The 126,987-nt window shown below is 40.7% G+C and overlaps 1 protein-coding gene across 9 annotated transcripts; it reads left to right on the top strand.

The window, feature by feature from the left end:
* The first annotated feature begins 5,604 nt into the window (after positions 1-5,604).
* ZDHHC21 (zinc finger DHHC-type palmitoyltransferase 21) lies at positions 5,605-73,466 on the top strand. Of its 9 annotated transcripts, none has more exons than XM_007053429.4 (8): positions 5,605-5,714; positions 16,594-16,797; positions 19,005-19,103; positions 22,442-22,553; positions 25,309-25,447; positions 39,793-39,909; positions 58,852-58,895; positions 59,403-73,466. In XM_007053429.4, the coding sequence occupies exons 2-8, from the start codon at positions 16,644-16,646 to the stop codon at positions 59,533-59,535; spliced, it is 798 nt and encodes a 265-aa protein (XP_007053491.2). In that variant the 5' UTR covers positions 5,605-5,714; positions 16,594-16,643; the 3' UTR covers positions 59,536-73,466. The 9 variants fall into 9 exon arrangements, 8 of the variants coding, with proteins under 8 accessions (XP_007053491.2, XP_027679691.2, XP_027679704.2 ...); XM_027823890.3 differs by having other exon boundaries at positions 5,647-5,772; XM_037901987.2 differs by lacking the exon at positions 5,605-5,714 and adding an exon at positions 13,842-15,013.
* The last annotated feature ends 53,521 nt before the right edge of the window (positions 73,467-126,987 follow it).

The following is a 126,987-nucleotide window of genomic DNA, read 5'->3' as shown; positions in this document are numbered from 1 at the left end:
ACTGAGGATGCACACTGTACTTGTTGGGCCTACTTCCCAATCTTGCAAGTCCTCTGTGTGCAGAAGTACCATTGAAGTCAAAGGGAGTTCAGCATGTGGAGAGTTTTCAGGATTTGGTCCTTGATGTGAATTTGCACCACTTAAAAGTAGGTGCAAAGAGATAATGACAGCTGTAGTAACTGCTAATTAGATTAGTGCTATAGTTTTTTGGGTGACTGTTTAATTAACCCAGCAGAGGTCAGTTGCATGTAATTAGCACTATATTCTGCAATATCAAGAATGTGTTAATTGGATCAGATTTCAGAGTCTTTAAAAATTCCATATTAGGAGCAAGTTATGCCAAGATGATAACAGGACTTTGCTCTATGAAAGAGGACAAGTGTACATTGGTCATAAAGAGCCCTTAGCAACTTCCATTGAATCATATTTGAAATTTGTAAATATTTCAGAAGTTCTCCATTCTATTTTAATTTGTGACCGTTTGAACAGTGGACAACATACCTAAAAATAAACACGTGGAGGTTCTGGCTATTTTAATTGCCTTTAGGAAAACACTATCTTATGGAGAAACTATTTTCTTAATTGAGAATTTAATAATCAAATGCATTAACAACAGTCTTATGTCAAACACTGGCCCATAATCCTCTTTTCTCACAAAATTATACTGATACCTAAATTCTGCCTTGCCTACTACAAAGCTAATGAAATCTGATGTTGCATGCAGTATTTTGTGCTGTCTTTGTGTTTACTCTTGTTTAGGTTCATTTAACAATGCATTGTTATGAGAACAAACCATCTACTGATGCAGAACCATTGTAACATCAGCTAACACCAATACCTTTCCAACCTGGCTGCTCGGAAGAAGAGAGGAGACTGTAGCAGCTGCAGGATGAGAGGCAGCATAATGAAAGAGAAAGGATAGCAAACAGTCACATTTGAACACAAGATCATTTTCTTCAGGGCGGTGGTTAGGTTACAGTATGTGTGCTGGTTTGACCAAAATTGACTTCAACTTAACAGAAGTCTCCAGCAGCATTCCTTGCAATAGCAGCTCAGGGCACCACCTGAGATTGAAGCCCAATTGTGCTAGGCACTATACATACATAGAAAGAGAGAAACCCTGCTGCAAGGATCTTACAATCCAAGCTAATGACAAAATGTAACAGGTAAAGACAAAATATGAACTAGCACGCTGTTCAAACTCACCCCATTCTCCTAGGTAAAAGTGTTTGGGTTTAATAGGCTCCTCTGTACTTAACTAGAGGCCAACTAGCAAGACCTCCCTGAGCTGCTTTTGAACCCCGCTGGAAATTAACCCCCCAAACTCCAGGTTGTCCACTGGCCTGGCATAGCCCTCCCTCTCCAGACTCCACAGGGCAGCAGGCTTTCATATTTTCTCCAGCAAGAAGCCAAAGTTCTGCACATTCCATTCCAGGGGTATTTTCCTCACCTTCCTCTCACCTCCTCACCTCACCCTAGCTCCTGGGTCAGAGAGAGGTAGAATTCTACAGGCTCCTTTCTTTTCTTCCTTTGAACGTCTCCACTGTCAAAATAAAATCATCATCCACATCTCAGTGTGTGACATCATTACATCACATGCCATGGTGACCAACAGGTCTTCATGCCCACGAAAATGTCAAGCCCCATTTCTAGCATCCTATTTCTAGCATCTGATGTCACAAATGAAAGCCTCCTTGGTGCATCAAGAATGTGAATCAAGAACGTGGCACTTCGTGTCCTGAGGAATTTGGCTACCAGTCTAATATTAGAGTGTCTATTATATATGTTAATGAGGTTTGCAAAGAAACCAGGAAAGGGGTTACTGCAAAAAGGAGAAGTGGTAACGCAGAGTTTCATTCAGAATTTAGCAGGATCCAGGAAGAGGAGGATGGTGCTGTATATGCAGCAGATTTCCCTCTTCATGCGAGAAGCGTGAGTTCTGTGCACAGAGTCCATTCTGCACAAGGATGGGTGGGGTATGGCTGGACCTAGATTTAATATTGAAATATATCCTCATGAAGCACAGGACTTGTAGGCAGTAAGAAAGAATCATGGGAGTCATAATGCAATCCTCTCTCTTGCATGTGACCTCCATAAGAGAGCATCAGCTGCCACTGCACATGGCATGATTTTAGCATGCTGATTTAATATTTACAGAGTGCCAATAAAAATTTTATGATGACAGCTGGTGGCTCCTGTGGTAATTTATAAATAACAACAGCAACACCACAACACAGACATCAGGGAACTCCAAGAAGGGTTCTGCACTACTGTGCAATATTCTGAAACCACAGAAATGAGCTGTTTCTGCTTTGCAGGTTTTTCCATAATCATTGCAAAATACATTACTGATGAACTAATCCATGCTGGTCTGCTGCACAGTTCCAAACAGGCATGGAAAGATGTGTGCAACAAAGCTAATATTACTTTAGGTACAGCTCTACTTTAGAGACTATGTAAAATGGGGCTTCCATATCTATTTATTGTTTCTCAATGACACACACAACAAATCTACTCAGGTAAAAACATCAGCAGTAGGATAGAGGGTGTGATTCTTACTCTGATCCCTGCATATTCAATTCGGAAATGGAAAATTAGGCTGGGTTCTTTCTGGTTCATACATCACCACCAGCCAAAGATTCTGCACCCGGAATTTACAGTTCTGTTGATGAGCAAGCCAGAATACACTACAGCTCACTCTCCCAGAGAGCTGTGTTTGCTCTATGGGGCTAAAATGAGTAAATCACAGTAAAAACTAATTTTAGTAAATAAAGTTAGCAGATCTGATAGAAGAGAAAGCAGAACTATTGAGTAAGAAGGTGGCATTTTACATAGTCATTTTCAGACTAGAACAATACTCCAGTGTTTGCTCTGGAAAAGGGAAAATCTTTTTGCCATGATCTCATATGTATTTTCACTAACTTCGGCCAGCTTTTTTCCCCCGGTAGAGAGAAAGTTGCCATTTGTCTGACTGTCCCTCCCTTTTATTTGTCTTGCATTTTTATTCCCCAAATCCTCCTTCTCCTTTTCTGTCCTTGCGTCGTTATGCAGCTGTCATGAACTCTCTGCCATGTCTGTTGTACATGGAAGTGACTTACATATTGGCCCTTTGCCATGGGGCTATTTTTCATAGCCAGCTTTGTAGTCTCTTTCACACATGTGCCCATCCTCTATTCACCCCAGTGTTGTACCATAAATCAGATCCTTTTCAGTATTGCCTGGTCTTAGGGAAATGTACAGGCTGCTTGTTAATATTTCCACTGTCATTGAAATAGGCTGCATTCAGTCACCATACAATCCCTAATCCCAGCTAAGAACATACACGCTTACATCAGAGCAGCATTGACTTGGTACATTAGAAAATATCCTGAACAATATGACCGACAATCTTGAGCAAATTAGGATGAGTGGTCACCTTATCCTGCAATAAAGTCTTGATGAAAGCTTGAAATCCTTGTGAATTCTAATTCATCTTTACGTCTCAGATATTCTCTTTTTGGCATATACATGTCAACAACAATAATCAAGTTTAAAGAGGTATGTGTCCTCAATGTTTAGTGGTGTTAAAGAAGAGCTTCCTGTAAAAGAGATGATCATTATAATATTTTTCAGGCTGCCCATTCATCCATTATTATGTAGGATCTGTGCTTTAGGGCAAGAATAAGACCAATTTGGAGTGGGACTCCTGCCACTCAAACAGATGGGCATGACTCTAGATAGCCAAAAGATCATGCATGTGCATCAGCTATGGGTGTTCAAGGCATGATTCCCAGATGGGAATGCGGAAACTGCTGTCCATTACGAGCTGCCTGTGGCAATTAGCCATCACTAATCCATCTCTGGACAGAATTAACTTTTAAAAATAAAAATGTCCTCCCACAGTCTCATAAGGGAATCCTTTGTTCAATTCATCAAGCCAAATATGCTGGCCAGAGATACAGATTGAGGCACTGAGTTTATCCAAGGTGGCGCCATCTCACTGTAAAATCAGAGGGTGACTTTGTGGAAGCAAAGGGAGAGATGCAGATTTATCTTATTTTTTAATTTGGGAATGTATACACATTTCAGGGTACTACTGACGTTTAATGTGGGGGGAAGGAGGGAGGATCAATTTAAGATTTTAAATCAGTATTCGGGAAATAGCATTTCAGCAAAATCTGGACAAAAGAGGTCTCTTCAGGTTTTTCTACTTCCCTTTTTGCTCCATTTTTTGTGAGTAAAGCCCATTCTAAAGTGATCAAAAAAGTGACAATATAAAAATGTCTTACTCATACGTTGTGTGTGTGTTTCAGTCATATTTGCTTGTCTTATTAAGAAAAACATGCCTGTTTGCACTCCAGAACCAATATAACTGTTGAAGAGCAAGTTACGTTCTATTCTTTCTTATGCACCATAAACAAAATTGTCAGCTACTGGAATCACAGAATCGTTATGAGTGCTGCTTACATAAGAGGACAAGACAACACACTGCACATATCTTGCATGCTGCATTTGAATGAGTTAGGCCCTGTTCCTCCACGGATTGCCCTGTGGACCCCTGTACCAGCCCAGACCAGAGCCCTGCTGTCTTCAACTGGGGTTTGCACTGGAGTCAACTGTAAGCTCAGGGTCTTAAACGGTATATTTTTGGGGAAGGAATCCTGTCTCACTACTTGTTTGCAACATGAATATATGCTTATAGTATTACATAAATAACAATAATAAGCTTGTTTTCCACATCAAGAATGCTGGTAGTTGGAATATTCATCTTTAGACCTGTAACCTGAGCAAACTTAATATGGAAGCCAGAGAGAAGATAAATATAGAACCCCCAGTGTGATCTGCTATAAGTGTATTAATTCAGCTGTTGGTTAAAACTTTTTTCTGTTCTACCTTAAGCAGCAGATCTTATTTCTTAGTCACATCTGTAATGTGTCTTTCAGAGTCCTACATGACAATTAAAAAACATTATTCCTTGTTGTCCATGAATAAACACATTTCTTCTCTTCCTCCCACAAGAGGAATGCAATGAATACAAGCAGAGATATTCAAGAGAGAAAGAGGACATTTGTGCATGCATAGCTTTCATGTGGGAGTGCATATACTGCAAGCCTGAAGTAGGACTGTTCCTGCTCCTCATAATTTCAAAGGTCTCACATTATTTGGTGTTTTTCTTAAAGCCCCAACTCCTGGAGTCAAGTGATTACATGAAAACCTCAGCTTTCATTTCAAACTGGTTAGTTTATAGTCCTCACGATTGCAGAGAAAAGATTGAAACTGCCACCTGAATGTACCCAAATGGCTCAAAAGACAGAAAACAAAAAAGAAACCCAACTATATTATGTCTCTTAATCCTGTAATTTTTTTTAAAGCCAGTCTCATTATTTTGGGGAGGCCTGAGGCCGCACGGCCTTTGGAATGCTGGGGGTTGGCAACGCTGGGCGTGGAACGTCTGACTCGGACGGTTTGTCACAGGGGCTTGCCCCACATATCACGCCACCCCCAGGTCTGCCGCGGCTGAGGACAGGGAAGGGCGCGCGGGCGAAAGGAGCGCGCGCGGGGCGGGAGTAGAACGCGGCCAGCAGGGCGCACTCCGGCCCTCAGCGCGTTTGGCCGCGGCGCTGAGTGTGTCCCTACTCAGCAAACCGCCGCCCTCCGTGCGCGCAGGCGTAGAATCCTGCGGAAGCGGAAGGTGGTGGAAACCGACAGAGATAGAGTCTGCGGCCGGCGGTTGGGTGAGCGCGGGAGCGGTCGGGGTGGCTCTTGCGGGGACGGTTTAGCCCCCGCGTACGGGTCAGTTCTGCCTTGTGCGAGGAGGGGGCGCTGTGGGCATTCCCAGGGGATTCTGCGGGGGTGTCAGGAGGAGTCTGGGGGCTGAGGCAAGGGCGGGCTGGTGCGGGGGGGAGCGCTGGAGTGTGGGTGGTCGGGGGCAGCGCGGGAGTGGGAGTGGGAGGGGTGGGCGAGGGGGCGGAACGCGGGAGTGGGGGGGCTGGCTGGTGGGGGGAGCGCGGGAGTGGGGGGGCTGGCTGGTGTGTGGGGGTGGCAGTGGGTGCAGATATGGTGGTTGCGAGGGTCCCCTGGGTAGGGCACTGGTCAGGGTCACAGGGGTGTTTCCCAAAGCCTCCAAAAGGTGGGAGTCCTGCTGAGCCTGATACTCCAGGTCACTAATTCCAATTCATCCGTGGCTAGTCCTGCCAAAAAGCTGCTCCCATGCTGGTCTTAATGGTTTTAGCGTAATTAGTCCCCATCCTTTCTGCCTGTGTTAATTGTTTGGAGGTAGTTATTTTATACTGGGGCCAAGATGTGGCCCTTCCAGGGTAGGCTTAGTGCAAGGATTGGCAACCTTTGGCATGGGGCCCGCCAGGGAAATCCGCTGGCAGGCCCGGATGGTTTGTTTACCTGCAGCGTCCACAGGTTCAGCCAATCACAACTCCCACTGGCCGCAGTTCGCTGTGCCAGGCCAATGGGGGCTGTAGGAAGCGGCGGCCAGCACATCCGTCAGCCTGCACCGCTTCCCACTGCCCCCATTGGCCTGGAATGGTGAACCACGGCCGAACCTGTGGCTGCTGCAGGTAAACAAACCATCCCGGCCCACCAGTGGATTTCCCTGACGGGCCGCGTGCCAAAGGTTGCCGATCCCTGGCTTAGTGTATGTTAGCAGGATGCTGTGGGGAAGGTTGAAATGTTGCTGTCCCTAATGTGTTTCCTGGATAGATGACTTCACTCTTCAGAGCTTTCAATCTTGCACATTTCACCTGAATTAAATATTGTTTAATAAAAGGTGCATTATATTTTCTGTGTAGATGGAAAAAGACTTTTATTAATTTTTGAATATTTCCATAGCTGATAAATAGGAATCCGTTTTTGTTAGTGTCTACAAAGCTTCTGAACAACTCAGCCAGAGTCATCTCTGAATAGCTGTAAAGAATCTCTCTGCCTCTCTTCCAGTGTGTTTAGTAATTTCCCACAGTAACATTTTACTTCCAGAAAGGGAACAACACAAAAACGAGGAAGCTATTTCAATGGAAATTAAAAGGAACAGTCACAAGAGTGAAATGCCTGCAAGCTACATGAAAACTACTTAAAAACACCATAATAGAGGCTCAAACTAAATGTATACCCCAAATAATAATAATAATAATAATTTTTAAAAAATGACACGATGGCTGAACAACAGATTGAAAAAAGCAGAGGCAAAAAGAAGCAGGGACCCTACCCAACAATCAGTGAGGCCACTGAACAGTCAAGGTGCTAAAGAAGCATCCAGAGAAGATAAGGCTGGATTGGAGAAGCTAAAAGAATTCTTTGCATTCATCTTCAGTGCAGAGGATGGGAAGGAGATTCCCAGATCTGATCCATTCTTTTTAGGTGACAAATCTGAGGAACTGTCCCAGATTGAGGTGTCAGAGGAGATTTTTAAACAAATTAATAAATTAAACAATAGTAAGTAACCAGGACCAGAAGGTGTTCACCCAAGAGTTCTGAAAGAATTCAAATAAGAAGTGGCAGAACTACTAACTGTGGTATTGAACCTAGTGCTTAAGTCTCTGTACTAAATGACTGGAGGATAGCTAATGTAGTGCTGATTTTTTAAAAAGGCTCCAGAGGTGATCCTGGCAATTACAGGCCGGTAAGCCTAATTTCAGTAGCAGGCGAATTGGTTGAAACTATAGTAAAGAACAGAATTATGAAAGACATAGATGACACAATATGTTGAGAAAGTGTGAACATACCTTGTGTAAAGGGAAATCATGCCTCACCAATCTATCAGAATTCTTTAATGGAGTCAATGTGCATGTGGACCAGAGTGATCCAGTGGATATCATGTACTTGAACTTTCAGAAAGCCTTTGGTAAGGTCCCACAGCAAAGACTTTTAAGCAAAGAAAGCAGTCCTGGAATAAGAGGGAAGGTCCTCTTGTGGATCAGTAACTGGTTAAAGGATAGGAAACAAAGAATAGGAATAAATGGTCAGTTTTCACAGCGGAGAGAGTAAATAGCAGGGTTCCCCAAGGATCTATACTGGGACCAGTGCCATTCAACGTATTCATAAATGCTCTGGAAAAGGGGGTGAACATTGATGTGACAAAATCTGCAGATGATACAAAATTACTCAAGGTAGTTCAGTCCAAAGCCGACTGAGAAGGGTTACAAAGGGATCTCAAAACTGTACAGGAAAGGGAGGGAACAAAATGGCAGAGGAAATTCCATGTTGATAAATGCTAAGTAATGCAAATTGGAAATTTTAATCCCAACTATACATATAAACTGATGGGGTCTAAATTAGCTGTTGCCACTCATGAAAGCGAACCTGGAGTCATGTTGGATAGTTTTCTGAAAACATCTTTTCAGAATGCATCAGCAGTCAAAAACACTAACAGTCTGTCAGGAGCCATTAAGAAAGGGATACATAAAAAGATGGAAAATATCATAATGCTATTATATGTATAAATCCATGGTATGCCCACATCTTGATTACTGGTTGTTCTGGCATGCAGTTCTGGTTGCCCCATCTTAAAAAAGGTATATTATAATTGGAAAAAGTACAAAGAAGGGCAGCAAAAATTATTAGGGCTTGGGAACAGCTTCCATACAAGGAGAGATTAAAAAGATTGGGACAGTTCAGCTTAGAAAAGAGATGACTAAGGGGCTATAACAGAGGTGTGCAAAATCATAAATGCGATGGAGAAAGTTATTGGGGAAGTCTTATTTACCACTTCATAACACGAGAACCAGGGTCAATGAAATATAATAGGCAGCAGATTTAAAACAAATATGAGAAAGTACTGTCTCACACAACGCACAGTCAACCTGTGGAATTCATTGCCATGGGATGTTGTAAAGGCCAAAAGTATAGCTAGTGGGGGGGGGGGGGGAATTCGTGAACTAGATGACCTCCTGAAGTCTCTTCCAACCCTAATCTTCTATGATCCTATGGAGGATAGGTCCATGGATGGCTGTTAGTCAAGATGGTCAGGGATGCATCCCTATGCTCTGTGTTTCACTAAACCTCTGACTGCCAGATGTGGGGGCTGGACGACAGGGCCCTGTTCTGTTCATTCTTTCCGAAGCATTTGGCACTGGCTAGTGTTGGAATACAGGATACTGGACTAGATGGACCATTGGTCTGACCCAGTACGGCCCTTCTGATATTCCTAGCACCAACTTTGGTTGTGGCCTTTATGCACTGCTATAAAATGAATAATAATAATAAAGGGGATAGTTTTGATTTGTGTAGTATTGCACTTGCTTAAGGTATTCAAAAACATTTTGCAGAGAAGAACGTCAGTTCTGTGCAGATTAATGCACATGCCTAATGTCACACATTGTGAATAGCCCCATTGACATCAGTAGGATTACTTGCTGTGTAAAGTTAAGCATGTGCATAAGATTTTGCCCTATCTCAGGGCCTAACTAGGTGCTGGGACTAGGTATGCCTGGCAATTGCCTGTGTATACCCTTAGATGCTCTCTCTTTTACTGAGAAATTGAATTCTAACTACTGTAGCAAAGTTTATTTCCTCCACTTTTCAAAATGTGTGGTGGGACCTGAGTTTTAAGGGAACTGTTGTGTGAAGGCAAGCTTTAAAAATAGATTCTTGATTTTGCTACAAACCCCTTAAACTATCCATATTTCATATAAACATTTCTGATTACTGTGTATAAAAAATTTTATTGAAGTGATTTCTCTGCTTGCCTGACTCATTTGGTGATTTTATAATCCAGTGTTCATCACATCACAATTCATCATCTTGAAGGTAATTCTAATGAACAAACACTGGATTTATGGCATCATTAATTGAAATGGGCAGGAAAGGGCTGGTTAGGAAAAGAGTTCTCTGGCACTAGGGTTGCCAACCCTCCCGGAATTAAAGATTAATCTCTAATAAACGATTATGTCATGTGATGAAATCTCCAGGAATACATCCAACCAAAATTGGCAACCCTACTATGCGCACACATCCCTGAGTAACACAGCTTTCTGAAAGGGCAAGGAGAAGTTTTGGTAGGGAGAGAGAGAAGGGATTCTCATTACAAATCTAAAATTGCAACAGTTGTAGCTGGTGGTTTTCACAGCAAGAACTTCCACTGCTTAGAAACGTTTCATGATTATTTGGCGAAATGTTATACTTTTGGTGAGATATAATAAAATAAAAATAGAAGTAGAAAGCCCCAAGCACTAGAATAAATTTACAGCAAGTGTCTTCCCTAAAGAGTTTTGTTAGTAACCTGGTAGGCATACACAGTATCTACTTTTAATAACTACATATACACAATCCTTAATGTTAATTAAATATTGTAATTATTTTGCTTTGAACCAAAGTTGATGCATTTTAAAGAGCAATATGACTGTAAAAATGACATTGTGGTGTTCTGTGCATATCTTCATGACTTCTATATATTTTCTCACATTACTTGTAAATATGGATTTTCCAGTCACAAAATTTGCAAATTCACCTTGCAATCTAAGAGTTAGATGGGTTCTTTTGGATTAATGCATCACCACCAGTATGTGTTTAAAAAAACTTGCTTTTCCACTTGTTAATTCTGTTACTCATGTACAAACAGAAAATAATCCAATTCACTTTCCTGTTGTGATGAGTGCCCCTCATGCCGGTTATGCAGTGTTGCTAACAGCAATATAAGGGAAAAAAAACCATAAAAACTTATTTTATCACTGAAATAATAATTTAGTATGCAAAACTGTCTCAGAATTCATAGGTTTCAGAGTAGCAGCTGTGTTAAGTCTGTATTCGCAAAAAGAAAAGGAGTACTTGTGGCACCTCAGAGACTAACAAATTTATTTGAGCATAAGCTTTTGTGAGCTACAGCTCACATAAATTTGTTAGTCTCTAAGGTGCCATAAGTACTCCTTTTCTTTTTTCAGAATTCATACTGATTTAAATATATTGCGTGTAGTGTAATTTTTGCATAGTAATTTGTTTGATCATAACTGTCCTTTAAAGGGATGTTGTGCAGAGAAATTTCCTCTCCAACATAGGGTGCCATGCCTTTCAAACTTTCACACCATAATAATTGTAATCCAGGGCTTCTGTTTAAAATTTTCTGTGACTTGACAATTTTAGTTAGGTGACCATGTCTACAATAACAAGCTAGATGAATTGTCAGTTCAATGACAGATGAAAGTCTTTATTGGCAAATGCAAGGCAATCCATTTTAAAAGAAATAATTTGAACTATTATTTATTTCTGTGTTCTTAAATAGCTACATTGAAGAAATAAATCTTTACTCCTCGGGGGATTCTGTGGGACTGTGCACCCGCAGAAAAGCCCTCCCACCCCGCAGATTTCCTGTGTTTCCCTGCAGGGGGTAGGAAGATGGGCAGGGGGTGACCATGGGTGCAGTTTTTTTAGGGGGGGGATTGCCCATTCCCCAGTCTATTTCCCCCTTTTTGCTTTTTCGAATGCAATTTGTCTGTATAGATTTCCCGTTATGCCAGCTCGCACAGTTTTCTGTCTGAACCACAAACAGCAACCGAAGTTCTCGCTGATGTGAGGCCTTCCCCCAGAGCTCCAACCACCTTCACCTGGATCCCCTGGGTCCCCCTCCCTCCCCCAACGAGCCTCTGTGCATCCAGATCTCCCACTGAGCTGCCCGCACCCTGATTGCCCCATACAGAAACCTCTCACCCCACACCTGGATTTCCCCACACTAAGACCCTCCACGTTGAATCCTGCTGGGCTGAGCCTGCCCACCCACACGTGATCCACCTGGTGCAGAGGGTCAGGGCCCCGGGGTGTTTCTGGGGCAGGCCCAGCCCTTGCACTGTGTCAGGGTCAGGTGCATCCTCACTGCCAAGTCCCTGAACTTGGGGGGGGCTTCAGGGTGATCTCCCACCTTAGTGTAGCCAATGGTCTGTGCTCCCCACTGCCGTGCTGGAGCCACATTTATTTATTGACAAATAAAATGTGCAGAATTTTAAAATATTATGGACATAATTTTTAATTTTGGCACATAATTTTAATTTTTTTGGTGCAGAATCCCCTCAGGAGTAAATCTGAGAATCATTGTGGATAGCTTGATGAAGACCTCTGCTCAGTGTGAAATAGTGGTCCAAAAATTTTAGGATGTATAAAGAATAGGATAATACTGTATACTTTCCTATTCTATAAATTAGTAATAACATTCTCACCTTGAATGCTGTGTTCAGTTCTATTTCCTGTCTTGGAAAACATATAGCAAAAAAAGAAAGGGTCCAGAGGTGGGTGGGGGAAATTATTAGAGGCATGAAGAAACTTCCATATGAAGTGAAAATGAAAAGGTTAGGAATATGTTTAGTTCTGAGAAGATATAAATAAAAAGGAATATGGTTCTGGTATATAAACTAAAGAATGGCACAGAGAAGGCAAATCAAGCTCTTACTTTTTACATAAAGAAAGAAAAAGAGCCAGTAAAATTGAATGACAATAAACAGTGCTTCTAAAAGGAAATAACTTTTTACGCAATGTATGATGAACCTATAGAACTTACTGCTACAGGACTTCATTTTGTCTAAAGAGTTTAGCAGGATTTTTAAAAACTCTGTGTTAACAATGAGATCCACAGTTATAGTCTTTAAGGTCTGTGTGTGTGTAGGTGTAGTTGAATATGTCTATATACATTGGGCTGTAGAGCATAAGGCAATCACTGACTTAATGGGGGTTTGGAAGAAATTTTCCACTGCGGGAATTTTCTACTTCCTCCAAAGTATCAATGACTGGTTGCTGTCAATGTACTGTACTGGAGGAGCCACTTATCAGAGCTGGGATAGCTGTTTCTAACTTCTGGCACTGTTTGTTTGGGCTGTAGTATTTTCCATTCTGGGAATGCTCTCCTTAGTGATAGAGTGTCTGCTGTTCTCTTGTGTTAAGAAGGAAAACTGAAACCGATTCCCTAGGAATCAGTGGTTTCTTGGTATTTCTGCTGCTTGCTGTATTACCAGCCTGTATGTTTATGCTAGTACTTTGTATTGGCTTAGATTTAGATTTCTAAAAATATTTGCAAGACCTCTGTACCGTGAGCTCCTACCACAGTGTTTCTGGAAAAAATGTGAAACAAGTAAGTGGCATCCAGTGTGACTTAATGAAGAACTAAAAGGAAATCAAGAAAAAGGGGAACCAACTAAACAAGAAATTCTTAGCTATTTATGATATATACTGGGGTGGGCAAACTACGGCCCATGGGCCGGATCCAGCCTGAGAGCTGTTTTAAGCCGGCACGTGAGCCGCACCACGCAGCTCGGCCCTGCTCCGGTGCTCTGGCCTGGGCACTGGGTCTGGGGCCGCACCACGCGGTTCAGCCCCACTCCAGCTGGGGTGCTGGGTCGGGGGCCGCACCACTCCCTGAGCCTCTCCCCACATCCCAACCGCCTGCCCCAGTGCTGATCCCCCTCCTGCTCTCCAAATCCCTCAATCCCAGCCTGAGCACCCTCCTACACCCCAAACTCCTCATCCCCAACCCAGAGCCCGCACCCCCTTTTGCACCCCAACCCCCATTTTGTGAGCATTCATGGCCTGCCATATCATTTGGCCCTTGGGCCAAAATGTTTGCCCACCCCGATGTATATAGTGGCACAGGTATGCATTCAGTTTTGCCTTTTCAACTTAAAAGCTGGTTTCATCATAGACTTGTAGTTGCTTTATTAAATAGGACTTTTGAAAGGAGGATTTGCATTGAAGAATTAAAGTTCATAAACCCGAAGAGTGAAGTTCTAAGGTGATTTGAAAGAGAGAGATGCTGCTCAGCAACCCTTGAGGGTTTTCACCTCCCTGGGTTTTTTTTTGTCTTCCTCTGCAGCGTGGGGCACGGGTCACTTGCTGGAGGATTCTCTGCACCTTGAAGTCTTTAAACCACAATTTGAGGACTTCAGTAGCTCAGACATACGTTACAGGAGTGGGTGGGTGAGATTCTGTGGCCTGCATTGTGCAGGAGGTCAGACTAGATGATTATAATGGTCCCTTCTGACCTTAACATCTAGGAATCTGTGAGTCTAGGTCAGGAATGTTGTTCACAGTATCATCGGCGATCCCTCAAGGTCGAGGATGATCTCTTTCACAGGTTATATTTTATAACCAGGACTTGAAAAATATACAGCAATCCCATTAAAAGGGAATAAACCTATTAGCCAGAGGTAAAAAGACCTACTGTTGTGGGACTGGGGGAGTCCAATACTTGACTTCTCCCAGACGCTTGGGAGCTCTACTCTTCAGGGTAGAAGTTTTTGATGAGAGGGATTCAGCACCTTCTTCCAGAGGAAGTACTTCCAGAGTCCCAATGTGGCTTCAGACCATCATGAGGCACAACTGACATGATTTTTGCAGCCAGGCAGATCCAAGAAAAATGTTAAGAACAACACCAGGAGCTGTATATGGCCTTTATCGATCAGACCAAAGCCTTTGACTCTGTCAATCGTGAGGCGCTGTGGAAAACCATGTCAAAGTTTGGCTGCCCAACCAAATTTATCACCATTGTAAGATTCCTCCACACCCAGATGATTGCCTCCATCCTGTGCAGTGATTCTACCTCTGAGCCCTTTGCAGCCCGAACTGGCATAAAACAAGGCTGTGTACTGGCACCCACCCTTTTCTCCACTTTCTTAGCAGCTATGAAAACATTAACCCAAGACCATCTACCCCAGGGCATTGGTATCCAATATCAAATTGACAGCAACCTCTTCAACCTATCTCGTCTCCGTACCAGAACTATATTTTTCATGGGTCCTTAGGTGGCTGAGGAGTCCGATCCTTGAGCCACAGGCTCGTTGACAGACATTGCATGTGGTGTTAGAAGACTGGGTTGGGCCTCAATTGCTGTGTGACAGTTGTCTTTCCAGTTTTTTTCTGGGGTTTTTCTGCTACCAGAGCAAGGTGATTTTCCTCAAAAGTGGACGTTCCCTCTCTGACAAGACTTCGCTGGTTATCTGTATCCTGAGCTGCTGTCTCGCAGTATGTGGTGTCGATGCCACATCTCTTGATGTTTATCTTGAGAGTGTCTGTAAAGGGTTTCTTTTGGTCTCCACGTTTCCTTTCTGCTTTGGTGAGTTGGGCATACAGTAGTTGTTTTGGTAAACATACATCAGGCATGCTCACACAGTGCCCGCTCCACCTCAGCTGGTGCTGGATAATCAGGGCCTGAACACAGAAGATGTCCTCTGTGAAGACACTGACATTAGTGCCATGATTCTCCCACTTTATGTTGAGGATCTGCCATAGAAAGTGCTGGTGCTGGCGTTCCAGGTTTTTCAGGTGTTTTCTATAGGTCCGCCAAGTCTCACAGCCGTAGAAGAGAGCTGGGATTACCACTGCTTTATAAACTAAAAGTCTAGTATGTGTTCTGATGTTGTGATTGTTGAACACCCAGCGAGACAGCCTGCCAAAGGGAGTCTCTCTACGGACTACGGAATAACGTAGCTGAAGTCGACATACTTAGATCTGCTTACCATGGTATCTTCATTGCTGTGTGTAGACAGGAGAGCCTCTCCCGTCGAGTCCCCTTGTGCTTCTCGTTGAGCTGGGGTACCGGAGTCGACACTAGAGTGATTGGCTGTCGATTTATCGCGTCTATACTAGACACGATAAATCGACCCCCGTGAGATCAATCACTGCCCATCAATCTAGCCGGTAGTGTAGACAAGCTCTTAGATTTCAGAAGCTTTGCAGTAGAGAGAGGAAGGAAGTGAGAGGAAGGGAAGGAACTCTTGTCCTCCTCTTCACAATAGCTCTTTCACCTCCAAAAAAATAACCTAAAATCACTGTTCTGGCAAATGGCCTGCAGGATGATTTCACAAGGGGTATGATTGTGTTGTAAATCATTAATATGATGGGAATTAGGGGTGAGCAAAGGGGCTAGGAGATCACATTGTGACTGACCTATTTGCCATATAAATAATTTTTGGCATGCTGCTGTGACCCCTTTTAGCTGGAAAAATGTTTATGAAAGTGCAATTCCTTCCGCTTTCATCATTTTAAAAAGAGTATACCTGATCAGTGAAGAGCTTCAACTGCAGATTGCTACAGAAGTATGTGAGGATTTAATTTTCAAATAGATTGAATATAAATAATCTTTCAAAATTTGGGTTGCACAGTTGGATGGAATGAGACATAAATAGGTAAAGAGAGCCTTGTGTGCTATTTGTGATAGCCCACATCCAACTAGTTGGCTTAGTTTTGAGAGAGAGAAAATCAACATTCTTTTTTATGTTAACCACCCCTAGGCTGCTGAGTTTTCCTAAAATCATTGATTGGCTTTGTAAATGCACCTATTTTCATTTGCATTTGAAGTCCTCTTCAGGTTTTATGTCCTTTGTCTTTTCACTCATCTTCATGGTAAAAGTTAAGCAATAGACAATGAGATGTTTACAATGAAGAAGAAGCCATAAGTGTATATCCCATGGTAGTGCATGAACTCTGTGTATGAGGCTTTGAAACATTTAGAAACTTGCATCTGGTTTCCAAATCTGTGCACATGGACCAAATAACAGTTATGCTACTTGAAGTACAGGGAACATTCTACTAGTATTTATTAACTTTCTAATAACCCACGATGAAGTTTTCATGTTACTACTTCAACTTACTTGGGGGGGGGTTGTTTTTCTTTTTTCTTTTTTCTTTTTTTAGGATCATCATTTTCTCCCTGTGTGTGGCAAGCTGCCTCCAGATAATGTACAATGGGTCTACAAATTCATTTTGTGGTTGACCCGCAGGGGTGGTGCTGCATGGGCATGATTATCTTCGTTTGGCTTTACAACACACTCTTTATTCCCCAAATTATCCTCTTTCCTCACTATGAAGAGGGACACACTTCAACTGCAGCGATATTGTGTAAGTTGCATTGAGCCCAATCTCTCCCTCTCCTATCTAGTAAAAAAAATGGTACCTGTGGGCAATAGCACCTACTCTGACCTATGTAGTATCAAGTTCCAGAATTCTGGGGAAGAAGGAGAGCAATCCAACAAAAACTGGTCTTAATGCTGATTCTTAAAAATCCAACTTCCTCCTTATTTTTGAAATACAATAAATCTGAAATAGCTTATTTTGGTATTACTTTAGATTAAAGCCTTAACTACAGACAGAGACATGCTAACTGTAATTGGGCTCTGACATACTCATTTGACACAGTTCAGTATGTCCATATATCTGCTTTTTTTTCCCAACACCGCATGTGTGAATCCTGTGGCCAGTCTATACCTACAATCTGCATGAGTGTATGTCAGTATCAGGAAAAGCTGAGCAGGTATACCATATATCCTATATTTGCATCAGCAGCTGATGCTGGGAGAGGGGATTGTGGGTGTATTGGGGTATATTTTCACTGCAGTTAAGTTTTCTACACTTTAACTACTCCTCTAAAGTTAGCCTCGCGCTGGTGAGAGCAGCTACAGTTTGAAATAACATTCAAGCTGCTGCGTACACACTGGCACAGCACTCACTCGTGTGTGGCACTTAAGGCTTCGGGGGCACATCTAGGGTTGCCAACTCTCCAGGATTGATCTGGAGTCTCCCGGAATCAGCATCGATCTCCTGGTGACTATTGAAAGCAGTCTAATTTTAATAGGATATTTTAAGAAAATGATATTGTCATGTTGGGAGAAAAAAAAATCTGGAATAGCTTCAGTCAGAGGTGGCAACCCTAGGCACATCCCATAGTTCTTTGAAGTGCAGTAAGCTGAGCTGTTCTACAAATTATTTCCCAGTGAATTGTAAGAGAATTTCCCTGTCCCATCTGGGGACATGGTAGAATTGTGGGAAGACATTGGAGGACTAGCAGCAATCAGGTGGAGCTAGGCTGCATCAACACTGCAGAGGGGTCACGTTAGCAGTTAATGAGTTGCGCTAACTCAGGCTGGCTATATGAGGAGAATGGCACTGGGACAAGGAGCCAGGGATGGGGAAGAGATAGGACTTGGACAGTGACAGGTTGGAAGGGATGGGGAAGAAGAGGTCAAGCTTTGAGGGCAGAGGGGGGTATAGGAAGAAGAGTCTGTGTCCACTAAAGCACACTCCCCTCTAGAGACTGGAATGGGACTCAGGATTCCTGAATTTCACTGTTCCTCTGAAGTCAACAAATATCTGTGGAAACCCATGGGCAAAGTGATTCATTCAGTGCCCATGATGAGTTGTGTAAAGAGGCTGTGGGCCGTCAGAGCCCAGCTTCATTTGCTGCAGAAATTGGAAGGTGTGTCGGGAATGAAGCGGGGGACTTCAGGAAGAGAAAAGTGCTATATAATGCTAAATACTCTGAAAAATCAGGTCCTAGGTGTCTCTGTTTGGACACCCAAAATTAGTGGATACTTTTGACCTTAATTTCTCTGTATCTCAGTTCCTCATCTGTAAAATGGGTATAATACCCCTTTATCTCACCGGTGTCATGAAAATAAATTGATGTTTGTGATGCACTTATATGCCACAATGATGAGCACCATTAGAAAAACTGATGCGGAAGCTAATAATTCTGTCTTTGTAGCAGTGTTTGAATATGTGCAGTAAATGAGGCATGCGTCCACATATTGAACAACAAGGAGAAAACAAAATATTAAGTAGCTGCTCATTCAGTGAGCACTGTCCATTTTGTGTGCTGAATGAGGCAGCAGTCCTGTGGAAAACATTTAATGCAATCATGTAATTAAAGCCTATCATAATGCATATGTACAAAGAGCCCAATTAGATGTGCATAGGCAACCTTAATTGTGGTATTTCCTAACCTTTGTGTGTTTGACTTTGCAATCTTAATATGTTCTTTTAAGGTTGTTTTTATGTGTAATATATGTATGAAATATTTATATGCATAAACGGAATGCTGGTTTACATGTGTTAATTAAGCTATGTTAGTTTAAATCAGATTTACTTTTCAAATATGCCAATTATTGTAGCTTCTTTTATTCTGCAATTTTCTGTTGTCTTGCCTCATTCCTATAAAGTAGTCTTTTGCTGTGCTGGAACTATTAAAATGTGACCCATTACGGCATGCAGTCTTTGGCCAAAGATGTACTTGATGTAATATTCTGAAAACGTGCGTATTTATTTTTCAGGCTACTACTTAGTCTCATTGTTCTGTATAGTTTCGTTATTGAGAGCCTCCATAGCTGATCCAGGAAAACTCCCTGAAACGCCAAAGATACCACTTACAGGTACTATATTGCAAGATGTTTCTAAATAATACAATGTTGGTTGCTTTGCATAATCTCTAATATTAGTTTTAATAGCTGTTGGAAGCTTACTAGCCTTGTTTGCAACCACTCCCTTGAAAACCAAACAGGGTTTGGAAAATCTAGTGTTGGTGCTGTTGTGAGAGAGGTGAGCAAGGTCATACGCTGTGTTGCAAGGGCATGTGATCAAGAGCAACCCAAGTACCTGTCTATGCTACTCCATCAATCCGCATAGCCCATTAGCGGGAAGGGATACTACTCCCTGGTGATGTAGGCCTCAGTGTATTACTACGGGAGATTTTTGGACATCAAGATCAGCTGGTTTGGAAAAACGCAAGTGAGGATTTTTTAAAAACGTAACTCTTCCTCAGAGGCCAAAGTGGAACTCTTCTCTCTAGTAATATGACACTAATGGTGTTGTGGCATTAATGTGTTGGAAATATATGGCCCCAAAGAGTTAAAGGTGTTAACTTGACCCTGAAACTGTCCAACATTAAGCAGTTTTAAACACGGTTTGGTATACAGAGACCTTTGTCTGCTTAGTACTATGGCAAACTCACCATTAAAAATTCTTTTAAACTTTTTATTAAAGAAAAAGAAGGACAAACAGTTAAAGCATTTGAAATGTGAAGTATTAAGTAAGGCTGTCATTTTTAACAACATTTCATATTGCATTTTACTTTGGCCATGGAGAGTTTTTAGAAGGAAACAACCCCTTTTTTGTCAACCTCTTAAATGGTATTGAAGATGTTAATAAGGTCCTTTTGAGGAAAAGAAAAGAAGTTAGTTGAGATGGGCTAGAGCTGCTGTTGCTGAAGTCTGATCCCGTTTCCTAGAAAACAAAACAAGACACACACAAAAGGAGAGAGAGAAAAAGAGCAAAGATGGAGCTTCAGTCTCTGGCGTTGACTCTCACTTGCAACTTCACTGCTGAAGAAACACAGGCATGGCACATGGTTTTATGAGCAGCTCTGAGATCTAGTAAACTTGTTCTACCATTGGTCTGTTTGTGGCATTGCTTTCAGCTTCCTCTTTCTGGTCACAGGCTTGCAAAATATACAGTCTTGGCTGGTTAAGACAGACTCTTGTTAGGCAGAAATTAAAATAAGAGAGATAGGAAAGAGAAGAAACAAAATGGGGAAGGAAAAGGACACATTGGGGGAGGCAGGGTGGCAATGTCTCACATCCCAGGTGATAGTCCAGATTTAACTGGAGGTGGTTATGTCATCTAGCTCCCTCTCTCTAGCCTGGTCAGGACATATCTCAGGATTAGGTAGAAATTTCTGGGGTCCCAGAAGATGATGGGGACGGCAGGCAATGATGGTAAAGCTTGTTTGTTCACTTTCTCTGCCTCAGGGTGCTGTTGCTCATGCTCCTGGATCTGTTCGTGACTGGTAGGGGCTGCCACTTCTTCTCAGGATTTGGGCTCTCCTGGTTGTCAGAGGTCTTGTCATTGTCTTGTCTCTAAGAGCTCTGCTGCTGTCCAGTCCCATGTTTAGCTTATTGGTGGGATCTTTGCTAAATATCATGTCCAGTTCCTCATGGAATGGATAAGTAGTCTACCTGGCACTGGACTTGCACGTTGCTATCTTTGGTTTCCTGGTATGTTTGCTTTAAGTCTTAGCCTTTCTGCTGGCATTGGGCTTCAGACCTCTAAATGCCATACTTCCCAACTGAGTGTGTACCGTCATCACCACCCCTTTCCTTAGTGAGAGGAAGGTATAGTTGTTCTTAGCCCGGGCAGCATGCTGAGACATTGCAGTCATGTCCTGCAACTGAGAGTCTGGTTCATTCTCCATGCTTCATTCATTTAGTGAGCTCTGCAGATACAGCTGACAACTGGGCAATTATGGACAATTGTGATCATGTTTTTGCATCTAGTCCCATTAGTGACAGGACTGAGACCAAAAAATCATATTTAAGCTTCACTTCAGCTCTATGGTATTGTGTAGGTTGATATGGTGAAATACATTTTTTGCGTAGTATAACTTGTATTTGAAAACTAGCTTCGGGTGTTTCTGAGCCCCCTGTTAACAGTAGCTGTCTTATTAAAGAGTGACACCTTTGTGACACTGGCTTTATGGGAACAGATTGTAAATCAGTTTCCATCTCTCATTATTACTAGTTCAGTGATCTTGGGTATTGGGCTTCTGTACTTCCAGGGTGAAAATATCATTTTTCTGCAAAATGGGAAAGATGGGAGCTGCCAGCAGGAGGCTCAAAAAGTGCCAAATTGAATTTTAAAATGTGTTCCATACATCATTGATTATAGTGAAAAGCATTTCCTCATGTAAACTTTCAGAATGTGTTGCAATGAAAACTGGTGTAGCTTTCCTTTTATAAGTTTTGATTTTTCTCAGGTTAAAAATAAAAAGGATGATGGCACTTGTTACAAATAGAAATTATAGACCAATGATTTTGGACTTATTCCATAACACCTTTACTGCATTCCTTTAAAAAAAAAATTAAGTAAAATACATTTTAAATGATTGACAGCACTAAGGTGTCAGTGTGTTTTCATCCTAGAAACAATGCGATCTTCGCCAACTCTCTGAGGCCTAAATTTTCAAAAGTGTCCACTGGTTTTAGATAGCCAACTTGAGGCAAATAAGACCTGTATTTTCAGAAATGCCTAGCGATGTTAGCTCATGTTAACTTCAGCTGGAGTTGTGGGAGCTCAGTACCTCTGAAAGTCAGTCCCTACGTATCTCAAGTTTAGCTCCCAAACTTAGTATACACCTTCTCTGTCCTCCAGGTTCCTCATCCATAAAATTCCTACTTGTTGGATGTTATGATATTTGTTTAATGTTTAAAGCATGTTGAGATCCTGCAGTGGAAGACCTTTCATAAATCTATTTTGTATTTTATTATTTTACTGGTCAGTTCTTTTGGATTGAGCTGGGGATGGCAGTGGGATTTGATACTCTGGCTGAGCTTTAGAGCTGACACTGTTGGTGATATGTGCTAGAAAAAAAGCAATCCAAGTGGAACTGAGAATAGTTTTAGAAACACAAAAATTCTTTATTTCCCAGTTCTTGCCTTGTTCCTAGCCAGCAGTTTCATGTTGTATTGATGACTCTGAAAAATAGTAGGGCAAGATGGGGATTAGGAGTAAAAATCAGCCCACAATGGTAGAGGTATGCCAACCATCCTAGAGCAGTTGAAAGAAGAGTGGGGGAGAGGTTCTTGCATGCTGATTTCCATAGGAAGAATATATTTTTTCCAGAAGCTCAAGCATGTGTTCCCGTTGAGATCTGAAAACTAGTGGCACTTCAGCAGACATTCATTTTTATTTAACCTGGTTTCAATTTTCTCTCTAGAACGAGAATTTTGGGAGCTTTGTAATAAGTGTAATATGATGAGACCAAAGCGATCCCATCACTGCAGTCGCTGTGGACACTGTGTTAGGAGGATGGATCACCACTGTCCGTGGTAAGACTGGATCCATTGATGCAATAAGTTCTTGCTACACAGAAACTTTCATTATTTACTGTTTGTTTAAATTGCAGTTTTTTGATCAGGGTACTTTTACTACAGTACAATTCTTATTGAAGCATTCTCTTTCTGACCGTAAGACTTCATCATTAAAGGTATCTAATGCAGGAGGGTAGATAGGATTTTCATTGAGATGTGCCTGTGCCCATGCAATCAAACATTGATAGTGAGAATTATTTGCTATATAACATATAATCATTACTGTTTTGTCATGTTGCTGGATGCCAGTATGAGATGCTCCTGGAACTTTCACAAATTTTGATGAAAGAAATGTTTAATGTTGGGAAATGCAACTTTAAAAAACAAAATTGCTAGAGCTGAGCAGCTTCAATGTAAAAATCAGATAATCACAATTTAGTTTTGTGAGATGGTGAGATAATTTGCTTTCAAATAAACTGAAATATAAAAGCTTGTTTTGCATTTTCTCATGTTGGTGCTACAAGTTAAAAGTTTAAAGTGCCAGGGGATGACTTTAAAAAAACCAAACCAAACCAAAACAGTTTGAATATTTTGTGGTGGTGGTTAATTTGTTAGATATCTATGGGCTTGCTCCAATTCTCATTAGAGTCAATATATGGATTAGGCTGTGTCTTAACTAGAAACACTGCAGCACTTCAGTGGGGACACTCCTTATCCATATATTGACTATAATGAATCTCCTGTCACTGTAGTTAATCCACCTCCCCGAGAGGCAGTATTCTTCTGTCAACCTGATGATGTCTGCTCTGGGAGTTAGGTGAGCTTGACTACATTGCTTAAATGTGTGGATTTTTCACACCCCTTTGCAACATAGCTGAGGCAACCTAACTTTTTGGTGTCGATCTGGCCATAGAAGCTTGTCTACACTAGAAAATCTCTCTCTTTAACTGTATCGGTATAGTTAAAGCAGCAACCCCTCTTCCCATCCTCTATTGTTGATGTAGTTATACCAATAGAAAAGTACTTCTACCCAGGGGCATAGCCATGGCCCACCCACTTACCATCCAGGCCCACCCAAATGGCTTCTGGACCCCGCTGGTGGGCGGAGCAGGGCAAGCCCCTGGAGCGGGCTAAGCCTCCGCGCCCAGACCCCACTCCCTGGTGGGAGCGACAGACAAACAGCCGGAGCGGGGCAAGCCACCATGCCTGGCCCCGCTCCCTGATGGGAGTGACAGACAAACGGGCAGAGCAGGGCAAGCCCCTGTACCTGGACCCTGCTCCCTTGCGGGAGCATGCAGGGACTGCAGGTGGAAGAGGTGGGGAGGGAAGGGACCCCCACTTGTCTTGGCCCAGGCCCCACAAAACCATAACCCCCATGGGGGCATGTTGCCCCCCATCGTTGCTCGCCCACCCAAAAACCCACCCGGTTTTCCTAGCTTAGCTACACCACTGCTTCTACCACTATAACTTCTTTCTGGTTTGGGAAGTAAAATAAACTATATTGGTGTACGGCACCTTTTATACCAGTATAACTGTATCTATACTAGGCTTTATACCACTATAATTAAAAAGCAAATCACACTCCTAACTGATATATTTATACCAGTAAAACTTTTGTAGCGTAGATTGTTGAAAGTGTTAATTAGGAAAGTTGAAATATCTGAACTGTCAGGATTGTTTGACACTGTTTTGATAAGGAAGTTGGGGGATATTCTTGTTTTGTTGGGTGCCACACCTTCTCTTTCCTCCAACTTTTCTCTTGCATATTTGAGATTTTTTTTTTGATGTCAGGGGACTGCTCCCTGATCATAAGGCAGTTAAACCATAGTTTCCAGCATTTATCGATATGTATGGTATTTGCATTCCCAATTTTCCACTTTCTGAATTGAATTTATATAAATTTATATAGAAAAAAGTCAATTTTGTATCACTTTAGATTGTAATCTGTGTTAGTAAGTGGTAGAAAAATATGAATTGCTGTGACATTTTTGCAGGCTGTTTTATAATTTTGAAATGTTTTTACAATTGCGTGGGATTATCTTTGGTGTTTAAGGCAAAAAGAGATTTTTTTCCATTTTGAGTCTCTTCAGAAGACGCATGTACCATTCTACATTATCAGTGTATGTAGTAACGTGAAATATGAACATAATCAACTAATACAATTCTGTACTTTTGAGAAACAACCAAGACTCGTTTTTTGGGTTTTTTTTATTGTTTTAATGCTCTCAAATCCTGATCAGGATCAGGGCCCCCTTATGCTAGGTGCTGTACAAACAGAAAGGTAAACATGTTTCCTGCCCTGAAGAGCTTACCCTTAAATTTGTATTTTAACAGAAAGAAAAGGAGTACTTGTGGCACCTTCGAGACTAACCAATTTATTTGAGCATAAGCTGTAGCTCACGAAAGCTTATGCTCAAATAAATTGGTTAGTCTCTAAGGTGCCACAAGTACTCCTTTTCTTTTTGCAAATACAGACTAACACGGCTGTTACTCTGAAACCTGTTTTAACAGAGAAATTCCAGTCTTGCATCCTATGCACCAAATGAAAATGCAGGCAAATTTTTAACGACAGTAGGGTTGCTATTGCTTTAATAGAGAAGGCACATCATTCTGTAGAATGGATGCTGTGGGTATTCAGTTGTAGTTGCATATGGCCTATACATTACCATATCCAGCAATACATTTATAAATAAGTTAAGTTGTTTTGTCTTTGGTACTTATGCCTAACTATAACATTTCAAAAGCCTTGTGTATTTGCTTTGTTTTGTTGCAGGATTAACAATTGTGTTGGTGAAGACAATCATTGGCTGTTTCTGCAGCTATGCTTCTACACTCAGCTTCTTAGTTCCTATACATTGATACTTGATTTCTGCCACTATTATTATTTTCTGCCCCTGAAAAAAGTTAACTGGGTAAGAATCTTATCCTTACATAAAATAGGGTAAATATTTAATATTGCAATTGTAATGCAATTTATTCTGAAATCTAAAAGCCAAAAAATTTCTACTGTTTTATATACACGATGATGATGAATACTTGAGTAGGGAAAATCAAGGCTGATATTACAAATGGGCAAATACTCTCCTGGTAAGTAAAGGAATGACAATTGTAAAGAGGAGCAGATTTTCTCCTAGATACAAACAAGATTTTAGTTGTGATGGAAGCCTTGTAAAACAGGGACAAAAACAATTAGACTTCTTTAAAAGTGATCTGCAAATGTTAGATTTTTTTTTTCCTGAGTAACTTCTGAGTTTGTTGAAATGCCTCTCCTATACTTGTTACGTGGGGGAGTCCATGCATAAGATAATTTACTTAATATGTACCTTTTCCATCCAAAGTACCTGACATGAAAACTTAAAATTTTATTATCTTATTTTGTATCCTAAATGGTAAAACATAAGACTATTAAACTTTCTGAAAGAGGCACAGTACCAGAAAAGAATGGGACTTATCTTTATAAGCATCTTGTATACTTCCATGTTGATCTGTGGTGATGTGATGACCTTAGTGAAGTACATGCAGAGGTGAAGCATCAGATAGCAGCTGGCAAATATGGGGAGCTGTACTCTTTGGACATGCAAGAAGGGGTAAAATGTGCTAAGCGTAAGTTATTAACATGTTGAAATGCCCCTCTTACTGCTGGGGACATTCAGTACTTTCTACTGAAATTTTTTGTTTTTTTTGCAGATCACTTTGAAAATATTTTGCCTTATTTATAATATAATTATGGGTGTTCTCTCAAAACAGATTTTCAGTCTTAAACTAAATTAATCAAATTGGATTTTCTGTCACAGACATGAATACACTTGTGTAAGTTCAAATGCTTTAAAATTCTTAAAGTTTCAGTGCTTATATGGAGCTAGTTACTTGTCTCCTCCTCTCATATAGCCTTGTTTCTGGATAGTAGATGCTTTTCTAAATGAATAAAACACATTCCCTAAAATGTAGACTGCTTCGAGAATATCTCCAGTTTTACTGGGTCACTTCATTATCTGTAAAATGGGTTTAATGCTTAGCTATCTGACACTCACTTAAGGCCTCATACATACAGAACTTCAGAGAAAATGCTGTATAATCATACGAACTGCAGAATTGGCCCTTACAATGTAGTAAAGTGAATTTATTTTCCTAAGATAAAATCTTTGAATGGTGCAGACAATTTACTCTTGACATGTATCTGACAATGTATTTTAATGGTTTTGAGTATATCCTCCATATTTATAGGAGCCCTTTAAATGCTGTTGTCAAAATATTTTAATGTAATTATTTAATTTCCTTTAAGTAATTGCATTCTACTTAGTTGTTTTACTCAAATCTTGGATTTTCAGCTTTGCTTTTTAAAGGAAAACGATTTGTTTTTTGGGGTGAGGCAATGTAATGGGAAATTATGTAAATTTTGCCATGTTCAGGCCTCCCAACACTGACAGTATAACTTTTAAGAATTATCTGTCTTAAAATGAGTAGATCTCTCTCTTTATTTTAGTTTTCTAAGAATTGTATTATCAAATGCGTGGGTAGTTCAGTATATTAAATATATTAATAAATTCCAATCTGTTTTTTCTGCACATAAATGGAAACGTGTTTATCCTTAATATTTATGCATCTATATACAGTCAATGTGGCAGATGAGGAGCAGACTTATATAGACAGACTGTACAATAACCATAGTCTAGTTTCATGTGATTGCCTAAATAACACATCCAGATCCCACGTTTAGGGTCTTAAATCATCAAAGAGCCTCAAAAAAGCGTGTTTTTACTCACCCGTGTGCCAAATAAAGTGCCCAGATGTGGAATCAGGATATTTATCAGGCACGTACTTTTTTAAAATTGAGTCCCTGGTACAGTATGTTGTGCCATACAGTACAAAGAAGTAAACAAATAGACATTTTGTGTACATTTGTTTAATAGAGACTGCAGGTGTCGCCTGTTACTAATTGTTTCAGATTTGCTTTCAGAAGGCTAGTATTGAGCGGATAGTCTTTACCTCTTCTTTGTTTTTCATCTGCAGGATTGGTGGCTGAAATTAAAGAAAGGAAAAATAAATATAATTTGTTTGGGAATCCAGCCAATATTTCAGCTTGAAAGATGACATCAGAGTCCCATTTGATTGATTTCTGATTGTTAGGTCCCTACCAATTCATGGTCCATTTTGGTCAATTTCCTGGTGATTGGATTTTAAAAATTGTAAATTTCATGATTTCAGTTATTTAAATCTGAAATTTCACAGTGTTGTAACTGTAGTGGTCCTGACCCAGCTCTGAAGGCAGCAGTGCAGAAGTAAAGGTGGCATGGTATGGTATTTTTACCCTTATTTCTGCGCTGCTGCAGGTGGGGCGCTGCCTTCAGAACTGGGCACCTGGTGTGCAGCCACCGCTCTCTGGCCACCCAGCTCTGAAGCACAGAAGTAAGGATGACAATACTGAGACACATCAACACACACAATAACCTTGCGACCCTCCCCCCCTTCTTTTGGGTAGGGAGCCCCATTTTGAGAAACGCTGGTCTCCCCATGAAATCTGTATAGTATAGATAGGTTAAAAGTACACACAAGACCAGATTTCATGGGGGAGACCAGATTTCACAGTCCGTAACACATTTTTCATGGCCGCAAATTTGGTAGGGCCCTACTGATAGTGTTGCTGAGGACGTCAGGTCACATAACAGTGTGCCACATAATCATATATCCATCCCTTTGGGCACCAGAAGAACAGGAACGTCAAGAGGACTTGGTCACAATTAGTTAGGAATTTAAGAAAACCACTTGCAAAATTCTTTTAATCTTCCCACACAAATTAACCTTGAAATGCCACAGTAATCCAGAGACCTGAGCATATTCTACCTTTCTCAGGAGTGCCATTCTTTGTAGAAATTCTGGCTTTAAACAAGAGGTTTCATTTCTTTAATCTGTAAGGGCATGTATTTACCATGAAATCCAAACAGTGGATACATTTTAAAAAATTGGCCATCTGGAATTAGAGTTTTCTCCTGGCTCATTAAGAATACTTGTGAAATTTTTGGCTGCATGCCTTCACTTTGTTTTATTTTTATTCTTTGGTGTACATGGTACAAAAACATAAGATTGGGATGAAAATAAAGCTGTTTTAATAGTATAGAAGAACACAATACTATGTAGTATTTTGTCAGTATAATATGAAAATATGTAAGTTTATTAAGCGGGGCAGTAGTTGGAAAATAGTTCAAGAAGCCACCTACTTGAATAGAAATATGAAATTGCAGTATGATACCACCAAAGTCACTTCCTTTAAGTACATAGTCAGTTTATTATGTAGCATGTTTGGCTCTTTGTAGCCTGAGTAGTGTCTGAATGAGAGATTGCAATTATTGCTTCTGTTTGTCCAGTAGGAGGAGTACTATTACTGCTGAAACTGAAGAAGAACTGAATATAGGAAAGAAATGAAAACAGTGTTGACTTCTATGCAAGACCCTTGCAGGAAGCAACATGTAATTCAAATAAGACAGTGATCAAATTCCTCAGCTAGCTCTGATGATTTGCAAAAGATAGAAAACTCTAATCTTCCTAGTTCTGTATTTTCTTTAAATTATCGAATTTAATAAATCCATGATTTCTGGGAAAGATTTCGACTCCCAAAGTAGCAAGAAGAGAGGAATGAAAACCATCTCTCTTTCCAGGTTGACCTGTTCTGGAGAAAAATGTTTTTGTCTTAAAAGCCTTTCCTGCTGTTACTTCTCCTTGTCTCTCCTCCACTCCACCTCCTGCAATGTTTAGTGGTTCTAGAGTAGAGTATGGTAGTGGTGTAGTAGGATTTGCCCGACATTACAGCTTTCCAGAGTATAGCCTCCGAAGAGGAAAAATGGAAGACATCGTTTACATAAAATACAAATATTTTTTAGAAGTAAAAGACAAGATTCATGAGCCACATGTATGAGAAGGAGCATAATTTTGTGGTTAGAAAGCTGTAATGGGCATTTGGAGACCTGGATTCTATTCCCAGGTCTGCTACTGACTTCCTGTGTGATCTTAAGCAACTCTGTGGAGAATTAGTATGTGGCAAGCTGCAGTGTAAATCTACAGCTTGCTAGGATGCCACGCACTAACAGACCACGTGGATCCTGCTACCGTGCACTGAAAGTTCCCTAGTGCACTTTTATCTACTCCACTTTGAAATGAGAGTAGGGTCAGTGTGCACTATGGAATTTTTAGTGCATGGTCTATATGGCTAATTCTTGTGTGATACATTAGGGAGCTGTAGATTACACCCTAGTTTGCTGTGCACTAATTCTCCATCAGATAAGCCCTAAGTGTGACTTAAGGCTTGGGTACACTTGCGATTTAGAGCGCATTAAAGCAGCCCCAGGCGCTCTAGCTCACTAGCTCACTACCCGTCCGCACTGGCAAGGCATGTAGAGCACTCTGACTCCGCGGCTAGAGCGCTCCTGGTACTCCACCTCGGTGAGAAGATTAACACATGGTGCGCCTTGGCTGAAACGCCCGGGCGTCAGTTTGAATGAGGTGTTGCATTACTGCGCTCTGATCAGCCTCTGGAAACACATCCCATAATCCCCTTAAGTCAAGTGGCCACTCTTGTCACTGTTTTGGAATCGCTGCAGGAATGCGGATATGCCCTTTGAAAGCTCCGTTTGTGAGAGAGAGAGAGAGAGAGAGAGGCAGGGGGTGGAGGGGTCTGCTGCTCTCTGAACTTACAAAATAGCATGCTGACATGCTCTCAGCCCCCCAAAAACCCACTCTCTCTCCCCCCACAAACACATAACACACTCCCTGTCACACTCCACCCCACTCCCTAACCATTTGAAAAGCACGTTGCAGCCACTTGCATGCTGGGATAGCTACCACAATGCACTGCTCTCTGTGGCTGTTGCAAGAGCTGCTAATGTGGCCATGCCAGTGCGCTTTCAGCTGTCAGTGTGGCCAGACTGCAGCGCTTTCCCTACTGCGCTCTACAAAGGCTGGTTTAACTCAAAGCGCTCTATATCTGCAAGTGTAGCCATGCCCTTAGTGAATAGAGCAGTGGACTGGGACTCAGGAGACTTGGGTTCTATTCCTGACTGCCACTGGCCTGCTGGGTGACTTGGGCAAGTCACTACACCTCTTTGTGCCTCAGTTTCTCCATCTGTAAAATGTGGATAATGATGCTGACATCTTTTGTAAAGTGTGCTGAGATCTGCTGATGGGAAAAGCACAACATAAGAGCAAGGTATTTATTATCTGACCTACCTAGGCCTCAGTTTTCCCCATCCATAAAAAGGACATGACATTACTTCACAGAGGATTTGAAAAGGAAAGGGTTGTGAGGCAGTACATTAATGTTTGTAAGAGCAAAGTATACAAATATATTAAAACTGAAGCCAGTAAGTTTAAATCATGCTTTAAGCTTCCAAACAGATGGGATGTCAAATAACTGTTTCAATAAAAATCCCTTTAATAGGATAAATAACGTATCTACCTCTATTAATTGTTTGTTCTAAGTCCTGGTCTACACTGGGATGGGGATCAACCTAAGATACGCAACTTCAGCTATGAGAATAGCGTAGCTGAAGTCGACATATCTTAGATCGACTTACCTCGCGTCCTTACGGCGCGGGGTCGACTGCCGCCACTCCCCTGTCGACTCCGCTTCTGCCTCTCGCCACAGTGGAGTACAGGAGTCGACGGCAGAGCGATCGGGGATCGATTTGTCGCGCCCACAGTAGACGCGATAGATCGATCACTACCCGCTGATTCGGCGGGTAGTGTAGACGTACCCTAAGACTATGACACACTATTTTGGAAAATGAGATGTGAAATTCTACCTTGAGTGTTATAGTAAACTGGCTGTTTTAGGGTCATAATTACAATTTACAGGATGTAAGAGTTCTGATCCCTCCCTCCAGTATAATTGTAAGCACTATTTAGGAATCCTGAATAACCTAGGAAAGAAGATAAAATATGCTATAATAGAAAATAGTGTTTTGGGGAAAGGATATATTGAAAGGCTGCTGTCTGGCTATAGGTAAAACAGGTAGATTAATAGTCGTTTGTGTTTTCATTTTTATGCTAAGAGTGACAAATTATATTACTCTTTGGTAAACTTTTTTTTTTTATTAGAGATATCTGGCTTGTTTATCTGACTGTCTGTGGTTTTGTTCTCTATTCTATCCTATCTTCTTCTATCCAGGTTATTATATTGAGCTCATCACCATGATATCTGAGAGACTTCCAGAATTGAAAATAAACAAGCAGACTAGCAGTGTCATGTGAGGTTTCCTCTTCATCCCTCCCCCAGAGGGAAAAGTCATGTGTATGTGTTTTACTTTCTTCTGTTGGCATATTAATTTTTATATATATTATGTGTTAACAGGAAAGTGAGATCAAAGAAGTGAGATTCCATTTTGATTGTAAATTTGTCAGGCTTGTTCTCATTCTAAGTACCTATATGAGTAAATCTCAGAGCCTGGGGCCAGTTCTTCTGAAAGCTCTGTCTCCCACACATGATACTGAAAGTACAATTGGAGTAGCTGAGGATAGTCCTGATCCCCAAAGGATAAAGTTGCTTTTTTAGGAATCCTCAACCCAGAGCACGCAAAGCCTTAAAAATAAGGACCTAAACTTGCGAGTGACAGTGGCCAAATAAGTGTGCAGACAAGACAAGAATTAAAAATCTTTTGGCTAAGTGGCTGCAACTTTATTGAACCTTTAACTTTGAAAAGATATCGCCTACAGGCTTTGAGCTGTCACCAGCTTTCCCTCCTTTGCTCAAAGTCATGAGCATCATAGCCTTGCCTATGTCTATCAAGCCTGCATTTTTCTAAGACCTGATGTATGGGTAGGCAGTCAACCCACTGCATGTAGCAACCACCAGGCCTTGTGCCAGTCCACAGGCCTCATTACAAATCCAAGGCTGATGCGGAATTTGCACAAAAAAGGCATTATCTCAACCCCTGACCTCTATAGGGTTGGGAGCACTATCTACCTGATTCAATCCCCATTCATTTTTCTCTCTATAAAGGGGAATCTGATCCATGCTGCTAGGGCCAATTTACAAGTTGTAATCGTAAAAATCATCAACAAATTAAGTGTACTGTTCAACTGCAAGGATTTGCCAATAGCAGGGTCTCATACAATTGCTTTCAAGTTGCGAGGTGCTGCATCCCCAGGAGCTGGGACTGTAGCACCCTGCCTTATCACAGTTGGCAATACAGACAGAGTAACGAGAAATAGATACCCCATGGAAACAATAATTATCATAGAAATAGAGGGTAGGGTTGTATGAAAGGCAAAGTAAAAAGAGGCCTGCTTCTCACCCATGCTGACCTTGCATGGGTGACCTTTAGCTGCTTGCCATTTAACCCCAGTGCCTCCCTGACCCTGTAAGCTTGTCTGGACAATAAGAGGCCATCCTGCTTAGTGTGGTGATCTGTAGGAAGCTAATGAAGTAAACAGCCTTGCTAACCAGTGTTGTTGTGGAAGCGTGCTCCGGCATTCTGCACCTCTGAGTTATTTTCAGAGTTGATATTTTGATGTTGGAATAAATTGCATTGCAGTAATCTGGTTGGGAGATAATGAGTGCGTGTAGATTGAAGCCAAGTCATCATCTACAAGGATGGGACACTGTCTCCTAGCCAATTAAAGATGTTAGAATTCATTTGGTGCAGATGCAGCTAGGTGAGACTCCAATTCTAAGCCATAGTGTCAAAACTGCACCCCCAAACTGCAGAATGTTTTCACAATATATGGACGTCAGTCTTTGCCTAGTGTAGACAACATTTCAGTGGACAGCCTTCTGTGTGTGTCTGTGTCTGTGTCTGTGTCTGTGTCTACCAGCATAATCTCGTCATCCAGTTTTTCCTCATCCATGTGCTGATCTTGCCCAGATGCTGGGATAATTGGGAGATGATGAAGATATGGTAGGTTGTGAATGACAGAATTGTGTTCAGTGGATATTGTTGGCAGTTGAAATCTTACAAATCTTACAATCTCCAAACACCTGCATGTAAATATCAATTAGATCAAAGGAGAGATTATAGTTCTGTGCTTCTTCAAGGCAAGGGTTTGATAGCAGAAGCACTGTTGCCAATCATTAACTCTGAGTACAACCCTTGAGGAAGGATTCTGTGTGTGTGTTTTTTTTTGTCTGGACCCCTACTGCCACTCTAAGGTGGGATAAAAGTGTTCTCTGGTAGATAGAGGTCCAAGAGTATGAGAGATTTCCATGGGTAAAGCAGAAACATAGTTTCTGTTTTTGTTTCTGTTCTTAATCCCAGTTTGAAATCTGAATGAGAAGGATCTAGTTATTGCCTGTAGACAGATGTTTGGAGTCAGTTTTTAGCTAGCTTTGAAACAAACATTTACTCAGGGAAGAGCTATTTGATAGTCGGTGGTGGCTGGCAAGATCTGATGCATCAGGGAACATTTCTTTTTAGGGACTGACAGACTAGAGTATGTTCGATGTATTTTATTTTTTTCTTTGAGTTGCTGGCAGTCTCGGTCAAAAGCGTTTCTGTTGCTCTAGACTCCCCATCTAAGAGGGGCAAGACAAAGGTATAATTTGCAGGTCTCTCTCAGTATATCTGGGACTTCCTTAGTGAGCCTGGGCTGAATTGGGGAAAGGAACTGGCCATATCCTTGACACTGTGTGTCATGTGTGGCTAGTCTCCTTCCCCAGATGTGGATGATCTTGGAAAAGGATGAAAACTGTTTTGCAGTGAATGATGCTGGATTCTGCTGTGGATTTCAAGCATGCGTGTTTGAATCTGTTCACCACCCTGAATGGTTCTTTTCAGAATGTCTTTGGCAACTGTTATTAAGATGGAGAAGGAATATCTCTTGGCCTGTAATACACTTCAGCATAAGCCTACAGACATTTGTTCTGTCAGTCTTTCAGCCCAAGTTTCTTGCCACTGCTTCGCAGGTTTGTCCATATTTTTGTACAAGGAATCCGAGAACCATAGGAATCTGTGTGGTGATGGGGAGGAACAGGCTGTTGGGGAGCCACTGTGTTAATGTGATAATGACTTACAAGCTATGAAACTCCATGATCTATTTGTGAAGCATTGTCCTTGAGCATGTTATGGAATGTGATTGGGTAAGTGAACCTTTGGGGTCAAATTGTGGTTGCATGGCACTCGTGTTGCATAGAGGCAAGGAGAGTCCTGACCACTGCTTGAATGAGGTGAAGATCTGTCCAAAATTGATTAGACTTTATTTTAACCAGTATTGGTTGCTTTAATTTTTGAATAGCTTTAAACTGGCAATTTTGTAATCTTGGCTAGTTTTGTTTGGAAAAATTGCTACTTCATACTTACTGCAAAGAAATAATAAAATAAATTGGGGGAATCTACGTATCTAAAATCCTAACTACATTATTAATACTTTAGATTATTTAATCTGAATTTTAAAGTGTAGGCTTTCTTTTTTCCCTTTATATTGTTGTTTTTCTGTTTCCAGGAAGGGCAGAGAAACTAAACTGTTATTTTTACTGTTAAAGCCAGATTTGCAAAGGGTTCCAATGTTGGCAGACACAAGTGGGGTTCTGTGCAGGAATATGGGTCTGCCCATGTGGATCCCTTTGCAAATTTAAGGCCCTAAATCAGTTTCTCTCAGTTGTATAGTACCTAGAATGATGGATCTTTGTTGGATCTCTTGAGAACAGTGATGGCTAGTAAAAAGAAGCTAGTAGAGCTAATCCCCTCTACTTTGTGGCAGATACCTTTCTTCTTTCTCTTCAGTAGAAAGAGTAACAAGGAGAGGAAAGCTGGGAAGATTCTAGCATTTTTAGTGGCATATCATAGGTCTTGTCTTCAATAGAGAAAAAAGTGTGTTCTTACTGCATTTTAGCGAACACAGGGTAATTAACATGAGTTAAAAACAAGGCATTTTGTAGTTTTAACACTTTAGCCATTCGAGGCGCTAACATATGTAAACTGCAAACTGCCTTGTCTTCATTAGGATTTTAACCACGTTCGCTAACCACATCGCAAGAACATGTGTTTTTCCTACTGATCACAAGGCCTATGGGTACGTCTACACAGGGACCCTGGAGTGGTGGGAGAGTCCCAGCTTGGGTTCCAACCTGAGCCTGGAAGTCTACACAGCAATGAAACAGTCCTACAGCCCAAGCCCCAGGAGCCTGAGCCTCCTGGCATGAGCCAGCTGCGGGTTTTTCTTTGCTGTGTAGACATACCCTGAGGTAGAGAGAGTGATGAACTGGCCAGCCTGTGACTTGGAGGCAGTGGGTAGGGGCCTGAGAACAACAAGAAAAGAGGGAATAAGAAGCCTCTGACAGGGTAGGGGTGTGTGTGTGTATATGGGTGTGTGTGTATATATATATGTGTGTGTGTATATATATATATATAAATAAATAAAAGGAAGAGTGGGGGACATGGGGCTTTTGCAATGAGCAGTATGTGAAATGTGGGGCTTGTCACTAAACCAAAGAGATGGGAGGGTAAGGAACAGAGTGAAAGAGGTTGCCTGCTTATTTTCAATAGTAGTGGAGCAATGGTAGGAGTTACAGCAGAGAGGCGATCTTGTGGGAGGGAATTCCCAGTTTGTTTAGTTGGTTAATTTTATTTGGGATGAGAAATGATTTTGTGTGGGTGGGATCAGAAATATTTTTGCGGGGCATGGAACTTCCAGCCTCAGTCCCACCATTTAGTTTGTGCTCTTGTCACCACTGTTGGGTACTAATGTAACATAAATAATAAAAAGTTCTTTCTAGTTCTTAATCTCACAAACAGCACTGGAATTCTTCAGTTATAAACCCTGGAAGAACATGTCTGTCTTAAGTGTCAGCATTAGGAAATAAACTTGAAATTATGTTTAGTTTGATTTAAATCACCAATTTTAATCATGATTAAAATTAGCAATCAGGAAACCTTGATTTAAATAATTAATTTTTTGTATGTGTACTTTTTAGTTATTTTCCTAAAGAAAAATTGATTATCAGGGTGATATAACCATTAAAACATGTATTTTGCAATTAAAGATAAACTTTATACTAAATTTGGTGCAACTTTTTTCTAAACAGGAGGATACACTGTATCTGTGTGATTTATTTAAGCAATTATATAGCTTATACATTTATTCAGCTTGCTGATATTTATATTTTTATTATGTTAGAAAATAGTGAATGACACATTTCTGATTTACTAGATTAATGTTTTACTGTTGATTTGTGTCAAGGTACATTTGGATGGAAATTGGAATTCAGTGAAAAATGTACAAAAATAGCATTTTAAAATTGTTAGTTAAACAAAACCGAGTATTGAGAATATTTGCAAGAAAATGCGCTGGAGATAGTGCTTGTTCCATTAGTTCTTTTAGTGCTTGTAATTTAACTCTGTCATTGCATATTTCTCTTTTTAAGTTCCTTCCAAATTTCAACAGTGTCAACAATAAAACAGCTGTTTCCTTGCATTTTGTTCAAGGCTGCAGAACTAGGCTTCAGGGTACTCGGCATGTGTTCAACATTTCTCTTAAGACCAATGTTGAGAACTTTGGCTGTGACAGGGACATCTATTTTTTCATGATTTTGTTCACGAACTGTCATCAGATTAGGCCAGTTCTTGATATAGTGGTCAAAACAGTCCACTATTGAGTTCCATCGCACGTCTTGTGGGAGAGTTAACTTGGTTCCTTCCACTTTTTTCAGAGCAGCTGCTGCAAGCGTGGTTGTTATGGAAGTATTTTGCAATTTCAACAACATTAACCTTTATTTCTGGAACTCTGAAGTCTTTGGCTAGGAGATGCATCAAATGAGCACTGCAGCCATATGTTGTTAGCTTGGATCTCTCTCCTAAATTATTTCTTCTAATCTTGGATACATTTGCAGCATTGTCTGTGACCAAGCTGCATACTAGACATTTGAATTTTTTTTCACAGTTTGTTATAGCTTTTATTGCTACTTTTTGTAAGTATTCTGCTGTGTGTGTGCATTTTCTGATGTATCAATTGTTTCTGTAAGGAAGACATTCCCTTCTTCTGTTGTCATACAAGCACATACAACAGGATCATTTTGGACATTGCTCCACTCAGGTTAACACTTTATCCAGCAATTTGTCTGTGACATCTGCTCTGTTGGGTGGACTGTATCCTGGTCTTAATAATTGAACCATGTTAATGAAGTGTGGGTTCTCAATCGTACAGAAAGGAGAGTTTGTTGTATAAATAAACCAGGCAATTTTTTCATCAATTACCTCTTTTTGTAATCTGCTAGTTGTTGTTATCACAAATTTATCTATGGTTGTTTCTGGATGATGGAGATTTTTTTTTTCTTTTTGCTACAGGCGATATACTGTAGCTATGTGACATACATGATGTGACTGAAACACTATCATTGGCAGATAACTCTGAAACTATAGAAAATGATGGTGATCTTGAAGGTGGATAGTCTTCAGAATCCTGTATGTTGAGATTCTCCTAAACAAAATAAGTCAATGCAATTATTTAATTATTATTACCATACTGCTCATTTAGTATTACTCATTGCATTCACTGGCAGTACTACTTTAAAGGTGAAATTGTAAAAGGAAGATCTGCCTATTTCATCTATTTATTTTTTTATCACAACTTCATCTAAAATGATAGTACTGTAGAGTAACAACTATATTTTTTGCTCAAACATGAGAATTCAAGAATAGTCCAGAAGGAAGACAGGCAGTCATTAAGAAAGAAGTATGAAATAAAAAAGTTTAACAACCTGAAGATCCTGCATGTTCAGACATGTTTCTTTCATCATCTTCAACGCAGCTTCCTCCTGAGAAGGAACACTTCTCATGATGTTGTTTTATTCAGGCGACCAGGCCTTGCATTTCTTTGTTGCACTGTTTGCATTTTGCACGCACACCTGTCTTACCAACAGGTAGAGGAACTTCATTAAAATATTCCCAGACTGGGTCTCTTTTATGGCCTGCTGCCATTATAGGTTTTCCCTTCTAGTGAGAGAACGGTATGGTAGATCTCAAATCAATGAAGGCTACACTCAGAAAGACCTCAAGTCTTCTGGAATCTGCTGCTCAAAGAGTTTCACTTTTGTTTCTGCTGCCTATCCTTCCCTTCTCACATTTATCTCCAGACTTCTTCTCCTTGTCCAGATCTATTCCGCCCCCAACGATCTTCTATTCATTGAACTTTTTGAAACTTTGCACTTTTAGAGAGAGGTAAGGGATTGACTCTGTGTACACAAATTTGCAGAGGGACAATAGGGTTGAGGTTGGTTACTTCTCACCCCGTATTTTATTTATTTATTTAAAAACATTTTTGCTGTTAACAAGCATGTTATCTCTGGAGTCACAAATCTACAGTTTGAGAACTGCAAAACTAAGCATCTCTGATGGTATCTTCTAGACTGAGCACTGAGTCCCATTGGGTACATAGAAAAATTAACCTAAATAATCTGTACAGAAGCCCCTGGAACCCCATAAAATTGAGTCCCTAATCCATGAACTATTGGAACTCATTTACAAAATTTTTCTTAAACATTACATGAATATATTGTCTCATACTATAGAATTAGAATTTATAATCCCTATTTCATGATGAGATATCTTTGAGCTATAATGTATCTTAATTAAAACTATCTTTTTTAATCAAAATGCATTTTATCAAAAAAATTTGATTTAAATAAAAAAATCTGTTTTTTTTTTATTTTTTTGAAAAAAAAATCATTGTTTTTTATCCACCCTGAAATAAATGGTATTCTATTATTGTTTAACAGCACGATTAATCATGATTATTTTTTTAATTGCTTGACAGCCCTAACTCTATATTTTTATTTTATTACAGTGCCATCTTTGAGTCAAGCTCTAAGTGTTTTTTTTTTTTTAAGAAGTGTTATTAAAATAATGTAATAGACTATGGCTAGAGCCAAGATACGGAAGCCTTATAGCAGAGAAAGTTTCCTTGTGAAGACAAGTGCGTACAGAATAGCATGTGGCATGCTTTGCTGCGGAAAAGCCAGGAATAAACTGGCAGGGCTTACTATACTACCAAACCTTAAATAGTGGATTGAGTTTTTTGAAAATCTAGCACACCTTTTTGTATGTCTGAATGTATAAATAGAAAACACATATTTTATAGGTTTTGAGTTTTTAGCATTTATGCATTGAAAAAATACCACTGAGCTCATATAAATGCATTGCTTTAGTCATAAATGTCTATCTTATTATTATCATAAATGAATCACTTCTTATCTAATGTTATTGCTTTGTTCAGGAATCATTTTCTTCATGTAATTTTTGAAAACTAAACAGTCTTTTCTGTTTCCCTTTGTTCATAGGATCTCTTTGTATTTAGACATGAACTTGCCTTGCTAAGAATATCGACCTTCATGGGCATAATAATGTTAGGTGGAATAAGTGGACTCTTTTACACTCAGCTCGTGGGTATTTTCACTGTAAGTATTTCGTTGTTTGATTTTTCAGATAGTTTATCAGTGTATTGTAACTCAATTATATATTTGCATACTGTCAGGCAGTGTGGACCATATATAAAATCAATAAAAATATATGAACAGAGGAACTGTTGTATTAGTAGTCCATCTTTGTCTGGCAGTACTCTGTAGGAGGGGAAAGTGTAAGAAAACTTTGAGTTTTCCGTAGTGGAACAGTTATGGAATAACCAACCCATAGGGGAAATATTTTCCTTATTTCCATCAGTTAGTGAATGGCTTTTGCCCTGTTAAGAGTTTATATCATTAATTTTTTCCTATGTAGTGTAACAGTGGATCTATAATGCAATAAAAGGTATGCAAATGTGTTACCCTTTTTAAAATTTTACAGTATTTTGGCCTCAATTACACTTTGAGGCTATGAGTTAATTATACATTCTGGGTAGAAGAAGCTTTTATTAAATGTTTAATAAAAGCATATATTTTGAAGTTTTCTATTGTTAAGTTTGCAGAAGCTTGGTTTCTTATTATTAGCAGATATTTTGTGTTCATGTTCATTCAAGTTGGAAAATTTCCTTTTTGCTGTACCTTGTTCTTTCATACCCAAGTCCACTTTGTTGTTTAGTTTGCCCCCTTCATTCCACTGCGTGAAATCAGATTGTAAGGTCTTTTGAGCAAAGAGTTGGTGTGTTCTAAGCTGTACTGTGGAGTGCCTCGCATGCTATTGGGCAGTGTTGTAGAATAATGAATACTTGTAAACTGAGCAAATGTGATATGAAATCGATAAAACGCAAATTTATTTTTAAAGAGCTGTTTTAATAAATTAAGGGTAAAAGTCCTGATAGGAGTTGTAGTTAGCAAGAGGCAATCATTAAGCCAGGAAATTCAGAGCTGAGGCTAAATTTAAAAGAAACCCAAACATCTGAAAGAACGGGAAGTCACAGTTTAAGGTATTTATGCTACATTAGCATCTGCCCCCTGGAGAGCTCTCTTGTGATTTACAGAGATGCACAAGAGTGGGTGTAAGTGGGATTGGCTAGAGCAGAGGCCTTTGGAGAGTGGTGAAGCAGAACAGGCAGAATTCCTGCCCTTTTTCCAAGGCTCTGTGCTGGATCCTCTGTGCAAATTGTGACTAGATGAGTTCAGCAAACTAAAGTTTCACTCTTCTTTCCCTTTTTTTAGAAGGGATGCTGAAATCAGGTTTACAAAGGAAACTGAGTTACAAACTTAAATAATTCTAACCTGCTCCATAATCCAAACAAACTAGCACCTCTGCATAATACAATCTGCTAAAAAAAAGCTCAATCATCGTCCTATAACTTTATAGAAACCAAAGCCAATAGTCCGTGTTGGTTGTTGAGAAGGGATAATGCAAGTATGCTGAAATGATTAATTTTAACTTCATCTAAATAAGATTCAATTAATTTTTACTGCCAACCCTGCAGACTCATCATGGGATCTGTAATGTAGCAGGATTCTTACCTTCTTGTTTATCACCAGAAATAAAGAATCAGGCCCTCAAACTAAACCCCTGCAACTTCATTGTCTTTATAGATTACGCCCACAGTGATTCCGTGCAACTGCATTCTCTTTAATAGGTTTGCAAGGTGTAAGTGATTGGAACTTAATAAGCAGTCTTGTTAATGAGGCACAAATGGAATATAATTCATAGCTCTCTTAGCTATGCCAGTTCTACAAGGCTAACAGGAGTAAAAACAACTGAACATGTATTTTTGTCAATACACTGAGAAGAGAAATTCTGAATGAATACAATGGGCAGATGAATGAGGTGGCACTTTTTTATACTGCTCTTCATTGTGGATTGAGCTAAATATTATCTTAACTAGAACTTGTTTAAAAAGCAGTAAACATTTCACAATTAAGAAAATTGGTTTTACAAAATTAGATGGATTTATACAAAAATTTTAAAAAATGACCAGCTCTAGTCATAAGAGAAAGTTACAAGCCATTACAAAGTATTGTATTTGATCTTCAGGTGCATGTGAGTGTCATTACTGAACACCTGAAGGAGGGAGATGGATGGGGAAAGAGGTGGCTTTCTGCCTCCTCCCTGTTATCCTTTCTCAAAATCCTGGAGTTAGGCAGGAGCTGTTTTTTCAGCTCCTAATGCAAGTTAGAACAGCATTAGTCCAAGATTGCCAGAGCACAACTCTGACCATTGGCAGCCATCTGCCTGAAGCGATCGGCCACTTCTCTTTCATTCATTTTTATATATTTTATTTATATATATAAAAAAACACACACACACACACACACACACACACACACACACACACACACACACACACACACACACACACACACACACACACACACACACACACGGAAAATCCCATCTTCCCATGGTTGGTGGAAGGTAACAGGATAATCGCTTCAGCAGGATCCTCTGATGTCATAGTGGGAGGCCAGTAAAAGCGGATTATCTGTGACCCAGATAAAATAATTAGAAATTACTTGGACACTTACACATAACGGATCTACTAATCTCATTTCCAAAGTTAAAAAAGATCTGTCTCGCAACATAACACTACCAGATGTTTCAATTGAACTGCATCCTTTGCGGAGACTAATCTGAACCCTAATTTTAAAGGATTACCTTTGATTGTTTTTATTTAAAATACCAAACGGGATGTGTTTTCATTTTTCCGTATGTTCTTACAAATGATTAATATAGAATTAAAGGATTTTTGTTCAGTTTTTCAGCACAGCCCAGCAATTTCATGTCTTTCTATATTACATAATATAGCAGTATTACACAGATGATATGTTGTTTTCCATGCTAGCTATTTAATATTTCTCCAGTCATTGAGTTACATATTGGATAGATTACCGTAGTTCTGATAAATATTGTGTGGTCTCTGCTAAATGTTGATGCTTATATTATCATAAATTTAATGGGCGGTGACTTTAGTAATTTGATTAATGCTGCCAGGCTTTCCTGTTAATTAATTCTTTAAACAGTGTACAGTGATATGCCAATATCATTGGATATCAATACTGTGTGGATGGGGTAGAGATGTTTTCTCTTTATTTACTCTGGGAAGGGCTGGAAGAGAAAATATTTTAGCACCTGGTGTTGAGTAGCTTGGTCTGTTGTTCTTTGTGATGCCTTGACCATCCATCTAACCTCTTGTCCTTTATAAGCATTTTAATGTGATCATTTAGGTTAACTACTGTATTGTGTTTCAGAGTTACAGCCGTGTTAGTCTGTATTCGCAAAAAGAAAAGGAGTACTTGTGGCACCTTAGAGACTAACCAATTTATCTGAGCATAAGTTTTCGTGAGCTACAGTTCACTTCATCAGATGCATACTGTGGAAAATGTAGAAGATCTTTTTATACACACAAAGCATGAAAAAATACCTCCCCCCACCCCACTCACCTGCTGGTAATAGCTTATCTAAAGTGACCACTCTCCTTACAATGTGTATGATAATCAAGGTGGGCCATTTCCAGCACAAATCCAGGGTTTAACAAGAATGTCTGGGGGGGGGGAGAGGGTAGGAAAAAACATGGGGAAATAGGTTACCTTGCATAATGACTAAGCCACTCCCAGTCTCTATTCAAGCCCAAGTTCATTGTATCCAATTTGCAAATGAATTCCAATTCAGCAGTCTCTCGTTGGAGTCTGGATATGACTTTTTTTGTTGTAATATCGCAACTTTCATGTCTGTAATCGCGTGACCAGAGAGATTGAAGTGTTCTCCGACTGGTTTATGAATGTTATAATTCTTGACATCTGATTTGTGTCCATTTATTCTTTTACGTAGAGACTGTCCAGTTTGACCAATGTACATGGCAGAGGGGCATTGCTGGCACATGATGGCATATATCACATTGGTGGATGTGCAGGTGAACGAGCCTCTGATAGTGTGGCTGATGTTATTAGGCCCTGTGATGGTGTCCCCTGAATAGATATGTGGGCACAGTTGGCAACGGGCTTTGTTGCAAGGATAGGTTCCTGGGTTAGTGGTTCTGTTGTGTGGTATGTGGTTGCTGGTGAGTATTTGCTTGAGGTTGGGGGGCTGTCTGTAGGCAAGGATTGGCCTGTCTCCCAAGATTTGTGAGAGTGTTGGGTCATCCTTCAGGATAGGTTGTAGATCCTTAATAATGCGTTGGAGGGGTTTTAGTTGGGGGCTGAAGGTGACGGCTAATGGCGTTCTGTTATTTTCTTTGTTAGGCGTGTCCTGTAGTAGGTGATTTCTGGGAACTCTTCTGGCTCTATCAATCTGTTTCTTCACTTCTGCAGGTGGGTATCGTAGTTGTAAGAATGCTTGATAGAGATCTTGTAGGTGTTTGTCTCTGTCTGAGGGGTTGGAGCAAATGCGGTTGTATCGCAGAGCTTGGCTGTAGACAATGGATCGTGTGGTGTGGTCAGGGTGAAAGCTGGAGGCATGTAGGTAGGAATAGCGGTCAGTAGGTTTCCGGTATAGGGTGGTGTTTATGTGACCATCGTTTATTAGCACTGTAGTGTCCAGGAAGTGGATCTCTTGTGTGGACTGGACCAGGCTGAGATTGATGGTGGGATGGAAATTGTTGAAATCATGGGGGAATTCCTCAAGGGCTTCTTTTCCATGGGTCCAGATGATGAAGATGTCATCAATATAGCGCAAGTAGAGTAGGGGCGTTAGGGGACGAGAGCTGAGGAAGCGTTGTTCGAAGTCAGCCATAAAAATGTTGGCATACTATGGGGCCATGCGGGTACCCATAGCAGTGCCGCTGATTTGAAGGTATACATTGTCCCCAAATGTAAAATAGTTATGGGTAAGGACAAAGTCACAAAGTTCAGCCACCAGGTTAGCCGTGACATTATCGGGGATAGTGTTCTTGATGGCTTGTAGTCCATCTTTGTGTGGAATGTTGGTGTAGAGGGCTTCTACATCCATAGTGGCCAGGATGGTGTTATCAGGAAGATCACCGATGGGTTGTAGTTTCCTCAGGAAGTCAGTGGTGTCTCGAAGGTAGCTGGGAGTGCTGGTAGCATAGGGCCTGAGGAGGGAGTCTACATAACCAGACAATCCTGCTGTCAGGGTGCCAATGCCTGAGATGATAGGGCGCCCAGGATTTCCAGGTTTATGGATCTTGGGTAGTAGATAGAATATCCCAGGTCGGGGTTCCAGGGGTGTGTCTGTGCGGATTTGATCTTGTGCTTTTTCAGGGAGTTTCTTGAGCAAATGCTGTAGTTTCTTTTGGTAACTCTCAGTGGGATCAGAGGGTGATGGCTTGTAGAAAGTGGTGTTGGAGAGCTGCCGAGCAGCCTCTTGTTCATATTCCGACCTATTCATGATGACGCCAGCACCTCCTTTGTCAGCCTTTTTGATTATGATGTCAGAGTTGTTTCTGAGGCTATGGATGGCATTGGAGAGTGGGTTTGTGAGGGGGGGGGAGAGAAAACCTGGATTTGTGCTGGAAATGGCCCAACTTGATTATCATACACATGGTAAGGAGAGTGGTCACTTTAGATAAGCTATTACCAGCAGGAGAGTGGGGTGGGGGGAGGTATTTTTTCATGCTTTGTGTGTATAAAAAGATCTTCTACACTTTCCACAGTATGCATCCGATGAAGTGAGCTGTAGCTCACAAAAGCTTATGCTCAAATAAATTGGTCAGTCTCTAAGGTGCCACAAGTACTCCTTTTCTTTTTACTGTATTGTGTGTTGTTACAGTTCATCTCCTTTTCATCACCAAGTGGAAAATGGCTTTCAGCACCTGCTTTTTGTTGTTAGTTGTAAACAGTGAACTCCTGAAAATAACTTGTAAATTCTTATATATCAGTATTTGACCTTTTTTGACAAACACTTGCCTTGACAAATTAAGAGGGACATTGTTCATTTCATTAGATTTGTTTTTCTTTTAAAAAGAGGATAACTTGTGTTTATGTTCCTTATTTTTCCTGTGTGTTTTTGTTTGATTGTTTTAATTCCCATTACTTAGGGAAATGAAGAAAAAGTTGAATTTATCCAAATGAATTTTGTGTAATATTGTTGTCCCCTTGGGGGATTTTACTTGTCCCCTTGGGGAATCTCAGTTTTTATTTAGGAGATTAATATTTTATTTAACAATGCATGGTAATTGAAAATTTTAAACTGAAAAACATACAAGAAAAGAAAAGAAATTTAGATCAGCAGATAAAATCCCTGCATTTTTGTTGTATAAACAGTGACTCAGATACTCATTCTCAATGATGAAGTATATAAAGAATACTACATTTACATAATTAACTATTCTGGAAATAAGGAATAAATATATTCAAAATACTTAATTGCAGTTTTGCTATTCTTTCCCCACTTTGCAATTTTAATCCACTACTTTTTCATGTACGTCACACATTTTCTTATGCTATCATCAATACACAAATGATATAACTCTGATCTAAAATGCTTTTTGTCTCAATAATTAAGTATCTTATCATTACAAATATTTGCAGTCATATGTTTAATCAGATAATCTATTAAATACTGTTTTGATTAGTCAAATAATGAGGGCTTTACCTATTTTTCAGACACACCAGAAATGTAATCAAAGAACTATAAATCCTTGTAATTAAGTTTACCAAAGCAACAATCAGGGCCAGAGCTGGAAATCAGTATTTTAAGGCAATCGCCTGTACCTGGACAGAATAAAACAGAAAATGATCATGGTATTTTGTGTGTGTGTACTGCAAAAATAGAAAATTATTAGAAAATGTATTCAGGCAACATTCTGTCCATCTGTCTCTCCCTTACTCTTATTCCTCTCTCACCCCCACCCACTCCCCCCAGTTTTCTGCCTTCTCTACCCCCATCCAAATATAGGTAAATCTACCCTTAGAAAGCTGCATAAAGTTCTGGAAATTAAACTGTAGAAAGCAATTATACACAGTCCTTGAATGGAGGTTAGTAGACTAGATCATCTAAGAGGTCTTTTCGATTTCTAAATTATTACTCTATTACCTGCTAAACCCTTTATTTTATTTTTTCTAGAAATGTGGTCTATATTTATTTCATATAGTTAACATCCTACTCTATCTTTGAAGCATTTTGTCTTCCAGGTAATTTCAAAAACACAACTTTATTTAAAAATTATGATTGAAACCATCCAGTCCTTTTTATGACATGGTCTAAAGCATAAGGAGTAAATTTGTTTTACACCCTGCATCTTCACAAATTTACTTATGAAAAATAATCAGAGCCCCACCTGTCTCACCAGGTATCTTTTTTTGTTTATCCCAACATAAACTTCAAAATGAGTAGTAAATATTTTTATTTAAATAAGTAACATACAGTATTACTAAAGGGAATTGATGGCATTATTTTTGAAAGTATAATTTGCAGTTGTAACAAATTCTGCATATTAGAATATTGTAAAAAACTTCTTATCCTCTTCATGGAAATAAACACAGAAATTAAAATAATCCCGTTAGGCAATTGCGGTAAGAAATCGTTTTTGTATCTAAGATACTTAAATGCTTTTCTGAATGGAAGCGTAAATAAAACTGAGATACTGAAATAGGCAACCATAATAATAAGGCAAAGTGTGACCTCTTATAAAGTTCAGGATTTTTATTAGAATATTTAATTTTCTGTCAAATTATACATCAGATCATTTAGCTAGCAGCTTCTTGGGGAGAAAGGAGAGTAGTCAGATTTGATTTGCTAAACCTTGTTCTCTGAACGTTCCTTGTGGTGGTAATGATGAGGACTAAGGGAAATGGTAAATTTCATAGTGTGATCTAATTATGCATATATCTGCCTCTAAAACACCACAAACTTGGAAATAGATTGGACAGTCGCTCTTGATCCTTTCATATTATTCCCTCTCCAGTTATCATGAGTTCCAAAATTGTTGTCAGATGCTTTCTTTTCATCACATCACTTTTTTAGGTATCTGACAAATTGGGCAGAAAATACATAATCTGCCAAAAAATCTGCTTAGCCAGATTCATCAAGGCACTGATGAGAATTTGGGTTATTTCCCCAGAGGTAGCATAATGCAACTTTCTTTTTAATCTCTCACACAGAGAAATCTTTTTAATCAAAGAAAGATAGAAGGGGAAATAGAACAACTAAACTGAACCCAGATTATTCAAATAATTTCCAGGCTAGATTTACAAACAAACAAACCCTAATCACGTACATTTAATCACATCAAAATTCTAGATTAAAAATAATTTTTAAAAAAGTTGGCCAAAAGTAAAATCATAATGAGACTGATAACCTATATACAGTATAGCCAGCCTTGTTGTCTGGGCAAACAGTAAATAGAAACGTTAATTTAAAAATATTTAGCATTCCTTATGAAATGTTGGTATTTGATACTTCACAAGGGCTCACCTGTCATTTCCATATGCACAGTGAAAGGATGGTAGACAGATGAAAGAAATAAAAGACTGATGTTTTGTTCAAGTACTAAGGTACAGCAGTATGCTCTCTTGTATTCTGAGATAACAGCTATGGCTGCAAGTTCAGAAGGGCCACTAAGGTTTTTTTCCTCTTTCTTCTTAATTGCTCTCTCCTTCTACATTGCAATGCACTGAAAGGTTGGAAACGATGCACTGTGCAGATATGACCGTATGCTTGCGTTCATTATAATTCAGGTATTAAGTAGAGCTCTATTGATTAGACATCACTTCTGCTAGCCACAAGAAAGTAATTGAACAAGAGATTTCTGCTCCATGCTTCAGAGTTAGTCCTGAGAATTACAAATTGGTGTTTGTCGATTGGAAAACTCAAATCTACGGTCTAAGCAAAGGGAAAATATTCTTTCAATATGTTTGTTCCATCATAAGTTAGTTCACGATGATTCCATCTTCTAGCACAATTTGTTGTTTGGTGCACATTATCTTTTCTTTTAATGCTTTTCTTCAAGTAGTCAGTTATGTTAATTTAAAAAGTATCTTTATGAAAGATGTATTCCTCTTAGCAGGCATTCACCCAGGTGGGGTCATTTTTTCAAGTGCTTCTTTAGATTGGTCTGCAGGATTCACTCAGCTCTCACTGATATCTCTTCATGCCTCTCATAACAGCCTTAGTCATTGCAGCATCTTCTTTTCCTTGGAGATTGCAGGCAAGCTGCTCTTTCAGACTTGTTGCCAAAATAAGAAGACAGTCAGCACCCCACCACCAGAGACCGAATGCAACACCTGTGCTGCATCCCTTGCTTCAGCTCTTAAAATTATAAGCTAACTGTAGCTTTTCTACTTATTTCCTTGAGATTTCTTTGCATTTCACACTAATCTAACCTTGAATTCTTTTGCTTGATTTAGCGATCCTTAGAACTCTTCTGTTTCTGAATAACCACATGCACACTAATTCTAATGACAGTAGGTGGTTTTGGAGTGCGGAGGACCAGATTGTTGAGTTGGTCAGATGCTTTTTCTTCAAGGACTGTCCCTTGAGGTGTTTTAGCGCCCTGCGCTTGTAATCAGAGATTTGTAGTAGCAGTGCCCCTGCGGACCACACACGGGTGGCAGCCATCTCGCATCACTTGGAGCAGTTACCTAGTGTGCACAGCCAACCATCCCCCAGTTACTTCTCTAGCACCTTTGGCTTGAGTCGGAGCAACAGCAGTGCCTCTTTTAACCTTGGATAGCTCAGTAGTTTTCTGTTTTTCCCAGCCTTATTAGCCTTTTCATTTAGTTATTTACCCTTTAATTTATAGTTTACTTAAAACCTTAAAAAAAAAAATTCTGTTAGCTGTTTCTCTCTCTCTCTCCTCAATTCCCCCTCTCCCACCCCGCCCCCCGTCTCCCAGGTGCGTCTCCAGCTTCAAGACAACAAGAAGAGGGAAACGAATACGGCCTTATCTTCCTTCTTTCTCAAAACAAATATCCTCTGAGGCAGGGATATACACCCCTCGCCACTCCTCCCCTAAGCCAGAGTCCTCTCAGCATCAAACATCTGCTGATATGCGAGGCAGGCAGGCTCAACCATGGGTACCACCTCCTATGACTTTTCAACCGAACTGGCATACTGGGATCCAGATAGGGCCCAGAGCCTCAGACCCCCCCAATCTACCAAGTTCTAGAACAAAGCAATCCGCTTTACCACCTGCCCCAGCTCCCTCAGAGACGCAGGAGGAGGAGATAGAAGAACCCGAGGACACACCTGCCACTGACCCGCATTTCATCTTTATTGCCAGACCAAGCAATAAGGCCAACCCCCCCCCCCCCACACACACACACACACACACTTAGGGGACAATTTCAAATCCTTCCAGGGTCTATTCAAAGGGGTAGCTGAATCCCTGGACATTTCCTTAGCAGAGGTACCAGAGACCCTTCACAAGCTTACAGATATCCTCCAGGCATCTCCATCAGCAAACATTGCACTGTCTATTAATGCTGCCATAATGGACCCTGCAAAAATAATCTGGCAGATACCTGCCACAGCCCCACCTTCGTGTAAGAGATCTGACAAGAATTATTATGTGCTAGCAAAAGGGGCTGGAACCGCCCCTTACGATAAGGACTGGCAAAGGCTAAACCTTTTTGGATGGAAAGTGTATTCCTCAGCTACACTCCAATTTCGCATAACTAATTATTCAGCCTTACTAGCCAAATACACGCACAATCTGTTCACTAAAATGTCAACTTTTATCAGGTGACAAAAAGGAACAGTATAAGGCTAACATCTCCGAAGGGTCTCGCATCGCCAGGATGGCCCTACAGGCCTCTCTCAACTCTGCAGACATGACAGCCTTCTCCACCGCTACGTCCGTGGTCATACATTGGGCATCCTGCCTCCACCTCTCTGGGTTCCCTAGAGAGGTCCAGGCCACAGCAAGGACTTTACCCTTCGAGGGTCAGAAATTTTCTGAGGAAAACAGAGATGTGTCTTTAGATACCCTGGAGGATTCCAGGGCCACCTTAAAAACCCTGGGTATCTATGTTCCTGCGAACAAAAAGAAACAGGGCTGATTTTACAACCATCAATTTCGAACTGCCACATACACCCAGCCTCAAAGACGGTATGACCAATGCTGTAAACAAAGACAGGCAAGATGCGAAGACCAGCCTTCCACATCTCAACCATCTACTTCCAGATAATCATTTTGAAGCTTTGGTCAAGGGCATGAGACCTCCACATTCTTTGATCCCGGAACTAAACCTGATCTCTAGCCCATTTGGAGACCATCTGTCACCATACTACCCAGTCTGGAACACCATCACTACAGACAAATGGGTTCTGGAAATTATCCAGAAGTGTTACTCAACCCCTTCATTTCTATTTCACTTACTCACCCCCCCTTCTCCGTCCCTCTTCAGGGACCCCTCTCACGAGCCCCTTTTACAACAGGAAATAAACCACCTCTTACAATTAGGTGCCATGGAACCAGTACCAGCTCAACACAGGGAGAGGGATTTATTCCCATTATTTTCTCACTCAGAAAAAGACCAGCGGATGGAGACCCATCCTGGATTTACGAAAACTCAACAAATTTGTGAGAAAGCAGCATTTCAAAATGGTGACTCTATCAACAATAATTCTGGCATTAGAGAAAGGAGACTGGCTCTCGGTCCTCGATCTCCAAGACGCTTACTTTCATGTTACCATTCATCCAGTGCACAGATGATTTGTGCAATTCACCCTGGGGCACCAACATTTCCAATACAGAGTACTCCCCTTCAGCCTGTCAACTGCCCCAAAGGTCTTTTCCAAGGTTCTTGCCATCGTTGCAGCTCGCCTCCGCAGACAGGGGGTGATGATTTTTCTATACCTAGATGACTGTCTTTTAAGGGCACCAACACAATGGGCAGAACTAAACACCACACAAACCATGATAACCCTCTTTACAGATTTCAGGCTACAGATAAATGCGCAGAAGTCCACAAGGTTCCTGTCCAACAACTGGAATTTTATAGTCGCCTATCTCAGTTGCCTCACCGCAACAGCAAGGTTACCCCAACACCGCTTTCTCACCCTAATCAATTTGATTACAACGATCACGCACAGTCCACAAACATCCACCAGAACATGCTTACAACTTCTGGCGCGCATGGCTGCGTTGACGTTCATCATAAAGTATGCCAGGCTACACATGAGATGCTTACAGGCCTGGCTTTGCACTGTCTACATAGCACACAAACATTCTCTCAACAGATGTCTCACTATGCCCCACAGGGTAAAGGACTCGCTCACATGGTGGACACAATCACAAAACGTCTGCTCAGGTGTCCCCTTTCAACAGAAAGCTCTTACTACAGTGATCACTATGGACACCTCCCTTGTGGGATGGGGAGCTCATTTATGTGAAAACACAATCCAGGGTCGCTGGTCTCCATCGGAATCCAACCTGCACATAAACATACTGGAATTAAGGGCTGTCAGAAATGCATGCGAGCACTTCCTTCCTTTAATCCAAAACATGACCATCAAGATTCTTACAGACAATATAGCATTCATGTTTTATATAAACCGCTAATGGGGAGCACGATCATACGTTCTGTGCACAGAGGCAATACGCCTCTGGAACTGATGCATCACCAACAACATAGATATTTCAGCATCTTACTTGCCCGGATGTCAGAACACAACAGTGGACCAGCTGAGCAGAGACTTCTCACAAATTCATGAGTGGAAGGTGGATCATGCAACTCTCACAGTCATATTCAACCTATGGGGGTTCTTCATTATAGATCTATTTGCAACAGCTCAGAACGCAAAGTGCCCACAATACTGCTCCGGAGCTGTACTGGGATGCCACTCCTTGGGCAGCGCTTTCCTCATAAAATAGGAAGCGCCACTAATGTATGCATTCCCTCTGATTCCACTTTTGAGTCGGGTCATCACAAGATTAGGCAGGACAAATCCAGGGTTATTCTCATCACACCCACATGGCCCAGACAAACTTGGTTCCCAGACCTGAGACAGATGGCAGTGAAACCACTTCAAATCCTTTCAATGATACCTCACTTTCTGACTCAGGACGCATCCATCACCCCAACCTAGCCCTTCTCCAACTCAAGGACGGGTTACTCCATGGCTAATGGGTGTCAACAAAGACTCTTCTGAAGAGGTGAAAGACATACTATTGAACAGTCGCAGACTAAGCACACACAAAACACACACAGAAGTGGACACAATTCTGCATTTGGTGCCATGATAAACATATTTCTTCACAGTTGGACCATTACCCAGGATCCTAGACTATATACTGGGCCTTAAAAAATCGGGGTTATCCAACTGCTCCATCAGAGTACACCATCACCTCATTCCACAACAAGGTGGACAGAGTCACTATCTTTGCTCACCCAACCACTAAACACTTTCTAAAAGGCATAGAAAACACATATCCCACACTAAAAGACCCAACTCCTATGTGAGATCTTAATCTTGTTCTCTGCAGTCTCATGGGGAAACAGTTTGAACCCCTAGCAACCTGTTCTCTGTTACTTATTCATGAAGGTGGCCTTCCTCATTGCTATCACTTTGGCAAGAAGGGTGGGAGAATTAGGTGCCCTAATGGCACATCCACCTTATGCCACATTTTTCAAAGATAAAGTGATCTTACGGCCACATGCCAAATTCATACCCCAGGTAGCCTCTCTTTTTCATCTAAATCAACCCATATACTTACTCGTATTTCTCCCGAAACAGCATGTCGACCGCAGGAAGGCCTCATTTCACATGCTAGACATTTGCATAGCACTAGTTTTCTACCTAGAAAGGGCAAAAAGTTCAGAAAGTAATCTTGACTATTTCTCTCTATCACAGAACGCTCCAAGGGTCAAACCATTTTGAAACAGAGACTATCTAAATGGATATCGGGCTGTATCCATTTGTGTTACCAAAACAGCCATGTACCAGCTCCGCTAGGAGTTTGCACACACTCCACCAGAGCGTTATCAACATTGGTGGCCTTTCTCAATAATGTACACATCACGGACATTTGCAAAGCAGCTACCTGGGCATCTGTCCATATCTTTACTAAACACTACATGTTATAATAGCAATCAGTTACAGACACTCAGTTTGGACTCATGATGCTATCTACCATCACTGAACCAACTCCGAAGCCTCCCCTCCACTAAGGTGCCCTGCTCAATAGTCACCTAAAGTGGAGCACCCACAGGGACACTCCTCAAAGAAGAAGAGGTTACTCATCTTGTGCAGTAACTGAGGTTCTTTGAGATGGTTGTCCCTGTGGGTGCTCAACTACCCCCGTCCTCCCCTCTACTTTGGAATTTAACGCTTATCCTCTGGGGTAGAGAAGAAACTGGGGGGACGGTTGGCTGCGAACGCGAGGTAACAGCTCTGAGCAGCGCGAGATGCTCCTACAAATCTCCGATTACAAGCAGAGGGCGCCAAAGCACTTAAAGTGGAGCACCCATGGGACAACCATATCAAAGAACCTCAGTTACTGCACAAGGTGAGTAACCTTCTCATTTTTCTTGAAGGCAGACGTTAAGAGGACTGTATTAATTATGCTATACTTGTGCTACTTTTAAAGTTATTTGTAAATTAAAAACTCTCAAAGGCTTTAAACATCAGAATTAGCTGGAAATCAGTACCAAAAGTAGCTCTTAAGAATATTATTAGTATTTCCAGGATTCGAAGCTGGTCATCCATACAGGTAACCAAAGCCTCTTAGGTTGAACAGAATACTAACATTGAACAAATTAATGCTTTGCATAGAAGCATAATAAACTGTGACAGTATTCTGACCTATAGTCCTCTGGTGAGGTCATACGTTAGAATGTTGGTTATTCTGTTCATTTGGCACCTGAAATAAAGTTGACATTGCTGGGCGCTATTGGGTGGTCAGCCCTTGAAAATTAATTCACTTTTTTAGGCTCCTAAATAAAGACTTGGGGTATGTATACAGTGCAGCCAGCTTGCGAGGTGCAGGGTGATTTAATTGTGGTGAAGACATTCCAGCTCAGGCTGGAGCCCGAGCTGTAGGAACCTCCAACCTCACAGGATCCTAGTGCACTCCAGCCAAAGCCCAGATGTCTACGCTGCAATTAAATAGCTCCTCAGCCTGAGCCCTGTGAGCCCAAGTCAGCTGGCATGGAGCAGCCGCAGGTTTTTAGTTGCAGTGTAGACAAACCATTAGGGGCCTAAGTTTGAAAATATAATTGAATTCATTTTCATTGTTTTCTTTGAAAAGCTGATTTGTTGTTTGAGAGATGGAGGTTGGGGAAAGCAGATAAAAAGAGCAGTAGAAATAGTGCTTCTGCTCTGAATCAGGGAAGTAATGGTAAGTGCCTGATAAATGTGTAAAAGAATCCTCTTACTAAGTGTTTTGTCAAACCTGTGGTTCCTTTCTTCATTTGATATCATGGAGCCTGATAACTATATCCATGGTTAATAAAGAAATAAAATCACTAGTTCAATAAGATTTTAGAATTCTTTTTCTAACATCGAAGTTCATCCTGGTGAAAACTTTAAAACGGATGCCTTCTGTCCCGCTTCCATTCTTCTCCCTCAAAAAAGAAAACAAAACAAAAACCAGTCAGGTTTAAATCAGTCAGACACTCCTCATCTTTCACTGGTTCATTACTTTTCCAACTATATATTTTGCTTATTGAAGAGCTATGGCCTGTGGCCATATCACCACAAGCTGTGATCTCAGATACAAAGAGCTAAGCACAGTGAGCCAGAATCAGCAATAGGATAGGAGACTACTAGGGAAAGCTTTGATATAGCAGGAAGTGATATTGGTGATTCAGTGGATGGCACTCTTTCCTCTGAGCTATACAGAATGAATGGATGTGATATTAAAGGCCTTTGTGCTGCTGAAGGTGCATTATTTAAGATGAGACTTAGACATAGTAAGTCCTGCCCATATGTGGTAATTACAGTTCCCCCGACCCTTTTTGGTGGAGTAAGGCACTCTAGACACCTGGTCATATTTTAACTTGGGGAAATTACATTCTGCCTTCCTATGTTTCCATCCTGCATTTTCCTTTGAAATATTATTCTCTTCTTTCTGCTCTAAACTAGTATGCATTGTTGCAGTCTATTGTTAAACAGTTGCCACATTTCACCCCAAGAGATGGGTAAAATGATTACTTTGAAGCATTTGTACCATCAGTAAGCTTTGTAAAGTGCTTTAGTTTCTAGCTAGATGAAAGATGCTATGTAAATGTGAGATCGTTCATATTGGTGTCTTCCTTCTTCCTTGGCTGATTCTGTACTGAAGTCATAGTAGTGAAATTTGTGCTAACCCACTGATTTCCACAGCAAAAGATTGTGTCCAAAACATTTTTTGACTTGATTGAAGCGTGAAGCAGAATAGAAAACTGGGATGTGAACAAGAACCAGTTTATTCCATCACACATCAGAATTAATTTCAAAGAGATTACAGAAAATTATGGGCAAAAAGACATTGTTTTGGTTCATTCCAGTGTTCAGGTCGGTCTTTAAAGGTTTTTTACTGTGGCAGCTTTACCTTTCCTTCCAGCAGGACTGAATTTGTACTTTGGAAAATAGCATTCCTTCCTGAAATATGGTATTTCTTTCTGATGTTCCAGGATATTATTAACAGGATTTGCATCCTTTCACCCTTGAATCATTGGTTCGAATTGGATCTGTCTCAGCTGTGAGGAGGAAGAAGGATATTTATGTTTCAGCTGCCTAAGAAGCAAACTGAAAAAATGCCCATTGTGTCCTTCCTCCCCAAGCCTGGCTGCTAAGTTTCTTAGGTTGCTGTGAAGTTTCACTTTCATGTGAAAGTAATTTTCAAATTGGCCCAGCTGCTTGGAAGCCATGCTGGGGGAGGGAAGCAGCAGAGGGGACTTGGTTTCTTAAGTTCAGCCGCCAGTGCTTCTCAAGCAGCTGAACTTCAAAGGAGAACTCTCCTTTCCTCCCATTCCTTTCAGCCTAGCTCACAGCTCTTCAGAAGTGGCTGAGCTGCTTTAAATTCTGAAAAGGTATCCCACAAACAAGGCATTCTGTGCTTCCAATTCAGTTGACGTAAACTGAAAACATTAGCAGGTGGACTTCAGAATTTTTCATTCTGGGGAGAGAGATGGCCACCTGCTTTCACTGCCTTTGCAGCTAAAATCTTTAGTATTTTTAAATGAGTGGAAGGAGGTCTATAAACTTTTGCCCTCTTCCTATTTAACCCTTTCACTTATGTAAAGGCTGTAGTGAGTTATGAGAGAGAAAGTTAAGATGATCATTCCATAGGTATTGATGCTGTAATGTCAGTGAAAAGGCCCTGCCAAACTGTAGACTCAGTCAAAAAGTACAACCACTCAATCAGAATTTTGCTTTCAGCAGTCAGTGTCCAAAGTTATAAATGTTATGATTTTCAGATGAGTACAAAAAATGTTAATGGGTCGACAATGTAAAAAAACATGCTACAAAACTAGATTATACTAAGACTAAGACGGCTGCTACTCTGAAACCTGACATTTGGAATGTTATTTTTGGAAACAAAAGTGCTAGTATGACGCATCAAAGCTTTAATAAATAGGAATTATGTGAGGAGAAAGGGAGGGAGAGGTTTGAGCTAACAGCCTATCCCACAGCAGCACCTTCCATTCTGAAATTGTCTAATTAGTCACTAGTTTTAAAAGTGGCTTTATTTTTGGTACTATCAAGAGGTTGATTTCCAGAACTGAAACATCTTTGCAACTATAGAGGGAGCTTTAATTTAAAATGGAAACATTGATGTGAACTTACTGAAGCATCATGTGGTAGCAATGTGTATTTGGTGCCTCTCATTTGAAAGCTCTCAAACTGCTTGTCAAACTAAAATTCAGGCATCTGTAGAGTTCACAATAATAGAAGATGGAATTTTGGCTAAAGACAGAGATGGACAAAACCACTATTCAAGAAAATGGGATCTTCACTTCTACCAGGTAGAAGGGACAGGCCCTTTGTTTCATCCAAAAAGTAGTATATAATATGACAGACACATTATGTACCTGCCTAAATTAATCATTAACAGAGAGACATATCAAACTGCCTTGAAAAAAAATTTTTTTTTTGAGTTATTACATTTTGGATCAAATGGTCTAAATTATTCTGGGACATAATGATCCATGTTTATCCCTTCAAAAGTACTATAACGTTGCTTGAGTTTAAAACTGAAGTACCACTGACTTGTAAAATAATGGTTTTCATTTATGACACACACCTTGGGAATATGAACACATAAAAGTACAACCATTGGAAGCATTTAAAGATGTATTTGGAAATGCTGTGAGCTAAAACAAATTACTTATCAATTAAAGCACTTTGTCAAATGAAGCAAACCATATTGGTTTTGGAAGTTAATTATGAATTTTATTATAAGTTATAGAAGGGGTTTATCTTAACTTTAGAAACAGTTAAGATGTTCTTTAATTTTATTCTCTTTAATTTTAGCAAAATCACCTTTATCTACAGCAGTTACTTAGAGATCACTGAAACTGTGTTAATGTACTCTTAGTGGCACTATTCACATTGCAATATTTGTGAAAGTGAATATTTTAAAACTACTTAATCTGCTTTTTGAAGTACTTCTGCTGATGGTGACATTTTAAATAGTGGTGGAAATTTATTTTGTCCCTGTGATAATCTTCTGTGTGACAACATTCGTTATACAGGTGACTGTATAAAGCATGACAAAAATGTGCTTTTCAGAAAAGTATTGTTCTTTGTGCGTATTATTTTAAAATGTCCTCTGGATAAATAAGGTTTTGATTAATTTAGCTATAGTAAGGTTCTAATCTGGTTGTTAGCATTCCATAGTGTGTCCCATTCTAAAAATCTACACAGAAAATAGTTTTTCTGCATGATAATTTATCAGGCTGAATACAACTGCTCTACATGAAATTTTACGATGGTTTGATATTTGTATGGGGTATAGCTCTATGTAATCCTACTAGATTTTCTCCAAAAGAATCTACATTAAGGGTCAGTTCATTCTTTATTTACATACTTTAATGATAACATTTTTGCAAGTTAGGTATATGAGGAAATATTTTCTAATAATATTTTCTTTCCCATAACAGGATACAACTAGTATAGAAAAAATGTCAAACTGTTGTGAAGAAATGTAAGTACAACATAAAGACCTAATAGAGCTTAAAAACTGTATGTGTATGAAAGAAAACTGAAGGCACTGGTAGTAGTTTTTTCATGCTATCATGTTTTTGCTTCTTTTCTGTAGCAGTGGTTCACTATTTTTATACTTGTTTTTATATAAAATAGCTACAGATTATTCTTCTTCCCTGCCTACCTAAAGCAAGCAAAACTATATGTTGTCTCGAAAGCACAGATCAAAAGGCACTTGCTACTGTGTTGCTGACATGTATTTAATTGCTCCTGAGAATTTCCTCCCCTTCAGAAGTTGCCTGTAGTTGATTGACGACACAGATTCAGTTTCTCCTATCCAAAGTTAAATCTCAGCCGCATGTCATAATGAAAGAAAAGCTGTATTTGTGATGCTGGGACACAATTCATCAGAGTCCAGTAATGGATCCCCAGCCAATCTGTATTGTTCTAGCTGACTGAAGTGCACCATGGGAGTGCTGTCTTTCACTAATAATGCTGTCTTCTGTAGATCGAGGCCCCGAAAGCCATGGCAGCAGACCTTCTCAGAAGTTTTTGGCACTCGCTGGAAGATCCTGTGGTTTATTCCTTTCAGGCAGCGGCAACCACTGCGAATTCCCTACCACTTTGCCAATCATGTCTAAACAGATGGATAGTGGGCACAGATGGGTCCTCCATGCTGGAAGTGTGTTACCGGTTTTATGATAATAGAACTATGACAGTCTTCAAGTCAATTAAAATCCACCCACCAATCTTAGACATCATAATGTGCCCCAGGCTTTATTTTAATAGTGTCTTGATTCTGTTGTGGGATTAGTACTAGTTCTAAGTTTAAGGCATATTTACTTTCAAATTAGTTTTCCAGAGGGATTTCTTGTGTGTTTGAGGTTAATAACAAAAACATAAATGATTGAGATATGTTACCCAATTTTGTTTCGATACTGGATATTTTGATTTTTATTTTTTTTAAGGAAACACTGAAGTTTACATAGATTAATAGATTTCAAACAAAGTGTGTCATTCTGCATTTAATTTTTTAGTGTTTTTTATTAGTAGATTTATCTAGATTATGTACAGGTCTTTGTCTGCTAATTGTGTTTAAAATTTTCTAATGCCTTCTTTTATTTATGATGCATGATATTAATCATGCAGTACAGCACTGGAAAAAGGTGGTATTTTAACAGAAGCAGCCTTTTTCCTAAACTTTTTCCAGAAGTTTTTTTAAGATATAAAGGGAGATATTGCATCTTATAGTCTCAGTTTTGTAAAAATGTAGTCTTAATACAATAGGTTATCATTGTCCCTGTGTCAGTAAAAGCTATGAGCTCAAACACTCTTGGGCAAACTATGCAGATATAAAGCATGTTTTTCCGTTTTCTCCACAAGGATTTCCTTGTAACTTGCAATAATTCCACATATAATCGATATGGTACGAATATTAGAGTGCATACATTTAAAAAATGCAGGTTTAATCAGTCAATATAAAGTATCATGTATGAATATACAAAGTAGTGTGTGGTCACTAAAGTTATACTTTACATTTTGTTTTGGTTAGTCACTACTAGAACTAGAATTAGGATTACTTTTCAGGTGTTTATGGAAATGGACAATGTGTATGGAAAGTACTTTTTAAGTATTTTATTTATATGTAAATATTGATGTTATAGATAAGCACTAATTTCTATGTAAACAGGGTCGTTGAACTGCACTAACTTCCTCTTCTGTGTATTGTGTGGACAGGAGACCATTTTGCTCTTTTTCTGGGATAGGAGGGTCGCTTCGTATTAGAAGTGGTTAACAAGAAATGTTAACCTTAAGATTAGAGCTGGTCAAATAGTAAACTGATGCACACATAGAAGTATTGCCTTTGTTTTGCTATGATTTAGAGTGTTGTGTTGTGTTTGTTATTCATGTATGTCTCAGCAATTGTCAGGTATTTGTGAATCTTGAAAGTTTCATGAATTTTCACAAAGATAAAATTCATAGTTTGTGTTGCTCACTATTCTGCTGAAAAGGTTTATCATCCAGTCTAAGAGTAGAAACAGCAGGATGCATCTTAGGTGACTACCATACAACATGAATAACAAATAGTGAATAGTCAAAGCAAACAAGACATAAGCTGAAAATTATTCATCCAGGATATCTGGGATTTCTAGCATTCTGAGTGAAAGTTCCTTTCACTCTCTCTTTCACTGTTAGTTTCTCTGTAGAACAGTCTTATGGCTGATGTTTAAATCAAAGTTCAAAATGTCCAAGAGGTGATGAAAATGCTGAGGTGGCCTTTGAAATTTACAAATGGGCACTGTATAAAGTAACTGCTGCATCTCCTTTAAGAAAAAGGAAGTCACCTACTGTATCCTCTGTGATACTCTGGATAGAAATTAAGTTGTTTTCATTCTGCTTAAATGTGTTTTGCAAAACACACGTATATAAATACAGGGTTAGGGGGTTTTTTTGGTTTTTTTTTTTTTTTTTTTACTTTTCTTGATAATGAATTAGCATAGTTTGCAGGTTATATCATTTAAATCAGTGTTTCTCAACTACCAGTCTGTAAAATGGCACCAGTCCCTGAGATCTGCCTGATACAGTTTAGGAAGGCAGCAAGCTGGTCCCTGGTATCAAAAAGCTTGAGAAACACTGATTTAAAGCACTGAAGCCTTTGATTAAAGAGAAGATCAACGAGTTTAAATGTCCTTGATTCACTCATTGTGGGATGTATATTTATTCCTTCTGTGTTTCTTACATCTTCCTTTCAGTTACTTAACTTTGGATAAAGCACATTTGCAATACATAAATTGTTGCAGTATTGGACCATGAATTGTAAACAGTGTGTTTAAATTTGGTAAACTGTACCTATACATGAAATGATGAGAGCATGAAATCTTTAGAGACAAAAAATAGCAATTAGTGTAAATCTAATATTCTGTAAATATATTCCAAATAAGAGGAAATAACTAGGTTGTGACCTTATCCTAAAATGACACGGATCTTGAGTTAAACAGAAACAAAGTCTGAATGTATATATTGTAAACTGTACATATGTATACACATATGCATATCTGCAGTTTACAAGCTGTCCAGTTTGGTTGATTAGCAGGTGTGTTTGCCTAGTATGTACTGATTTAGGACTCTGGCCGGTTGGGCTAGTGGTGAAGCTGACATATACTCAAGTCTTAGGGAGAGCCTTTCATCTCTTGTTCCCCAAGTGCCCTCTTTTGGCCAAGTCATGCAATGACATTAGCTCTTGTATTAGAGAAGAGATGATGTCCCTGCAGTTATGGTTCATAGATTGCTGAGGCCTCATACTCAGACAATGGTGATTTGGAGACATAACTGTTGAGGAGAATGGAAAAAATACACCCAAAGTACGTGGTTTGCAGCAATCTATATTCTTGTGGCTCTAGCATATATCCCAAATACAAAAGCACTGTTGTCTTGCCTTGGCTCAGGTAAAAATGAAATATGTCAGACCTTTTGGAAATCCTCAGAATAGGTCTGTGGTTTCTATAACTATACTCTCTTTGTCAAGTGAGGCAAAATATAGATTGCATTACCCAATCCTGACGTTCCTTTTGAGCAATGTGTTGTACATTAAAGTTCAAAAATAAAGCATCAGAGTTACTGTTGCTGAAATACCAGATACTCATTCTCATGTTATGTGATACACTCTTAAGTTTTGTCTGTTGACTGTTATGTGAGAATGGTAATGCCAAAGTGCAGAGGTTCTCAAACTTTTTCACAGTGATGGACTTCCTTGTAGACCTCTCCCTTTTCAGCTTCTGAATCCCATTCCCACACCTTGCCCACAGCAACTGTAATGTTCAGTTATACAGAATGATAATATTAGGACAATAATGAGTGATCTGCTTCATTTTCTACCCCATTTTGCGTTTCTGCTGTTTATTTCTATAAAATCTTCAAATTTTGTGGGGCCCAATTTGAGACATCTTTAAAGGGGTTGATTTTCAGAAAGTGTTGAGTTTCCATCTTTTGAAAATCAGGCCTCTTTAATGTGTCTGAAGTTAGGCACCCAATATCAATTGTCTTCTTTGAAAATTTAGGGCAGGAGCATTCTCATATTATTCACTTATTAAAGCAGTTGTTCTGAAATTGTGATCTCCAGAGCTGCTTCTCTCACAGATGTAAAGGATCTTCCAGCAGTAATGTTAGTAACACTTCTCCCTATAGCTGTAGCCCCATATTTGGGGCTCTGGTGGTTCAGACGATATATTTGACCACCTAATCTTTAAAAAAACCAACACACACACACACAAAAAAAACCCCTATTCATATTATACCCCATGTAGCTAGTTTTATTCACTTCTATCAGCTGCCTGTTTCTTTGGTGTCAATTCAATTCTGATTAAATTTGTGGATGATATCAAAATTGGAAGAGGGACAGAACCACATTTCAAAGTAGCCTGGAGAGAGTAGAACGGTACTGTATACTAGCTGCTATTTATTTTCTTGCATTTGTTCCCTTTTTGTTGTATTGCGACTTTGGTCAGGTTTTAATATTAATCTACTCTATTACTCTTTTGTAAGGCTTGTCTAGACAGGGAAGTTAATTCAGATTAAAGTAGGGTTTTATTAATTTTATGCAGAGTAGTTATTTGTTTCATTCCCTGTGTGAATTATTAATCTATAATGAGTGTCTACACAGGAGGTTATTCAGGAATAGCAACTCCAGAATAACTCCTCATATAGACAAGCTATAAAGTTCATAAACCTTGTGAATACGAACAGTACTAAGGGATTGCCTACTAATAAGTACACATGTAATTGACTGTTGTAGATATATTAGCTATGAGACAATAATAGCTATATTTACTGCAGCATATAAATGGAAATCCAAGCTCTGAAAGTGCTCTGGAAACATTTTGTTTCCTTTTTAGCAACGGGATGTTGTGATGTAGTAGAAGTATGACATCAGAAGGGTTGGTTGGAGTCTGGACAGTAAGGAGTTTGGAACATGAACATCTTTTGCCGTGAGCTAGTGGTTTCAAGTTGCACTTAAAACATCTGAGCTACAGCATGGGCATTTTGAAAGTAAATGGAAGAAAGATTCCTAGTTAAATGTTGGCCAACAGTATACCTTTGGTGCTGGGCATTTAAATGAGTGAGCCACATCACAATAATTTCTCTGTAAATGTTACTAAAAACAGTTCTGGCTGACAGTGAAGTTAAGAAATATTCTCTTTTCACTCTTGGGTATGACTTATTACTAATCAGGTTTGCATTTCACTGAAGAAACAGGCAACTGATAGACATGACTAAGAATAGCTACAAAGGATGTAAAACAATGGGTGCCGATGTAAGAACGTGGATGGTTGGACAGACTTTGCAGTAGGAAAACTCCTGTGCATCTTGGATCTTATAAGAGGACGAATGGGGGAGAAAGATTCATATCCAACAAAAAGGAAGTTAGGATGGCTCCAAAAGAGTTGTTTGTTTCAGCTTTACTAAACTGTGAACAAGATGCAAACAGCAGGAACTATACAATTTATATGTACATTGTATCCCTCTTTTCCATTCATCACCTTATAATATTTGACACAGAACTCTTCAAAAAGCACATCCTGTGCTGCCCAGTTTTATTCAGTAAATATGCAAATTATATTTTTCTTCAGTAATGAGCAAATAGTTGTTGCAGTTTGTATTGTAGCAAACCTCTAGTTATCTATGGAAGGAGCCTTGATCATGAAGATGATATCTGAGCATCATTGCTACGGAGAATTTGCTGTAATAAGTCAGTGAAACATTAGTTACGTAAATGGCTTCACTAGTTCACAACAAAACTTATGCTTATTTTATAAGTTGTATATAATCTGCCAGCCTTTCTGGCATCAATACAACAATAGCAGACTTTTCTGTCATGTAGAAGATACATCATATCATTTAACATGTCTATGATTTCTATACCCTTCGTTTCCCCAAACTTGATTTTACTGCCAACCACAAATAATAAGAGACCACTGTAGCTTTCTTAAACTAACCAACTGTATTACAAGACAGAGCTAACAAACAGTGCTTATAATTAGTCCTGAGCCCAGTTTTCCAACTGGATATAACATCCCTCTACTAAAAAGACTAACTGATCTGTTCCAAATATGGTGGAGTCTTGACCTCCTGCGAAATAATAGTCACTTCTTCCACATATATATGGCATAAGGGCTATGTCTCATATCGCACTGAGGATAAATAATATTACTTAATCTGCATTAAAATAGTTACAATTTAAACTATTGTGAAATAAACACCTAAGTGTACCTCAGTGATATCCAATACTGAAAGATACAAGAGTAGTGTGAAGTAGTGTGTATCCCACCTCTTGCCTTGTTATGTATAATGGAATAATCAACTAATTAATTGCTTTACCAAGGCTTATAACAAGTTCCTGTTTCACCCATACTTCTGCCACTGAGAGAACAGAAATGTCGATTTAATTTTCTGAGAACCAAAATTACTGTTCTGCATTTGTCCTTCAAACCAGTTAGTATCAGTCTTTTTCGATCACCAGGCCATCATACCTTTTACTACATTCTGTAGCCAAGAGTTTGCTACTAAAAAGCAATTTGACCAAACACTCCATCTATCCACAAGCTCTCAGTGAAGGGTGTCTTCATGGGTCAGACCTACAAACATCTCAGGGGTTGTCTCTTCAGCTCAGCCAACCATCTCTGGTCTGGATTTTTCTTTTCCAAATCGCTGTCGATCAGAACAGGAAGCTATTGTGCCACCCTCTTTAGCTTCTTCACTGCTTCTCTTATGCACACTGCTGCATTCTAGACCTCAGGTCACTATTCCCATGTGCATCAGGTTAGTAGTCAGGAGCCATGATGATTTGAGAAGAGCACAAAAACTTGCTTCATCACATTACCCCAATCCTCCTGTCCCACTGCTGCCTTCGGATTCCACGTGTGCCAAGCTGACAGCAACAAAGTATAGGCAGCCCCATGGTGTCTAGTGCTCCTCAAAAGACCATTTGGAGGCCTCCTGAAACTGTAGGGCCCAGATCCTGGTGTATTAGTTCATGCCTGATTTTGGGCAGCTTTGTATTGCTGAGTAAATTTGCCTAACTGAATTGTCTGTCAGTATTAATGACACATGTAAACTTTTTATTTGGGAAGGAGGCATCTGTGTCCAAATACAACTGCCATACAACACTTGAATTTTCGGAAGTGCTAAGCACCCACATTTCCAGTTGAAGCCTATGGAAGATGCAGGTGTTTGACTTCTCTGAAAATGAAGACACCATTGCCTTGCAGTCCTGCTCTGCATCTAGTAACCTTTCTAGTCACTTTTACATTTAAACAGCATATTGCAGCACACTAAGTATGCATGGTAAGGATGCATGTGGTGTGAAAATGAAAACCTTTGCAGAGAGTGCTTAAGTCACTAGGTTTGAAGTTTCCTTGTGAGGGACTAACTCATTATCTAACAGGGGATCTGAACTTTGAGGGCTCACCTGATTATGATGTAGTTTGGTCCCATCTATGCAGACAAGTCATACTGTGTTATAACATTATTCTACAACATAAGAATTTTGCTGGTATAGATAGGCCCAGCTCAGTCCTTCTGCTCCCGAGCACCTTGGTTACAGTCCCCCAGTCATGTGAACACCACCACTGATTAGCTCTAGCTACAGGCATGCTAGGCTCTCTTTGGCAAAAGGAAAAGTCACTGTGCTTTGACAGCCTGAGCAGAGGTAGGATATATTTTTATTTTTAGATCTCAATCTCTCCAGTTACATTTCTTTTATTCTATTGTGGTGCAACTGTAAATACATATTTATGTGTCTTCTAGGGTTGGGAGCAAGGGGTTTAATTACTTAAAATCCTCAGGTATGTAATCCCCAGTTGGTTCTGTGTAAGCAAACATGCAGAAAAGCTATCATACTCTTTTGTGGATTCTGAGCTAGTGTTGAATAACGAGGAGTACCTGTGGCACCTTAGAGATGAACAAATTTATTTGGGCATAAGCTTTCGTGGGCTAAAACCCACTTCATCGGATGCATGCAGTGGAAAATACAGTAGGAAGATATATATATATATATATATACAAACACAGAGAACATGAAAAAATAGGTATTGTCATACCAACCGTAACAAGACCAATCAGTTAAGGTGGGCTATTATCAGCAAGGAAAAAAAATCTTTTGTAGTGATAATCAGGATGGCCCATTTCGAACAGTTGACAAGAAGGTGTGAGTAACAGTGGGGGAAAAATTAGCATGGGGAAATAGTTTTTACTTTGTGTAATGACCCATCCACTCCCAGTCTTTATTCAAGCCTAATTTAATGGTGTCTAGTTTGCAAATTAATTCCAATTCTGCAGTTTCTTGTTGGAGTCTGTTTTTGAAGGTTTTTTTTGTTGGAGAATTGCAACTTTTAGGTCTGAAATTGAGTGACCAGGAAGGTTGAAGTTTCTCCGACTGGTTTTTGAATGTTATAATTCTTGATGTCTGATTTGTGTCCGTTTATTCTTTTGCATAGAGACTGTCCGGTTCGGCCAGTGTACATGGCAGAGGGGCATTGCTGGCACAGGATGGCATATATCACATTGGTAGATGTGCAGGTGTACAAGCCTCTGATAGTGTGGCTCATGTTATTAGGCCCTGTGATGGTGTCCCCTGAATAGATATGTGGACAGAGTTGGCACCGGGCTTTGTTGCAAGGATAGGTTCCTGGGTTAGTGTTTTTGTTGTGTGGTGTGTGGTTGCTGGTGAGTATTTGCTTCAGGTTGAGGGGTTGTCTGTAAGTGAGGACTGGCCTGTTTCCCAAGGTCTGTGAGAGTGAGGGGTTGTTCTTCAGGATAGGGCTTTTTCATGATGTAGTAAGACACAGCAGGAACTAACTGTTCATCTTCAGCATTGTTTTTGACAGACACATAATATTCAAGTTATTTTTAAACTGTGTGTGCCTGAAGTCAGTATTTCCTGACAAAATGTACTGTACGCAGTGTTCTGGTACTACTAGAGTAGCATTTAGTAACGGGAGATCCTGACTGTTGCACCAAAGAAGAAACTTTTATGGTTTGTTCCACTTGGGAGACTTATGTTCTCACATACATATGCTTTGTAAATTTAGATTTAATCTCAGTCAGATCAGTTTCTGTTTAACAAAATTCCGTATCCAGACTTTATTGGCATAGTTGATTTTAAATGTTCATTATGGATGGTTTTGTAATTATGCCAGATAGTAAAGTATGTTTTTGCCATTTAATTGAATTATTTTAACACAATATAGTTAATTCACAGGGTAATTCAACAAACTGGGGTTTTGAGAGCAAATTACGTGGCACTGATCTCAGTCACTTAAATTCTTCCTTATGCACAATGTAAAAGATTTCTTTCATCCATGTTACACTGACACACTTTATTCTATCATTTAAAAAATTATAGGACTGGAAGGGATCTCGAGAGGTCCTCTAGTCCAGTCCCCTGCACTCATGTTTGTTGGAATCCTTTCGTCTGCGAGAGGCGGTGGGAATTGAAGCCTATGATGTAGATGGTTTGCAATGTCCCATGTGACTGAATAGTCCAATCCGAGATTTGCATGATCTTTGGCAGTTATTGCAAGTGTATGTATCTTGCTTGCTTCCTATGGGGTCTTTTTCTCTTCAAGCTGTAGGAGGCAGCTTCTGTCAAGGGCTTTGATACCCTGATGGAGACGATGGTGCCACTTGTTACGATCACTTGCCAAGATTTCCCATTGGTCAGGATCAATTTCAAATTCCTTCCTATCTCGCTTGAATGTGCCTTTATAGCAAAGCTTGGGACGTCCTGTTGTTCTTGTTCCCTCTGATAGCTCCCCGTATAGCATGTCCTTGAGGATGTGTCAGTCTTCCAACCTATTCAGGTGGCCCAGCCAGCGCAGTCATCTTTGCTTGAGCAGGGCTGTCACACATGGTAAGTTTGCCCTTCGAAGAACCTCTGCATTGGTGACTTTTTCCTGCCATTTAGTGTTGAGTATGTGGCGTAAACAACATAGTGGAAACCATTTAATCTTGTCTCCTGATGAGCATAAGTTGTCCATGTTTCCCCACCATACCTGAGAGTGCTGAGGATGCAACTTGGTACATTAGCATTTTGGTCTTGATGATAAGCTTTGAGTTGTTCCATGCTCTTTTAATTAGTCTGCTAAAGGTGGTGGCAGCCTTTCCAATGTGAACATTTAGCTCTTCATCCAGTGAGAGGTTGGTGGTCACTGTAGAACCTAAATAGCTGAACTTTTGGACTACTTCTAGCTTGTTTGCATTTAAGGTAATTGAAGGGTCTTGTGGAGCCCCTTTTCCTAATACAACCATTTTCTTGATGCTGATGGTAAAAGCAAATGCCTGACGGGCACTTGAAAGGCGGTCCATGAGTTATTGTAATAGATCTTCATTGTGGGCGATGAGGGCAACAGCATCAGCGAATAGAAGTTCCCTGATTAGCACTTTTTGTCTTTGGTCTTTGACTTAAGTCGGGACAGGTTGAAGAGTTTCCCATCTGATCTTGTGTGGAGATACTCTCCATCTTTCATGTCCTTAAACAAAGTTCAAGAGTACTGAGAAGAAGATTCCAAAGAGTGTAGGGGCAAGAACACATCCTTGCTTTACTCCACTTTTCATTTCAGAGCTGCCCGAAGTGGACCCATCAAACTGGACGGTTGCTCTCATGTTGTTGTGGAATGAACGTATAAGACTTAACAGGGTTGGCGGCATCCTATCTTTTCTAGTATTGCAAATGAGTATTGGCACTCATCGTAGGACTAAATATTATCTAGACCATCCCTGACAGGTGTTTGTCTAACCTGCTCTTAAAAATCTCTAATGATGGAGATTGTACAACCTCCCTAGGCAATTTATTCCAGTGCTTAACCACCCTGACAGTTAGGAAGTTTTTCCCAATGTCCAACCTAAACCTCCCTTGCTGCAATTTAAGCTCATTGCTTCTTGTCCTATCAGCGGTTAAGAAAAACAATTTTTCTCCCTCCTCCTTGTAACAACCTTTTATGTACTTGAAAACTGTTATATCCCCTCTGTCTTCTCTTTTCCAGACTAAATAAACCCAATTTTTTCAATCGTCCCTCATAGATCATATTTTTAGAACTTTAATCATTTTTCTTGCTCTTCTCTGGACTTTCTACAGTTTGTCCATATCTTTCCTGAAATGTGATCCCCAGAGCTGGACACAATACTCAAGTTGAGGCCTAATCAGTGTGGAATAGAGTGGAAGAACTACTTCTCATATCTTGCTTACAACTCTCCTTCTAATACATCCCGGAATGATGTTCGCTTTTTTTTTTTTTTTTTTTGCAACAGTATTACACTGTTGACTCATTTAGCTTGTGGTCCACTATGATGACCAGATCTCTTTCCACAGTGCTCCTTCCTAGGCGGTCATTTCCCATTTTGTATGTGTGCAACTGATTGTTCCTTTCTAAGTGGAATACTTTGCATTTGTCCTTATTCAATTTCATCATATTTACTTCAGACCATTTCTCCAGTTTGTCCAGATCATTTTGAATTATAATCCTATCCTCCAAACCACTTGCAACCCCTCCCTGCTTGGTATCATCCGCAAACTTTATAAGTGTACTCTCTATGCCATTATCTAAATCATTGATGAAGATATTGAACACAACTGGACCCAAAACTGATCCCGGGGGGACCCCACTCATTATGCCCTTCCAGCATGACTGTGAACCACTGATAACTACTCTCTGGGAACAGTTTTCCAACTAGTTATACACCCACCTTTATAGTAGCTCCATTGAGGTTGCATTTCCCTAGTTTGTTTTTGGGAAGGACATGTGAGACAGTATCAAAAGCTTTACTAAAGTCAAGATATATCATGTCTACTGCTTCCCCCCTATCCACAAGGCTTGTTACCCTGTCAAAGAAAGCTATCCGGTTTCTTTGACATGATTTGTTCTTGACATATCCATGCTGACTATTACTTATCACCTTATTATTTTCTCAATGTTTAAAAACTAACTGCTTAATTGTTTGCTCCATTATCTTTCCAGGTTCAGAAGTTAAGCTGACTGGTCTGTAATTCCCCAGGTTGTTCTTATTTCCCTTTTTATAGATGGGCACTGTATTTGCCCTTTTCCAATCCTCTGGAATCTGGAATCCGTCTTCCATGACTTTTCAAAGATAATTGCTAATGGCTGAGATATCTCCTCAGTTAGCTCCTTAAATATTCTAGGATGCATTTCATCAGATCCTGGTTAGACCTGAAGACATCTTAACTTGTCTAAGTAATTTTTAACTTGTTCTTTCCTTATTTCAGCCTCTGATCCTACCTCATTTTCACTTGCATTCACTATGTTAGACGTCCAATCACCACCAACCTTCTTTGTGAAAACCGAAACAAAGAAGTCATTAAGCACCTCTGCCATTTCCACATTTTGAGTCTTCCTCTTGCTTCTAATGTATTTGTAGAATGTTTTCTTGTTACGTCTCTAACTAGTTTGATCTCCTTTTGTGCTTGGCCTTTCTAATTTTGTCCCTACATACTTGTGTTATTTGTTTGTATTCATACTTTGTAATTTGACCTAGTTTCCACTTTTTGTAGGACTCTCTTTTTTGATTTTTAAATCATTGAATATCTCCTGGTTAAGCCAGGGTAGTCTCTTGCATACTTCCCATCTTTCCTATGAAGCAGGAAATGTATCCACCTCATCTAGGCAAGCATTACAGTTTTCGGAGTGGATTGGGATAGAAGCAGAAGAGGAACTGGTTGCTAAACGGCTATAATTTTGTAAAGCATGCAGACTGCCTATATTGTTCTCTGCAAAATCTCTGAAAGCTTAACAAAAAATTCCACATATGTGGAAGAAATTGCCATCTGTGTAGCTTTAGCCAATGATACTGTTACTGGCCACTATTTTCTCTCTCTTCGCCAATAAAACACAGATCTGATCTGTTTAGAAATCCATCTAAAAATGATGGAAAGTCATACATAATGTTAAATCAGACAGTTCATGAACTAATAAGGAATATTTACTTCAGTTAGCAGGAGGTAACAAATGCATGTTCAGAACGACGCCAGGCAGACAATCAAAGCAAAGCATGTTTAAACTTGTTCAAAATGAAACCACGAAAAGTAATCAATTTCCCTGTTGAATATAGATACACTATTAGGCTTTGAAATTATTATAAAAACATTTTGTAACTGAAAAAATACAACAGTGAAACGACTTCTGTCTTCACAGATTGAATTAATCAAATTATCAAAGTAATCTGTCTGAAAATACACCGATTACAAGAGGTCACTTCAGTACTGTTCAAAGATATATGAAAACCAAATGAAATGCAATAGATGCCTCATCTGTATGTTGTTTATATCAAAATAGTATTATCATTGTAGACAATATACTGTAAATCACCTTATGTTTACTTTTTGTGTGTGTAGTTCAGGTTGAAGATAGTTAAGAGTGCAGAATACATGCTGGCAGTTGTCCCCTGCCTTTATAAAGGGGAAAATAGTTATTTCTCTTGGATTAAGGCTAATTATGATCTGGACTGGTCAAAATGGTAAGATCTCAAAACCTTTTTGGCATCAGGGGATGCTACTGTTTATGTTTAAAAAAAACAATTTGTGGAGAGTGCTGTTGGACAATTACAAGAGCTGCCTTCAAAGCCCAAATCAGCCATTTTGTTCTGTTATGCCTTTATCCCATCCTGGATATTTTTAAAAGCATCATCTTCCAAAACACTACTAAAAACTAGCACAACGTAGCTGAGCGTTTCAGACAATAAGAGCCTGTTTCCGCAGATACTTAAGCATGTGACTACCTTGAAGCACATGAGTAGTCCCTTGCTGAACTAGAACCTGAGGTTCAAAATCTGCTCTGTTGCTCCCATTAACTTCAGTAGAGTTCCACCTGTATACCTCTTAAGTATAATTTGGACCTAAAGTAGAATATACACTTCAAAAGGTATACAGGAAATCTGAGGCAAACTTCATGATATGTGCACATTTGTGGGAAAAATCAATATTTTTCTGAATTTACGTAAACTGATTTTCCCAGGTCTGCAATACTGAAGATTATATAGATACTCTGTCTCCTTAACGGTTTTCAACCCAAGTGCCATAATAAAATATATTCTGTAGCAAACTATATCAAATTTTGTAATTTAGGCTTTCTGAATTTTGTAAGTCACTTAATCTGCGTGGTGGTGTTTTTTATTGTTTTGTTCTCTATTTTACCTTGACTGTTTACTATTACTTTAATACTGTTTACATTAGACATGTTGAGAATGACTAGTGCTGAAGTTCAGGAAAAGAAGTACATAAATAATTAATGTATGATGTCTGAGGTGAATGGGAGAACGGTACCAAAACAGGGACACTTGCTCTGGTATTCTTTTTATAAAAATCAAAACATGAAATGTGTATCCACTTCGTAAATAATGATTTGTATTTATTTTGATGATTGTTTCATTTGTGTAATATTTCTGTTTTTCTTTCCAGAATGATTTAAGTTAAATTGTGGATATTTTTATTTGTATTTATGTGTATTATGTACTGTATTTTTAGAAATTTTATTTTTAAATAAAAATAAAAAATTCTCAGTTTTTCCTCCTCTGGCCATCATTTAAAAATCAGTTTACAGTTTAAATTGCTGCATTATTTATTTATTTATTTTGCTGTAAATACCTTGCTAATGTTTTCTCAGTCTGTTTCAGATTTGCATCATATTTATTTGCTTTAACAATTCTGAATGTAAAACATGTTTCTATGTTGGTATGATCCAAAAATGAACAGGAGTAGAGAAAGTATTATGTATTCTAGAGTCTTATTGCCTCCATTATGGCTAAATTTGCTTTTATTTATTCTGCAGTGCATCTAACCTTGTTCCCTCTCTCATAACCCTCTTTCCTGCAGTAGCAAGGTCTTAGGAGTACCACTCTTAGAAAATTGTTTTTTTTTTCTTTTGTACTGCTTAAATGGGCCTGATTTTGCAGCCATGCCCTGTGCATAATTTTCATTGATGTCACAGAGTTCCAGATACAGAGAAGTTGCATATTTTGTTCTATTATAAAATAGATATTGGCTGTGGAAGCATTGTGAGGCAAAAAGTCCATAAATATTAGACTTACCGCGTCTAAGGAACTGTGGGCCTGTACAATCCAGCATCGTTCATGAAGCCTGGTTTTACAAAAGGACACCATCTTGATTAATGTGCCTTCTAGTTGATGGGAATGGCAACAGTTCTGCCATCCAGGTGAGAGGTGAGATATGGTAATGGCTACACAAGGATATGGGGAGGAAAGGGGAAAAAAAAATAAAGCTGTTAAGTAAAATGTGGATGGGAAGAAATTGAATCCTGAAACAAACTAGATTTAGCAGTAGACAGAGCCATAGCGGAGATGGGAGAGGGGAAATTGCTCATTCCAACTCCTAGGATGGTTCCACAGCAAGAATCATGAGTAAAAGAAAAAGGGTGATTGTCGGGTATTCAAGGAAATTATTAAAATGGCTGAGTTGTGGTACTTCATGAGTAGTGGCTTACTACTTGATGATCTATTTCAAACCAAAAACCTGATTGTTTTATTAATAATAATAATAATTAATAAAATCACTTGTATAATGAGCCTTCCACAAAAGCATAAAACCACCTTCTAAAATTCTATATTGTTTGTATATTCCAGAGAAAACAATTCCTACTTATTGCTAGTAATGTCAGTTTTTTCTTGTCTGGAGTTTTACTGGGCTCTTTCCCCATGTAATAATTTCAAATCTGGTTGATCTCTACTACTTTATTTTAGTATTTTATAAATTAGAAACAAATGAATAGTTTGTCTCTCTCCTTTCTGATATGTGGAAACAGACCTTTTGCCACTTTTCTATTTAAAAAAAAAGAAGAATATATATGCTGCAATATTTGGAATGCTTAAAGCTTTTTGAAAGATTTCTAGATATGTCTAGTCCTTTTATGAATGGAATGAAACAAAGTATTCAATAATACTTTGAGGCTGTAAATTGTTTGAGTGGCTGCCAGGTAGTACAGATGAACAAATGCATGCAAACCCTGCTGTAGGCTGACCAATTACCCATCGGAGCAGCAATTATATTAGTGTACAAGGGCAATTGGAGGGAAAATTGGACTCTGTGGACATCCAGCTGAGTAAACAGGCTTGAGGAAGGATGAAGGATGTGTTAGTTTGAATAAAATACAGCTCAGCTAATTTAAAAAAAAAAAAAAAAAAAAGACCAGAACTTCTATCAGTCACAGCACATTCTTTGTATGTCCTCTAGTTTCACAATATTTTTCTCATTAGACTTCCCTTCTCAAAAATACTCCCTTTACCAAAGCATTAGTTTGAGATCAGACACATTCTGAAATAGACTTTGTATGCAGTCAACCAAAATCTTGTGTTTCAGAAATATAGAACTGTACATAATTGAAATGGACAGGTGCTGTTGAGAAATAATGATTATTTCAAGCCCCAGTATTATAGTTTATCCCCAAATATAGCATTCAACAAGATGTTGATGATGATATGGATAGGATACACTGCACAGATTCTATTTTTAATAACCTGAGGCTAACATTTGCGTGCGTCCTTGGCCCAAATCCCCACCTGCACAGTGTTGGATTCCAATTGTCTTTTCCTTGCTTCCAAGTGGTGTAAGTATATAGTTTGTGATCTATATAAATGTAAAGTATGATTATTCCTTCTTTATAACAGATACAGGTATTGAATAGAAGGATGGTCCTGTAGTGTTCAAGTGCTAGCCTGGGACTTGAGAGACCTGGGATCAATTCCCTCCTCTGCCACAGAATTCTCATATGACCCTGGGCAAGTCCCTTAGGCCTAGATTCACAAATGTGTTTAGGCACCTAACTCAACTGATTTCAAAGGGAATTAGGTGCCTAAGTAACTCTGTGAATCTGGGCCTTAGTCTCTGAGCTTCAGTTCCCCATTTGTAAAAATGGGGATAATAGTACTTCTCTCCTTCACAGGGTGTTATGTGGGTAAGATTATGAGGTGCTCAGATTCTACAGTAATGAGGGCTAAATACAAACCTTTGGTAAACGTAATTTAGTTCTACAGATTACTGTGGAGATTTTAATTGATATTAGGATGGGGCTTGAGTTTAGGAGATTTGTGTGCGCCGTGAGCTGGCAATCTTTGACACCTGGCATCAATTACAATATTGTGATAAATACCAAAATTATGATGACAAATCATTACTGTGACATAGGAAAAAGGGCTATCTGTGTCATAGTGTTCTCACAAGTTTAGGGTGAATAAAGCTGCATAATTAAAATGTCATGACTGTTCCATGTTGTGGGGTGGGGGTGAGGTAGACAGACCCTGAGCTGGTGTAAATTGTCATAGCTCCATTGGCATCAATATCATGATACAAAGTTTCTTGGGTAGGAGAGAGGGGAAACAGTGGAGACTTTAAAGAAAGCTTACTCCTTAATATTTGACCACTCTTTTGACTTCAAGTTTCCAATGGAGTAGGTCACAAAATGTTTGCCAGTGTCCGCTTTCTACTGTTGCTTTCTTACAGAGCTGTTTGTCATTTTGGAGGGAGTGGTGTTAGACCACTCATATTTTAAATGTTTTAATTTGTGTTGGTTTTGTGTGCCTTTTAACAGGAAACCATAGAAACTATGGGATACACGTCTCATTTTACTTAAGTGTATAATGTCTGCAAACTCTGTCATATATCTGTGCCCTGGGGGAGCCAAGGCACAGGGCCATATCTAATGGTCCAAAGAGCAAAAGGATACATAGATAACTTTTTTCAAAGCATTTTCATATCAATATGATTTGGTCGTATGTTTAGTTATGGCTCATTAATTGATTTTCTCACACATATTATATTTTTTTTCCATATTTAAACCAGTATCAAAGCGAGTTTACAGGTAGAGGGCTCACACATTAATTCTGGATGACAACATTTTGTAGTCTCATCCCATGAAAGCAAGAAGGCTTAATTCTTCACTGGTTAAAGAGACTTGGAGTAGAAAAAGAATGGCAAGATCAACTATTCTCCATTCCTTTGGCTGGCAGCTACATTTAAGGAGGCATGCTTGTCATGGCTGTGATTTCCATGACAAAACTGGCTTTTAGAGATTTGTCATAAATCATGGTCTTTTTCACCCTGATCTGCCCGTTATCAAGAAAAACTCCTTCATGAAGTTTTATCCATTTTTCTCGCTTTGGTGTTTTACTATCTTTATATGTTAGTAGGCCACTAATAGCAGCTCTTTAGCATTATTTAACATTTTTCTTGCTTATGGGAACTTGGCCAACTGATTATGGCTAGTTGGATTGTCAGTGGGGATTGCTAATATCTATGTTATTTACTTAGGGAGAGATTTTTCCAAAGAGCTCAGTGTTGGCCTACTTGTGCTCCCATTGAAGTAATTGTTAGGAAAACAGTGAATGTTTTTTGAGAATACTACCCTTGTATTTTTATTTTTTTAAAACAATTTTAAATTACTTGAAACTATCAAATTATGCACATAACCAGCCTGTGGGAACATGTGTTGTGTCCTTGTTACCCTTTTCTTTCCTCTTTCACTCCTTCAACGTATTGTTATATCCACTTGTCTCTTATCTATCAGGATTGGGACCTCGTGTTTAGGAGCTGCCACAAAGAGCTTCCAGTCTAATTTATGACAAGATCTAACTAGTCGTTGTAACAAATAAATGAAGGTACTTGAGGAGGGAGGACAACAAACTACTTGGAGGCACAGTTTACAGGCTTTGAGGTTTTCTTTTTAAAAAGCTTTTGTTTTAAAATATGAACAGGAAAGGTTAATGATATCAGAAATTCATACTGCCATGTAAATTATAATTATTGGCAATTTACTGTGGAATCAACTGATCATTTTGGTAAATCAGACCACTTATTTTGGTACCAAAATATAGACTTAGGAGTCTAGCTTTAGGCACCTGTTTTTGAAAACCTTGGGCAATATAATTTGTCATCTATATAGTGGCCTACAAATCCCAAATTCTCTTCCTGAGGGGACTGAGAAATACTCTCTGGAATATAGTTCTGATGTATAGATTCTGTATACCCCATCGGGGATGGGGGAAAGAAGCTGCATCCTGGAATCATATATCTTTGTTGTCCTCTTGAGAAATCATAATGGCGATGGAGGCCTTAGATAGGATGAGTACCTACATTTTTTTAATGTGCAAACATTGGCAACTTGTTCTCCAAACTCTCATCATTGATGTCAGTCTTATCTTATACTCCCCTTTAAATTCCTTTTAGGTTTTTCAGATGTCTTACTAATTGCACAGTAAAGTTTATTCATTACTTAATCGTGTCTTACTATTTGAAAAGAAGGCTAGAAAACCTCTGGCAATGAATTGCTACATATAATAATTTTGGGTTCAATAATTATTGCGTTTTAATTAATGGTGTATGTATATTTTCCCCACATCGTGTAATATACATTGAGAAATTATAGGAGTGATTTTAAAAAATGCAAGAAATGTATTTGTTTAGTATATAGTATTTATTGATTGATGGCTGTATTGATTGCAAAGGAAAGAAAAAAGTGATCTGAGGGAAGATAAATGTTGCTTTGATGAAGAAAAAGGCAGAGCTTTTATCTAAAGCAGGCACATTGTGCTCCTCAAAACATAGAAACAATGGGAGCCTTATATACCACACTCCACTGGCAACACTAAAACCAAAGCCTGAGTAAAAAAAGAGTGCAAGGGGGATGTCTTTGTGCAAGAGAAAATAAAGAACAATTCATAAGTGTCGTGAGCAGAAAGATTTTCTCTTAAGTCTGAGCCAGACCTGACTGATAGGTATTCACATTCCACTGAAGGAAAGGCAACCTGTTGGAAAGGAGGACCTCAGGGAGGCTAAGGTTTTGCATTCATGTGTAGTAACCTATGACATTATGGAGGACTAAGCATATCACTTGAAAGCACTAACCAAGTGTGTCCCCAGCCAATAGGAGCAGGTGGAGAGGGGATGAGAGAATGTGGGAGAAGAGAAGCCGGCTTTTGGTAACAAATATCGTACAGTCTCATTTTTGCCTGTGTATGCACAAAAGAACACATTCAAGCAGGTTCTGAAGCATGCTGCTTCACATGCAAGCTTATAACATTGATTTCTTAAAGATTAATTGAGGAAACTTTTTGCTTACTGGATTGCTTTATGCATTTGCTGGTGAGAAGCAGCCTTTCTACAGAATATTCTGGATGCATTGCTTTTCTAACACCAATGTCCTTATTCCTCCTGCTTGCTGAAGCATGGAGAAGTATTTTAGGTAATGCCACAGGGAACTGTGTGTGCTTGCCATTCTCAGGGGAACAGTGTAGTCAAGAGGGAGAAGAGCAGGGCCAGCCTTAGGGAAAACAGCACCCTGGATACACTTGAATTTTGGCGCCCATGGCCCCAGCTGCCTTCCCAGGCTCCCCACTCCACCACCATTACCCCAGCCCCTGCAGCCTCTCCGCTCCACCCCTCATTGCCCCAACTCCCTTCCATGACCTTGAACTTCAGCCCCACCCTCCTTGCCTTTTACCCACAGCACCCCCCTGAGCATGTCACCCACACATAGGACCAGTCTTGCCCTGCAGTGACTCTCATCTGGATGCCATGTGATGGGCATCCTAGGAAACCCCACAGCGGTAACTGACTCCCCTAGCCCGTGCTTCAGGTGGTTGTTGAGCTGGACAGCCAAGACAATGTAATAGGAAGTCTTCCGCACTCTGACAGGGTGAGCGGGCTCTGGGGCAGAGTTGTACCTCTCCTGCACCTCCCAAACTTTTCCACTCTGCATGGTATCCAGCTCCTCTGCTAGAGTGCCAGAGGGTCAGCAGCCCAAGGGGAGGCACAGTGACAGCAGGGAACCACAGGAGTGTGGTGGCAGAGGAGCATTGTGACCTAAGAGCCCCAGAAAGAGGTGGAGGGAACCAGAGGTGTACAGGTAGAATCACATTGGTGTGGGGATACGGGGGGGGGGGGGGTCAGAGGGGGTGTCATGACATGGGGCTCTAGAAGGGCAGATCTCTCCCCACCCCAATACTGAGCATCCCCAGTATTCAAGTGCCCCTCCCCAGTCCCAGGGAAGGTGGGTCATTGGGGGAGAGGGAGGTTAAAATGCTCCAGCACACTGGGGTGGGTGCTGATGGTGGAAGGTTGGCTCCCGAAATACCCCCAACCCCCTGCACTAACACCTCCCTTTGGGATGAGTAAGAAAGAGGGGAAGCCCCTGAGAGCTGGGGAACTGTGGGGTCAGTGTGGCATGCAGGAGGGGGACCTTGAAAACATGAGAGACATCCTGAGAACTGGGAGGAATGGGGACGCCCTGAGAACTGGGAGGCTGGGACCTTTGTGGCAGAGGGAGGGGCCTCCTGTGAGTTGTATGGGTATGGAGGGGGGCAGAGGGCACAGGGAAGGGTCCCCTAGGCTCTGGGGGCACAAAGAGGGGGCCCTGGGAGTTGGGAGGATTGGGACCTAGAGGCACAGGGAGGGCCATTGGAAGCTGTGGGGGGAGGGCTGGGGGCGCAGGGAGGGGTCCCCTGAGAGTTGGTGGTGGGGGCTAGGACCTGGGGGCCCAGGGAGGGGTTCCCTGGGAGCTGGAGGCACAGAGAGGGGGGTCCCTTCGGAGCTGGGGGCACACGGAGGGGTTCCCTGGGAACTAGAGGCACAGAGAGTAGGGTCCCTTAGGAGCTGGGGGCACAGGGAAGGGTACGCTGGGAGTTGGGGGGGGCCCTCGGGAGCTGGAGCTCTAGGGGCACAGAGAGGGGGTCCCCTGGGAGCTGGGAGAACAGAGATGGGGAGTCCCCTAGGAGGTAGGGCACAGGGTCAGGACCCCCTAAGACTTATTAGTCTCTTTGCCCTGCAGTTTTAGTTCCCAGTCCCCTTCCCTTCCCAACTTAGAAGAGGCTGGCAACTTCCAGCTCCCATTGGCTGGCTGAGATGCCACACTCACTTTCCAATGGGCAGCATGGCTTTCATTCAGGCCGCCCATGGAAAGAGGACTGGCAGGGCTGGGACAGCCAGTCTCAGGGGAGGAATTGGGGAAGAGCTGGGCTCCCAGTCACAGAGTGCAGAGGCAGGACTTGGAGCACATGAGGGGTGGCCAGCACGGGGCCTCTGCTCAGGAGCTGGGAAGCGGAGGCTCCTGCCATGCCAGGCTGCACCCTGCAGGCAGTGAGGGGAAGTCTGAGCCCCTGGCCTTTGCAACACGGTGCCCTCTGGCTATGGCTCCCTGGGCGGGCCCTAACTGAAGCAATATGTGATGCAGACAATCAGTGGTGGGTGGTAATTGCAAAATTCTCCACTCCCTTGACCATCATTTGTTTTTACCTACAGATGGTCTCTGAAGCTCAAGCTATTTTGTCTAAGTTGATGGGGCAAAGGAATGCAACATGTCTCCATAAGCTACTCAAGCAAAGGGTTAGTTTAGCCAGTAAAGGTTCGTTAAGGTCTTGCCCACCCTTTCACCCTAGGGCCTAGGCAATATTTTCTATAATCCCTGTTTACTCCATCACAACAGATGGATAGAATGTCAGATTTTATGTCCAGAAAGGACCATTAAATTATCTAGGCTGACCTTCTTTATAACACAGGTCATAGAATTTCACCCAGTTACCCTTGCATTGAGCCCAATAACTTATGCTTGACTAAAGTACATCTTCCAGAAAGGCATCCAGCCTTGATTTCTAGGCATCAAGAGATGGAGAATCCATCACTTCCCTGGGTAGCTTAGTCCAATGGCTAATCAAACTCTCTATTAAAATATTATGTACCTTAGTCTAAACTGAATTTGTCTGACTTTAACTTGCAGCCATTGGTTCTTTTTCCTGCTAGATTAAAGAGCCCTTTTGTACCTGGTAACTTCTCCACATGAAGTACTTATACACTGTAATGAAGTTGCCTATTAATCTTCTTTTTGATTAACTAAACAGATTGAGGTTTTTTTAAGTGTCTCTCTGTAAGACATTTTCTCCAGCCCTCAAATCATTTTTGTGGTTCATTTCTGCACCTTCTCCATTTTTTTCACCATCCTTTTTAAAATGTGGACACCAGAACTGGACACAGTATTGTACTATCAGTCTCACCAATACCATATACAGAGGTAAAATAACCTCAGTGCTTGTATTTACTACTCTCCTGCTTAGAATCACATTGCTCTTTTTGCTACAGCATCATACTGGGAGCTCGTGTTAAGTTGCTTGTCCGTTATGACCCCTATATCCTTTTTAGTCAATTCTGTCCAGGATACAGTCTCCTGTTCTGTGGGTCTGACCTCCATTCTTTGTTCCTAAAAGTATGGCCTTGAATAAATATAAATATATGGTATATTAAAGCATATTTTATTCAAATAGGTCCAACACACCAAGTGATCCAGAACTTTTTCTATGACAGCCCTGATCATGATTTATCACTATGCCAATCTTTGTGTCATCTGCAAATTTTATCACCCGTGATTTTATATGTACTTCAAGATAATTGATAAAAATATTGAATAACATTGGGCCTAGTTTTGATCCCTGCAGAACCCCACTAAAATGTTCCCTTTTGATGATCATTCCTCACTGACAACAACTTTGTGAGATCTGTCATTTAGCCAGTTCTTAATCTGTTTAATGTGTGTTTCAGTGATATTGTGTAGAGCTAATATTTTAGTCAGGATGCTGTTCAGTACAAAAATGGAAGAATATTACAACTCCACAGTAACCTTTATCAACCAAAGTCATAAAGAATTAAATCAGGTGTGTTTGTTAAGGCCTGCTTTCCATAAACCCATATTGATTTATATAAATTATATTCCCATCCTTTAATTCTTTCATGATTGAATCCTATATCAGCTTTTCCATTATCTTGCTTGGGACTGATTTCAGGCTAACTGGCTTATAATTACTCAAGTCATCCGGCTTGTCTTTTTTTGAATATTGGCATGACGTTAGCACTTTTTAGGCTTCTGGCATTTCCCTGTTACTTCAGAATTTATTAAAAATTAATATCAGCAGGCCAGAGGTCTCTTCAGACTGTTTTAGGACTCTTTGGTTGCAAATTATGCAGGCCTGCCTATTTAAAAATGTTTATCCCTAGTAGCCGGTGTTTAACATCATCGGTAGTTACAAACGGACTGGTAAGTAGCATTACCACACTTTGTCCCTAGGGCAGGGAAGATAGACATCAGTGAACCTATAAAACCACTTTCAAGTTGCCATGGGGCAGTGAAACATAATGTCCACTATACTGTTCCCTTTTCCACAGGCCAACAGTATTGCCATTGTGATGTATCCAACCCCTGCTCACCTTAGGAACAGTTACCTGTTCTGTCACCAGTGTGTAGGTCATCAGGCTAGACTGCTTATGAGAATCTTGGTGAAAATTATATAGGAAAAGACTAATTCAGGTTTGGTGATATATCCCATAAACCATGATAATGCTAGGTAGTTTCACCATTAACTATAGCACCAGCTGAAAATTAAAATCTTTCGACTGCCTAGCTATTGTGAAACAAGGATGTCGATTTAAATTAAGAAAATGTGTTGATGATGTCTCTGGTCACATATACATAACAATGCAGAATTAATATAACAGACTCAACTCAGAGCAGGATGGAGTGATCTAAATCACTTGTTTTAATCATTATTTAAATTTGCAAGCAGGAAACTTTGATTAAAATAATTGTTTTTAATCATGTTTTGCATTTGTGCTGTCTAGTTATTTTCCTAAAGAAAGGTTGTTTCTCCTTGGTTGGTAAGCATTAAAACATGTTGATTTGCAACTAAATACAGCCTTGACGTTACATTTGGTGCTTCTATTTGCTGACTAGGAGTCTAACATATCTATAGACGTTTAAGCAATTATAGAGCTTAACTATTTACTAGTTGACTAATTTTTTATTTGCAATTTGTGTCAAGCTCTATTTGGATGGAAATTTAAATTCAATTAAAAATGCAAAAAACAGCATTGGGGATTTTTTATTAAATACCACACTAAATATGCTGGATGCATTTAAAAAGTTCATCAAAATGTTTTCAATTTAAAACTAACTGATTATTAAGCTGAGGAAGTATTTACTTGTAGTTAGCAAATTGTTTCTGGTCATCATATTCAAGACTTTAGAACTAGAAGATCTCCTTTCACAACTAGTTTTTGTTCAGAGATTGAAAGAGGAAAACAAGCGTTCCTGTTTTTTCAACTCTCAATTGTTTTCTTAACATTGAATTAACTCATCATTGTTCAGAACTAGTTGAATAAACTGAAATGAAAAAAATATTCTCTCTGCACCTGCGGAAGAGACTACTGCTATCAAAAGTTGGTTTAGCACTTCAGCACACTCTAGTTCCAGGTGCTTAGCCAGTGACTTCCACCAGTCACTGGTAGTTTGATTTTCTTTAACACTTCACAGCTACTATGTACTGCTTAATATTATATTTTGTATTTAATTTGTGATTTTAATAGATGATGAAAAATTTAGGCCTTGACATAGGTTAATATTTTTTTAAAAATAAACCTGTAATTTAAAATTAAATTTGAAAGTGAACCTATTTGCTTGCTAGGAGTTAAATTAAAGGGGAAGCTGTCAAAGGAGAAAACAACAGGAAATGGAACAATTGCAAAGATGAGACACCTGAGGCCAACAACTTCAGGTAAACAGCAAGGGTCATTGCTTAGGAAGAAGCTGTCTACCTGGCTCCATCCAGGCGTGGTGTACACTTCCCAAGGCTGACAGCCTAGGATCCTAAACCTTAAAATGCTGGCCTTAGGAAGGAGGAAGGGTGAATGGGTTGAGGCTGACACTCAAACTGACTGAGAAACACAGAAAGACACAGGGACTGCAACAAATGGGCTGATTCTCATAAAATCAGTGTGACTGAATTTCATTTTTCCTGTTTCATTAAACTTCGCTTGCATATAACAGTGGAACTGCCGTACTTCTCCACAGAGATTCATGTTCAAGTCAACAGGGTATGAGTCAACTAGCTTTTAGGAACCTTGTGAATATTGTTCGTCAGATAAGTCCATATCGTTTAGAAAAGAAAATCTACTTGATGCTACTTTGTACACATCACCTCTCCTCTTCATATGAGCTTCAAATGTATCAATTATAGCGTAGTAAGTAGATACGTGGAATTTGTCTCTAGGATTCAATGCTGTTTCTATTGCACTGCTATCATTTGCTTGTTTTTTCCTGCCGGACTGGGCTTCTTTGTAGTTAGTATCAGGCAAGCTTTCTTTTGATACGTCTTCAAATCTTTCAAAATCATTCCTCAAAGTGTGTAAGTGGTCTGTTAATTATTGACAGAGGTCTACACATGTTTTCAAATCCAGTTCTTTTTCTTGGAGAGCTTGACTTGTGTGGTAAAAGTGTTGTAAAATTTCATTCCACATGGTCAACATGAATACAAACTCTAGTTCTTGCATCTTGTTTGCAATGTTTTCTGCCTCTTGTATAGTTTCTTCCTTTTGTGATTGGTCTTCAGCTATACTTTCTAATGCATCCACAATCTTTGAGTAGGACTCCAGAATTGCATTTGTTGCCACTGCATGGGCCTCCCAGCGAATATTAGAAAGAGATTTCAACACACGATCATTGCCCAAATATGTTTTAAGAACTTCCCATCGGTGTGCTGAGGCAGAGAAAAATGTATAAAGTAACTGGACTGTTGAGAAAAAACTTAATGCCACCAGACAAAAAGAAATCTCTCTCTTTTTTTTATTTTTTTTTGGTGCCCCCGCTTTGCTGGTGCCCTAAGCACGTGCTTAGTTTGCCTATTGGGTAGTCCTGCATCATGGTGTCCTAATAGTATAGCATGCCTTTCTTTGCAGCTTGCAGAGTTTCTTCAATTTCACTGCTGCTGAGAAGTAGTAAAATTGATGATGCCATGAAAAGCTTTCCCTTTCTCATTCTATTCAGCCTTGTTGATTTTTATATCACCTGAATCTATAACAGAAAGAAGAAAGTTCCAAGTCCAACATGAAGTCACAATGTGTTTAAAATCTCCTATCAGGATGTGGCACTACTCTAAATTAAGTGTGCAATATGTGTAAGCCTTGTCATAATATATTATAAAGAGATTCAATATCACATCAAATAAATGGTATCTTAAATATATACCAAAACATACTATTCATATGTCCTGTAAATATATTTGTTCTGCCATAGTAATAAAAATAGAAAGATTCGCTACTGTGAGGAGGACAGTATGATAGCGGCACCTAACAGTTATGACACTATGAATGTATTATCACCCTATACTTTTAAGCCAAGATTTTTCAAAAAATTCTAAAATTAGGCTCCTATGACCTTATGTAGGCACCTAAAAATGGTCTCATTGAGCTGGTGAATACTCAGCACTTTTGAAAATCGGTCAACATTTTTATGTACTTTCTTAAGGACTTGGAAGAATGTAGAATTTTCTCCCCTCATCTTTAACAGGAGTAAATACATAGGATGAGTTGATGGCTTAACAGAATTGCTTTGATTTCTATGGCACAGGAGAACAGCTGCAATTTCAGGTAGCACATTGCAAATGTGTCTGTAGGCAGTGATGAGCTGCCAAAATCTTAACAACCGGTTCCCTATAAAAAGTTCTGATTTAAGGGATGTGCCCCAGTATGTATTTTTTGTACCAACAGGGTTACCACATGTCCGTATTTTCCCGGGAGGAATTTTTAAAAATTCCTCCCGGACAGCGATTTCCGAACCAAAAAGCCTGACCTGTCCGGGAAAATATGGATGTATGTTAACCCTGCCTAAAGTTCTTTTTTAAAAAGATGGGCCTGAACTAGAAATGAGCTCTGTTTCACATGTGTGGGTCCCTGCCACTCCGTGGGGGTGTGCTAGGGTGACCAGATGTCCCGATTTTATAGGGACAGTCCCGGTTTTGGGGTCTTTTTCTTATATAAGCTCCTATTACCCCCCACTCCCGTCCTGATTTTTCACACTTGCTGTCTGGTCACCCTAGGGTGTGCACATGTGTGGGTCCCAGCTGCTCCCTGCCCCCCTCATTGAAGCAGGTGTGCAGGGTTACTGCCCTGGGAACTGCAGGGCACCAGTGGATGTGGGGCCAGCTGCAGACAGGGATGTGGGGCAGGGCTAGCTGGAGGCAGGGGGTGCAGGGCTGGCTGCGGGCAGGGCAGGGGGTGCGGAGCTGGCAGGAGACAGGAGGGTGTGGGGCTGGCTGGAGACAGGGCAGGGGCTGACTGGAGGTAGGGGCTGGTTGCAGGCAGGCAGGGGGTGCGGCAGAGGCTGGCTGCAGGCAGGGGGTGTGGGGGTGGCTGAAGACGGGGCTGGCTGCGGGCAGGGCAGTGGGTGTGTGCGGCAGGGGCTGGCTGCAGGCAGGGGTTGCGGGGATGGCTGGTGTCAGGGGCTGGCTGCAGGCAGGGGTTGTGGGGGTGGCTGGAGATAGGGGCTGGCTGCAGGTAGGGCGTGCGGCAGGGGCTGCTGCGGGCAGGTGGTGTGGGGGTGGCTGGAGACGGGCTAGTGCGGGCAGGGCAGGGGGTGGCTGGAGACAGGCTGGCTGCGGGCAGGGGGTGCAGGGGTGGCTGGAGACGGGTTGGCTGCAGGCAGGGGTGCGAGGGTGGCTGGAGCAGGCTGCTGCAGGCACAGAGTGCGGCAGGGGCTGCTGCAGGCACTGGGTGCGGGGGTGGCTGGAGACAGGGGCTGGCTGCAGGCAGGGGTGCAGCAGGGGCTGGTGCGGGCAGAAAATACAGGGGTGGCTGGAGACGGGCTGGCTGCAGGCAGGGGGTGCAGGGGTGGCTGGAGACAGGGGCTGGCTGCAGGCAGGGGTGCGGCAGGGTCTGGTGCGGGGGTGGCTGGAGATGGGCTGGCTGCAGGCACGGGGTGCGGCAGGGGCTGGCTGCAGGCAGGGGGTGCGGGGGTGGCTGGAGACGGGCTGGCTGCAGGCAGGGAGTGTGGGGGTGGCTGGAGACAGGGGCTGGCTGCAGGCAGGGGGTGCAGCAGGGGCTGGAGACAGGGGCTGGCTGCAGGCACAGGGTGCGGCAGGGGCTGGCTGCAGGCAGGGGTGCGGGGGTGGCTAGAGACAGGGGCTGGCTGCAGGCACGGGGAGCGGCAGGGGCTGACTGCAGGCAGGGGTGTGGGGGTGGCTGGAGATGGGCTGGCTGCAGGCAGGCGGTGCGGTAGGGGCTGGTGCGGGCAGGAGGTGCAGGGATGGCTGGAGATGGGCTGGCTGCAGGCAGGGGGTGCGGGGGTGGCTGGAGACAGGGGCTGGCTGCAGGCACAGGGTGCGGCAGGGGCTGGCTGCAGGCAGGGGTGCGGGGGTGGCTAGAGACAGGGGCTGGCTGCAGGCACGGGGAGCGGCAGGGGCTGACTGCAGGCAGGGGTGTGGGGGTGGCTGGAGATGGGCTGGCTGCAGGCAGGCGGTGCGGTAGGGGCTGGTGCGGGCAGGAGGTGCAGGGATGGCTGGAGATGGGCTGGCTGCAGGCAGGGGGTGCGGGGGTGGCTGGAGACAGGGGCTGGCTGCAGGCACGGGGTGTGGCAGGGGCTGGCTGCAAGCACGGGTGCGGGGGTGGCTGGAGACGGGCTGGCTGCAGGCACAGGGTGCGGCAGGGGCTGGTGCGGGCAGGGGGTGCAGGGGTGGCTGGAAACAGGGGCTGGCTGCAGGCAGGGGATGTGGGGGTGGCTGGAGGCAGGGCAGGGGGTGCGGCAGGGGCTGGTTGCGGGCAGGGTGGTGGGTACTCATGGGGAGAGCAGCAGGACGCAGCCCAGGCCCAGCAGAGCAACCGGCGAGCCACCAGGCAGCATTGGGAGTCCCAGGGCCAGGGGAGCAGAAGGAGCAATAGGACTTGTGCCCAGAGCCAGGCAGCAGCCCACATGGCTCCCGCAGCGCCCCCGGCGGCCGGAGGGGGAATTACATCACTTCCTGGCCGGAGCCCATCAAAGCCTCAGCGCCCCCTGCAGGGAAGAGGGTTAACAACCGGTTCTAAAACTGCTTCAAAATTTAACAACGGGTTTGTGCAAACTGGCACGAACTGGCTCCAGCTCACCACTGTCTGTAGGAAGGATAGCTATTCATAGTTGAGTGGCTGTGACTGGCTGCTGTTCCTACTCACTGGAGGATCACTGTTGTATTTGCAGCTCTCTAGAGGGAAGATGGGTTTGAGGCTTTCTGTGGTGTTGGGCAGAATGTGCTTGGTGGACAGAGAATGGGAAGAGACCTATATCTAGAATTATGAGGCTAAGGACTTCTCAGGACCCTGTATCCAAGCCGGTTTATGACTGGGGACAAGTGCATTGAGATAGAACCAGATTATAGAAGAGGTTGCAATGCCGCATCAAAACACTCAGACTAACTCAAAGAGGGGCCCAAAACCAAACCTGGTATTTGAACAATCCCAAATGTTCTGGAAGTGAAATGCCAAGTGGGTCCATGCCTCAGGTCCACCCCTACTAACGACAAATGAATGTCGACATCTGACATTTTTGTTGTATTTACGGAAATGACATTTCAGTAAATAAAATGGTTTGTTTCCCCCCCTGTTACGATAGCCCATGTTGCTGAGTTGGAGTAATCTGAGGAGGAGGAAGAGGGCTGGAATGCAGCACAGTGGCTGCACCAGAGAAAAGGCCCTTCTGTTTTACTTGCCAGATATTTAAAAAAAATCGTAAAGAATTGTTCTGTTGTCTTCAAAACACTTCAAACAAAATATAACAAAGCAGCATTGAATATTTTCTCTCCCTCATTCTTACTTGGGGAAAATAGGCTCATTCTGAAAAATAGTACTGATCAATGAATGGGTATCTCTGCCTTCAGGATCATGAAGTAAGACTCTAATGACTGGACTTCTGTATCACCTCAATTTGTAAACAACATGCTGCAACTTTAAAAGGGATTTTTTTATAGTGCTCAAATAAATTACCCACAAGCTGCAACTCTCACATCTAATAGCTGGACTCTGTTTTTTCCCATTGCTATTCATGTTTTGCAGTGTATGTAGAGTAATGTCTGGGATGGCTTGTGTACTGTCTTTCTATGGTTTGTAGACTTCTCGTGGCTAACAGTGACCTAGGCCATTAAAAAATATACATGCAGATTACTCCTGTGATGAATGAAAAGTTGATGTGCTTTGTCTTCCCCACACAACTTTTTCTTGTTGGAGAACTGAAATTTGGAAGACTACCTACACTCAGATTTACATGTTTTTTTTAAAAAATGCTCAGAAAAATTATTTGGAGCAAGGGAGGGGAGAAATTTCCTAGAATCTTACTTCAATTCCTTCTCTAGCATATTTTTTAAAAGATAATTTATGTGAAAATGTATTCTTCCCCTTTCTGTGTACCATGCTTACTTTTTCCTGAAGAATCATGGACTGACTCTCATAATGCTAGCTCAGAGATGAAACCAGATAACCTCTGAAGTCTGACATATATTGCTTGCCACACCCACACACACAAAAAGTCGATCAATATCCTTGCATGTTGGACTAAAATAATGAGTCTATTCTGTTACATTAAATGCTCAGTCATCCTTCTTAGGTCTGGTAAAAGTTTTGGCAGCTGTTACAAAAATGAACTTTTTCATTATAGTTATAAAGGTATAAATACAGGCTTCCATACCTTGTTACAGTGACAGGTGAGTAGAAAACCAAGGCTGTGTAATCTGAGAACTATTAATTATCAGATCAAATAATAGATTACAAAAAGTGCTTGAAAATAGTTTGTGAGAAGGAATATAGCTTCCAGATTGCAAATCTTGCCGATCCCTTGAAGTCTGTTCAGATGCTACCCACTGTGTTAAGTGTGGGCTAGTTCTTCACAAAATGGTCAGTGGTCACTGGGGGTCAGCAACATAAAATAGAGTTTGTGTGTCTATTGATTATTGTTAAGGGGTGTGTGTGACAAAGGCGTTGAAACCTCACATTTAAACTACCTAGAATCCCTAGAACCCCAAGTTTGAGTCCTGACAGAATTTACTCAGTCCCTCATGAGCTCCATGCAATTCACTGTGTGAAGGTCTTTTGGAAGAGACCTTAAAACAGCTATGAATGTGAATAAAAGACCCCAGCAAAGTTTTCATAGGGCTAATCATTTGCAGATGTACAGTTGGAAATATCCAGCCCTCTCCATTTTTGTATTGTTTGCTGCTTTCAGCCTAGCACAGACCAGTGCCATCTTCACAATGCATCTGAGCTCTATCAGCCTGGTGAACAAGAGAGCAAAGGTTATCCGTTTCTAACTGGTGTGTCACTGAGCTAGTCTTACGTGCATGATGTGTGCTGAATGCTGCAAGTAGAGTGGCCATGCTGCACTGCTAAAGGTCCCAGGTACATTCTAACATTTGTTAATTCAATAGAGGGTTAATGACCCTAAGCATCTTACCAGATGGTAGCAGATGACATTGCTAATGTTTATATTGCTATCCTGTACTTAAATGTATTAACTACATAGAGTTTTGCATAATTTTATCACAGCATATCAGACCATCTGAGGTTCTGCCTAGGGCAGTGATCAATACCTGATGCTTTTTATTAAAATGCAGGGCTGAAAAGCAACTGTGTAAACATTACTTCACATTGCTCAACATATCTGATCACTGTGTATTCTGTTTGCTGTAGGGCGAAAAGGTTTTCTTTACTACTGCTAGCCCTACAAAGCCAACACAGCTCCGAGGGAACTGGATTCTAACCTTTCTCAATTACACCTGTACAAATCCATTTGAGGGCAATGAGGGCCTAATTTGGCTTGCAGAATCTTTATTAGTGGTGATGCCCAAGAAAGTATGAAACCAGCTTTGACTTAGATCCCTTGTTGATTTTGTAGGGCTGCTAGTTAAACAGTGTTAACTGTTATAGACATATAACTGTGGTTTCTTGCACCTTACTCTGAAGCATGTGGGGCTGACTACTGTTAGAAACAGGAGTCGAGTAGATGGATCATGGGTCTGATCCTGTATGGAAATTCCTGCATTCCTAATCAGACAAAGAGTTCATAAATTATGCAACACTGAATATACAGGGCCTAATTTTATACTGGTAATGATGCACAAATTATGCTTGTGCTCCAAGTTGAGTTTACAGGGCTAGCAGTTAAACAATTTTTTTAACATGAATTCAGCAGATCATACAAAAATTATTGGGATAAAATAAATATGGGGTCCCCAATGTCACTTGTAGAGTTATTTCTCATTGTAGAACTGCACTTTAAAGCATTTCTGCAAATCATGATTTGCAATTGTTCAGTCTTATCCCTTTCTTAATGGAAATGGTTACAAAAATCATTCAGAAACTCACAAATTATAAAGTTCATAAATGTTAGCAATTTTTTTTACTAAATACAGGAATTTGTAGATCTTTATTCCGAATACATTGAAAGAAACATGAACTTGACATTTACCGCAAGTGTCAAGAGCATATACATGATGCACAGCAGATATTTGCTAAGGGCTCAGAATGCACTGCCAAATGTGCAGTGCAAAATGCCTTAGCTTTTGGATGCACCCCTCCCCTTCCACAGACAGGTTTAATGCTCATGTTCTAGTGCCTCGTGGTATAAAGAAATGCAGGCTGATTTGTGATGCCTGAGAGCTTGGTGGTGATATTTGAACATTTTGATCAGTTGTCTTGGTTTGTTAAATTCAATCAATATATTGGATTCAAAGGTTTTGGTTTTGATTGATTTGTAATTTGAAAACATAATGGCTGCCATTTAACTATTTGACTGTGATAATTGCTTTACTAATTTGTATTTAATTATTGTTGTCTGCTGGTGGGTTACAGATATCAATAGCTATCCATGACACCGCTATTATTATTCTTTACATGAAGCTTTTGTAGAAGTGTAATGCTTTCTTAGGTAGTGGTTTTGCTTGGCTTTGAAGAAACTTCTGTGTTGAAACATTAGCCATTTTTGTTACCTATTATTAAGTATTCATTAAATTAAAACATAATTCATACATTTTTTTTCTTTTTGGTCTCCCAGAGCCCTTTCTTTTGTAAGAGGGACAGCTCTGGGGCCAGCCTTCCAGAGGAAGAGCTCTTATTTTTTTTAAGAGGCCAACCTGCTGCTGCTTCCAGAGTTCTAGTCCTGAAACTGCCAGGAGTTCCTTCAAGAGACAAGATGGTGAGGTAATATCTTTATTCAACCTACGTCTGTTGGTGAGAGAGACAGGCTTTTGAGCTTACACAAAGCTCCTGCTCAGGTCATTTTATGAGTTCCTTCAGCAAATGCTCCATCTTTTTATGCGCACATTAAGTCCGGATATCTGTCAGGCTCTTGTGGTGACAGTAAAGAGGAGGAGTTTGAAAAAGACACCATAAGACAATCTCTTTGTCAATTTTCCTGATCACTGGAAGATCTGGCCATGTCATCATCATTTATATCTTCTGTTGAGGATTTCAAAAGGTTTCAGGTTCTGCTTGCCAGGCTATCTGGTGCATTTGATCTGGAGTGTTCTACAGTACTGGAGAGATCACACCAGATCTTTGATATTTTGAAGCCCCAGCAACAAGCAAGAGTGCCAGTCCCCAGAAATAGGGGGTAAACAGAGTCTGACAGACACTTGTGAATAATGCCAATTTTCATCACTCTGACTTCAAATAACGCTGATATTTCTCTCTTAAGTTTCATCCTGTTCCACAGTGATTTGGTTATTTTTCCAGTCTGTCCCACCTGTTTCCTCTACTGGTGTGAGCTGTGAAGATGAAGTAGAGTCTAGGAAAAGGCTGCATAATAAAGAAGCCAGAAAATTTAGACCTTCTGGGGAAGAAATCATCATCATCCTCAGTAACAACTCAGATGCAAGAGATACATTCACAGGCTTTTTTAGCTAAATATGCTTTTCTTAGGGCTTGTCTTCACTGTCGGGGTAAGCTGACCTAAGTCACTCTACTCCAGCTACGTAGCCTAGGTTGACTTACCACGGTGTCTTCACTGCACTGCGTCGACGGGAGATGCTCTCCCGTCGACTTCCCTTACTCTTCTCGGGCTATGTCTACACTACCATGGTAAGTCAACCTACGCTACGCAACTCCAGCTACGTGAATAACGTAGCTGGAATCTACTTACCTTAGGTCGAGTTACCGTGGGGTCTACACCATGGGGGGTTGACGGGAGAGACTTACCTTACTCTTCTCATCGGGTAGAGTACAGGGGTTGACTGGAGAGCGATATGCTGTCGATTTGGCAGGTCTTCACTAGATCTGCTAAATCGATTGCATCGATTGCAGCAGCATCGACCTCCCCGGTAGTGAAGAGAAGCCTTTAGTCTCTGTGGGTACGTCTACACAGCAGTTAAACACATGCAGATGGCCCAGGTCAGCTGGCTAGAGATAAGGGGCTATAAAATTGCTGTGCAGCCATTTGGCCTCGGGCTGGAGCCCAAACTCTGGGACCTGCGAGGGGGGAGGATCCCAGAGCCTGGGCTCCAGCCTGAACCCAAACGTCTGTACTTCCATTAAATAGCTCTGTAGCCCAAGTCCTGTGAGCCTGAGCCAGCTGACACAGGCTGGCCACATGTGTTTAATTGCAGTGTAGATGTACCCTGAGAGGTTTTCCTTGTCCTGTTTGTTTTGGTAGGTACAGAGCCAGGCCTCAGAAGCAAAAAAAAAAAAAACTCTCTCCAGCTGGAACCTCTTTTTGATTTCCTCAGCACAGCAGCAGGTTTTGGCATATGTCTGTAAGCCTTCATCTGACCACTTACTCCCTTTCCCTTCTCCCTTCAGGGACTGTCTTTTTCTTGAAAGCAGGGGGAGGACTTGCCTCTGACAAATGGGTGATGTACTTTATGCAGTAGATTATTTCATCCTTTTCTAGTCCATGACACGCCAACACACCTTTCCCATCCTTATTCTCGAAAGTGGTGTGAAGTGAAGCTCTGCTCTCAATTAACAACAGAAAAAGTTTCTTAATACTGTTGGGAAAGGGATTTCACACATCCAAATGGTGATTTCAGCCTCTGTAATACAAATAATAATAAATAATGCAAAACTGAGCAGAAGGCTTAGTCTGGCATTTATTTTATTAATAGAGACAAACACCTGAAAGAGGGTGAGTTTGTTTGGTTTGTTTTTTACTAGGGCTGCACAGAAAGCAGAATTTCCTTTCCACACAAAACAAGAAAAAGAAAGAAAGTAAAAAAGAAAAAAAAAGATTTTAAATTTTATTTTATTCAGAATCAGTGCGAAAACAATTTTTTAAAATTTATGTGGGATGTGGTGTTGAGAGACATGGCCCTTTTGAAACCCCACCTGAAAAAAGGGGAAAACGGGAGATCTCTTAAAATGGATGCAAGAATAGCCGCAACAACCTCAGGAGGCTTAGGCTGCACCCTAGCAGAAAGCATTCCGGGAACAGGTGCTGGAGAGACCCTTTTCACCTGGACACACTGCTCTGGCTGTCCCAAGATATCCCTACCCAAGATGGGACGAGATGATAATCTAAAGAGGTGCCCTGGCCACTTCTGAGTATATGAGATTAGTCCTAAACTATCCATTTGTCTTCTTCCTAGTGGGAAAGGCACAGTCTGTGTATCAAGCTCGTGATGAGGAAGCTCTTACAGACTACCAGAGTATCACAGCTGCTGTTCTGGACCAGTTGAAGATTTCAGAGGAGAGGTACAGACAGCAGTTCCAGAGTGTGCCCTTTTCCTTATGGATTTTTTGGCACATACCTTTGCCCACTACTAGAGGGACAGGCTGATTTATTGGTTCAAGCCTGACTATTGGACAATAGAAGGAATTTATGGACAAAACAGCACTTGAGAAGTAACGAGTCTGGCTGTGGAGCTGTGGGCTAAGGTGTGCTACTAGCAGTCATCTACAGTAGTAAAGGTTGTACAACAGATGGTATAACACGTAGAGGCTAAGCCACCACAGAAACCACCATGGCCTGGTTGCAGTTTAGAACTGAAAGACCATTGTGGAGAAGAACAAAGAGGTTTAGGGAGTCCAGGAGAAAGCCAAAAGGGAGAAGGGTACTTGACCACATCAGAATAGTGAGCCCCATTAGTCCCTCCAGTGGCCTCCTCTTCCTGTGACCAACATAAGCACAAAAAAAGTTCTGTTCCTATGTAGAATTTTGACGAAGGCAGATACAACGAGGAGTCCGGTGGCACCTTAAAGACTAACAGATCTATTTGGGCATAAGCTTTCGTGAGTAAAAAACCCTATCTGAAGAAGTGGGATTTTTTTATCAATGAAAGCTTATGCCCAAATAAATCTGTTTAAGGTGCCACCAGACTCCTCGTTGTTTTTGTGGATACACACTAACACGGCAACCCTTCTGATACTTGACTAAGGCAGATGTCTTTCTGAGGTCACAGGATCCAGAATCCCCTAGGAAGGTACAGTGCCCATGCAGTTAAAGTAATGACTTGCCTGATGAACTCAAGGTGAACCTACATGTTGATGGAAGAGGAATTAGTAAGCTCTGAGTTGCTGCAGGCTAGACACCTGTGTCCATGGGCACTTGAGGACATATCCTTCAGCTTCTAATCCACGTTAGAGGATCGGGGATGCCAACTCTGGGTTACAGGGTCCTGATCATTACCCTGGACAGCTGTCGTGGGGCAAAACTAGAGACACTTTTACCTCCAGTTCCTAGGGGAGAATAATAGGACAGGCTTATTATTGCAGATGGTGTGAAGCTCACACTCCACAGGACAGCAGTAATACTATGAAGATTGGTCCTGCCCTTAGTGCTCTGATTGGCAGACTGGAGAAGATGTTTTCTCCACCCATATTTACTGTTTCCTCCCTCTGATTGGAGGAGGGATGACCACTCAGGCTGCAAGAAAAGGCACATGATGCCCTGGTTCTACAGGAGCACAGCATGCTGAGAGTCTGAGTAAAGAGCTGGGAGACAGGCCCAGGGAGCAGTCTGAATGCATGGTTCTCATGAGCCTGCACCACACCTAAGTATTAGCCACAGCCCAAAGGGGAGGAGGTTTCTTATTTGGAACTTAGGATCTGAGGCTGGAGTTAAGCCTGTTTGTGATTGATAGAGGCAAAGTTCCTTTTAGGCATCAGAGGTTTGTTATACTCCCATTTGTTTCATTTGCCAAGAGTGAAGCTGAATGCAGTTTAAATTGAAACAGTAGAACTTTATTAAACCCTGCGAACTGTTCTGTCCATGTGGCTGAGTTGCTTCTAGCCTAACTCCTCTTGTTCCCTGTTTTTTCTGGTGTCTCTTCAATAATACTCCCTCCAAGAAACGTGGGCCATCTGACTTCAGCATCACTGATCATGTTAGCGCTTCCCCATTTTACAAACATTTTAATATAAACATTAAACACAAATAATTAAACACACAAATCCCTTTGGCTGGATGTTGCTCGCACATAACCAGTTTGGAATCTTGTCTTTAACACAGACTCAGCTCTGAGATAGTTTGGCTTCCTCAACAAACAACCACATCAGGAGTGACCTATCTCTTTCTTTCTGTCACCTGTCTCCAAGTTGCAGCAAACCATCTTTCTGAGGAGTCTTCTCCCTCCCTATGGAGTTGGCCTCCGGATGGTTTTCTGTCTCTCCATTCTGTGATGATCTCTGTAGTCTCTCTCTGGGTGTTGTATTTCCTGTTCCTTTGGATCACTTGTCCCTCTTGTGTAGTCACCTCGTATAAGCTGGGTACCACTGCACCACTCTCAACTCCATTAGTCCACTCCTTCTGTTGTGTACCTAATGGCTGGATCCTCACAGGAATGCCTGTCTCCAGGGACAGTAGGTCTTTGACTAACCTGGTATACTCTAGAGCCTGCACTCTCTGATTGTTGGCCATCTTCTCTTGGCCATCTTCTCCATCCTTCTGGCTGCAACAGGTGCCCCCCTCATGGAAACTCCTCACATCAGTGTATTGCAAAGCAGAAAACTGGTGGTGTGAATTGACCTCAGGCATATACAACAGAAAAGATTGTGAAGATGGAATAATTGTAACATTTTAATGCACTTGGCTTTGGGACAGTGTTTTTTCATGATGTGGTAACTCTAGTTCAGATCAGAAATCAATTTGAACCATTGCCATTTTAAGACCGGTGACTGTTTCAGAACCAAACCAAAACCAACCGATATGTTGTGGCCCCAGTGGTTCTTGTAGATTGCAGTGTGCTGAAGGTGATAAGTTTGTGCCAGGTGCGTCTACTGGGTCACTAGACGATCAAAGGTGTTACATGCAGCTTCTGCACACAGGCGTACCTCCCGTTCTTCAGCCAAAGAACTATGTGAACATTAAACTGCAGTGGCAGCTGTTCCCTTGCTCTCCCAGCGGAGAGACAGCTTATCCATGGAAGCAACTTTTATAGAAGAATAAGCAAAAAGAGAGAGGAAATGAAGCAAACATGTCCCATGAAAAGGATGAGTTTCAGTTATGAAAACCTCCAGTGTGTATGCTATTTTCACAGTACCAGGGCACCTCCTGTACTCCCACAGCCTAGTGTTGTTTCTCGTAGTGCATGGCAAATATAAATAATGCCCTAAGGAGTTCGTCAGCTGCAGCAGCCTTTCAACTGTGAAATTTACGGACTAAAATGTTCTGCATGTGCACCATTGAAATGCACAATATCAACTGAAAACACAACCTCTGTATATGCTGACGGTATCTTAAGCATGATTTGGGTTTTATTTTTATTTTATTCTTTACTGTATTTTAAAAATTATTCCTGAAATGTGGCTTTTATCTAAAGAAGTTTCTGCAGTTAAACTGAGACCATTTTTAGGGTTCTAGACTCATAGGACTGGAAAGGACCTGTTCCCTCTAAGCTGTGCGCGTGTGCGTGCGCACACAGATCCTAAACCCTGTGCACACGGTGAAACACCATGCACACAACAATTTGCACAGAAGCACAACAATTTGCACAGAAGAAATTTTTTGTGTGCATGGCCTGTCAAAAATTAGAGGGAACATTGACCTCAGGAGGTCTTCCAGTCCAGTCCCCTGTACTCAAGGCAGGACTACGTATTATCTAGACTCTGGTGGGCAAACTACGGCCCAGGGGCCGCATCCGGTCCTTCAGATGTTTTATTCCTGCCCTTGAGCTCCTACCGGGGAGCAGGGTCCAGGGCTTGCCCCGCTCTGGCGCTCCAGCTGGGGAGCGGGGTCGGGGGTTTGCCCTGCTCTGCAGGTGCTGTGGCTCCACGCAACTCCTAGAAGCAGTAGCATGTACCCCTTCTAGCTCCTACACAGGAGGGCTCCACATGCTGCCCCTGCCCCAAGCACCACCTCCTCAGCTCCCATTGGCTGAGAACTACAGCCAATGGGAGCTGCCTGGCTTCACCTCCGCATAGGAGCCAGAAGTGGGACATGCCGCTGCTTCCAGGAGCTGCTTGAAGTAAGCGCCAACCAGAACCTGACCCCCTCCCATGCCCCAACCCCTTGCCCCAACCCTGATCCCCCTCCCACCCTCCGAACCCCTCAGTCCCCACCCCAGAGCCTGCACCCCCAGCTGGAGTCACACGCCCCTCCACACCCCTGCCCCACATTGGAGCTCCCTCCCGCACCCTAAACTCCTCATTTATGGCTCCACCCCAGAGCCCTCACCCCTAGCTGGAGCCCTCACCTCTGCCCACACACCAACCCCCAATTTCGTGAGCATTCATGGCCCACCATACAATTTTCATACCCAGATGTGGCCCTCGGGCCAAGAAGTTTGCCCACCCCTGATCTAGACCATCCCTGGCAGGTGGTTGTCTAACCTGAGCTTAAAAATCTCTAATGATGGAGATTCCACACTCTCCCTTGGCAATGTATTCCAGTTGACAATATAGGTGCAAAACTAACTTTGATTCATGGAGACAGGGATGTGGCAAAAACATATTTGCTTTGCGTATCCCCTGTAATGTACGTTTTTCATATAGGTGTGTTTGGTTTCGTGTGTGTCTGTTTGTACATATGTGCTTTTGTATTTCAACAATGTGAAGTAATTTCAGAATTGGCTTTTATATCACCTTTCATCCAAGAACCTCCTGGTGCTTTAAATAGGCAGAGAGAAGTCGTAGCATCTCTAGAGAGGAAATCTTGCTTGAAAAATGTCTGTCTATTTCTGCAAGTGACAGGTACAAGAGACAGATCATCAGAAGCTGTGGTGTGGGAGGAAAGTGTGAACAAAACCCTTCTCCTCCCCATATTTGTCCTGGCTAACTCATGCAGAATCAAGTGGGAGGGCAGTGTGTGAGCTTTTCCCACCTTATCACCTCCTATCGCTAGCCCTGAAATCCTGGCCACACCCCCACTCTTCGTGATGACTTACCCTCCCAGTCTGCTGATTTCTTGTTAAACTCTGATTGCAAAGAGTTAAACTGTTTCCATATGTCCGGTATGAGAATAGAGTGTGTAGCCCTTGGCAACCACAGCTGAATCCAGCTGCAGCTGCTACCTGTGTGTTCCTCTCTGAGTGTGTGTGCGCGCGAGCGCAGTGACATCTGAACCATGCCCTGATTGTGTCAATGAAACTGTAATATCTTTGTTGGGGAGATATTAATTCTGAGCAATTATACCCACCCCCCATCTGCTCAGAGCTGACCGCGGACCATGTCAAACAATATACAACACAGAAGAATGCAAATAAACTTTAGTCTGCATAGCCCAGCAAAGCAGTTAGCCGCCCACTTGCAAGATACTAAACTCTTGTACACATGATACACAAAGAATGCTAGCTAGTTTCACCAATCCCTTCAGACAAAAAAAAAAAAAAAAAGAAACCAACCTGATCCTTGTCTTTATATCTGTGAGGTTGGAGTTCTTGCTAATAAAGGAGCTTTTCCCATGATGCAGTGTGATAAGGATTGGCCTACATGTAGCCCAGCAAGGCACTGCTGATGTTTTCTTGATTAGGTGTCTTATCTTCCATTGAGCTGCATCTGATGAAGGTTGCTGACAGCATAATGGCAGGGAAAGCATCGGACAGCTCCATAAAATGGCAGCTATGTTATGACATGTCAGCCAGGACCTGGTGGATGGTAAGTTGGCGTGAAAACGTTTTTTTCTCCCCGAAAGATTTTTTCCCCCTTTTCTGAACTCCTCCTTCATTGTTGCAATTCACGTGTTATAAAGTTCAGAGTCTGTGCAAAAGTTTCAAACACAAGTTCAGTGACTCTGAGGAATCCCTAAACTTCACAGTGCATTAGATAGGGTTTCTCTTCTATTGTGATGGGGGCATGGGCCTTCTTTTAAAAAAGGCAGCAAGGGCAGCATGAGATTTTTCTTCTTTTAAAAAAAAAAAAAAAAGGCAAAATGCAAATTTTACAGTGTGCACCAAGCTGGCTGGTGTGAGAATGTGGAGGTAGAAGCAGTCACAGAAAAAGAAAGCAGCTATGTCATCATGTTCTTGGCTAATTGTTCTTGAGTTGGTCTTAAAACAGAAAAATCTGCCTCTTTATTCTGTTTCCTCTGAATAATTATTTAGAAAGTGTATTGTATCACATTGTGAGCAGCTTCCTAATCAGTATGCAATTGTCCCCCACGCTTCCCCTTTATTTGGAGTCCTCCTCCCTTACAATGAATACAGTAACTGGAGCAACTACTGATTAATATGCCGCTTGGCATAATTAAATTTAGTTAATGAGGCTATGCATATTCAGTCCATTTTTTTCTTTGTGTGGGCAAGCGTGGCTTTTTTGTTCATATTTATACAGCTGCAAATGAAGGGTAAAAAAAAAAAGAGAGAGAAAGCACCCAGGGAGGAGTGGACCCTGACAGACAACTTTTTATTGCTACTGGCTAAAGGAGTCAGAATTTTACTTAGATCAAAATACTGTGGCCAGGAGCAAGTATTTTGGAAAGAAAAGCTTTACTTCTCACCAGTGCTACATGAAGTTTTCTTCATATACTGATTTTTGTAGACAAAAGATCTCTTGTATGAAAAGCTATGCCATGAATGGGGACCTTCTGCTAGCTAACATTCCATTTTGAATATTAATTTCATTCTTGGGTTGCTTTGTCTGGTCATGTATTTTTACCCTTTTCATTCTTTCCTTGATTGCCTTTGCTTGTTTGTCTGGATAATTATTATGCTTACTGCATGGGCTGTTTTTTTCACAATTAGTACAGTGCTGAGACAATAGGCACTTTATTCTTGGCCGGTGGGTATGGGGAGCACCAGTGGATAGCACATCCCAGTGCCTGGACAGAAGGAAGCTGTCTGATTATTATTGCCTTCCTACCCTACTTTGCAAGGACTTTCTTCTTTTTTCTAATGGTGGTGGAGGTTTCTATGAGCCTTCAATGAGGGTGCCATATATTAAGGGAGTATTTAATTTAAATTATGTTTGCTGCTTGTGATCATTTCTGTACATTTGCAATGCAGAGAAGGAGAGTTTTTCTGTCTTTGCTACTTGTTGAGCTACTGCAGTCTGAGCTATCATGTTAATTTAAAAAGAGTAGTTACTCAGGAAAAGAAAGCGAGTGATCAGCTATTTTGTGAATCAGCTTTTGTCAATGGGACTAATACTTTATGGTAGTATATTTAAGTTCATTTTTAAAACTTTAATCAGACTTCAGTACTGTATGTACGTATATGATTGAAATGAGCTATTAAAGTGGCTGTTCAGAGGAAGATACTCTAAAATGTTTGCATAGCAGATTTAATTAATCTTGCTTGTTCAAAGGTTTGGGGGGGTTTGAGCACTGTTCCTTATTTTAATAAAAGTTTCTCTACGGATAGTTTTCAGTAAACTGGAATTGTTTCCAGAGGGGGGGAAAAGATCAATACTTTCACTACATGCAGTATTTTATCTGTAAAATACAGATAATTAACGTAAATGTTATACCATTAGTGTGTCTTGCATGTGTATTTTTAAAAAGGAGTTAAAAATTGATCTCTTCTTAATATTGTTGAGAATCAAGTGATTGTTGGTAGATGCTTTTTATTTCAGTTCATGTTTTTGATTTATATGTTTATAACTGTAGGACCTGAGGCAAATTTGTGCATACAATCATAGATTATTTTCTCTTGTAGTAGGTCATTATTTCTCATGTTTGAACTTCATTATGTACAAATTACTAATGCCAGAGTTTGTTTATATGTCCATTATTTACACAAAGTTTATGTCCGTAAAATGCAGCATAAATAAATCATGAAGTTTTGAGTGAAAAAAAAAATTCATGAGTTTGTTTTCTTTCCTGTATGATTGGGAGGGTTGAACTGCAAATGCTTCATGCAGAACATGAAATATTATACTACGATCCTTGCTTATAGTTATAAAAAAGTTAATTAACAAACTGTTATTACAAACATGTTCTTCTTTCCTCATGGATAAACTATGTATTTTAAAATCATAATGCAGCATGGATGTTCAAAATCAATTTTTGTGTGAATATGCCTAAAAATAACACCTTTTTAAAGAAGTTTAAATTTCTTTTTTTAAAATTATCAAGGGAACAATGTTCTCTTTCCCTCACTCTCGTTGTTGTTGTTAAATGAGTTTTTAATAATTGAAGTCTGTGTCCCCAGCTTTAGTATTATAGTACTGTTCAAGGGTTCCCTATCTTACTATTTCATTCAGACTCTTCTATTTTGCAGCAAAAATAGCAAATTTCATTTGATGAGGAAAAAATCAAGCAAACAGCAGTGATACACTTTCTCCATCTGTGGGTTCGTCAATATGGGCATGTTTTACTAAAACACAAGGGAGAGAAACTTTTATTGAGGCAGCAATAAACAAGTGTAAGGGAAAATAAACTTTAATATATATTTTTAAATAGCATAAACTATCAACTAGATACATGTGAGGTTTTTAAAATGGCATTATATTGTGCATATCTTAGTTCTATAGTGTGTTTTTTTTTTATATAACTTTATGAGGGGGGAATCATATATCAATCTCTTAAGAATATAGCACATAGAGTTATATGTACTATATGTACAGAAAGACCGACTTTCTGGTGTTTTAATAAAATTTTTCTATTTATGAAGTAATGAGGTAGACTTCATGAATATTATGATGCTTTTGAACACAAAATACTTCTTCTTGTGTTTAATTTTTGCATTTAATAGGGTATTGCCAACAGCTTATCATATACAGTTTTGTATGTTGCCGGTAATTTGTTGTCTATTCTAATAGACAGTGAAAAAACCCAACAAAATCTTTACTCTAATCTCAAAATATAAAAATTGTGTATGTGCATATCAGAGAGAGAGAGAGAGAGAGAGTTAAAAAATTGATGGTTTTTAATAGCTTAAAAGGTACTGAATTCATAGATCAGTAATAAATGAAATAATCCAGTGGTTATTGGAACGCTCGGATTTATTGCAAATACTGCACATTTCCTTTTAATTTAATGCCTTGATCATAACAGAATTGAAAAACGTTTATCAAGAATTCACTTTATTTTACACCTTAAAACACTATACTTTAAATTTAAAAAAGAAAATACTTGCAAGAGAGCCATCATCCCAACATTAATATTGCAGACTTTATTAATAGCATATATAACCTTGAATAAGGTGCTTTAAAAAGACATAATATAGCTTAACATTAATAAGGGTGCAAGGGTGATTCCAATCTTAGGTTTAATAATATGGCCACGTTTTAATGTACTTTTTGGTTTTACAAAACTGTTCATCGCATTCCAAGGGAGTTGCAGTCTGTCAATATTTTGCACCAATAGATCTGTGCAGTTTTCTACTTTGGATTAAAATGATATTCACAACACGTCTCCATCAATTGTTCAGATGTGCAATTTGTTAATGAATCCTTTGTTCTCAATAATGACTTTTAATTAAATGATTTTGAAACAAATGTCAATGCAACAGCGGACGTATTGAACATGCTGTGCTTATTCATGGATCTAAGCACACTATCTTCGTTCTATAAATTTCAGGGGAAGACGGGCTAAGTGGATAGGGTAGCTCAAGGTTACGTTCACAAGCTATCGTTCAATTTACCTTACATTCTTAAAAATCCAAATCCCAACAGTGTGCACGCTTACCTACAAAATCACATATGAACCATGCAATGGAACTGCTTTTTTCAGTTTGACTAACTAAAAGGTTTACAAATATTACCATCTCGTGAACTTGTTTGAATCTTATTTTATAAATCCATCCCAGGCTGTGAATAGATCCTTTTATTTGTCAGTCAAATCAGGTATATAGCAGTCTATAATATAGACATATAGAGGAGTTTGTGTACTACATTAATTATATGTGCTACTAAATTGGATTGCTTTGAATCAGAGACCTTTGCCCACAGATCTGTCATAGCTGCAACTTGAATACATGTTCCTTTTTCATTTCTAATGTTCTTTATGGAAAAGAAGAATTCTGTTTAAGCTCCTGGAGAAAATACTAATATTACAAATAACAGCACTGCTCAGGTAGTTACGTTTCTTGTTTCACTAAGGAAATGAAAACCTAAAAGTAACTGGGAATTTAACTTGCTGTCAGAATACACTTGTGTAGGGGGCAGGTATTGCTCACAAAGGTTTCAATATTAACATTTAATATTAGTTCTGTGTTGTGGTTTAAAATTTGGGTATTCTTTCCAAAGAAAAATGTGTGCGTGCTTGTCTTCACAAGGATGGTTTTCAAATTCCTCTGCTCTTTTTTTGGACACTTACAGAACTGTACATTGCATATTTAAACCAGATATGTCTATTATTTCCTCTCAGATTGGCTGCTGTCAGCAGTATGCTCAAATAGCTCCAGCACGTTCTGAGTGAAACCCTAAATTTTTCAGTTCTGATTACATATTTGTGTCCACTAAGCCAGCAAACTTACAATTACTCTATTCCTATTATTTTGACCATTTTAGTAGAGCTAGCTCATAAACATATTCCTTATACCCCAATAGCTTTGTAAAAGTAATTTGATTACATGTGTGTATGCATGTGAATATGTATCTTGCATATATCGGGCCTGATCCCAAGCTCACTGAAGTCAAGGAAAAGAATCCCATTGACTATAATGAACTTTGGATCAAGCTCATATAGAATGTGTAGTACATGTGTATTTTATATAAGTATAATATAAAATATATGATTAATATATCTGTGTGCGTGCACTGCACATACTTACAAATTCTATAACTGGTATTTGTCTCTCTGTGTAATTTATTTATACACATGTAAACTCATGCAGTATACATGTAAGTATACATGTAAGTAAAACTGCTGAGTGTGAAACAAACAGGTCTTGTAGAAATATTATGTTAATAAAAATCAGCTCTGACTAAAACTGCTTGTTCTTGCTGTTTTGAAGTTACTGATAAATTAGTTCCACCTTTGTTTAATTTCCAGCCGTAACTGTTGTTTGCACATACAGGCATAGATTTCTGTGTGGATGGGAATATTTTTATGAAAAATGATCAATGTACTTTTCTCAACTATAATTCACAAGCTCCTAATATTACTTCATGCTCCTTGATTCAGCATTTCTGCATGTAATGAAACTTATTTTTGTGTATACTGAAATATGTATCATGAAAGGCTGATCTGAATTGGAAATGTGCTAAATTTCAAGCAATATTTTACATGCTCCAAAAATGAGACACTAGTTCTTCAAAACCTTGAATAAAGTACCCTGTGTAGATAGGCAGCAGACTTAACACGATGAAGACTATGTATAGCTTTCTGTTATGTCATTTCATAATTTAACTGGTGTGTTACTGGTAACAGAAGGAAACAGAGAAAGCAGGGCAGGACAGATCTGTGAGAGACACAGCAAACTACAGATCCAGCAAGGTGACATTCTCCACTCCATACTCTACCACAGGGCAAGCAATTCAGGGGCAAGTATAGACCTTGTCATTAGGGATGTTCATAAAGAATAACTGAAGGAGTATTTTGCTCTCTGTGGTGTATTGTTATAGTATGTAGGTTTGCTTTGGTTAATGGAGTAAAGCATGAGACTAAATGATCTGGGCCTTGCACTTTTAAGTTCTTAGGAAGTAACTTAAAAGAAAATAAACACTTTTAAGTTTCTAAGTAGCCCATTTTATTTCTATCATATACATCCTCACATACAATCCCAGAGCTCTTTTTTTTTTAAATTGCCTCTACTTCTGCCTTAACCCAACTCTCCCCCATTGCCCCCTCCCCTCACTGCACCTCAATTTTCAGAGTCTGATTTTGGTGAATTTCTGCCACGTTTGACCCATCACACCTTGTGAATTTGCTAATCTGATGCATTCCAGCACCTGTGTATGGAGTACAGGGGCACAGATTCAAAAAAGTGATACTTTAAAAGTACTTGCTAGAAGTAGGAGGTGACTGAGTATTGACTACACTTGATATTGCATGTATCAAATTATAAGATACTGGTAGAGAGGCTATAGCTATACAGATTGCATTAAGTACAAATAGTGTGTTACTCCAGATCTCTACAAACGAAATAATTTGGATATAGTTTTTCTCTGGTACACCTATTATCTACAACTCTACCTGTCTGTGTAGTTATACAGCTACACCCTGAGCAATCTTTAAAGTTTCACTAGGGCAATTTTTAAACTTTAAATAAAATGACATGATTACATATTTTTAAATGGGCGTGGTCAAGTTAGTCGGTCCAAAATGTCCAAAAGGACCATCCTTATTTTTTCTCTGCTTGTAAAACTCTTTAGAATTCTTGATTTTCTTTCTAAAGTATGTGTTCTTTTAAAGAAAGCAATATTGTCTGTTACCCCACTATAACCACCACCTCCAAATGTACACAGAATCAGTTCTAGGATCCCCAGTAGTCACGAACAATCCGATAGTGACAAAACAGCGTATGTGCAATGGCATAATTATTTGAATAAGCAGATTTCAGTGTCAAGTTTCCAAGGGGTATTAAGTAATAAGAGGGAAAATAAGAGGGAAAATATTTTCATATCCTTTTAAACTACTACTCAATTCCAATGGAATCCCAATTAATATTACATTTTAAATGGAAGGAATATAAATACTGTATAAGCCATAGAGATAGACTGTAGCCACAAAGCCAAGATCTAGACCAGGATTTTCCCTAAGGTCAGAAACATTTGAATCTGGCCTTTTGATTGGGGTTCATCTCAAACCAATGTAAGTAAATCGAACAAATGAAGTGTTACAATTGGTTATTGAGGGCTATTGGGGTTTGCCGGTGGAAGAACTATAATGTAAAACTACTCTTAATCTGCTAGTCTGAGAATTGTACGCAGAACACAGTGCATGCCTTACCCTTAAACACACACACAAGCATTTTAAAACTACACAAATCTTGGATCAAACCCAGTGCATTTTTGTTAGCATGTAACTCTTCAACCAATCCAATTCAGCATTTGGAATACCTCTCTGGGCTTGTCGACACTTACTGGGGGATCGAGGAGCGGCGATCAATGCATCAGCAGTTGATTTAGTGGGTCCAGTGAAGACCTGCTGAATCGACTGCAGATCACGCTCCCGTCGACTCCTGTACTCCACTGGATCGAGAAGAGTAGGGGGAATCAATGGGAGAGTGTCTCCCACTGACATCGATAGTGTGGATCCTGTGGTAACTAGATCTAAGCTACGTCAATTTGAGTTACGCTATTCACGTAACTCAAATTGTGTAGCTGAGATCGAATTTCCCCTGTAGTGTAGACAACACCTAAGTTACACTAACCTGGTGCTGAAAGATAGAACTTCTTCTATGTGATATATATATGGATATATATATATTTAAAGTTAGACCCATTTCCATTTGCTCTGAATTAGTAAGTAATACATTTGGTACTAAATGTCTCCTTTTGGGGGTAAGACTGCCACTTTTTTATAATAATTTTAAAATTTCCCATTAGCACACCACAACAGGAAATACTATCTGAACCTTTCACTAAAAATAAAACTGATCCCCAGGCTATGTAGGAAGCAGCACTCTGCTACCGCAAAGCAAAATTAAACATTGTTTCAAAATCCCTTGAAGCCTATCACACCATCCTTGAAGATTGTTTGGAATTTGCCCTCCAGGACATCCTTGCTTTCAGGGTTGTTTGGGCAACACTTAACACCTTGCATTCCCAGTGTGAGGGAACTCTGTGTGTGACTCCTGCAGGTACCTCTGCAGGTCAAAGCTGGAGTATGGAAGCATATGGGTGAACATATCAGGATGAGGGTGGCTGTTGGAAACTACTGCAATAATACTCTGTGACACAATCTCCCTCTCTGCCCTGAGCGAGGCAGTGAGCAAAGAAGAACTCATGCTAAAGTTCTCATTTTGTCTATTTCTGCCCCCCCATTTTCCTGTCTATTCCATTTTCTCCCTTTCCTGGTTACATCTGTAGTTCACAATATAATGGCATTTTCTGATAAGAAAATTCCTTCTGTTTATAAGTTAAGAAATTATGGCATGCCTCTTGGGAAAGCTTTAAAATTAACAGAAAATTGTCCATCAGCCCAACTTAACACCAATTACTTTTATTGCTCAAAAAGAGCTTTCTATGTATCTTTTTCCTTAGGGGAGATTCCACGTCCCCATTGGGCTTTTGAAGATCCTCTTTTTTAATTCTTCTCTCTTTCTCACCTTCTACAAATGCCATCAAGCACTGTCATTGCAGCAACCGTCATGCTGACTGAAAAGTCTTCTCCCAGGAGTTTGAAGGCCTTCACAGCACACCTGCACCTTGTCAATCCAAGAAGTGAGAATATGATTGCAGAGCACTATTGCTAGGTCGCTAGGCCAGCCCAGTGGCTATGCTTTTGTGTGTGTTCTTGGGTGTATTTAGTGGTTGCTAAAGATACTGGATGGACCTGTCTTGGAGACTGAAGTAATTTATCCACGGAACATCTATAGCACAGGCAATGGCAATACAAGCTTCCCTCACTCAGCCATGTCAGTGAGCTTCAACCCTGAGCTGTAGTGACCCACTAGGAGTATGATGAATATTCAGTCCTTGGTTCTGACCCTGCCAGTGGCTGCTGGTTATGATGGTGTTTTGAGGATGTGGACATTTGTCCACTAGAACCTGGACTTAGACCAGCAATTTGTTTCACCTGGAGTGTTATTAAGCCATCAAGTGGAAATGACTTGGTTGTTATTTACCAGCACCATATTGCCAATATACTTATCAAATTACCAGTCCCCTGTGCCATCCGATCACATTACTCTGATTTTATGTGTAGCTTGGCTTACAATACTTGTTTGGGGGAAATACCTAATACAAAGTTTTCAACCAGAAATTATGATGAATAATGCTACCTAAATAAACTATAGAGAAAACTGCACTGTAACAGTATTTATTATTATTAGAATGAATAAAGATTTTTTTTCCTAATTATTGTAATAGTACCCAAGGACATTTAAAAGGGTTATATAATAAAAACCACAGTTATATACTAACTGTATTAAAACAACTAGCTTACACGTACTAAAGTGGCTGTGTTAATATTGATGACGTGTTAGCTTTTTGTGAACAATGAGGTTAATTTAGTACAGTGAGCATTTCATACAGATGTGAACTTTCCACTACATCACAAGGTGTTTGGCTGACAAACAGTATGGTAGTATATCTTCACAAATGAATTAGTAAATCTATCAATCAGCCTTGAATCAGCAGAACAGCTACATTCATCAGCACAGGGCCATTTACTTAGATTTTCCTTCCACGTGCTGACCTAATCAGTATGTGTCTAACTAAGCAGACATTTTAATTTTTTCACTGTCTCATATTCTTAAATAAAGTTTAGACTTTTCTTGCCTTATAATGTGATTTTTCTTTTATGTTTTGTAGCTCCTGAGATTTTCTATCTCCTACTTACAGTTTCAGATATCTCAAGTGATAGTGTAGCAATAGGCCATTGGAAATGCCAGGTTGTTTCCTAGTATCTATGTGAAGAGTGGCTCATCTATTAACATTTCAGTTAAGTTCTCACTGTCCAGACCTGACAAGTCTTGCTCACTTGGAGAGAGAGACATCCTTATGTAAATTAGTTTTAAGGCAATATTCAAAGTAGAAGGACCATTCAGATCTCATTTGCACCAGTATAATTCAGGAGTAACACCAACAAAGATAATAGGGGTTCACAGTGTCAGTGAGAGCAGCGTCAGGCCCACAGTATTGAAGAGAGATTTTAAAACTCACTTGTACATTTTTTTGCAATTGTTCACAAATTTTCATAACATAACAGCCTAGATCAGGGGTGGGCAAACTTTTTGGCCTGAGGGCCACATCAGCCTAGTGAAACTGTATGGAGGGCTGGGTAGGGAAGGCTGTGCCTCCCCAAACAGACTGGCCCCCACCCCCTATCCACCTCCTCCCACTTCCTGCCCCCTGACTGCCCCCCTCAGAACCACCAACCCATCCAACTCCCCCTCACCCCCTATCCAACCCCCCCGTCCCCTGACAGCCCCCCTGACCCCTGTCAACACCCCCACCCTGTGACAGCCCCCCCCGGGACCCCACCCCTTATCCAACCCCTCCTGTTCCCTGTCCCCTGACTGTCCTGACCCCTATCCACACACCCCCTGATAGGCTCCCCAGGACCCCACCTCCTATCCAACCCCCCCCCCCCCGCTCCCTGTCCTCTAACTGCCCCTGGGACCTCCTGCCCCTTATCCAACCCCCCCCTCCCACCTTACCATGCTGCTCAGAGCAGTAGGAGCTCGCAGCCCCGCCGCCCAACTGGAGCCAGTCACGCTGCCCATGCTGCCCAACAGGAGCAGAGCACTGGCGGTGTGGCGTGCTGAGGCTCCGGGGTAGTGGGGAAAGCAGGGGAGGGGCTGAGGACTAGCCTCACTGGCCGGGAGCTCAGGGGCCGGGCAGGACGGTCCCGCGGGCCATTGTTTGCCCACCTCTGGCCTAGATAATGTGCTACTGAAACAGAAATGGAGTTTTGAATGACATTTGACAGAGGCTGCAAATGAGAAGCACTGTTAGCTTCAGATTTAATTGCAATTTGTCTTCACGTAAAGAGCAGTATTTAGGGGACTGTTTTCCTATGGCAATGGGCACCTGAAGATAAAGTGATAGTCAGGAATGTGCATTATTTGTTGTAAAATAAAAATGTATGAGTTAGTTTATAGTGTCAGCTGACATTCCATAACCTACTGTTAAAAATATCTATAACTATTTAGTTTGATCTTTTAGGGAATTATATTTAACTTTGTCAGGCCTCTTAAATGCCACAACAGGTAGTGTCAGTGTGCCTTAATAGCACTTGTGATCTGTTTGACACTTCTGTTTAGGCAAAGTATGATCATAATTCCAATATAGGGATTGACACACAAAAGCAAGTTGTCTAAAATGTCCCTGTTGCTATTTGGTGCTCTCATTCAACATGTGGTGCATGATTTATCAGTTCTTTACCATTCTGCATGCCACAGATTGATTTGCAATTAACTCGTTACTTGTATCTTGCAATCATAACATCTCGATATACATGGCAAATGTATCAGAGCCTTTCTTTTCCTATCAGCGTCCTACATTTTTACCAACAATAATGAGCTGTCACAGTGTGAGTTCTGGAGATGAGATTAGGGCATTGAAGAATGAGTAAACCTGTACACAAGGAGAATAATTAAATCAAGCAGAAAAGAATAACAAGCATGTCACAGCAGTTTGACATGAAGCAGGGACAAACCTGAAGCTGCTGAATCTCACACACATCCATGAAATGGTGTTCATTTGTTACACTTTAAAGATTAGCAGTCATTGTGACAAAAGGATTTCATTATAGCCCCCAATTTCATATAGCTCAAGTAACATGGAACAGAAGCCAAAGTCTGGATGGCTACTTTTTTCTGCAAGTTCACTTTTAACATAGACTATTAGGTCTCAGTCAGAAATACCATGTTAGTATATAATCCTTACTTGTGGCATTCCAACTGTGCCAAACAAGCAGCAGGATTTGCAAGAGCACAGGTTTGGAAATTGGCCTAAAGTATAACTGCAAACAGGTACGATTCTAAGGTACGTAATTTGCTTTTACGCAATGAGAGGAGAAGCGCAGTAATTGTTACCTATACTAAAATATTCTCCTGCATTCCAGAAAGTGGCTGAAGAGAGAAATTCAAGGGTTAGCAGTGGGCCTCAGAGTGATGATTGCTTTGTAATGGAACAAATTCAATTACATGAAATATTAGACTCTTCTCTCACTGCCTTAGCTCTCAATCTATTTAGGGGTAGTCAGGAAAAAAGGAAGCCTCTCAACAGATGCCTGGCTGCCTGGGTACAGAGAGGAAAACCATAATTTGTCTGTAATCCCTAATGCAAACAGTTGTTCATTAAGAAACAAAACTAATGTAATCTTGATTATTTGCTTGGATTTCTACTCTATCATGTTGTTTTGTACAGCTGGCTGGCTAATGTAATTTTACTTAGAAACCTAAAGCAATCTGGTACTCAGACAACACCATGCAGATTTAGGTAAATTTGGGGCTCAGATTAGCATAATACTAACTAATCACGAATATCATTTGCATTAATTAGAGTATTGGGGAAAGATTGTTTTTAAATGGAAGAAAATTGAAAGAAAGATTAAGGGCAAGAGCTTACGAACCTAGTTTTGCTGCATGCAAGAATATAACAGATGATTTCTTCTATAATGCCTAATATTTTAATGTGTAAGTATTAATTAGAGTATTGGGGAAAGATTGTTTTTAATTGGAAGAAAACTGAGAGATTAAGGGCAGAGCTTACGAATCTGCTTTTGCTTGATGCAAGTGTGTAGCAGATGATTTCTCCTATAATGCCAAAGAGCTTAAAGTGTAAAAGATAGGGTGAATAATACACTAAATAGTAGAGATAATATAAAGGGGTTTTTTAAATAAAAAAGTTTAGGTTTCTCTCATAAAAGGAAATTAGATGCTTAAGTATATAATATTGAAAATAGGTAAAATTAAATTACTTGGTAAAAGTTATAACCTTTCAAGAGACATTTAGATGTTAGGACTAAAATTTGATTGACCTTAAATATTTCAGTAACTTGTTGCAACTGCCTTTCCAATTATCATAACTTTGGTGGTGTGTGGGTGCTCTCTTTAAAAAAATGAAGGTTGCACAGACTTGTTTCAGGCTGTATAATGTGCTCTATAAGGAATAAAACACTAAAGTTTTATTCTGAGATTGTGACTACCGATATGTGTGTATGCAACAGTGTTTCAGTGTGCCTGCCTATGGTGTCTTTATATGCAGGGTTATGTAGAAATGTGCAAGCAAACACCTTTCTTGGGACTTCAGAAGCCAGTTTTATGTGCATTTCAATTATGAGTGTAGGGAAGACTATCCCATGTCACTCTGGGTATAATTATATCCTACACACAAGGCTTTTCTCTATAGTTATAATGCACTGTTGGTTGTATAGCATAATAGATATCTAAGTGCTTGTATAGGACCAAATTCTGTTCCGTTTTACAGTGTAATTTCAGAGTAACTCTATTGAAGTCACTGAATTAAAGGTAGAATTTGTCCCATTGTATGTAATGGCATGTCTGACTTGGAAGATTATAGGGCTACTGTATGCTTAAAGGCATTGTATTGATTGGCACCTGTGTATATACAGCCCTGATTACAAGTACACTCCCTGCTCATAAGAATAGAGCAGATAGCTAAAAGTGCTGTAACTATTCATGAGCTACTATAATCCAGATTACAACCAGTAAATCAAACTTCTGAGCAGAATAAATGCAACTTTTTGCTCTTCCTCTGCTACTATGAGCAAAGGGCCGCCAAACCTAATGGAAATTGGCAGGGAGAGAGATGGTTGTGGAAAAGGAGAGCCGCTGCTCCATGACATTTTCCTTCTCCACTCCCTGCTCCTGCAGAGGCTCCTCCATACCTGCCTCATGGAGTGGAAGGGATAATATCTCATCAGTATGATTGCCTCTCTGCATAGTAAAACCGCACTCAAAGGTGCAGCATTTGTAGGGAGATCATGGCAGCATGGCTCCAGAGGGTCTCATGCTTTCATAGAGTAACAGGGGCCCAGGGCGAAGTGGGCAATGGAAAGGGCTGCTGCAGGTGACCTGAAATCTATCAGCTTCTCCTAATAGATCTCAAGACATTGTGCATTTGAGAGGGTCTCACCCTTTGCCTATTACAAAGGAAAGGGTTGGGGTGCGCAACCCCTCCCACCTATTCACCCATGGAACAGTCTAGAGGACTGTGTGAGGTGAACCTTGCAGAAATTCCTGTCCTCCAGCAGGCATTTCCTGTAAATGGAGCATGACTTGATCCTTAACATTTAAATCACACTTTGGGGGAGAGAAGGGGTGGTTGTGGGCACCACGTGTCCAGCCCCTGCCTGTTTTTCCCCATTAAAAATTTTACGCACAGGTGCAGCCCTTCTAATATATTTTTGGGAGTTTTAAAAATATAAAGAGCATTTGATTACTGCACCTTTCTCCCTACCTAGTCTTTGTCCTCTGCCTATGTATGCTTACCATGTGCTAGCAGTCTGGATCTGTGTGACACTCATTCCCACATCCCTGTCTCCTCCCGTTTACATTCTTACACAATCTCTTTCTCACTGTAATGAGGTGCATATCCACACTGGGTCTGAAAGAGTTAAATGGAGCTGAAGAGCTCAATTAGGGCGAGGCCCAATTAAAGAGGAAGTCCAGAGTAGAAGGGGATAGCAGGGAGAGAACTCTGCATTTCCTCTCTTGGCAGCAGAGAGAGTGGCAGGATTGAAGAGAAAGCCCAGAGTGGAGAGTTGGCCTTGGGATCCTCTCCAGAGTAGAGAATGCTGGCAAGATGCCAGGAGAGATGGTGTGACACAAGCTCTAGCAATAAGCCCTGACAAAAGGGCAGGATTTGGATCTCCAGAAAGGAAGTACAGGGAGGTGTTAAAGTGAGGAATGGAGCCAAGGGAAATCTTAAGAGGGATGAAAATTTGAGCCCAAGGAAGGAAAAAGCAGTTTAAGTTTGTATTTTCATTTGGGATGGTGGTGCTGTGAGCGCCTGCCCTGAAAGAAAGGTGAATCTGGAGAGGTGGTGGAGCCTGGTAAGATAGAGGGATTGTGAAGTGCTGCAGCAAGGGGGTAAGGTAAGGACCACTACAGCCAGAGTCTGGGGCGAGAGACCTGACACAAGGTCTTAGAATTATTTGTTGGACTTTTCTTTGTTGGATTTCATGTTACGCTGGAAGAGGGAAAACTCAAAGTGATCTGGCCAGCTGGCTCTATCATGACAAAAGGCAGACCTCTGTGGGCCTGGAACAGCTGTCAGGAGGGAGCGGTAGATGAAGCTAACCTGCTATGCCACACCTGGCCATGAGGGGGCATGCCAGTAATAAATTCACTCCTCTACACTCAAACAAATTCATTTTATTTCAATTTAATTTAAAAAAAACCCAACAAACCTTCATGCAGTTTATTCATCAAGTTAGCGTATGTATTGCAAGAAAATGTATTTTGAGAGAGGGGAATAGACGAGGAAAGCCATTCTACCATCTTCATTTAGGAAAGTGGGAGAAATGGAGTTTCTGTTGTAAAGTCTAAAGAGATTATCCATTTGTCTATGAAGAAGCCTTTCAGGAGGATGAAATGGGAGTGTCAATTTTATTACTGTTTCTTTAGAGGAGAGGGGAAGGAAAAGGAGATATGGAGCCCAATTTTTCCCCAGACCATCCTTTGGAAGAAACCAGCTTCTTTGTCATGGAACCATCTTCCAAAAATAGGCCATTAATCTATGGAAATCTAAACATGTTACAGTAAATAAATTGCACTGGAATAATATTCAGATGCTCTGGATTATTAAAAGTATGTATAGACTTTAGTGGGTGCAACGCAGTCTATTCATAGTAAAATGCTTTAGATCAATAAAGCTAAGGAAGTAAGAGCAGGCTTTTTCCATGTGCTTTGTTATTTGGGCTGCTAAAACCCAGAGGCTTTACACTGTACCACTGAAGTCAGTGAGGGGAGGATCAGGCCTTTAGGTTGACATATTCAAAAATACAGGACTGTGGGAGATTTCTTGGGTATGCATAGGGGTTTTAGACTCAGAAGGCATGAAAGCACAAGAGAAAGATTTGCCACAAGTGGAATAGTTAATGACTTAGAGGCACAACACAGGAGAAATAGGGTGACATAAGAGAAGGTATAGTTGTCTGGCAATCGGTGACCAGATATTGGAGCAGACGTATCCAAAGAGTGGAGTGTCTCATCTGCTAACTGAGCTCACCATATATCCTGCATATTACCTAGCTGAGAACAGAGTTTGTGGTCTGAGCAGCAGATCTACCAAGTGAGCCAAAAGAAACCTCCTAAGATAGGGGCAGTGTTGAAGTTTTTGTTCCAGTCTCGTACTTGTTCTGAGCACCTTCCAGCAGTGCCTTAAACAATGTGACTAGTATCTGTCAGATGGTTGCTTCCCTAATCCTCTCTTTAGGGGGATAATTTGTCTGTGTTTTGCACCTTTATTTGTGAAGGGCAGTTCAAAGAAGTGTTCTGTGTGTTTAGAATGGAAAGTGAGGTTTGAAGTGATTCTTGAAGATTCCTGCAGGAATGAGTTTCACAGGTCTGGACCAGCTCCTGAGAAGGCTCTGCCCCATGCCCTGATGAGATACACTCCTGCATAGACATTTCCATTGTGACAGAGGAGCAGAGTTGATGATGGTGGTTTGGCCACATACTGTTTCTGGTTCTTTTAGATATTCTGGGCTTAAACCACTAAGCGCCTTGAAAATAAACACATGATGTGGTATTCAGTGGGAAGCCAGTGAAATGAGCTTAGTAGAGATATAATGTGCTTGTAGTGATCTGTGTTGCTAAGGAAGTCTGAAGCTACATTCTGTGCCAGTTTTAGTTTTCTCAGGACTGGTGCCTTCAAGTGCAGATAGATTGCACTGCAGGAATCCAGGAATGTATTATTAAGGGCAGGTCCTAAAACACACATTTGTCATGGACGCTGCAATGTGAACACTCCTAAACCATAGACTGACTTGACACATTGTGGGTACGTGTCATTGATTAGTAGAAACTATTATAAGAAACCATGGCTTAGACTCTTTGAAGTCTTTTACTCTGCTAACAAGCATCATCTAGGTCTTGCAACCATTTAACTTCAGCTTGCTCTTCTTTCATATGTTGATCTCAGCCAACCACTGGGTTAGCTGGATGACAATTTTCAGTGAAGCTCATCCTGTGCACATCCTACAGAGAGCAATAGGAAAGATGACAAAAGACAGGATATGTAATAGAGTATGTGAGGAACAACATACGACAGGTTGAGCAACACTGTTCAGCTTCCCAAAGAAGGTGCCTGGTGGCACTACTGCTGTTTATTAAAGTACCTTGATGGCAAGAGCAAACAGCCAAGGAGATAGAGTTTTATCGCTGTCGGGAAGGATTAAGTATCATCTTTTATACGAATAGTGACGTATGAAGTATGTTGCCCTAAGTGGTCCTAGCATGCTTTCTAGCGTAGTTCCAGACATTGGGAATTATTTTTAGAGCTACATCCAAGACCAAATCCTGCCCTGAGTGCAGGTTGGGTAGGAAGAAAAGCCATACAAAGTCTTTCTCTCCACCCGCAATACACACAAACACACACACACACATACACACAGCTCAGCAATTGGTCAAGACTCCATGGCATACAAAAAGGACTATGTAAAGCAAAAAGGGGGAGGAGTTACATGTCCCCGAAGTAGCCCCAAAACAAAACAACTCTTAAATCTCAAAACAGAAAAATTCTTAATTAAAACTTAATTTCTACCAAAATTGAATGTGGATGCCCTGATGTGATTTGAGTTAGTTACACTGGCATAAAACTGGTGTAGCAGAGAATCAGGCCCATGGTGATAATCATAACCCAAACCATGAAAAATCAGACATGTTTTGTAGTAACTTACACAGAAAAGGGGAGAATTGGACCCATGAATATATCATGACAAAATTGGTAGGAGACACCGGAACTCTCCTTGTTAAACTGAAATTAAAATGTAAATTGTTCATTAAAGAAGGCCTGAAAAATCTAAATATTTCCCCATAGTTAAGGTGAGCTGCTATTTTCTTTCTCTGTCTTTGGATTGGGTAAGATGGATAGAAGAGAGTTATCCTGGTAAGTGTCAAGATATTTACTGTACAAGTGCCCATTTAGTGAAACCATGATATTAAAAAGCAATGTTTCTGGAATATGTTACGCACCTGAATGACTAACATGCAAAATCTTTATCATTGAGTCCATGTCTATACTAGGAAAATGGGTCACATCTAAAAATGTGTTGTTTTAACTAGGGCTGTCAATTAATCACAGTTAACGCATGCGATTAACCCCAAAAAATTAATTGCAATTAAAAAAAAGAATTACGATTAATCACACTGTTAAACAACAGCATACCAATTGAAATTTATTACATATTTTGGGTGTTTTTCTACATTTTCAAATATATCTATTTCAATTACAACACAGGATACAAAGTGTACAGTGCTCACTTTATATTATTTTTATTACAAGTATTTGCATCATAAAAATGATAAACAAAAGAAATAGTATTTTTCACTTAACCTCATACAAGTACTGTAGCGCAATCTCTTTCTCATGAAAGGTTTCAGAGTAGCAGCCGTGTTAGTCTGTATCTGGAAAAAGAAAAGGAGGACTTGTGGCACATTAGAGAGTAACAAATTTATTTGAGCATAAGCTTTCATGAGCTACAGCTCACTTTATCGGATGCATTCAGTGGAAAATACAGTGGGGAGATTTATATACACAGAGAACATGAAACAATGGGTGTTACCATACACACTGTGACAAGAGTGATCAGGTAAGGTGAGCTATTATCAGCAGGAGAGCGGGGGGGGGCTGGGTGATAATCAAGGTGGGCCATTTCCAGCAGTTGACAAGAACGTCTGAGGAACAGCGGAAGGGGGGGTGGAATAAACATGGGGAAATAGTTTTACTTTGTGTAATGACCCATCCACTCCCAGTCTTTATTCAAGCCCAAGTTCATTGTATCCGGTTTGTAAATTAATTCCAATTCAGCAGTCTCTCCTTGGGTCTGTTTTTGAAGTTTTTTTGTTGAAGAATTGCCACTTTTAGGTCTGTAATCGAGTGACCAAAGAGATTGAAGTGTTCTCCGACAGGTTTTTGAATGTTATAATTCTTGACGTCTGATTTGTGTCCATTTATTCTTTTACATAGAGCCTGTGTAGTTTGACCAATGTACATGGCAGAGGGGCATTGCTGGCACATGATGGCATATATCACATTGGTAGATGTACAGGTGAACAAGCCTCTGATAGTGTGGCTGATGTGATTATGCCCTATAATGGTGTCCCCTGAATAGATATGTGGACACAATTGGCAACAGGCTTTGTTGCAAGGATAGGTTCCTGGGTTAGTGGTTCTGTTGTGTGGTGTGTGGTTGCTGGTGAGTATTTGCTTCAGGTTGGGGGGCTGTCTGCAAGCAAGGACTGGCCTGTCTCCCAATATCTGTGAGAGTGATGGGTCATCCTTCAGGATAGGTTGTAGATCCTTGATGATGCGTTGGAGAGGTTCACACAAACTTCCTCATGGCTGGACTTTACAAAAACTAGACAAACCATTTACAACACACACTTTGCTTCTCTACAAAAGAAAAAGGACACTAAACTATCTAAACTACTACATGCCACAAGGGGCCACAACAGTGGTTCCCTTAACCCACCCAGCAATATTGTTAACCAATCCAAGTATACTCTTAGCCCAGCAGAAGAATCTGTCCTATCTCGGGGCCTCTTCTTCTGCCCCCTCACCCCCACGAATATGATACAGTTCTGTGGTGACCTAGAATGCTATTTTCGACGTCTCTGACTCAAGGAATATTTCCAACACACCTCTGAACAACATACTAACCCAGAGAGACCTTCCTTCCAACACTACAAAAAGAAGGATTCTGGGTGGACTCCTCCTGAAGGTCGAAACAACAGACTGGACTTCTACATAGAGTGCTTCCGCCGACGTGCATGGGCTGAAATTGTGGAAAAGCAGCATCACTTGCCCCATAACCTCAGCCGTGCAGAACACAATGCCATCCACAGCCTCAGAAACAACTCTGACATCATAATAAAAAAGGCTGACAAAGGAGGTGCTGTCGTCATCATGAATAGGTCGGAATATGAACAAGAGGCTGCTCGGCAGCTCTCCAACACCACTTTCTACAAGCCATTACCCTCTGATCCCACTGAGGGTTACCAAAAGAAACTACAGCATTTGCTCAAGAAACTCCCTGAAAAAGCACAAGAACAAATCCACACAGACACACCCCTAGAACTCCAACCAGGGGTATTCTATCTGCTACTGAAGATCCATTAACCTGGAAATCCTGGACGCCCCATCATCTCAGGCATTGGCACCCTGACAGCAGGATTGTCTGGCTATGGAGACTCCCTCCTCAGGCCCTACGCTACCAGCACTCCCAGCTATCTTCGAGACACCACGGACTTCCTGAGGAAACTACAATCCGTTGGTGATCTTCCAGAAAACACCATCCTAGCCACTATGGATGTAGAAGCCCTCTACACCAACATTCCACACAAAGATGGACTACAAGCCATCAGGAAAAAGTATCCCCGATAATGTCATGGCAAACCTGGTGGCTGAACTTTGTGACTTTGTCCTCACCCATAACTATTTCACATTTGGGGACAATATACCTTCAAATCAGCGGTACTGCTATGGGTACCCACATGGCCCCACAGTATGCCAACATTTTTATGGCTGACTTAGAACAACACTTCCTCAGCTCTCGTCCCCTAATGCCGCTACTCTACTTACGCTCCATTGATGACATCTTCATCATCTGGACCCATGGAAAAGAAGCCCTTGAGGAATTCCACCATGATTTCAACAATTTCCATCCCACCATCAACCTCAGCCTGGACCAGTCCACACAGGAGATCCACTTCCTGGACACAACAGTGCTAATAAGCGATGGTCACATAAACACCACCCTATACAGGAAACATACTGACCGCTATGCCTACCTACATGCCTTCAGCTTTCATCCAGACCACACCACACAATCCATTGTATACAGCCAAGCTCTACGATACAACCACATTTGCTCCAACCCCTCAGACAGAGACAAACTCCTACAAGATCTCTATCAAGCGTTCTTACAACTACAATACCCACCTGCTGAAGTGAAGAAACAGATTGACAGAGCCAGAAGAGTACCCAGAAGTTACTTACTACAGGACAGGCCCAACAAAGAAAATAACAGAACACCACTAGCCATCACCTTCAGTCCCCAACTAAAACCTCTCCAACGCATCATCAAGGATCTACAACCTATTCCGAGGGACGACCCATCACTCTCACAGATCTTGGGAGACAGGCCAGTCCTTGCTTGCAGACAGCCCCCCAACCTGAAGCAAATACTCACCAGCAACCACACACCACACAACAGAACCACTAACCCAGGAACCTATCCTTGCAACAAAGCCTGTTGCCAATTGTGTCCACATATCTATTCAGGGGACACCATTATAGGGCATAATCACATCAGCCACACTATCAGAGGCTTGTTCACCTGTACATCTACCAATGTGATATATGCCATCATGTGCCAGCAATGCCCCTCTGCCATGTACATTGGTCAAACTACACAGGCTCTATGTAAAAGAATAAATGGACACAAATCAGACGTCAAGAATTATAACATTCAAAAACCTGTCGGAGAACACTTCAATCTCTTTGGTCACTCGATTACAGACCTAAAAGTGGCAATTCTTTAATAAAAAAACTTCAAAAACAGACTCCAAGGAGAGACTGCTGAATTGGAATTAATTTACAAACTGGATACAATGAACTTGGGCTTGAATAAAGACTGGGAGTGGATGGGTCATTACACAAAGTAAAACTATTTCCCCGTGTTTATTCCACACACCCCACCCCCCGCCCCGCTGTTCCTCAGGCATTCTTGTCAACTGCTGGAAATGGCCCACCTTGATTACCACTACTAAAGGTTCCCCCTCCGCCCCGCCCCCCCGCTCTCCTGCTGGTAATAGCTCACCTTACCTGATCACTCTTGTCACAGTGTGTATGGTAACACCCACTGTTTCATGTTCTCTGTGTATATAAATCTCCCCACTGTATTTTCCACTGAATGCATCCCATGAAGTGAGCTGTAGCTCATGAAAGCTTATGCTCAAATAAATTCCTTTTCTTTTCTCATGAAAGTGCAACTTACAAATGTAGGGTTTTTTTGTTACATAACTGCACTCAATGTAAAACTTTAGAGTCTACAAGTTCACTCAGTCCTACTTCTTGTTCAGCCAATCACTAAGAGAAACAAGTCTGTTTATATTTACGGGAGATAATGCTGCCCACTTCTTAATTACAATGTCACCTGAAAGTGAGAACAGGCATTCTCATGGCACTGTTATAGTCAGCGTCATAAGATATTTACATGCCAGATGCACTAAAGATTCATATGCCTCATCATGCTTCAGCCATTGTTCCAGAGGACATGCTTCCATGCTGATGATGCTCATTAAAAAAAAAAAAGCATTAATTAAATTTGTGACTGAACTCCTTAGGGGAGAATTGTATGTCTCCTGCTCTGTTTTACCTGCATTCTGCCATATATTTCACGTTATAGCAGTCTTGGATGATTACCCAGCACATGTTCTTCGTTTCAAGAACACTTTCACTGCAAATTTGAGAAAATGCAAAGAAGATACCAATGTGAAATTTCTAAAGATAGCTACAGCCGTCAACCAAGGTTTAAGAATCTGAAGTGCCGTCCAAAATCTGAGAGGGGTGAGGTGTGGAGCATGCTTTTTAGAAATCTTAGAAGAGCAGCACTCTGATGCTGAAAACTACAGAACCTGACCTACCGAAAAAGAAAAGCAACCTTTTGCTGGTGGCATCTGACTCAGATGATGAAAATGAACATGTGTCGGTATGCACTGCTTTGGATCGTTATCGAGCAGAACCCATCATCAGCATGGACGCATGTCCTCTGAAATAGTGGTTGAAGCACCAAGGGACATATGAATCTTTAGCGCATCTGGCATATAAATATCTTGTGACACCAGCTACAACAGTGCCCGGCAAATGCCTGTTCTCACTTTCAGGTGACATTGTCAACAAGAAGCAGGCAGCATTATCTTCTGCAAATGTAAACAAACTTGTTTGAGTGATTGGTGGTTCAAGAAGTAGGACTGATTGGACTTGTAGGCTCTAAAGTTTTACATTGTTTTATTTTTGAATGCAGGGTTTTTTTGTACAGAAATCTACATTTATAAGTTCAACTTTCATGATAAAGAGATTGCACTACAGTGCTTGTACTAGGTGAATTGAAAAATACTATTTCTTTTGTTTTTTACATTGCAAATATTGTAATAAAAATAAATATAAAGTGAACACCGTACACTTTGTATTCTTTGTTGTAATTGAAATCAATATATTTGAAAATGTAGAAAACATCCAAAAATATTTAAATAAATGGTATTCTATTATTGTTTAACAAAGCGATTAATCGCAATTAATTTTTTTAATCGATTGACAGCCCTAGATAATTAACATTTTTAAACAATACTTCAGAGAGGGTTCAGTACCATTAAAATGTATTAGCTGGTCATAGTTAACCATAAGGACCCGGAGTTGTCCATGACCAGCTGACACATTTTAAAGGTGTTGAATCCTTTCTATGCTAGTGTCTACAAACATGTTAATTATTAAGTGCTAGCCACAATGTTTTGAAAAATTACATATTTTCCTTGCCTAGGCATGGCCCATGAATGAGGTCCTCTTTTGAACACTAAGGGGTTCAGAACCTTCTTTAAGTTGGCTTAATATAATAGCCATTTAAACAAATAAATAATGAACCAACCAATTAATGTAAAGGGACATAAAGAGAAAGGAATAATGTTTATCTCTTTCTGATCAGAGCACACTCGAAGACACCACTCTTAGTCCTAAAATATAACTGGGAAAAAAACTCTGAGTGTAAACCAGCAACCCATGTGAGCCACTTAGTGATATTCTTATAACATCAATCACTGAAGGCTTTAAAACACTGTCCTGACTAAACTGTGTGCAAGACAGGTCGGACAAATAGCTTAGCTAGGGGAGTGAGCCATTCAGACTGAAGGAAAGTGGAAGCTATATATTTGTGGCTTGCTCCATAATACTGAAGGACAGTGGCTCACACAGGTTGATTATTTTTTTTTAAAGGTGGTGATCTATTAAAAGGTAGCCTTATTTAGGTCTTCTTTGTGTGCTCATTACTCCAGCAGTGCAGATGCAAAAAGTCCTGGTGGGATACCGTAGGCCGGTGGTCCCCAAACTGTGAGGCGCACCTCCCCTCAGGGGACACAGAGGAACATTCAGAGGGGTGCAGGGTGGGGCACAAGATGCTTCGCTCTGCCCCAACCCAGCTTCGGCCCCAGCCGCAGCTCCACTCCGCCCCCAGGCCAGCTCTTCCCTCATTCCCTCTCTGCCCCCAGGCCAGCTCCACCTCTAGCCCCAGCTCCTTCCCCATCCCCAGTTCTGTCCCCAGCTCTGCCTTGAGCCCAAGCTCCTCTGCTGAGCCAATTGTGCTGTAATGGAGGTGGGGTGTGGACAGAGTACATTACAGGAGTGACAGGTAAAGTTTGGGCATCAGTATTGTAGGCCGACTGGTATTTCACACTGAGCTAGGGCAAGAGGCAGAACTGGAAATGCCAAGGGTACAAGGTGGGTTTACTAGGACTTTGAGGCCAAAGTCATGGAGGGGGACCATGACTCAGCGTGTTTGGGTGTCCACCCTGAATTCTTGAATAAATAAAACCTGCAGTGTCTGAGTCCTGACAGCACCTGCCCACATCTATCTTTTTGTTTTTCTTCCAGTTTTTTTTAACCTACATTGAGATTTCTGTCCTTATTGTGCCTGAATTGGCTCTACTGGTGCTATCGAGACACCTGTGGGATAGGTTTCTCTTTCTGGCTCTCCTCTTCAGTTTTCTTCTCTCATTTTTCTCTTCCTTTTTTGTTCTGTTTCTTTCTTTTCTACCCTCCTCTCTGTGCCACGGTCTCTCCTTTCTTCCCCCTTTCTTCTTACCTCCACCTATTGTGTGTCTCCTCCTTCATCTCTTCCACGCTCTCTGCCTCTTGGCAAAGTGACCTTGTAATACACAGAAGCGGTTCTGTGGGGTGAAACTTCTCCTATCAGTTAGGTAGAGACAGCAAAGTGCATGAGTTCAGCTAAACACTTCTTGTTGACAGGTTGGGGCCCAATACAATTGTTTCAATTTTAGCTCCTCTGCAGGATGAAAACTATGGAATAGTGATTTGAGCTGGAGCTTGTCTTTCCCATGGGCCATTATACAAACCATTCTTGGAGGGATGATTGAATTCAATTTTGTTTCTCTTCCAGTTTGACCAGTTTTAGAGTCGTCATTTTCCTGTGCCACATTCCCATCATTTTAACTGTCATGTCGTATTATTTTTGGTGACTCTCTTGGTAAGAAGGTTACTGTGATGTTAGTGCAGCTACCCAAGGAGTCTGTAAATTGCCTTAGGACAGTGTCAGTTTCCTGCAAGCTGTTGATATATCTTTCAGAAATTCACTCACTGAACAATGTAGGGGGTCACTTTTATGGATACTGTAATGTGAGGCATTTTATTCCACAGAGCTACTAATGCTAGGTTTAAGAATAAGGACATAGAGCCTTTGTGCTGCTTGATTATCTTCATTATATATTATTTTAATATTTTTAGGGCTGCATGATGGGGTGTCTACCCTACATGAGTAGTGAAAGGATTAATGTGGTCCTGAGAGGCAATTAACATACCTGGTTGTTCCTGGAGGGTAGACTGGATGTAATTAAAGATGATGCCCAGCTGGGGAGGAGCTGGATGGTTAGTATAAAAAGAGGAAGACCATAGTGAGATGGGGACTTCAGAGGGAGAGAATGCAGCAATCCCTTTCTGAGTAGTAGAGAGTGGAACCCAGAGAGACATGGAGCAGCCAGTAGGGTGATGCATAGTCTGGAGGTGAAACCTGACAAAAGGGCAGGACCTGAACCTCCTGGGGAAAAAACCCAGGAAGGTGTTCAACTGAAACGGGAGCTTCAGGAGAGAGTTTACTCCTTGGGACAGACCCTGATAGGAGAGGACAGCAGAAGCAAAGGAAACTCCTGGGATGGGCCTGACAAAAAGCCACCAGACAGATAGCTTTGGGCGTGGACAGAAGGGGAGTGTCCAGAGTAAAGGTACTCAAGGAGGTACTCTTAAAAGTCACTGTTCTGCAAAAGAATGGGAAGCTGGGGGAGAACCCAGGTTGAATTAAAAGATTATGCCCTAGGGAGAGAACAGAAGTTGCTTTTGTTATAGTTTGCTTTTA

Source organism: Chelonia mydas, chromosome 5, assembly GCF_015237465.2.
Source record: "Chelonia mydas isolate rCheMyd1 chromosome 5, rCheMyd1.pri.v2, whole genome shotgun sequence".
In the NCBI taxonomy this organism is placed as follows: Eukaryota; Metazoa; Chordata; order Testudines; family Cheloniidae; genus Chelonia; species Chelonia mydas.
Note: the sequence above shows the minus strand (reverse complement) of the source record. Positions and strands in the feature narration are given on the sequence as shown.

Coding starts and splice junctions, on each gene's coding strand:
- ZDHHC21 (XM_007053429.4), top strand. CDS start 16,644: ATGGGTCTACAAATTCATTTTGTGGTTGACCCGCAGGGGTGGTGCTGC. Junction 19,104..22,441: donor GCCAAAGATACCACTTACAG/GTACTATATTGC, acceptor TTTTCTCTCTAG/AACGAGAATTTTGGGAGCTT. Junction 39,910..58,851: donor AGCTCGTGGGTATTTTCACT/GTAAGTATTTCG, acceptor TTCCCATAACAG/GATACAACTAGTATAGAAAA.